The sequence below is a fragment of the Lepidochelys olivacea genome, assembly GCF_965140295.1.
Source record: "Lepidochelys olivacea isolate rLepOli2 genome assembly, chromosome: 8".
NCBI classification, from domain to species: domain Eukaryota; kingdom Metazoa; phylum Chordata; order Testudines; family Cheloniidae; genus Lepidochelys; species Lepidochelys olivacea.
This window is the reverse complement of record NC_140418.1, coordinates 89,721,918-89,830,620: the sequence shown is the minus strand read 5'-3', so window position 1 is coordinate 89,830,620 and position 108,703 is coordinate 89,721,918. Positions and strand designations below refer to the sequence as shown.

At 42.0% G+C, this 108,703-nt stretch overlaps 1 protein-coding gene across 1 annotated transcript; it reads left to right on the top strand.

Annotated features, from left to right (window-relative positions):
* Window positions 1-18,923: 18,923 nt before the first annotated feature.
* Window positions 18,924-91,500, top strand: LEPR (leptin receptor; the record flags this gene model as incomplete). Its single annotated transcript, XM_084636321.1, has 19 exons — window positions 18,924-19,144; window positions 29,929-29,987; window positions 35,871-36,179; window positions 37,623-37,746; window positions 46,360-46,565; window positions 50,674-50,819; window positions 51,571-51,715; window positions 55,995-56,288; window positions 56,479-56,596; window positions 63,535-63,734; window positions 76,498-76,646; window positions 76,933-77,092; window positions 77,183-77,265; window positions 79,501-79,717; window positions 81,334-81,513; window positions 82,467-82,562; window positions 83,277-83,379; window positions 84,317-84,392; window positions 90,679-91,500. Exons 2-19 carry the CDS (start codon window positions 29,948-29,950, stop codon window positions 91,498-91,500), a joined length of 3,468 nt encoding a protein of 1,155 aa, XP_084492447.1. The 5' UTR covers window positions 18,924-19,144; window positions 29,929-29,947.
* Between the last annotated feature and the right edge of the window lie 17,203 nt (window positions 91,501-108,703).

Genomic DNA, 108,703 nt, shown 5'->3' with positions numbered 1-108,703 from the left:
GGTCTGGGGAATGCATCCTGCCAGAAGCAGGAACCAGCTGGGAATGCTGGAGTTTGAGAGAAAAGGGTTATGGGTAAGAAACTCCAGTGAGGAGGACCGTGAGCCTGGAGGGTGGGCTCTATGGAAGAGGATGCCCTGATAAAGGACTGGAATGCTTTCGACCCAAGAGTCCCATTTATAAACTGAATATTGATATTGAAGCTCATTTATAAACTGAAAAGGCAGACTGATCCCCAGGGAAGAGGGCTGGAAGGCTTTCAGTATTGTATGGTAATAAACCATGCCCAAAAAGGGAATGGTATTAAGAACGCCTGTAGTGTGAAGTGTCTTAACTCAGGAAGGAGAAACTGAGGCCATGGTAGAGTCTGAAACCATACTGGGTAAGGACACTCCCTGTACAGGTTAGTTGTAGAGAGCTATAAATATTAGAAAAGGAAGGAAAATGTAAGAGTTAGAGGCAAGAAATAAAAAAGATGTTTTTCCTCCAAGATGTGAAATCGGCTCAAAGATAACTGAAGATATTACATATAGCAAGGCTGGCCCAGGTGGCAGGAGCTACAGAGGAAAAAGCTCTTGGTCCAGCAATGGCAAGAGTTTGTTATGAGGCAGAGAGACTCTGAGGATCTGCACCCACTGGGAGGGAGAACAAGAGGCAACATGCACTGCAGAATGCTATGTTCTTGAAGGAGACTATGAGAAGTAAACAGATGAGTTGTACATAGGACTGTGTGTAATGCTTGTGTTCTGATCTAGTGCAAAGCAAAATAAGTTTGACTCCACAGAAGTATAACTGGAGGATAACGAAGTGTGGATTGACAGTAATCCCTATTTCATGTCATGACCAGGACGTGTATTAAAGATTGCAAGGGCAAAATGCCTAGTAGCATTCACTTCCCTCAAGCTGAGTATAATCATACTATGCTAATGCCTACAGTCTGAGATCAGTGCCCCCATAGTGACAGGCACTGTGCACATGCACTGTAAGAGAAAATTCCTGCCCTGAAAAGATTGCAATCTAAACAGACAAGACAGAGGGAGGGAACATGATGCCTATATTATAGGCAAATAATTGAGATGCAGAAACTAATTATGACTTCCCCCAAGGTCACAGCAGGATGTCTGTGACAGAGCTAGGAACTCAGGTATCCAGTCTCAATCTAGTGCTTTGCCCAAAAGACCATTTTCCCTCCGCATAACATAGTACACTATACATGCAATAATCCACAAAATTGTCTGTTACATATACATTTATAAAGAAACAAAGATGTATATTCCGAGTTACCTTGTTTACAATAACTTTTCCAGACATTTAAAAATGTAATATGTTGACTAAAATTGCGACACTGACCTGTAAGTAATACCTTCTTCTTTTAATGACAAGATGTAACATCCGCTAGCAGGAGTGGGATGCATGCATCCAGAAGAGGCTATATGCTTAAATAAGAAATCCCAGGAGGCTGTCTGGTTTCTGCCTTTTTAGTTTCGTTTCTGCCTTTTTCATTTCTTTAAACATATAATTGCACACACTTTATAGATTAGTAAATAAGTATATTTTAGAAACTTGAAACTAGTTTACATGAGTACAACTGAAACTTGGTGGATTAGAAAACTAAACAACCTGGAGGCTTGATGCTGGCTATTGGCTTCAATTACTAAATTGTGAAGAAAGCCTGATGCAAAACTGGGAAATTACAGTAGTACTTGAGTCAAACATATTACACTTGTACCATGAATAGTTATCTAATTCTATATTATCCTCTGAGATTCCTTATGGGTCTTGTATCATCACTTCATTACTTCGTCCTCTATACATATTTTCTTGCCTCAGAAGCTTTAAGGTGATATGGCAACAGCAGCTTCTATTACAATGTGCATTTGTGTATGTATTTGTATCTGTCCTATTTATTTTTTCTCTGCATGCTGAAAATCTCATGTTTGGCTGCACGCAGTTCTATCTAGTGAACATCCCAAATATATAGCTGCATATAAATGTCTCGGAGAATATTTCTTATATTACAGAGGCAGTTAGTTTTTTTTTTTTTCCCCAAGTGGAGGTGGGATTTTTTTCATCAGGCTTTTAACAACACTCTGCTAGATATCTTTCTAACTGCACCCTCTGAGATAGTGACTGTAGTCAATGTGGAATAATAAGTCAACCTTGGGAGACTAGTATCATGCAGCCGTGTGTGAGGATACATATGCGGTTTCTTAAAACTAGCGAAAAGCCAGATAAGATGAAGGTTGGGGAAGGCAAAGATTCTAGCAAAATCTCTGTCCAACATTTCCTCATTGTTTCCTTATGCTCCCCCCAACTATCTGTATCCACCTGTTGTCTCTTGCATTGTACTTCATGTGTTTGGAGCAGGAACTGTTTGTATGGTGCCTGGAACAATAGGCTCCTGGTTCATGCCTGGGGCTCCTGGCACTACAATTATTATTAATTATTTGTATAAAGAGGCAGAGTGGAGATTGAGTAGATTTACCTCATTCTAAGAAAATTCCTTGCTCAGTGCTAGAAGCAAGTGACTTTCAGTAATTCTTTACTCTTGACATGACAGTGAATGTACTTATTTTTTAAATGCTAGCTACAGCAGTAGCCTGCAGGGAAAGGCTAGGATGACTGTGTATTGAACCTGCAGGTTGCAATGGGGTATATGCAGTTCCTTTTTACACCTCAGTTATACAAGGAACAGCATGTGTAACTTTACCCCACATTCTGCCAAAGAGAGGCTGTGATAAATAGTGATCTGGACCCCAAAATGTGGGGGGTTTTGTTTGTTTTTTGTAGGATTCCTGAGATGGAGGGCTGGAACATCAGGGGGAAAAAAAGAGTTTTATGTTTCCTCACTGCCATATGACAGGGACATGAGCGATCGGGCCTAGTGGTCAGAGCAGGAGTCAGAGACCAGCTGCCAGAGCTGAAGTCAAAGGTCAGGAATTGGAGTGGAAGGTCAGAGCCTGGCACGAGGTAAAGCAGGAACAGGGCTGCAAATAAGCTGGCCAGCACAGGAGCTATCGTAGCTATGAGCAAACACTTTGAGCTGCAGCTCTTGGGCTTAAGAGCCTGTTTGCTGACATTTCCAACCAATCAGGTGGTATAGCCAATTAGGTAGCCTCATAGGCCAGTTGTGCTCATTAGGTTACCTACAGAGTGGATCTACTGCTAGCCCTGATTCCTGACACCTGTCACAAGACCTGTGATTGGTCTAACTGCTAAACAATGGACCAACCATCACAGGGGCATTATCTTAGCTGGCCAGGCTGCCCAACTGGGAAAAAGCAGAGTAGAAGGAAGACTTCACAAGTCGGCCTTGTAACAAAAAAGCATTGAGCGATATGATGATTGGGCTCAGGCACACACTGGGCAGGGGGAGGGGGCTTGGAGAAAAGGGAATTTTCCTGTGTGTGGCAGGGTGGGAGCAGAGAGGGGTGCATACTCTGGAAGGCAGAGACAGGACTAGGTCCCAAGAACTCCAGCGCTTGCTAAAAGAATAGAAGTGGGGCCTGTTCTGTTCCTGTAACTTGAGGGAAACCCATTTAACTTAGGCTACGTCTACATTTTGAGCTAGCACAAGTATGTCCATTCGAACTGGGAATCACACACAGTGCTCTAACAAGGGTAGCCTCCCTGAGACAGCATGGGAAGTGGTGAGTAGCTACTTGCCCCATGGACATACCCGTGGAGTCCAGGCAGGTTTGTACTCAGGGGGCAGTTAGCCTGTGCTGCCATTCACCACTGCCCAGTGGTGCTAGAACAATTTTTACAGTGGGGGTGCCGAGAGACATTGAGCCAAACTGTACACCCTGTATAGGATGGAAACCACTTCAAGCCAGGGGGTGCGGCAGCTCCCAGCACCTCTAGTTCCAGTACCTATGCCGCTGCTTTTACCTGAAATTGGGCCAGCTAGTAAGCTGAGGGAGGACTAATGACCCACCAGAGTTTGGCAGAAAGCAGCACGTTTATTATATTGATAGCTAAGCTCAAAAGAAGGGGGAGGGGAGTCGAGTCACACTTGCATACTCATGCTCCCAGGACAGGCCCAACACTGGAGATGTCAGGATCCTTCAAGGTAAGTGTCCCACACCGCAGCGATGGACGGTGTGATGAAGGTAAGTCTTCCTGAGGCACAATGGAATGCAACGTGGCGAACCACTGGCCAGGTGTCCAGGCGAAGGGCCTTCAGGGGAGGTACAAGCGTGTGCATGCACTGCTGAGCACCTTTTAAGGACCTGCTGCTCATGACCTGCAACTAGAGATGACTTGGCCGCCTCTGGTTGGTCACACTCCACGTGGGCCAGTGTCCATGCATTGGGCATGTGATTGCTGCCTAATTAGAGTCCCAGACACCTTGTCTACCTGGGAGCTCTTCAGCTGTTCAACCAGCCCATTCATCCCACAAGCATTCCAGGAAGGAGGAGGAGGGGGAAAGCCACCTCACAGGTATTCAAAGAGGGAGAGGAGACAAAAAGGGGGGGAAAGCGTAACAGGCCTTTTGAGCATACAAGTTATACATAGCACAGATCACTGCTGTTCCTACAGCTGCTCATGCAACCAGGCCTACACTGCTATTTTTAGCATGCTGACTCAATGAAAGCTAGCACAAGTAAGTCTACGCCAGGTGGGACTCACAGCCCTAGCTCCCAGTATAGCTGTAGCCTGAGTCTGTAGTGAAGCACAAGGTTAGATGAGCCTAAATGTGTGTATGTTGGTGGTGGTTCATTTGAAATTTTTTTTTTCCTAATGCTTTGTTCCATTTGCTAAATAAACCTACTTGCTTTAAGAAGGTTCTTTACCACCTGTGTATAGCTCTGGTCACCAGCTCCCACAGGGAAGAATTGCTTGTGTTCCATTGGATCTCCACGGTAATAACCAGTTGGCACAGAGGGGGTGTTGTATCCAGATCCCAGTCTGAGTGGGAGAATTGTGAAATTCCACTCCAAAGCAGGTGGGGCGGGAGGCCTAGCATCTGATCAGATGCACTCAGAGAGACCAGAATAGAGACAGAGGTGCAAATAGCCCCCGTAACCGTGACAAGGTCAGAAGTCATCAGCAGAGGAACTGCCTGGATTTTTGCCCCCCTGGAAAATGGGTAGTAGACCTATCCTAGTATAAATAGGTTATGCTGACACTCTTAATGAGCCAGAAACTGTTGCCTACATGCAGCCTATTCTTTTTCAGTCTTGAAAAAATGGGGCAATGTAAATTTCAGACCCCAAAATAAGATTAATAGAACAACAGCGTCCTGATCCTCATTGGGGCCCATAGAAGCTACTGGAATACAAAGGTGTATATACAACTATGATGGTCATAACTATTGGATATGGGGAAGTGCACGAGATGTGGCCTACTGGGTCCCTGTCTCCCTGCCTCTCCACACCAGATGCGTGTGCATGCACACCCATGAGATTTGGGACCATGAATCTACTCGACATGTCCCTTTCATAACCTTGACTTGCTTAGATTTCCCACCTCCACACTGAGTAGCACTAAATTGTTCTGGAGCTCTGTGCCATGCTGTGCAGAGGGGTCCTTAGTTTTCTTGTGCGGGCTCTCTACTTCCCCACACTCCAACCCACACAGCAGGAATAGCATCATCAGGCAATGCTTTCTGCACCCTTTGTAGTTTGCGTGTTAAACCGTAATCCAGTCTAAAAGTCACAAGACACATGGATAGCAAATGCGGTGAGGCATGGATCTGAGAGAAAGGGCTGCCACCAAAGTATTGCCAACTCTTTTTTTGTGGTTTTGTTTTGTATTTTTGTTTCCTTTAAAGTATCAGCTCCTGAGGCTCATCAACAGAAGTGGGTCCAATAAAAGAGATTACCTCACTCACCTTGTCTCTCTAATACCCTGGGACCAACACAGCTACACCAATATTGCATATCCCCTCAGACATACATGTATAAGGTAGGAAAAAGACACCTACCTATCTGGCTCAAAGGCTGAGGAAATATGGATTCATTTAGTAGTGGACCGAGGGGCTAGAGTTTCCTAAAGCTACACAATAGGATCGCCTTTCTAGAAGCACTCATTTGGCACCCACAACCCCAGCTGGAGTCAATGGGAGCTGTGGGTGCTCAGCACCTTTGAAAATGAGGCCCTTGATTTTATTGTTTCATAGGTAATAGTTTTAGTTACCCAGATCTGATTTTGATCATGGTGTATATGTGAACTATAGGCCAGGGCAGCTTTCTTAAAATTTATTTTAAGAGTTTTGAATCCTTGAGCAGTAAAAATGAAGTAATCAATCACTAGCAGGCCCAATCCTGCTATCACTAAAGTAAAAGGTAAAACTTCCATTGACTTCAACAGGAACAGGACTGGACCGGCTCCTTGTAGAATTTGGAGAACTTATTTCAAAGCCTGTGTTGTTGAAAAGTTTTTTCTCTTGATATTGGCGTAATAAGTTTGAGAGTGAGTCAGGGTTTGAAGGTCCCTACTTTGCTGCTAGCATCTCTGTCGTTAGTAAACTGTGATTCATTCCTGTATACCTCCAGGGTGAATCACTGTCAATGAGGGGTAGACAGCTAATAATGAATGATTCTGTCCTAGAAGGTAAACAAATGTGCACTTGGATACCAGCAATTGTTTCTTAAGTTGAAAGTGATATTTTTCATTCTTCTTTAACAAAATGACTCAGATATCCTTCAGTATAGGTGCGGGGGAGAATCCTGCTCTCAGTTATGTGGCTGTAAATCTGGATTAGCTCAGCTGAAGTCAATGGAGTTACACTGGTGTCATTTTGGAGTAAACAAGGGAAATAGCATTAAGCTATTAAACATTTGCCGCAAACAAAAACATTGTGGGTAAGGCATATGACATATTGGCTGTAAGAACCTGGCATGGTACAGTGAGCCAGTTAGAATGAGATGTTCTGCTAACAAACCAAATAACATGATTGGATTTTCTCATACAGTTTTCTTACTCTTCATGCGTTCAATCTTGTAGTCTTTACTTGTTCCTTATTTAGGCACTACTTCCATTGAATCCAATGGAAGTGTTGTCTGAGCAGCAACAATAGTTTTAGGCGGAAAAAGTTATAGTATAATCATTGTATATAGTACACAACTTTCCATCTGAGGGTTTCAGAATGCTTTAAAATATTAGAAAGTAAAGCCACACAACACTGTGTAGGTAACTAATTACCATCATTTTACAGTTGGTAAAACTGAGGCACAAAAGACCAGAATGGTGCCTATAATTAAAGATCTGGCAATTAGCGCCAGTATTTCCCAAGAAAGTCCAAAAGAGTTAAGTGCCCAAGTTCCATTGACAGTCAGTGACAGTTGGGCACCTAACTCTCTTGGCCTCCTTGGAAAATCCCCACTCAAAACCCATATTTAAGCATTGAAGAAAGTGCCTGACTTGAAACCAGAGATGCTGAGTGACCCCAATTTCCACTGCCTCCAAAAGAATTACTCTTATTGGTGTAAGCAAGAGGAGAATCAGCTCCACTGCATGACTCTGGTCAGTCAAACAGTGACTTCAGTGGGACTGCTTGTTTGCATAAAAGTTTGCAGGATCAGGGCCCCTGTGAGCTTAGAAAACTTTCCTGGGAAGCAACACAAGAACTTTGGGTGTTTTGGTTTAAAGTTCACATTTGTTTAGGGCTACGTTCTTACCTATTTTGCCCAATTGGAGCTCCCATTCGCTCTTTACTAATGGGACACATTGATACTCAAGGCTGAGATGTTTTCTCAGGGAGACTCTCAGCCCATGCCCACCTCCCTGGCAACAGTCAGTAAGGAAGATGGGGATCCTTGTACCCAATATTTTAGTCTCTCTTTTCCCCAGGATAAAGAGAGGAGGAAAATAGGAAAAGATCTTAAGAGGAGCTGTGGAAGAAACTATGGTTGATTCTTCTGTTCCTTTCCTTCCTAGTTCTGTGGATGCTTGGGAGGAAGCTAGGTTTCTTCTCCTGCTTAAGGGGATCCTCCACTTCTCCCTTAGTTCCTATGTGAATAGGGATAAAAGAATCCCCTACCTGAGCTAGAAGTGCATCTAAGCCTGAACTCTATTCCTGTTTCTAACCGGAGGCCTAGCCTTCACCTGTGCCTGGATCTGAATACCACCACCTCAGCACCTCTCTGTTCAGAAGGCTCAAGGGCTGCTCCCAGTTTCCAACCTCCAGTGTCCGATGGCAGTGGACAATGACAGTGTCCAAGTGGGTTGAAAATTAAGGCAAACAAGTTTTCTGATTAATACTGTACATGTTTGTAGAATAGCATCTAAATATATTCCTCAACACTTTCAATGAGGTGTCAAAAACTCTTTAAGAATACCACTTCGCTAACGTAGCAGATTGGATGCTACAGCACAGATAACCTTTGACAATCAGGTTTACATTTTTCATTAGATCATTCTAAACTTTCCTCATAAACCAAGTGATTAGCTTGTCCATATGTGTGGCTGTCTTTGGCCAGAATTTAATGGATTTTTTGAGCAAGGTGACAAGGAGCTTTAAGCCTGCTGCAGGCTTGGCTGTTGAGATGAATATCAAGTATATGAATTATAGAAAAGATTGGATTTCTTATAGAGAAGAAAAAATAAATTCCATTTTGTTGACGCTTTAAGTTATCTTAGCTCTGTATGTCCCATCAAGATTTACTTGTACAATCTACACAATAAATAGAATAAAATTCCTAGTCAAAAGCCACCACAGTGCATTTAATTTCACAGATATATCTGATAAATCCACTGTCCAAATTTGCAGATGATACAAAATTACTTGAGATAGTTAAGTCTAAAGCTAACCGTGAAAAGTTGCAAAGGGATGTCACAAAACTGGGTGGCTGGGCAACAAAAGGGCAGATGAAATTCAATGTTTAGTGCAAAGTAATCCACATCTGGAAAACACAATCCTAACTATGCATGCAAAATGTTAGGGACTAAATTAGCTGTTACCACTCACGAAAGAGATCTTGGAGTTATCGTGGATAGTTCTCTGAAAACATCTGCTCAATGTTCAGCAGCAGTCAAAAAAGCTAATAGAATGTTAGGAACCATTAAGAAAGACATAGAGAAGAAGACTGAAAAATATCACGCCACTGTATAAATCCCTGGTTCACCTATATCTTGAATATTGTGTGCAATTCAGGTTGCTCTATCTTAAAAAAAAATACTAGAATTAGAAAAGGTACAGGGAAAGATAACAAAAATTATTAAGGGGATAGCACAGCTTTCATATGAGGAGAGAGTAAAACAACTGGGATTGGTCAGCTGAGAAAAGAGACAACTAAGGGGGGGTTATGATAGAGGTCTTTAAAATCATGAATAGTATGGAGAAAGTGAATAGGGAAGTGGTTATTTACCCTCTTACATAACACAAAAACTAGGAGTCACCTGATAAAATCAATCGGCAACTGGTTTTAAACAAACAAAAGGAAGTACTTCTTCACACCACTTACAGTGAACCTGTGGAACTCATTGTCAGGGGATGTTGTGAAGACCAAACATATAAGTAGGTTCAAAAAAGAATTAGATAAGTTCAAGGGGGAATAGGTCCACCAATGACTATTAGCCAGATGATCAGGGATGCAACCCCATGCTCTGGGTGTATCTAAGTCTCCAAGGTCCAGAAGCTGGGACTGGACGACAGAGGATGGCTCACTCAAAACTGTCCTGTTCTGTTCATTCCTTCTGAAACATCTGACACTGACCACTGTCAGAAGACAGGATACTGGGCTAAATAGACCATTGGTCTGATATAATATGTTCTTATCCAGTATATTTAAAAAAAATCTTGCTCAGTTCTACTTTCTTCTGGTTAAAATAGGTGTATTTTAGTTTGACTTTGCTCCAAAACAATCTTAGTCTGTGTTTGCATTTTCCCACAGTTGCAACTTGAGGCCAGTTTATAATACCAAATAAAGACATGGGACTATGCACAGCCTCAAGGAATAATGGAAGATGAATCCCTCAAGAAAGGGCATGCATTTTTGGGCAGAACATGCCTAAACTCCTCCTGCGCTATTTCTAATCTGCACTGGGGATTGCTGACAGCAACTCTGAGGGTTCATGAACATTTAAATAAATTAGTTCAACCCAATTATTTGTCATTACTTTCAACTCCAGAAATTATCTATCACAAACTGGGTGTCTTGCTCCCATTGTTAATGTGAAACCTTGATTAGCTGTACAGAATTGGGTGCCACAGACCAGGTACAAAAAACTTTTACAGCATCAAAACTATCTACTGAATTAAAATAGCCCACAGTAGGAAGTGCCCTTCTTTGCATTTATCATATAGTGAAAAGGGATGGCTTGAAAATCCCACCCAACATGAAGCAAAGTCATGCAGATGAACATTTCAGAACTAAACAGATTTTTTTTTTTTAAAATAGAATGTTTCATCCCCAGGTTGGAAGCCACTCATGCAATACAGGTAAACTTTAGAAAAAAATAATCTTCAAAGCAGTTTTTCACTGCACACTTGTGCAAAAGAAATATGTAGCTATTAAGTGATACAATAAATTAAATGCAGTTATAAAATGGAACTAATGAGATTTGGAATTACACCTGCTACTGCAATAATAAGTTCAGACTGAAATCCCCTAGTATTGATGGTATCCAGTATCATATGCACAACATAATGATCTCTGTTTTCACTAACAAGGTCAGCTCCCAGACTGCTGCGCTGGGCATCACAAAATGCGGAAGAGATGGCCAGCCCTCTGTGGAGATAGAGGCGGTTAGGGACTATTTAGAAAAGCTGGACGTGCACAAGTCCATGGGGCCGGACGAGTTGCATCCGAGAGTGCTGAAGGAATTGGCGGCTGTGATTGCAGAGCCACTGGCCATTATCTTTGAAAACTCGTGGCGAACCGGGGAAGTCCCGGATGACTGGAAAAAGGCTAATGTAGTGCCAATCTTTAAAAAAGGGAAGAAGGAAGATCCTGGGAACTACACGCCAGTCAGCCTCACCTCAGTCCCTGGAAAAATCATGGAGCAGGTCCTCAAAGAATCAATCCTGAAGCACTTGCATGAGAGGAAAGTGATCAGGAACAGCCAGCATGGATTCACCAAGGGAAGGTCATGCCTGACTAATCTAATCGCCTTTTATGATGAGATTACTGGTTCTGTGGATGAAGGGAAAGCAGTGGATGTATTGTTTCTTGACTTTAGCAAAGCTTTTGACACGGTCTCCCATAGTATTCTTGTCAGCAAGTTAAGGAAGTATGGGCTGGATGAATGCACTATAAGGTGGGTAGAAAGCTGGCTAAATTGTCGGGCTCAACGGGTAGTGATCAATGGCTCCATGTCTAGTTGGCAGCCGGTATCAAGTGGAGTGCCCCAAGGGTCGGTCCTGGGGCCGGTTTTATTCAATATCTTCATAAATGATCTGGAGGATGGTGTGGATTGCACTCTCAGCAAATTTGCGGATGATACTAAACTGGGAGGAGTGGTAGATACGCTGGAGAGGAGGGATAGGATACAGAAGGACCTAGACCAATTGGAAGATTGGGCCAAAAGGAATCTGATGAGGTTCAATAAGGATAAGTGCAGGGTCCTGCACTTAGGACGGAAGAACCCAATGCACAGCTACAGACTAGGGACCGAATGGCTAGGCAGCAGTTCTGCAGAAAAGGACCTAGGGGTGACAGTGGACGAGAAGCTGGATATGAGTCAGCAGTGTGCCCTTGTTGCCAAGAAGGCCAATGGCATTTTGGGATGTATAAGTAGGGGCATAGCGAGCAGATCGAGGGACGTGATCGTTCCCCTCTATTCGACATTGGTGAGGCCTCATCTGGAGTACTGTGTCCAGTTTTGGGCCCCACACTTCGAGAAGGATGTGGATAAATTGGAGAGAGTCCAGCGAAGGGCAACAAAAATGATTAGGGGACTGGAACACATGAGTTATGAGGAGAGGCTGAGGGAGCTGGGATTGTTTAGCCTGCAGAAGAGAAGAATGAGGGGGGATTTGATAGCTGCTTTCAACTACCTGAAAGGGGGTTCCAAAGAGGATGGCTCTAGACTGTTCTCAATGGTAGCAGATGACAGAACGAGGAGTAATGGTCTCAAGTTGCAGTGGGGGAGGTTTAGATTGGATATTAGGAAAAACTTTTTCACTAAGAGGGTGGTGAAACACTGGAATGCGTTACCTAGGGAGGTGGTAGAATCTCCTTCCTTAGAGGTTTTTAAGGTCAGGCTTGACAAAGCCCTGGCTGGGATGATTTAACTGGGAATTGGTCCTGCTTTGAGCAGGGGGTTGGACTAGATGACCTTCTGGGGTCCCTTCCAACCCTGATATTCTATGATTCTATGATTCTATGATCTGAGATGAAGTACAGGTCTCTTCATGTGGAATTGCATTACCTGGCTTGCCTATGTATCCAACAACTTGAGCAGCGAGGGGGAGTAGAGATCATGCCTGGTGTATTTGTTGCACAAGGAATAGTAACAGCACAAGGCAGGATTTCCATTAGCAGAGCAGTTCAGGTCAGGGGTTCTCTTCATTGCTCCTTTCAGCAGGTGCCAATTTCTGTCTGGTCATGCTGCCTGTTTGCACCTGTTGCTGAGGGCAACATAAATCTGCACTGATTTGGGAGGCTAGAATTCCCCCTCAGTCTTAACCTCTCAAGGCTCTGGTTCACGATGCACCTCAGAATGTTAGTTGGGCATATTTCCTCAAGTATTCTTGTGTGCCATGGAGTTAATCTAGCTGGGTGCTCAAATTGCACTCAAGGCTATTTGCAATCAGTTTTGTGGCAGTGGACAATGACTTAAATGGAATTATTCATGGTGAAAAATACTATTCAACATAAGTAAGGATGGTACAATCTGACACTGCATTTCTGCAACAAATATTACTACAGCATACCATAAACATAGTGTTTCGCTGAATATATAACTATATTCATACTGCTCTTCCTGAGGAGATCAGAGAGCACAACCAGTCTCTAACTTCTGCTGTTTAATTTTGTGCAGAGCTTAGATACAATGATAGACAGCCACGCTCTCCGATCTCCAAAGGGATTGGTGTAAAGTATGGGATTGTTTTTATGTCATCATTAAAAATATTATCAAGGTTAAATAGAATAAAGTGCTCTGTGACTTTGCTCTGTCAGTGAACCTTTGCTTAGAGCCAGATATTTCTTGTTCTTAATCCCTTGTAAAGTGTAAGTGCAGGCCATTGAAGTCTTCTCAATTGCCTTGCAATAACACTTGGAATCTGGTATTTCATAGTGAACATTCTTTGATGTGTCACTGTTGGAAAGGCTGCTTGAGGCTTTTTCTATTTTATCTAATCTTTCGAGAGAGAGAGTCCAAGACTGAACATGGAGGCTGAGGAAGATCTGGTAAAGATAAGACTCTCAGAAAACTTTTTTTATCTCAGTGTTACCTGGGGAATGATGCCATAGCTTTTCATATAGAAGTTTCAGACCTTCTTTTTTCATAATTTGCTTCCACTCTGTTTTTGGAAATATAATTACGTTGTTTCATTCCCCCTGCCCTGTCCTTTTGTGAAAAGCTCTGGATTGTATTTTTACAACAATCTTAAATTCTTTGCTGTGCAACTGATGATCAATTAGTTAGACGTGGAGACTGGGAGCTAGGGGGACTTTCCCCAATAAGTTATGTTAAGGGAGGGGAATAAGTCTTAAAAATTTCTTTGAGGTTTCACATATGATCAAGATAAAAATATTTAAGGGCATAACAGTACAGTGTATGATGGATGGCAAGATAAAGGTTTCAAAGAAAGGGTAATGGAAGATGGATGGAGTTTCATGTTTATAGAAAATACCATTCAAGTTATTTGGTTAAAATAATAACGTAAGGGGGGACTATAACAATAAAAACATATTAAATACTAGAATTCAAGAATACTTTTAAAATCTTTATTAAGTGAAGGTTGGTAACTATTTTAATGAGTAAAGAGTCCGATAACACTACTCTGTGTACATGGATCATGAACTATGGAAAGTCAATAAACAAATTAAAATCAGCCAGTAGGTTTGTTTATTTATACGACTGAAGTGGGCTTGTCCACGACACACTGTGATATTAGGTTCAAGCCCACTTACTCAGAAAAGATACACAAAGAAGAGGCTGTAAAATAGCTTGCATTAGATGGACAAAATGTGCTTTCCCCTGGCACGCTGCTTTTTCTTTTCAACAAGATTACTTTTAAAAATAAAAGCAAAAATAATTTAGTAAACATTTTTCCACAGCTCACCTCTCAGATTTGCTTCTCTCTTTTTACTGCTTCTCCTAACAGTTATTACATTATGTTTATGCAGTGAAAAAATACAAGAACAAGCAACATCAAACATTAAAGCCTTATTACTTTGCTGTCCCAGGAATAATACATGTTGCTCTTCTAACAGTGATGAATCTTTTATTTAATTCTGGTGCTTTGATATTATTTTATTCATTACTTTTGATTTGTATTAAGGTAGTACCTACGATGTGCTTAGTAGCTGCTTTGCATACACATAGACACAGTTCCTGGTCCAAAGAGCTCGCAATCCAAGAAGACAAGCAATAGGTAAACGAGATGAATAAATATACAATTTAAAAGGCTAACATATAACCCACTATTCCCAACCATATCTCTTACCCAAGAAATTAGCCAGCTAAGAATGACTATATGTATTATGGGAGAAGTGGATCTTGAGGAGGAATTTGAAGGAAAGGGTGTTTTTTTTAATATGATAGAGGTGACAGGAAGAAGGACTGAAGACAGATGTGAAAAGTGGACAACTGGGAGGTAAAGGCTGGTATCATTGGCAGGAGGTGACATGATAACCGACAAGAATAGATAAATAGAGGTGGCAGAGTTGTGAAAGACATATGGTGAGGACAAGAAGCATAAATATGATGTGGTGAAAAGGTGGGGTAGTGACTGAATTCAGAGAGAGAGGTGAGATGGAAAGAGTGATTGGCAAGGAAGGAACTTTAGCAGTAGTTGAGCAGATTCCAGATATTTTTCCATGGAAGTTTTGGAAAAGGTTTAATATAATGGAAAAAATACATGTATAAGCACAAAGATCTCAAGTACAATTTCCATACAAGGCAGTGGCTTTAGTATTTGTCTCAATGAAAATTGCATTGTGTGATATCTGCCTACTGTAGTTTTGTTTTTTTTTTTAATTTGCCTTCTGTGGGGTTTCTTTCACCTTCCTCTGAGACATCTGGTGCTGATCACCGTGGAAAATGAATACTGGACTAGATAGCCATTGGGCCTGATCCAGTATGGCAATTCATATGTATGTTCTGATGATATATGGGTTACTAGAATAAATACCTATTTATAAAGGACAGGATACTATATGTAAAGACTACATCTTATGGGTAGAAAATAAGAGTTATGTTTGGGTTGTTTTGTATCTTCATTTACATATCAGAACTGGGGTTACTAATTGAAGGTGACGTCTAAATATAGCTATATGGCATGTAATTTTGGTAAAGTACAGTGCTTCTACAGTGTATCATTCATTTTAGAACCAGGAACTATATATTGTATAATCTATAGTTTTTCTTCCCCTTTTACATTTCAGCAAAAGGTGTGGGCATTACAAATTAGAGCATTTGTAAAACTTACTATAACCCTTCAAGTTAAATTCATAGTTAAATTCAGTTCTGGATACTGAATTTTCTCTTTGCTACCAGTGGGGTTTCACCAATTTGAAGCGGAGTTTTAACTAAAAAAGAAAAACAAATATATGGATCATTTCCACAAATGTCTGAAATATTATAGCAAATGTTATTAGTTAAGAGGCATAAAAGGAGAGATGAAAAAAGTCACTCAGCACCCAGACAGCTCATGTAAATGAGTGTTCAAGAAATTCATGGGAAAAAGTTATCTACATTTTTCAACTTAATGGCTCATTGGCTGAGTTACAGGCTAAGCATTACTCTTATTTTTAAAACATTATCTTGGTTTTTCCGTGGTCCAGAGATCAGTTCTAATGGGAAATCTGCTACAAGGATGTTCTGAAGGAACATCAAACCTGTTCTAGGCCCCAGATTGTACCTTCCTTAAGAGAAAGTAAATCCCAAACAACTTCTCTGGATGGTGAATTTAGAGCTATATTTTTAAAAAAAAAATACTTTGGGCCAGATTGTGATACTCTCCATCACGCTGACTAGTCCCAAGAGTCTAACTGCAGTGAAGGGGTCTGCTTATAGAGTAAGGTGGTACTTTTTCCTGTTGGATATCAGAGCCTGGCCCTTTTTGAATGTCTTTGAGTCTAAAAGTTACAGTGGCCCTTCAATGAGGGGCATGCAAAAGTCATGAATTTAAATGTTCCATTTGCACATGAAAATGAGGATTTGGGTGAGCAAACCAGTAACAAATGTTGTACTTAACTATGTACCCAATCTGGACATGAAAACAGGGGCACTTGAATGTGTCCTACTTGCAGGGTCACAGGCACAAATACTCCTGCAGACTACTTACACCCCAAAATATACCTTCTTCAATGAAAATAAGAAAATTCTGCCCAAATAGGTAGGCAATAATAGCCCAAAACAGTAGGAGTGGAACCCTGGCTGCTTTAAAGAAACATGGCAAAACTTCCAGGATTTCGTCCTACATTTTATGCTAGAGAGCATAATAATTATCTGAAATACGAATGTTAACTAATCAATTTTTTTTCCTTTTGTTGCACCTTCATGTAATCAGTGATCAATGCCTGTTACATACTTTCTACAAATTGGGAATAACTTTTAACATTTTCATCACTTTTTTAAAATAAGGTCATTTAGTGCCAAATTCTGATACCCTTACTCAGACTGAATAGTACCTAGCTCAATGAGTAGTCCTATTGGAGTGAATAGGTTATTTGTGGAATAAGATGCTATTTAACATGAGTAAAGGGATCTGAAGTATCTGAATGGCCCCTAAAAAGCAAATAATCTTTGTCCTTCTACTCACACAATAATAGGGATATTTACATTGTTATAATAATTGAAAACTTTAATTTTATTACTACTTTTATCATTCTGTGAAAATATAAAGATCATCCAGGAAACACAAAGTAGTTTTAAATAGTAGGCAAACATTCCTCTTTTTAGTTCATTTCATCTTTTACATTAGTAATTGGATATTTGTGTATGCTGCCTGGTTAAAACCATTAACCAAAAACTTTAACAGAACATTAGTTTAATTCTTTACAAATGTTACTATGGAGTCAGATAGCACTGATTGTTCCCAGCAAATTCTCAATTTAGGTAAAACAGACCCACTTTGCGTTAGGAAAAAGATAAGTATTGTCAATACATGGTTAACATGGGGAAATACTGCAAATAAATAAATCTATGAATGCTTACTCTGTTTTTTTGTTTGGTTTTTTTTTTTAAATGAATTCATTTTGGCCAAACTCATGTTGTGTGGCTTTTCTTGTCCCTCTTCCTCCCACCCTCTTACTTCCTGCCCAGTCAACCAGTCTGGCATTAATACCATGAATGTTTGAAGAAAGTGAATTTCAAAGATAAATACACAAACATTTGTGGAAGCATTTATGTGCTCATCTGACTGAGGAACAGGATCAATAGCATATGTCTTAACTGACCAGGCACTCTTAAGCAACTGCTTACATTTTAAATATTAGTATCGATCACTCTGAGTACCTTTCCCACACCTGAAGAAGAGCTCTGTGTAGCTCAAAAGCTTCTCTCTTTCATCAACAGAAGTTGGTCCAATAAAAGATATTACCTCACCCACCTTGTCTCTCTGTCTTGGGACCATACTACACCTCAACAACTCTGAAAGTATCTGTTATTGGCAGTCAACTGTTTGTGATCAATCCTTAAGGAAAGAAATACAATATAAAAACAGAAACCCCCAAACCAAAAATATTACCTTCACTTCATTTATTTGAATTTAAATGTGATTTCTTCACAGATATTAAGTGAATACTAACCTCAGCTAGATAAACTAAAACCCACAAGTCAGTGGCTCACAGATATTGGCGGTGGCTAGATGAAGCCAGGGAAAAAAAATCAAAGCCTTGTGCTTTTGCAGTTTTGACATGAAACGTTTAAACTTGTCACTTTGAAGCAACTTTCAATTGTTTAAATGAAATTGAACATTCGTTTGAAATGAACAACAACAAAAAGCAAAGCTCAAACTGAAAAGCTTAATTTTGGGTCAAACCAAATGTTTTATTTGATCCCAAACATTTCCCCCCCCTCTATTTCTTCCCCCAGCATTGCCAGCAAGCTGAGAGAGCAGTTATTTGCACCGCTGGAGCAAGGGCCTCTAGCCGCTCCCCCACCCCCAATACCCATAAATAACACCAGTCTGTTAGCTCAGTGGCTGAGGTCTGGTGAAGATGGAGTTTGGGTTGGAAGGTGACATGCCAGTCCCAGGGAGCGGGATTTTGCTGTATTTAAAGGAGGCATTTAGCATCTCCCTTCTAAAACAAACGCGCCCTCATTCCCCCTTGAACAGAGCTGGCAAGGCCCTGACAGCTGCCCAGGGGGCGCTCGGAAGTGGGGTGGCACAGGGTTAAGGATGAGGTGCTTGTCTCCTGTCAGCCGGGCCGCGCACAGCCGAGGGGCCAGTCTGCCCGCCGCGGGGCTGGAGCCGTCCGGGGCAGGGCTGGGTGTGGCCCGAGCGGGGGCAGCCCGGGGACGCGGCTGGGTCCGAGCCTGAGGCGCACGGAGGCAGGGTTCGAAGGAGAGGCAGCAGCCCGCCCAGACGCCACGGGCAAGGGGACGCTGGCTGGGAGCAGCGTGCGCGCGGGGTCCCCGCAGCGGGCCCGGGCCCGGGCTCCGGGGGGGGTTCACGGCCCGGGTCACAGGCGAGCCGCAGCCGCTGAGCGCCACGTGATGCTCGCTCCAGCGCTTGGCCGGCCGCCGCTTCCGACAGCCCCGGCAGTGGGAGCTGCGGCGGCCGCTGCCCAGGTGGGGAGGAGAGGGCAGCCGCCGCCTGGCCCCGCGGGCCGCCTCCCTGCTCCTCCTCCGGGCGGCTGGACCCACGCCCCGCTGCGGAGCGTGCACTGAAGGCGCTTTGCCAGCTCGCTCCGCCCGGCAGCAGGCGGGGGGCTGGACGAGGCGTCCCAGGGAGAGATGGTCCCCGCAGGGCGACACGCGTGGAGAGTCCGGGCGGAGGAAGGGGCCGCCACAGCGGGCTGAGGCGCCCGCCCCCCAAAAGTCCTGAGCTCGCCGCGAGCCCGGCTGAGTGCACTCGGAAAGGTACGTGCTGGCCCCCGCGCCGGGACCGGGCTTGCTGCCCGCCCTGCAACGCGTTCAGCTCCTGGCGGCGGCCGCTGGGGGAGGGGGAGAGCGAGAGCCCCCCAAGGCAGCCGTGTCGTGGGGAGCCCGGTCGTTTGACGTAGGGTCTGCAGGGTGCTTCCCAGCCTGGGACGCGTCCCCTCCGCTGGACGGGAGCCAGGCGGGGGGGAAGCCCCCGCCGACGTATTCATGAAAGCAAGCTTGCTGCTGCTTCCTCCCGGGAGGATCAGCCTGGTCAGTGAAGCCAGGATTTAGGACCCACTTAACTCCTCCATATTAAAACAGAACAAATCCCCCTGCGAGTCCCGCTTTCTGAGAGGGGTGACTTTTGTCCAGCTGTAGGACAGGTGTCGGGCACGAACTATGCAGGTGATTGAATACTTCATGACGGACGGGACTCGTGAGAAGTGCAGCGAAGGGTCTGCCTTCTAGTTAACTCTGCAGCTCTCTCCGAGAAGTCGGCAGCCCCGTCCCTGTGGGGAAAGGGGGTCCGGGAGTTGGACACAGCCCTTTCAGCCAGGTGGTAGCGTGCCCAGCCTGCGACTGAAGCCAGCCTTGGGCTTGCTTAAAAATTCTAAGAACTATGATTACAAAAGAGTTGGAAAGTAATATTGTGCACTCTTTAGCCTGAAAATACCCTGGAAATAAAGCCAAGGTTGAACCCTGAGTTTACAATAGATACAGGATAATTTATGGGTAACGGGTAAGGGTGGCTCTTGTTTATGGACAGGGTAGCTTGTATGTCTCTTTTTGGCACTACTGGAATATGTGTATATTCGTAGGAGTTGGAGCTAGGGATGCTGCTGCACCCCCGGCTTGAAGAGATTTCCATTGTATACAGTGTTTACAGTTTGGTTTAATTGCTCTCAGCATCCCCACTATAAAAATTGTTGCAGCACCCGGGTGTATAGTCTTAAAAACAATAATGATATATCATCAGTAGTATGTGATGGCTCTCCCCCAAATGGCTTTCAGCCCCAGTTGTCCTAGCAGCTAATTAATGAAATGATGTAAGAGGAAAACTGAACTGTGTTTTTATTTCTTTCACCAAATGTGAATGCAGCTTGCCTTGTTTTATCTTAATAAAGCAATGAAAAGTGCAGCTTGGTTTTTGTGGAACAAAGACATTCTGCATTGCATCTTCTTGACCAGCTTGCTATAGACTTTCTTTCATACTTTCTTAAAAGTTGGAGTGTGTAAAATATTAACAAAACAGTCAGAGTCCACTTTGCTATTGAGTTTAATTCCACAAGGAACCAGACATTTGCCAAGTAAGTAATGTGTTGAGTTCTCCTGGAATTAGTCCCAGCAACAGACGTTAGCCAAAGAGATACATTTGAAGTCTGAAGTTGGCGCATATATATATATATATATAGTGACAAAGTTCCTCCTCCTACCCTTGGTAGGTCTTGCACTTTTTGGTGGATTTGCTTGCCTTAGAGCTTCATGGCAGCCCTTAGTGTGGCTGTTTTCATGAACCCACAGTCCAGGTCAACTCCTCCTGTGTCTGACCAGGAGTTGGGAAGTTTGGGGGGAACCCGGGCTGACCCTTTACTCCCGGGTTCCAGCCCAGGGCCCTGTGGAATGCAGCTGTCTAGAGTGCCTCCTGGAACAGCTGTGCGACAGCGACAACTCCCTGGGCTACTTCCCCATGGCCTCCTCCCAACACCTTCTTTATCCTCACCAGAGGACCTTCCTCCTGGTGTCTGATAATGCTTGTACTCCTCAGTCCTCCAATAGTATGCGTTCTCACTCTCAGCGCCTAGTGCCTCTTGCTCCCAGCTCCTCACACACACACACCACAAACTGAAGTGAGCTCCTTTTTAAACCCAGGTGTCCTGATTAGCCTGTCTTAATTGATTCTAGCAGTTTCTTGATTGCCTGCAGGTGTTCTAATCAGCCTGTCTGTCTTGTCTCCAGAAGGTTCCTGATTGTTCTGGAACCTTGCCTGTTACCTTACCCAGGGAAAAGGGACCTACTTAATCTGGGGCTAATATAGCTGCCTTCTATTACTCTCCTGTAGCCATCTGGCCTGACCCTGTCATAATATATATAATATATAGGCTTAAAAATACAAATCTATGAATAGATCCCATGATCTGATTTATTTTATTTTCTATTTACAATCTATTAGCCTATACTTTTGCCTTAGATTGTTACTTAGAAAAAAAATAAAAAATAATGTGTTGCTAATATTGTAAAAACGACAGCCAATAAAATGACAGTTTTGAAATAATTTCAAAAGGGTATAAGTAGGACTTTGGAAATGAAAGTGAATAGGTCTGCATATTTACTTTTTTTGTTTGCAGTGTTGTAGCTGTGTTGGTCCCAAGATACGAGAGAGGCAAGGTGGAGGAAGTAATTAATATCTTTTATTGAACCAGCTTCGGTTGGTGGAAGATAAAGATACACGTTTTTTGAGCTTCACAGAGCTCTTCTTCAGGTCTTGAAAAAGTAACCAGAGTGTCACCAGCTAAATACAAGATGGGACAGATTGTTAAACATAAAGGGATAACACATGTTGCAGGAAACCACTTAAAATGAAGTGCGCAATTAACACCTCTGCAGTCATAGGAAAAAGGAGGATTAGTATGTTAAAAACTGTTGTAATGAGCCATAGAATCAGTGCCTCTACTGAGACCTTGATTTTTAGTATCTAGCAGAGTTACGAATTTAAGTTCCTGTGTTGGTCTTTTGAAGGCATTGTGCTGATTTCCTTTGAGGACGAGGGCTAATAGGTCAGATATGGAGTGATTTGCACCGTGAAAAGTGTCCACTGACGGGTGAGAGGGTGTTTTGACTTTTATCATGTTTCTGTGTGAGTTCATTCAAGAGCGCAGTGATTTGTCTGGTTTCTCCTATATACTCTTGTTGTTGCAGTATTTGATGCACTGGATTAGGTGGTACACCTGTTGTGGGACCCAGAGATTTTGCAAGGTGTTAGTGTGTGTGTGTGGGGAAGGGGGTAGTATTGATCATTGTAGCAGAAGAGATGTGTCCGCAGGGTTTGCATCTGTTGTTCTGGCAAGGTCTGGTGTCCCTATGAGTTCATGTGCCCTGGTCTGTGGGGAGCATGCTTCTGATGATGAGCTTGGGGGGTTGTTTGCAGGCCAGAAGAGGAGGTTTGGAAAAAATTCAGGATAAGGCCCCCATCAAATATGGATTGCAATTGTTCGATCAGACCCTGTATGGGTTCCAGTGTGGGGTGGTAGGTGACAAGTAGGGGACTGTGATTAGTGGAGGGGTTCTTTTTCTGTATTTCTCTCAGGGCACTTGGATGGCCTGTTCCATGATGTTTTTTTGGCTAACTCTGGACTGCATCATGTGGGGCTTGCACATTACAAAAAAAAGGGTCAGCATCTGTACAGAAAGACCTTTCTTATATAAAAAATAGACTGTGATTATTTATAAACAAAAATACAAGAATATTTCTTTAGAAATACTGTAGCTTGGTCAGAAGTTACGCTGCTGGGAGTTAGTATAAATGTGCCCTGGTTTTTTACATTTGTCAAAAATGCCTAAAGTTGTACATCTAAATGATTAATTTAGGCATCTCCATCAAGGTGACTTGATTTTTCAGTAGTGAATATCCACATCTCCCAGAAAGTCAATGGGAGTTATGCTTGCTCAGCGTCTTAGAACAATCAGGCCACCTTTACTATCGTGCCTAAATTCATATTTAGACTCTTAATTGTAGGCACCCAAATTAGAAAATGTTTGTTCTTTATTATAGAGCTGTGCTGTTCCTCACCTGCTTTTTAGAGGTAACTGACTGCTAGGCCTGGTCTACACTAGGGGAGGGGATCGATCTAAGTTACGCAACTTCAGCTACGTGAATAATGTAGCTGAAGTTGACGTACTTAGATCTACTTACCGTGGTGTCTTCACTACGGTAGGTTGACTGCTGAAGTTCCCCCATTGATTCCGTCTATGCTTCTCGTTTCGGTGGAGTACCGGAGTCGACGGGAGAGTGCTCGGCGGTCGATTTATCGTGTCTTCACTAGACACGATAAATCGACCCCTGCTGGATCGATCGGTCCGGAGGTAAGCGTAGACATGCCCTTAGTTTGGGTTATAGGGAAGAGGAATGGAGGTAGTGCAGCTCTTTTAAGATATACACATTCAGTGCTGTTTGCTTATGTTAATCAGGCACTGAAGACATTTCTTAAAGAAGTTGTAACCTAAAAGTGACCTGTCAAATCAATTACCTGATCCATGGACCTCTTTCTCCCTTAGTATTGATGGGAAAAGTAGGAAAGGACCCATATGTAGTTTAGAGATATACAATTAAAAATATCTGTAAGTATTCCAGTGAGAACTACAACTTATCACTGTGGATTTTTTTTTTAAACCTGTTTCTGCATTAGATAGTACGTCAGTCTTCCACGAAGACAGTTAGCATCTGTGGCATAAGGCCACAGACTCTTTTCCCCCACCCGGTTCATGTTTAATGTCCACGTCACCAGAAAACAAGTCTCAATGAACATGCAGTAGACCGTTAGTTAATCTGTGAATCACTGACACTATAGGAGCCATTAGGGTCCATAATGACAAAACAGTACTTACCATGAAATTTAATCCACTAATTACTGGCAAACAAGTTATAAATAGCATTTATAATGAAAACACTGAAAAACCCTTAACTACCACGTGCAGCTATACAGGAAAGCTTCAAATGTCAAATATTTACAGCAGCTCTGCATAGAGGGACTAAAGTGAACGCATTCAATAGTGCAGAATTGAGTGCCGAAGGAAACATTTTGTGCCTACAAAGAACAACAGTTACAATTTTTTCTAGTAGTACTTTAAAATAGCCAATATTTGGGAAACCTCGGTCACTTCAGTGAATTTGCATCGTGAGCCTATGTAAACTATAGATTATAGAGAATATATTTAAGGCAGAGTAGGAAATGCAAAAATTCTTTTATCAAATTTTGGCCTGGATTCCAAGGAGTGGAATGTTAAATGAGAGTTATGTGACAGCACTTTAGATGTTTAGGAAATGAGCCGGTGATCTCAGTCTAGTTCCTAATAAATAGGTGGCCTCAGAGAACCCATTACCATGTTTAAGACTAGTCGGAGCTCTTGTTGGCAGTCTTGGAAGAGAGGCTAATTAAAGGGCTACCTAGCCTTCATGTTCATTCAATAGTTTCTTGAGGTTCAGAACTGAGGCACTTTGGTGAGGTGATGTGGGGATACTTGCTCTGTTGCTGACTATATAGTACCTAGTGTATGGAGAAATGAAGGACCTTGGTCTTTATGATTAAAATTTTGGCATAATACATAAGAAAAACTTTCACTAAAAATCAGTTTCACCTCTAGTTTCCAAAGTATTTCATTTACTTAGAACGTTCTATACAAAAATGAACAAATCTAATAAAAATCCAGTGGTCTGATTTTCAGAGGTGCTGCCTGAGGACCCGCAGGTCTTGCTGAAGTCAACGGGAGCTGCACATACTCGGTGCCTTTGAAAATCAAGCCTGCTGCCTATATGCATAAGCATTATTTCTAGGATGTTCTGTGTGGGTTGTTTTTTTTTTGTTTTTAAGTCTATTTAATATTTAAAAACAGCTGTGATAGTTTTTTATTTTTGAAGGCAGGGGCTGTGTGTGTGCTCACAATATTATGTTCCCATTTCCCATTAATTAGCAGCTGTTAGATTTTTTTTTTTTGTAAGCAAATGAAAGAAAACTGAGAAAATTGAAACATGATCTTCAGGTAATTACGTTTCTGTGGGATCCATCCTCTGAGATTCTTGGGTCTTCTGAGCCCAGCTTGGTCAATCTTTAGCCAGTTTAAATAAACCACTAGCAAAATAAGGCCCGGATCCTGAAGCTCTAACTCGCATGTTTGGGTGAATCCCTGGCCCCGTTGAAGTCAATGGAAGTTTTACCGTTGACTTCAGCAGGGCCAGGATGTCACCCTTTGTCTTTGGATGGGTAAAAGTTGCAAAATAGGCCTTAAACTCCTAACCAGTCGGTCAAATTAACAATAACAGCTTAAGTGACTCAACACTATTTGTCACTTAATATTCTGACTGGCTGGACCTTTTTGATATCACACCCCTTATTTTTAAATTGCATGTTTAATGTATAAAGAAAGTACATGTTTGCGTTACCAAGGCAGCTGGGGGACGGGAGAGAGAGAATCTAGAAGAAAAGTTAAAAGTTTTCAACTCACTTCATCTGCAAATTACCAAAGGCCCTGTAGGCAGGAGGGTATAAACCACCAGCTGTTTCCAACTGCATTTCTGCTATAAAACTGGGTCTGGGTCTGGGTCTGGAATCCTTTCCCCTTCTAGTCATCCCAGTGCATTGTGCAATAAAGGCCACCTTTGTAATTGCCTGTCTTAAGTTTCATCAGCCTCCCCCTTTCCATTCTCTTGTTTGTCATACTTGTCTCTAATCAAGGCAGGGGCTTTCACTTATGATTTGTTTTCACAGTGTGTAGGATGGTGGAGCCCTGACCCTATAGTGCTAGATGCTATTGCAATTAAAAAAAACACCACTATTTGTGCATTGGGGTAGAATAGCTCGACACCTGCCCAGGATGTTAAGCTACAGGGACAGGCTACAGGAGACTTGTCTCCTTCCATTGCCATCACAACCAGCGCAGAAAGATAGCCAGCCTTCTTGTATTATCTCTTCCTGCACTGCATATGTGTGCATACACTTACCTTAAGTGCTGTTACTGCATCTTGATAGATGGTGCTTGGATGGTAGCCCCTGGGTGATGTTAGGTTTGTAAACATTTTCTAAGCCCAGAATCTGATCTTAGAAAAGTTGATTATTCTGCCCATTTTTCTACTCTGGCAAGCCACAGAACATTGCACTTTATAAAGCCTGAGTACCAACTAATTTATTTGGACAGAGGCCAAGGCTGGAAAATTTCAGCTTGAAAAGTGACTGAAAAACAGGTGGCTAGAATAGAAATGCTTATACCACCTTTGTGATAATAGTCAGTAGTGTTCCTGCAGTATCTGGTGCAGCTTTGTCTCTTGGAGATCATGACTTGTAGATCTGTCATTGCCATAGTGGTTTGACTTCCCCCTGCTCCTTCCCACCAACTAATTGTAGTTAGAATTATGTAAGAGACAATAAAAGATCCAGCTTCAAGTGTGTGGCATTAAAAATTACTCTTCATTTCCAAGTAAGGAAGTAACAAACCTGCTTATTTCAGAGTGCTTATATTTTGCTCCCTATTTTCTGTAACTGTTGTTAGAATATTTGCATTTTCCCCCTTAACTCTTTTTAGTTGTCTTCATTTTTTTAAAAAAAGTAATTGTTCACACTGGGGGGTGGGGGGAGTCACTAAACTCGGGGCCCAATCTAACACAACAGGAGCAGCAGCTGCTATCTTACCCTAAGCGTGCCCCTCTGTGGAATCCCACAGGGCTCAGTTCTGTCATCCTTTTTTGCCCAGCTCTTATATCAGAGCTCTGGAGAGGTTCAGTGAATCTGCAGATGACCCCTAGCTCTGTGTTTGCTTTACAAATGTGCACAGTACTGTTTCCTGGTTTCTGAATGTTGTTGGAACTAGGATAAAAAGCAGCTGCCCAAACTAAATCCAAGTTAGATGGATGTGATGGTAGTAGGAAAAAGCAAGCACTTTAAGGAACTGACAGGAGCTGTGACTTCATTTTCTATCTAGGACATCTTAGCGGTGGTGATATTAGTGCCTGGTCTCAAAGTCCTGTTTGATTAATCACTGTCTGGTTACCCAGAATGGAAACAGTGACCAGAGATTCCTTTGTCATCTTCCTCGAACCAGACAAGTATGACTTTTTTTCTTGGTTATGGATCTAGTTGTAGGGATCACTGTGAACCTGCTTAGTGTTCTCCTTAGGTTGTACTGTGAAAGCAACATGGAAGCTGCATCTAATACATCAACCTGTGGTCTATGTACTAAGAGGGACAAATGAGAGCACATATTTCACTGATGCTCCATGCTCTACTTCGAAGTAGCACCATAAGAATCTAATGCAAACCAGAGTAGTGGCACTGATTTTTAAGCCCTTTAATGGGATAGGGCCCAGATATCTGTGTGTGTCAGCCTCTTCTCTGTGGCAGCTATTGATGGGAACTCTGTGACTGACAGTCCTCAAGAGGAAACTCTAGGGACTTGGGTCAGGACCTGTTCTCTTGGCTGTGGAATTTCCTACCAGGAGATCAAGATGTGCCAGAGTCAAGATGAGATACTTTTATAGCACAATTGTGATGATACCTATAAAAATGGACAGTAACAATAATTATGTACTTCAGTGCAATATAAGTCTGATTTCCTGATATAACAAACACAGTATGTTTTCTGTGCTTCAGGAGCTGTTTTCTCACGCTGAGAAACAGCTGGCCTACTAACCACAAATTCCTGGTGCATGGTGAAAGAGGAACCCCCCCTTTCCCTTTTGTGATCCAGTTTCCAAAGAAATATATAATTGTATATGTTAGTAGTAGTTATTATATCATGTAAAATATAACCCCCCCCCCATTTCTATCTGTTAGTAATATACCAGCTACAGCTCTTCCTCCAAACATGTCCAGAATTACCATAGACTCTATGGTAATTCTGGACATGTTTGGAGGAAGAGCTGTAGCTGGTATATTACTTCAAGATTTCATGTCCACCTATTAGAGGATGGACTAGTGGAGGGAAAAGTACTGATAGATAAGTATTCTATGTTAATATGACCCTACCTTAACTCTGCAGAACTATAGGGGAAATCCCACATCAGTCCCCAGAGTAAGCCCAGCTCAGCTGTTTATGGTTTGACAGATCAGAACAGCACTACCAACCAGAAGGGAAAATCTTTATCCTAAGTAGAGGCAGTGAAACACTAAATCTAAGAGATCTTGGGCTCTCTTCTTTGATCATTGGGATACAGCCCAAAATGTACCCTGGCCCTAGTAGGAAGAATACTGGTACCACAACCTTAATGAAGGGAGATTATCCTGTTGAAGTGTTCTGAACCTACTGGACTGGAGTCTACTTCTTTTGGGAATTTGATATCGGTGAATCAATTGAAGGAAACTTTTCTCAAGGTCAGTAGATGATCAGATCTGGATGGCTGACAAAGCCAGTGACTCATTTGTATTTATAATTTAGGATTTTGAACTGAGCACTTGTTGATTATACAGGATGTGTGTGTGTTTGTTGTCTCTTAAGTCTGTAACAGGAAGCCAAGCAGTAGTGGGGGCTGCAGATAGTTTTACCGAGAAGCTCCACAGTGAGACCAAAGAAGACAGAAGCTAGCATTAGCAATAATACTGTTTTCTTTATTATAATAAAGTTCTTTGTTCCACAGTGGATTTGATTTAAATCACTAGTCAGGAAGACTCGATTTAATCATGGATTTCTACATAAAAGTGCATTCCTGTTGTTTGTTATAACCTTAATACATACTCTTCACAACTCAGAGATAGATGTAGTTTTCATTTTTAGAAGGTACACGCTATACATTTTTAAAGTGTGTTTTTTTTTAAACTTTTCATATTTAGTTTTACAGCTATATCAGAAAATAAATGATTGTTTTGTTATTTCACTTACCAAAGGTAATTGAAACAGATAGTTCACCTCCCAGTGACTTCATAAATATCTCCAATTCAACAGGTTAATCATTAATATTTGCAGGATTTTCTTGCCATGTTGTATTAGGAGGAGAACATCACCAGACAGACATCTAAATTGTTTTATTTAACTAAAACAACAACATTAAGTATTCTGGATTTTTTTCTTCAACAGCAATAATATTTTAACAAAACAAGTATATGAATTTTTGAATTTTGAATTTAGTTAAACATTCAAGTTTTTTAAAACCTCCCTCTCCCTCCTGGAGCGTGCTAATGCTGCCAAACAGCTGTTTGGCGGTGGCTGGGTGGGAAGCGCTGGGAGGTAGGCAGAGGAGCGGGGACGCGGCACACTCGGGGGGGAGGAGGAGGTGGGGCGGGGGTTATGGGGAGCTTGGCTGCCGATGGGTGCAGATCATCCACTAATTTTTCCCCGTGGGTGCTCCAGCGCCTATGCAGTCAAGTTGTGTGAGTCTTAAACTGAAAACCCAAGACACCTGTTGAACAATCCATATCTATGCAAATGTAGATACCTCGATCATAATTATAAATGTGTTCTGTAATTCGGTTTGAGTAGAATTTATGAGACTGCATGGTAAAAATCCCAAACTACATCTTATATAGGTACTAATCCATTATGTTTTAATTGTAGTATTTAGCTAAGTTCCACTGTTCAGATTACTTCTTTTGTGGATGAAAATGGATTGCAGAAATCATGGTGCTCAAATGTTTGCTGTATTTTGGAAATTATTATCTCATAGTCATTTTAACTGTGGATTCACAATACCTTGAAGAGGAAGAACAGGAAATAAGCCCCACGTGAGTCAGAAAATGCACGAGGACTGAAGAGCGCTTCCTAATTGTAATGGTTAGAGATCGGCTGTTTGAAATTTAATCAGTACTCTAAGCAGTGTTACTTTTCTATTATGATGCTATCTGATCTGTCTTCCTTCCTGTAAAGGAGCAAACATTGATTTAAATAAAGTGCACAATATTTTTTAATTTAAGAATTACACAGACTCCTGGTGTTTTCAGGCAATATATTTTCATAAGTTCAGAAGTTTCAAAGAATACTCATTTAGAAGATGCCAAGATCCATGTAGAATAATAGACATGTACCTCTGAAATGGAAACAATCTCTTCTGTCCATTCTTAATTTATTAAATTTTGGTTGTTTTTTAGATCCACTGTTCAGAACAAGATGTATTCGCATAAACTTTTGACTGTGTTTCTGCACTTGGGTAAGTTGCCTGAGACGATATTGAAACTGTTTAAAATAAAAATAAAAATTCTGTAGCCTTTGATTTGACAAAGTAAAAGCTTGATCCTGCAAGATGCTGAATGCCCTCATTTCTCATGAAAATGTTGGATGCACAGTACCTTACAGACTGGACAATAACTTTCTGATGATAAAAAACCTGCAACTGTAATACAGTAAGTTAATGTAGTTAGTCAAGACAAGCTAGAACAGCTAGCTTAACTAGCATTCATACAGGTTAGAATTTTATGGACAATACCAACAACTGAGGGTAAAATCCTGACTACACTGAAGTCGTAACAAAACTTATATTCACTTTTTACACAAAGTGTTTATTTTATTAGGTATGTTTTTGCGCTAAACCAGTCCCCCTGCTTCATATACAAAATTGTTGTAATGAGTGCTCAATTCATGGTAAATATAATAGTTCAAATATGAGTACTTCAGTTTTCCTTTCTAAAATAGAAGAAATAAACAGAGTAGATTAAATCAGACGTGCATAAATTTTGTCAGACACATTAATGTTGGTATATGCTGTAGAACAGACTTCTCTTGATTTTTGTTTTATCTGTAATTTTTATTTATTTGGCAAAAGTTCCTCTAAATTTCCAAAGATGTTGATGAAAGGTAAAGCAGATATTTTAATCCAGTGCACTAAGTTTCAAAATTGTATCTTTCAGATCTTTGCAGCAATTGGGGGTTTTCTTAGAATTTCTTCATGTCTTTATTCATTCAATATCAAATGGGTCACTACTTGACTTAAGACTTAATTAATATAACCTAAAAATTCTCTGCATTTACAGAAGTATCTTTTAACAGAGCAACTGGAGTGCTCAGGGGACTTGCATTGGGAGACAGAGCCGTTTGTCTTTAGTCACTGTTATGTAGGTTTGTGTGAGCAACAGCTTTCACTGTTGCTACTTGTGCTGTACCTGTTCTGTAAATAAATTCCTATATCAGTGGCAAGTGAATACTTTTAATGCAGCCTACTGATTTATAACAAAATATTATGTGTTTATTAAGGGATATAAAATATATAATCTCATGCTAAATAATATTATTACAATTTTATTGTAGCTTATTCATTTCATTTACATTTCATGAAAAAAATATTGTAATAATGGCAGGCACACTGATCTTATGGGATTTGGTTAGTTTGTCATGTGAGATCCTGCCCTGTGATTTGGCCTTCAAAATTAAGCTATGCATGTATAAAACAAACTGAAATCCCCTTTCAGTGCCAGCTGTAAAATGGGTAGCATATTAGCTATATGTCCTGTCCCCTAGGAGTCATGTCCCTCATTTTGTTTTCACATCATGGATTAGGCACTAATATTCTGTTCAGTCAACTGAGTCTTCTACATGGAGCCAGGAAACCTAATGAAGCTGATGTTTAACAAGGCACAGACCCTGCCTTGTTAAACAAGAGAAAATACCATTGAGGGTTTTGCTGATGAGAAAATGTGTATATCCAAAGAAATTGAATGTCTCAGACACTGAGGTAATAACATGAGTTTACTTTTAATCATCTTAGAAACCTATTTTTCACTTTGCATTGGTTTACTATTCAATTTATGTAAATATTTTAGCAAGCAGATTGTGCCTGTGAAGCAAAAGACACAAATTCTCTCTCTTGTTACTGTGGGATCCATTTGCAAAACATTCAGTAAGAATGAATTTGTATGTAATAAACTGTTTAAAATATTCATATGTTTTTCTAGGCATTACACTAAAACCAAGGACACATACAAATCAATTACATGCATTTCAATAAGTAAAGCTATTTTAATTCAAAGAGGCCTATTTATCATTATCAGAAGTATTATTAGCCCACTTCAAGCTCTGATTTATGAACGGTAGCCATGTAGTGTAACAAGTGTGCTCTTACATTGTATAGGGTTTTATTTTCAAGGCATCTAAGTTTGATAGAAAATACCACCTTTTACTAGATCTCATTTTGTAGAAAATTCTTCTTTTGGGCTTATCTACCTAACTGGCCATGTATTAGTGTAAAACACATTAATTAATTAGTAGGGTTGCCAACTTTCTAATCACACAAAACTGAACACCCCTGCCCTGCCCCTTCCCTGAGGCCCCACCCCTGCCCCACCTCTTCTCTAAGGCCCTGCCCCCTGCTCACTCCACCCTGCCCCCTCTGTCGCTCTCTTTTCATAGAATCATAGAATATCAGGGTTGGAAGGGACCTCAGGAGGTCATCTAGTCCAACCCCCTGCTCAAAGCAGGACCGATCTCCAATTAAATCATCCCAGCCAGAGCTTTGTCAAGCCTGACCTTAAAAACTCCTAAGGAAGGAGATTCCACCACCTCTCTAGGTAACGCATTCCAGTGTTTCACCACCCTCCTAGTGAAAAAGTTTTTCCTAATATCCAACCTAAATCTCCCCCACTGCAACTTGAGACCATTACTCCTTGTTCTGTCATCTGGTACCACTTAGAACAGTCTAGATCCATCCTCTTTGGAACCCCCTTTCAAGTAGTTGAAGGCAGCTATCAAATCCCCCCTCATTCTTCTCTTCCGTAGACTAAACATCCCCAGTTCCCTCAGCCTCTCCTCAAAACTCATGTGTTCCAGTCTCCTAATCATTTTCGTTGCCCTCCGCTGGACTCTTTCCAATTTTTCCACATCCTTCTTGTAGTGTGGGGCCCAAAACTGGACACAGTACTCCAGATGAGGTCTCACCAGTGTCGAATAGAGGGGAGCAATCACGTCCCTTGATCTGCTGGCAATGCCCCTACTTATACATCCCAAAATGCCTTTGACCTTCTTGGCAACAAGGGCACACTGTTGACTCATATCCAGCTTCTCGTCCACTGTAACCCCTAGGTCCTTTTCTGCAGAACTGCTGCCTAGCCGTTCGGTCCCTAGTCTGTAGCGGTGCATTGGATTCTTCCGTCCTAAGTGCAGGACCCCACCCTCACTCACTTTCACTGGGCTGGAGCGGAGAGTTGGGGTGAGGGCTCTGGCTGAGGATGCGGGCTCTGGGTGGGGCCAGAAATGAGGGGTTCAGGGTGCGGGAGGGGCCTCTGGTCTGGGACAGGGGGTTGGGGTGTGAGAAGGGGTGAGGGCTCCGGCTGGGGATAAGGGGTGTGAGATGCAGGAGGAGCTCCGGGCTGGGACAGGGGGTTGCGGTTCAGGAGGGGATCCGGGGTGCGGGCTCAGGGAGGGAGTTTGGGTTCAGGAGGGGGATCAGGGTTGGGGCCAAGGGGTTTGGAGTGTGGGAGGTTGTGTGAGGTGCAGGCTCCGGAAGGGAGGTTGGGTGTGGGAGGGGGCTGAGAACTGGGCCAACGGTTTGGGGTGCAGGCTCTGGGAGTGAGTTAGGGTGTCGGAGGGGGCTCAGAGCTGGGGCTGAAGAGTGCAGGACGGGGCTCAGGGCTGGGGCATGGAGTTGGGGTACGGGAGGGGATGCAGGCTCTGGCTGGGGGTGTGGGCTCTGGGGTGGGGCTGGGGATGAGGGGGTTTGGGATTCAGAAGGGGGTTGGGGTGCAGGGGGGTGGTCTGGGGTGCAGACTCAGGGAGGGAGTTTGGGTGCAGGAGTGGGGATTAGGGCTGGGACCAAGGGGTTCGGAGTGCAGGAGGGGGTGGGAGGTTGGGTGCAGGAGGGGGCTGAGGGCTGGGGCAGTTAGGGTGACCAGCTGTCCCGATTTCATAAGGATAGTCCCGATATTTGGGGCTTTTTCTTATATAGGTGCTTATTACCCCCGACCTCCTGTCCCGATTTTCCACACTCGCTATCTGGTCACCCTAGGGGCAGTGGGTTGGGGTGTGGGCTCTGGGAGGAAGTTGGAGTGCAGGAGAGGATTCTGACCTGGGGCAGGGGGTTGGAGTGCGAGAGGGGGCTTGGGGTGCAGGCTCCAGCCGGGCAGCGCTTACTTCAGGTGGCTTCTGTAAGCGGCTGGCATGTCCAGCTCCTAGGCGGAGGGGCCAGGGGGCTCTGTGCACTGCCCGTGCCCACAGGCACTGCCCCCACAGCTCCCATTGGCTCCCAATGGGAGCTGCAGAGCTGATGCTCGGGGTGGAGGCAGCACACGGAGTCCCTGTGGCTACCCATGTGTCTAGGAGCTGGACATGCCACCACTTCCAGGAGCCGCTCAGAGCCAGGGCAGGCAGGGAGCCTGCTTTAGCCCCGCTGAGCTGCTGACCGGACTTTTAGTGGCCTGGTCAGCAGTGCTGATTGGAGCCACTAGGGTCCCTTTTTGACCGGGTGTTCTGGTTGAAAACCAGATGCCTGGCAACCCTCTTAATTGGGGATTTAACAATTGTAAATAGTATCTTTCTGGTGTAACAACACAAACAAAAGTATTGTAGAAGCATTTAAAAACTACTGCAATGTGCTCTGTAACAATGAACAAAACCTATCAGATGCCTCTGATTGGGTGGGGAGGGAAGAAAAGACGAAGAAAAGATATGTTAAATGACTTGGCCCCATTGAACTCAATGGCAAAACTCCCAATGACTTCAGCGGGACCAAGATTTCACATATTACGAATAGAGCTTTTTATATTGTTGCTGTAAACAATAGGATTGGTTTTGCATGTCTTTAGAAAATGTTACTGTCAAGGCTGAATCCTCACTCTGGCACCTTGAGTGCAGGAAGTGGGGGCCCCACAAGGATTTTAAAAATTAATACTAGCCGTTCCAGGCTTGTAATACACTCCCAACGTTACAGTTTCTCTCTAACCTTGGCTTGGTAAATGCTGCCACCACCCAAATGCAAAAAAACCCTCTTTGAACCCAGGAAGGAGCACTTGGGAATTCCTCACTGTGGGGTACCCTCAAGCCCTTTCACCCACCCTCCAGGGAAGAGCTGAGAAAGAAAACAAAGGAAATTATCTGTGGCTACCAGCTAATCAAACAGGCACAAACCTCTTAGGACACCAAAAATCCAATCCTGTTCTTAAAAAAGGTAATTTTATTAAAAACAAAAAGGAAAAAAATACATCTGGAACTTAGGCTTTTTGCTAGATCTTAAAAGAAACAATTACAAAAATACCTGGCTTAAAACTGTTTACAGCATTGCTGCTTTGTCCCTGCAGCCCAGAGAGACAAAGGGAAAGCTTTTTTCCCATTTTAAAAAGTTCTAACCTTCCCATTGGCTCTTTTGTTCAGGTGCCCACTCCCTTTTCTTTACCTGGGGACTTTTTTAACCCTTTACAGGTAAAGCAAGCTGCCACCAAGAGGGACTTTATAGCTAACTGGCTGGCTGGGTGTCCATAAAAGGGAGCCCCCCACCACTTTCTTTATCACAGTTACAAATAACATTTTTTATGCAATTTCTGTACTCATATATTTTGTCCTCCTCACTAATGGGTATTATATCTTCATATATTATTGTTTAACATCAAGCTTGTGAATATCCCAAAGTTGGGTGTATCCAGGTTGTAAAAATATAGAATATAGTCACAAAATGCGGACCAGGGTTTGGATTTTAAGACCCAAGAGTTTCTGTATGCCCAGATCTGGGGCCAAATTCTCTGCTAAATTGGTGCAGCTCCTTTGACTTCAATCCCTGTTTAATATGTTTGATTCTAATTAACTTACACCAATTTAAGCCAGGAGAGCACTTTTCCCCCTCGAGTTCTTGTATTGGACTATCTCGGGTTTTTTTAAAAAATGCAGTTATTTTGGAAAAAAGAGCAGGGTGACTTCAGTCAAGTATGAGGCATATGGATGAGTTCTGGAAGCCTAACTGAATAAAATAGTCTGTACCAATTCAGAAGAGATTGGCACTTGGAGATTCTTGTCCAATATTTTTAATCACACTTGTTTCTTTAGAACGGCAGCTGCTCTGTTTTCATTGTTCCAAGTAGCATAACTCATTGCCTTCATTATTTCTTTGTATTTCCAGATTTTATTCAAATGGCAGTTGCTCACTGTATGGTACATCAGATTCCAGCATCAAGCTTTATGTTGCCTTGCCTGTCACCGAATGAGACTTCTGTCATTCCTTTGACTGCTGGTGTTGTAGCGAGCAGTCCTGGGTTGCACGGAGAGCATGGAACTGCTGAAACCAACTCTCTGGTACTGGTGGCTGAAGAGAGTTTCCTCTGTTGCCTTTGGAGTGAAACACATACAAATTGTTCTTTGTACACAGCAGGCATGGAAACAAAGAAATTTACTTCCTCAGAAATAAGTAGCTTAGCTCCTCAGCAAACAGGTAGGTTTGTAGTGTAATTGTTTAAAGTGACTCAGTAATGGACATCACGTTTTCGTTGTTTTTCAAATATTTTCCTAATACTAGTATTTGTTTCCATTTGTGCCTGGATTATGCGGGGTACTGTACAAACATAAATGAAGGCAAAATTCCTGTCCTGGAGAGCTTGCCATGTAGAAAGGCAGACTAAAGGTAAGGGAAAGGGGTACAACATGCAAATAAGGAGGTAGAAGTGGTGAATCACCACATCTTGATAATATAAATCCATTTTGTTAGCTATATAGGTAACTATCCTCGGTTGCGCCCTCCCCCTTACCTTTACCACTTATTAGTCAGCTAACTCCTTGTGAGCATCATGGTAGAATTAGGTCAGAGGAATGTTGGAAATTGTAAATAAGGATGTAGACATTTTTAATGGATTTTTAGCTTGAGAGAGCAAATCTTGTCCCCACCTCCATGTCCATGTTATCATCCACAGTGACTTTATCTTGCATCCTGTAATTTGAAATGTAGTTGGTTATTCCTCCTGCCCCGGCACACAATGTACATGGTGGAGAAAAGGATCTTTGTGTGAAATCCTGGTCCTGTTGAAGGCAATGCCAAAAGTCCCATTGTCTTAAGTATGGTCAGGATTTTACCCTGTATTTCTAGCACTGCCTCATATGTCAGGTGGTCTATTCAAGAAGTAATCCAAATAATTGTATTGTTTTCTAATGCTGCATAGAGGTTGTGGTCATGAACTGTCGCATTAAAGATTAAAGAATATCAGAAATTTGACACACCCCATTCGCCTCCTACCCCCTCCACTAAAAATTGTCCCTAGTTACAAGTAAGAAAGTTTATTATTTAAACAAATTTGTGTGATTATAATTTACATTGATTTTATGTCCAGCTCTGTACATTCTCTATAGTAAGAGACTACCAGATCACTAAAACCCAGATTTGTAAAGGTATTTAGATGTTGCTGCATTAGGTGTTGGAGTTAGGAGCCTAAATATTTTTCCAAAGGGATTCAGGCACTTGGGAACCAACAGTCAATGGGATTTTGCCTGCTAAGTGCCTAAAAACCCTTTAGAAAAAGAGATTTAGGCTCCTAAATCAGTTGGGTATTGCAATGCTGAATGCAGCAACACAAAAATATCTTTTAAAAATCTGGGACTAATGCCCCAATCTTGCAAACAGTGGTGATGTACTTACTCACATGAATAGCCCCAAACTCCAAAGGGCTGGTCACGTGAGCAATATAACATACATTCTTAAATGTTTGCCTGGTTGCAGCCCAAATGCAGATGAGAGAGTACCAGATTTTATTTCTTTGAAATTTCTTGTTCCTTTCAGTGCAGCATATGTGCTGGTGCATAAGACTTACTGGTAAATTTTGTTTTATTTCTTTAAATGTCTTTGGTTTCAATGTGGTTCAGAAAATGTTTACCTTTTTAAATTTAGATTTAAGCTGGAACATTCAATGTTGGACTAAAGGAGACCTGGAACTGTTTGTTTGTATCCTGAAATTGTCAAATAAGAAGTCGTACTTGAATGGAGAAGTTAAGATTAATCTTTCATATGTTCTGTAAGTAAAATATATCTGAAGCTTCCCATTTATGATGATATCCTAAAACACCAATAAAGATCCTATGAGTGAGTTGTCTTACAGTAGTATTTGTGATCTGAAACACAGTGATAGCATTAGTCAGTACAAGTGGATAAAATACTATATGCCCATTTGTTCTTAATTCCATACAGTTCTATCAAAATGTGGTCTAAAAATATCAGTCAGGTATATGTTCAGGGCTTGAATGGTTAACACAGGGTGTTTCCTATCCTTTCTGTCCTTTCCTCATATTTATTAAACTGCTTATTTTATTTTAACTAGGTCAAAGGCTTCCTCAATCAATATGCAACCCATAATTTTTTAAGGTTGAATGCTTGATCTTCTGCCTGCTTGTGCTTTTGCCTCTTATCATATTGTCTCTCCTCAAGAAATTTATTCTTCTTTGTCATTTTAATACCATACCTAATATAAAATCTAGAATTTTTGATGCATCTTATAGAGTTAACCACTCTGTAGCGCTCTTACATACACAAAAGAAGTTACCACTGTTCCAAACATGCTTTTGAAGGGTAAAATATGTTCATCACCTAGAGCTTTAGTGTCTCTTTTTAATATGTTTAAACTAAATTTAATAAATCAGTGATTTAAAAGTGAATGTTAGATTACACTTCAAGAGCATGCTGATCTCTATAGGCTACTGCTGGATTGAGTGGCATACATCCCTTATGCACTTTTAAGTTTCTGCATTCCCTTTTCATGTAATATTTTCAGACAGCTAGTACTCATGTAAGGAACCATGCTGGAAGGCCACCTGCTTCTGCTTCAGCTCTGCATAACACCTTGAGGTAGGGGAGTCTCCACTAACAATGATAGAAGAAGGATGGTCTTGTGGCTAATAGACTTGGACTCGGATCTTCTGAGTCCAGTTCCTTTCTCTACCACAGACTTCCTGTGTGATGTTGGGCAAATCCTTTAATCTCTCTGTGCCTCAGTTCCCTGTCTGTAAGATGGGGATAATAGTACTTCCTTCCCGCCCCTTGTTGTTGTATCTGTTTAGATTGTAAGTTCTTTGGTGTAGAGACTGTCTCTTATTACATCCTAGTGGGACACGACTCTTGATTGGGTCTCATATGGATTCTGTATTATAAATAATAAATAATAGATCAAACAGGATTTATAGACAATGGTCCCTGTTTAAAAAGTCAGCGCTGACCCACAGATACCAGTTACCACAGTTATTACTGTTCTGAATGTAGGAAATAAATGGGATAACTGGTAGCAAATGTGGACTTCTAAATGGCAAACATTATAAGATAACCTAAAGCCAAAGTCTTAACAGGCTTCCATTTCTAGCATTCTCTATGCTTTCTGTGTCTGAAGTACCATTACATCTAAAAATAGTTCCCACTTCCATTCTTTTCCAACCAGGGCTCATCACTAAATAGAAAAATCTTAGCTGATGGGGATAGTTGAGTAGATTAGGCATGCCTAGTCCCCAGGTTCAAATCCCAACTGAGCTAAAAAGGCTTACCAAGGCAGATATGTTCAGAACTATACAATTCACTCTGTGCATTTTTCAAATAAGAGCTTAAAAACAGGTTTCAGAGTAACAGCCATGTTAGTCTGTATTCGCAAAAAGAAAAGGAGTACTTGTGGCACCTTAGAGACTAACCAATTTATTTGAAAAATAAACAACTCTAACACCTTGTTAGTGAAAGTGATGAGTTGTATAAGAGGTCGAAAATGAGGTGAGAAGAGCTGCAAAGACATCAAGCCACAGTGGGAGCAGGGAGACACATATTGGAGCACCCCAGAAAAACCAAGAGAGATTCAGAAGGCTTCAAGTGCTTGATGAACTGATTTTTTTGGAGAGGCCAGCGGAATCTGCAGAAGAGACTCTCAAAGGGGCCAAGAAGACCTGACAGACTGTGGGTTATCCTGTAGAGCTTTGAGAGAGGCTCGAAAGATGAGACTTCTGTTTTCTGTTTGTTCCCCTCTTAGTTTTGCAGAGTACAAAAGCATTTTGCATCCTTTTGCAGATCCATCCTGTAGTCCAGGAAAACATGGATTTTCTGATTTTGCAAGGATCTAAAGCAGAAATGGGCAAACTACAGCCCACAGGACACATCGGCCCATGGGACTGTCCTGCCCGGCCCCTGAGCTCCTGGCGAGGGAGGCTCGCCCCCGGCCCCTCCCCCACTGACCCCCCTCCCCCATAGCTATGCTGCCATGCGGGTAGTGCGGCTTGCATCCGCCCACCTCCCAGGCTTTCCAACAACCCTGTCCTGCCGCTCTGAGTAGCATGGTAAGGGGGCAGGGGTAGGGGAGGCAGGAGGTTCCTGGGTGCAGTCCTGGGGGGAGAGGGGGCGGTCGGATGGGGCAGAGGTTCGGGGAGGGGGGTGGTCAGGAGTCAGGGAGCAGGGGAGGTTGGAGAGGGGGTGGGGTGCTGGGGGGGCAGTTAAGGACGGGGATCCCGGGAGGGGGTGGTCAGGGGACAAGAAGTGTGTGTGTGGGGCTGGATGAGTCGGGGGTAGGGGTGTGGATAGGGGTTGGGGCGGTTAGGGGACAAGGAGCAGGGGGGGTTAGATGGGTCAGGAGTTCTGAGGGGGGCAGTCATGGGGCAGGAAGTGGGAGGAGGCAGATAAGGGGCGGGGGCCAGGCTGTTTGGGGAGGCACAGACTTCCTACCTGGCCGTCCATACAATTTTGCACCCTGATGTAGCCCTTGGGTCAAAAAGTTTGCCCACCCCTGATCTGAAGTTTTATTCCAATTTCTAGATGAAGCTCTTCCCTGCCCAGGAAATTTAGCAGTGTATTAACAACTGCCTTGAGCTGCACCATTACCCAAGGTTGAGGTCTCTGTAGGCTTTGCTCTCTTCAGTATCATTTTCTCTGGCACTTCAAAAAATTACTGTAATTGTTACCTTGAAAGAAACTTGTCAGCTTTCTACTCCAGATTCCCTAAATTGATTTACACATCTCCTCCAAATTATCGACTTACTGCTAATGCGGTCATTCTCCTCTCCAAAGACTATCTTTAGTATTTTTGTTATTGTTTTTACCATTATAGAGCAAACTTATTTAACATTCCTCATGTGGTGGTAGTATTTTTTTTCTCCCAGGAGTGAAGGTCAATTATAGTTTTCTTTAGCAAGGCCTGATGTTCCGAAGGAATAGCTGACTTGTTTATTTCATATTTTGGTAAGGGTAGCTTCCCCTGTTGACTCACTGATGCCTTTCACATGCAGGCCAGAATAGTTTGAAAACAGTCCCAGCTTTAAAAGTATGCTTTCATGGCATTTGTTTCTCTCTGGGAGGCCTCAATTCATGAACAAGTGCCAATATTCTCATATTTAGGCCATACACGCAATGAAAATAATGGCCTTGTTTTGTTATAGGCTCCTCAGTGGTTCACATATGGTCTCTGACAGCTCAAGTGTTTCAGCATTTAAAAAAAGGATTTTTGATTCACCCATCCCCAAGTATGATAGGCTTGGTCTGACGTCGTCATGAACAGAAAGTGCTTCATGCTGTCCATTACAGAGCAGGTCTGAAGAATAGAGATCAGTCAAATAGGACTCTGAAAATATACTGCAGAAAAGATACTAGTATCGGGAGGGCTGCCAAGACGGAGATGAAGTCATTGTCAGAGAGCCATCTTACCTTTTATGGCATAACTTCCTTGGAAGGAGAGACCTATTTCATCCTGTAGCTTTCATAAAATCTTAAAAATGGAGGGCTGGAAGTGACCTTGAGAGGTCCTGTAGTCCAGCTACCCTGTGCTGAGACACGACCAAGAAAACCTAGACCAGGGGTGGCCAACCTGAGCCTGAGAAGGAGCCAGAATTTACCAATGTACATTGTCAAAGAGCCACAGTAATACGTCAGCAGCCCCCCATCAGCTCCCCCCCCCCCGCTCCCAGTGCCTCCCACCCACTGGCAGCCCCCTCGATCAGTGCCTCCCCGCACCTCCCGATCAGCTGTTCCGTGGCATGCAGGAGGCTCTGGGAGGGAGGCGAAGGAGGGAGGGCAAGGCAGGCTTAGGGGAGGAGTGGGGGCAGGGCCTGTGGCAGAGCCAGGGGTTGAGCAGCGAACACCCCCAGCACTTTGGAAATTTGGCCCCTGTAGCTCCAGCCCTGGAGTCGGTGCCTGTACATGGAGCCGCATAGTCACTTCTGAAGAGCCGCACGTGGCTCTGGAGCCACAGATTGGCCACCCCTGACCTAGACTATCCCAGACAGGTGTTTGTCTAATTTGTTCTTGAAAACATCCAATCATAGGGATTCCGCAGCCTCCCTTGGAAGCCTATTCTAGATTTTAACTATTTGTATAGTTAGAAATAGGGTGACCAGATATCCCAATTTTATAGGGACAGTCCCAATATTTGGGGCTTTTTCTTATATAGAGGCCTATTTACACACACACACACACACACCCCGTCCCGATTTTTCACACTTGTTTTCTGGTCACCCTAGTTAGGTTTTCCTTAATATCTAACCTAAGTCTCCCTTGCTGTGGATTGAGCCAGTTACTTCTTATGGATATGGGGAAATAATTTATCGCCATCTACTTTACATATTTGAAGAGTGTTATCAGGTTCCCCCTTAGTCATCTTTTCCCAAGACTAAACATGCCCAGTTTTTTAAAATTTTTCCTCAGAGGTCAGCTTTTCTAAACCTTTTATTATTTTTGTTGCTCTTCTCTGAACTTTCTGCAGTTGTCCACATCTTTCCTGAAGAGTGGCACCCAGAACTGGGCAAGGTACTCCAGTTGAGGCCTCACTAGAGCTAAGTAGAAAGGGACAGTTATCTCCAGTGGTGAGCTGGAGCCGGTTTGCACCGGTTCGTGCAAACCAGTTGTTAAATTTTGAAGCTGATTTAGAACTGGTTGTTAAAGGGGTTTGGCAAACTCCGGCCCTCAGGCCACATGCAGCCCGCGGGACCGTCCTGTCCGTCCTGCCTGAGCTCTCGGCTGGGGAGGCTCCCCTGAGAATTTCTACTCACCCGGTAGCCCTGTGGTCCTTCGGCGGCACTTCGGCGGCACATCATTCACTCGCCCCGGGACTTCGGTGGCGGGCCCTTCAGTGCTGCTGAAGACCCAGAGCGACTGAAGGAATCGGTTCTTCAGCTTCTAGCAGCTCATCACTGGTTATCTCCCATGTCTTACATATGACACTCCTTTCATTACGTCCCAGAATATTAGTCTTTTTTGCTACTGTATCACATTGTTGACTCGTTCAATTTATGATCCACTGTAACTCCCAGATCCTCTTCTGCAGTGCTACCACCTTGCCAGTTATTCCCCATTTTGTAGTTGTGCTTTTGACTTTTCCTTCCTACGTGATGTACTTTGCACTTGTCTTTATCAAATTTAATCTTGTTGAATTCAGATCAATTCTCCAATTTGTCAAGGTTGTTTTGAATTCTAATCCTGTCTTCCAAAGTGCTGGCAATCTCTCCCAGTGCAGTGTCATCCACAAATTTTGTAAGGCATTTTACTCTCTCCTGCACCATTATGCAAGTCATTCAGATTGTAAAGGGCTGAACCTTGCTTAGTCTCCCTCCAGGCTGCTCTTCTTCATCAGCAAGTAGGCAACACAGCACTTGGGTTGCTACTCTGCTGTTGGCCCCAGGCCATAGCTGTTCCTTGAACACTCTGAACATAAGAACGGCCATACTGGGTCAGACCAAAGGTCCATCCAGCCCAGTATGCTGTCTTCCAACAGTGACTAATATCAGGTGCTTCAGAGGGAATGAACAGAACAGGTAATCATCAAGTGATCCATCCTCTGTCACCCATTCCCAGCTTCTGGTTCTGAGATTGCACCAGCTAGTTTCTTTAACATCCTATGAAGAATTTCTTCAGGCTATGCTGACTTGAATACATCTAATTTCTCTAAATGTTTTTTAATCTGTTCTTTTCCTTATTCTGGCTTGTGTTTTTCCTTTTTTAGTGGAGATTATAGCAAAATAGACATTAAACGCTTCTGCCTTCTTGATGCCATCTCTGCTATCTTTTCTTCACATCAGAATATAGTTTGCTTGTGCCTTTAATATTGTCTCCTCAAGACACTGCCAGATCTCCTGAACTCCTTTTCCCCTTGGATTTTCTTCCCATGGGATCTTACCTACTAGGTCTTTGTTTGTGAAAGTCTGCTTTTTTGAAGTTCGTTGTTCTTATTCTACTGCTCTGACTCTTTCCTTTTCCTTAGAATTCTGAAATCATCATTTCAAGGTCACTTTCACCCAAATTGCCATTAACTTTCAGATTCACAACCAGTTCCTCTCTCTTGTTCAGCTTCAGGTCTAAAATGGCTGCCCCCTTGGAAAAGTAATACATAAAACTCAGTATGTTCACTTAGTTCTTGGAATGTACTGGGGAACAGTTTTTTGTTTCAGAAGGTGGAGGAAATTTCCATTAGATATCTGAGTAATTAAAGTGTCCCCACTACAACCACATCTTGTGTTTTGGATATTTCTGTTCTAACAGTGCCTCATCCACCTTCCTCTCCTGATTTGGTGTTCTAAAGTAGACCTTTAGCATGACATCGCCCCTCGGGTTTTTTCCCCCTTTATTTTCAGCCAGGGACTTTCAACTGGTCTGCCTCTCACCTCCTTCTGAGTAATATATATACTTGATGTATAAGGCAACAGCATATCCTTTTTTCCTAGCCTGTCTTTCTGGAACATGACTAGGATATTTGTATAGAGATGTCAAATAAGTCAGAATTTAGCTTATGGCTAATACTGCCAGTTCTTCCTGTTTATTCCCATACTTATCGCATTTGTGTAGAGACATCACTCCTTCACCCTTGCTCCCAGGGCCCTGTATTCACGGCTGTTATGCTCGAGTTCCTAGAAAGACATTTGTGGTGAACTGTATAACCCACCTATGCCTTTGTTATCGTCACCAATGTGGCAATCCAATATTCGTGCCAATAAATAATAGTACTAGACAGTCATGCATTCTGTCTACTGGAATGTATGCAGTGGTCCACTTCTAAAGTTTCTTTCATTTTAAAAGATACTTTCAGTTTCAGAGATATTTCCTAACTTAAAATAGGAATACTGCTGGAACTGCTGATATTGCTGAAAATGGAAGAAACCTTGGGGCTGATTTCCTCTGTTACACTAGTGTAAATTACAGTTATTGGGGTTACATGAAAGTAACATACAAGGGAGTGGAGAATTAGGTGTTTTAAGTGCAACTTGTGTGTGTGTATGCATGTAAATGTATGTATTGAGGGTCTGTGTAGTGATGTGTACATTAGATATACTGATGCCCTCTCAAGTTTGTAAAATGGGTTGTCAAGATGCCATTTCTTGAAAGGCAACTTTTACATACACTTTAGGAAGTGTGATATAATGCCTGTCTGAATCAGGTACTAGTAAGAATTGAATGAGTTTTAACCTAAATTACAGTGTGGCAGCATACATCTCCATTTGTATGCTGCACAAGACTTCACATCAACAGTAATATGTTGTACAGCTGGTATATTTCAATATGCCCTAAATATTACATATGTTTCCTTTAAAAAAAATTCTGAAAGCATAAATGTATTCTTCCATCACTGGAAAAATTGATCCAACTATTTTTGTTAAATAAACATCTTTATTTCTTGTTAGCAGTTCAAGTGCTATCCATTTAAAATTTTGCAAGGTTTTATTAAACCATATATTTTTTTCAAAGATTTTTGTAATAAGACTATTTTCATTTGTATGCTAATCTCTAAAGGAAAGTATTCCAGCATGTGAAAAATTCATGAAAACAAATCTGGAGAGTTCAGCCAGAAGTAGTCTCTTGGGCTGTACTTCAGTTTAGAAAGAAACAAAACAGAATACTAAAGAGGGAGTTACTAAATACTTTCCACGAGCCAGTCCAAAGCAATAGTACTAGTGATGCCTGGGATTAAATGAGATTTGCTTTGCTAAGAAAAAGTCAAATTATCTAAGAAATAAACATGGTATGTCTTCAAAGTAAACAAAGCTTCATCATCTTGGAAGTAATCACTTAAAGTTAGATTTTTAGACTACATTCTTTGTGCTGTGTATATACAATATTTATCAGTTACAATCATGTGTAGCTGATAAGTAATTTAGAAACATATCCTAAACCTGGACCAAATTCTGCAGCTTGTTGCGCACACAAAAATTCTGGTTTGGGCTGAATAACTTCAGGATATTGTATTATTATAACACTTAATGATACGTTTTGGAAGGGATATAAAAACTCATGTTTCATGTTTAATTAGCATCTGACTATTAGGGATTGGGATGAGACCTTCATGAGTGACAAATTATCCTACATCTGCCAAATGGAGGGTTTCTTAAAGCTTCCTCTGATGCAGCTGATTCTGGAAACTGTCAGAGACAAGATACTGGAGTAGATGGTCTGATCCAGTCTGGCAATTCTGATGTTGGATCAGGCCTCAGAAATATCTTTCATTCGGCTCCTTCTCCGCCCCCAAAGGTACAGCTGAAGAAAAAGCACACAGACTGATCTGTCTCTTGTACTTTGCTGTTTTCAGTACTGTTTCTACTGTTTAATCCAAAGAGGTCAATCTAATAGAATATTCAGAAGATTGTCCAGGACGTGATGCTTTTTAAATATTGATCTATTTTTTTTAATATAGATCAGAGTTGTCATTGGAAGACATGTCTACAGATTCTTTAAAAGGCAATTTCATGGTTACTCCCTGCGACTGCAATGGGTCTGACAAGTATGAATGTCACATATCTTCACTGAAACTCAACTACACTTATATTACATGGTTAAACATCATAAATGGGGTAACACTTCTTCAGTCACCCTTAATGTCCGTCAGACCCATAAATATTGGTAAGTTTTCAATTTATTGTACACCTTTTTTATAGAAAGCAGTATCAGGAAGTCCTCATTTTGGGACTAGTCAGTTTTTGCAAGGACTTCAGCTGCAGCTGTGTTAATTCTTCAGGGTAACTTTTGCAGGCTGATGTGTATCCCCTCCCCCAGTCTTCCTAGTCTTTGCCCTTCTTCAGTGCAAATCTAGGTAGAAGGAGGAACAATGTCTTGGGGTACCTGAGCATTCACTTTGAATGCAGGGAGGTAGATCAGTATGTGGAGAACAATGGTCTGGTTCATAATTATTACCTAATTTTTTACAGAAAAATATTTTTTTTGCTATTTGCTTTAAAAATAAACCTGCAAATTCTCATCAGCAGCATTTGCATGTACTCTCTTGCTCTCATTTTGACACTTCCATCATTAAAGATACAACTTGCGCATTTTTTAAAAGTGGAAAATTTATTTCTGCTATTTCACCAGCCCATCAGCTCAGTGAAATCAGATGACAGATACATTTGATGTTACTTTGTTGCCATCCAATCTGCATAATTAATGGTTGATAAATATACAGCCATTTGCTGAATAGTTGGGACTTTTTTAGCTATAATGAAAAACTGTTTGTATTTTCTTATTAATATTACTTTTTGGAAAGCAGAATTAAAAACCTTTTGGATGAAAACTTCATCTTAGTTGCAAATGAAATTAATATTTTTGGAGATGAGGTGATTATACTGATATTTCATTTTAATTTTGTCACAGGATCGATTTAAGTTTCACAGCTGCATCTTCCAGTATTAAAAGTGACCACAGATATAATTCATGCAATATGTTCTTAGCAATAAGTAAGGTCAGAAGGTCATTTTTGAAATGTATAATTTTTAATAATAATATGTTCTCCCATTAGTGATCTTGATAAAAGGAATAATGAGTTTTAAAATAAAAAGACGAATATTAGCTAGGCGAGTTGTTTGCTTTGCACACACAAGCCATAGCAACAGAATACATGGCAACAAAATGAGAAAACATTGTCTACCCATGCAACCACTTAGATTACAATATGGTAATGTTCAGTCTTTTTAAAAGAGTGCTTCTGTACTACCATAAAAAAATTCTGTGATCAAAATTGCAGAATAAAGTTTTTAAAAGCAATGGACCACATCCTGAATCCTTTACTCTTGTCTGTCTCCCCTGAAGCTAGTCAAAGTGTGGACTAAATTAGAGCTGCCACAGACAGATTGAGAGATTTGGCCCTAACTATTTAGTTTGCACCGACTCAAATATTGATACATTTGGGCTAGATACTGATACTCTCACCAAAGCTGAGTAGTTCCTTACTCCTTGAATACTCCTATTGATTTCAATGAGACCACTTGTAGCATAAGCAGGTCAGAAAATGACCCCCTTGTATTTAAGGACCCAAGTCTGTAATCTGATGTATGTAGGTGGACTCCTGTATTTGACCAGAGCTCCATTAAAGTCAAAGAGGCTCCATGTGGGCTCAGGGGGTCTGCGCATGCAGATCAAATTGCAGGATGCAGTATTGCCTTTAAGATGGCCCTCTGAAGCACTGACTACAAAACTCAGAAGTTCCTCATTTTCAGGTCACAGACACCTGCTTGGCTGTTTACTCTAAACTGAAAAATACCATTTGTGGCGGGTTCCCCCTGATGTGCCACCTGGAACTGGGGTACCACTGAGCGTGCCTGACCAACCAGCCTGGGTTCCCTTTACATTGTACTGCTGTGCAGCCTGCCAAGCCCTCCCCCAGGCTTCAGACTGCACTTGATTAGCACACGTACAGGTAGGGACACACCCAGCTGCAGAAACACCCAGACACTGAAATCAGCTCTGCATGGGAAAGCTCAGCTAAGGAACTGCCCAGTGTTCAAGTGTACCCCCACCCCCCCGAGGGTTAACCCAAAATTATACTGTCTTGCGCTGCACAGAGATCTATACAGCGTAAGCTCATGAAATTTGCCCTCTCAATGTGAAGAGGAATATACACAGCTTTCTGCCCCAAGTATGCTTTCCATACACTGGTTTTAGACAAAACAAAAATAAATGTATTAACTACAAAAGAGAGATTTTAAGTTATAATAAGGGATAGCAAACAGAGCAAAGCAGATTACCTAGCAAATAAAACAAACGTGCAATCTAAGCTCAATATACTAAAGAAATTGGATATAAGTAGCAAATTCTCACCCTAAATGTTGTTTTAGGCAAATTGCAGAGATTCTTGAAAGCAAGCTGCTCTTGCTTGCAGCTTAAACCTCTAGATATTCCTTTCACAGGCTAGATAACCCTCTAGCCTGGGTTCAGCCCATCTCCCCCAGTTCATTCTTTTGTTTCTCAGGTGTTTCCAGCAGTCTTCTTTCTTGGGCGGACAGTCAGTGAAGAACGAACCACAATTATGTCACTCTCCTGCCTTAAACAGCTTTTGTATATGGCTGGACCCCTTTGTTTCCCCGTTTGTTCCCCTGCCCGGTCAATGGAAAAACACTGGTATTCCAAAATGGAGTCCAGTACCAGGTGACTTGGTCATATGTCTCTGTAGGGCCATAACGGCCATAACTTGGAGGCTGTTAGTAGCTCCTTTGGAAGGCTTCCCGGTGAGAAATTAGCATCTTCAAAGACCTATTGTTTTCCCTAATGGCCATTCCCAGCCAGCCATCGAGACTGATTGCATTCTCTCTGGTGAGCGTTCTCCAGGGGTAATAGATACATAGACCCTAACTTCAGATACTAAAATGATACATGCATACAAGAAGGATAATCATATTCAGTAAATTATAACCTTTCCAATGATATCTCACATGCCTTATCTTGCACAAAATACATCATAATTATGCCATACTCATATCATAATAATATTACCACGAAGAATATGGGGTGTAATGCTACACCATTTATTAAAGGTGTTTATCCTGAGTGAGAGAACCTCAATGTTTTCTTAACAAATGTGCCCGAAAAGACAGGCCAACCACAGTCGTCAGTGAACAGCGATAAATAAATGTACTCGGTACCTGGTAAAAGTAGAATCCAAGCTTCTTGATTTTTACCCAGCATGATTATTATTCCTAAGTAGTTGTCCATTTCCTCCCTCTGAAATGTCCTCTTTATCTCAGTTAGAGTCATGCAAAACCCTAATTTTCCTTCACCTCATTTCAGGTCTCCTACAAGGCCAAAATCCTAATAATAGTAAAATGGATGGGGCTACTTTACGAGCCAGCTCCCATTCAGCAAAACATTTGTGTGTGTCTGAGTGCTTTGTAGAATTGGGACCCTGGATAGCAAGAAGCTGATTCTGGTTTAAGGCAACTACTAGGCCAGGAGTGGCAGAACTTACTGACCCTCCGAGCCACATATGACAATCTTCAGAAATTCGAGAGCTGGGGCATGTTGTCTGGGGCTCATGGCTTCAGCCCTGATCCCCGAGATCCCCTCTCCCGGCTTCCAGAGGGGATGTGGAGGGAGTTATATGGGGTCATCTCTCCCCTAGATTTTTGCCAGTGTTTGCTGCCTCCGCTCGGTCACATGGTGCTGCGGGATCCCCTCCCTCCATGGCAGCTGCTGGAGCTGGCAAGTTGGAAGCTGTGGTTGTGGGGAGAGGCAGCGGCAAACAGCTGGGAGCTGCAGGAACAGCCACTGTTTTTGCAGCTGCCTCTCGCCACAGAGCGAAAGCAGCGGCCCCTCTCTGCAGCTCCCAGCTGTTTTGCTGCTGCCTCTCCACTGGAGCGAACACCTGGGAGCTGCAGAGAGGGGTCAATGAGGGTAAGGGGGTGTGTGACTCAAGCTGTTCGGGGCCAAACCTTTAAATTGTGCCTTCCCCCCCCCACCCCAAGCAGGCTCCAGTCATCTCTGCAACAACATGACCCAATAGTTAACCATGTTTGCTAAAATACTGCTTGCTATTCAGTTTTAAGAATAATTTAGGCTTCTGTTATTTGCTGTAAGTATATTTAAATCAGAGTAGAGCATCTTCTAAAACATAAAGCTTACGGACAAGACTTAAAAGAGAGAGAGGTCACTGATTGAATGGTGGTGAATACAAACATTGTGGCCAGCAAACCTTGACAGTAACTATAACAGATAAAGTAGAAGCTTGGTTTTAATATTTTTACAGTAAAGCCTGAACCTCCATTGAACCTGCGACTAGAAATGACAGATGAAGGACAGTTAAAGATCTGTTGGTTCAACCCAGTAATAACACCGTATCCACTTCAGTATGAAGTGAAGTTTTCTGGGAATGCTACTCAAAATGCCTGGCAGGTGGGTGTACTTGTTCTATTATTATTATTTTATTTTTATTGAAGATGAAGTCATTCTAATGTTGTATTTAAGGAGAGTCTGCTGCAACTGTCTGTCTAGATTCTACAGTGGCCATGATCTAATCACAACTTGAGGGAAGAATCCATCTCAGGGGCAGCTGTTAGTGCTCATTTCGCCAAACCTGCTTGGGTCAACAGCAGGCTTTGAATTCAGGATCTACAGCACTGAAATTGTTAGCCTCTGCTGAATGAGCAAAAGGACTAAGTTGCTTAGCTGGAAGCAGTAGCAGACTCATAAACCTCGTATATGGTGCAGCCACTAGAAGGGGACAAAGACCCACCCCCCTCATAGTATGGGTTTCACCTACAGACCACTAAACCCTATCCACAGGTAAATCCTAGTCCCACTGAAGTCAATCACAAAGCTCCCATTGGCTTCAGTGGAGCTAGGATTTCTCTGTGTGTGTGTGTGGTATATAGTTCTATTAATGAATCACTTTTCCCACTGCCACAATGCAGCTATCCCTGGGGTGAAAAGCAGCATCTATTTAACAGCACACAACAAAATATTGTAGTTGTTTTCTGCAGGCGTATGTAACTTCTAACCTGCTTGATTTAGATGTGATAAAGTTGAATGCTTTTGAGCAGTCCTACTAACCCTCAAAATAAACAGCTTCTTTCCTTTGATTTCTCTCATTTTTCTGAAGTGGTGCAAAATGATAATGTTAATGGCTTCTGATATAATTTAACAGGTGGTTGAGATTGTCACACAAACCTCCCTCATCATAGGCAATGTACTGGTTGGTTCTTCATATTTAGTTCAAGTACGGTGCAAGAGTCTTCATGGTCCAGGATTCTGGAGTGATTGGAGCACACCTTATAATTTAAATGCAGAAGGTATGTCCTTTACAATAATTTAAATAGCCATTGTTAGGACTGGAATAGATATTTCTGGCCTATTTTGTTTTGTGGAAATAAATGTGTGCATATATTATTTGATCTGTATTACACATGGATAAAGTGTATATACTCTTTCTACTACAAAATCCTACAGCACATGTAGGCAACAAAGGTGGATAGTAAATGCTATAAATAGTGCACCAAAATTTGGCTACACCTAAAGGTTCCATTGTCATTATGCCAACCCAAAATAGTATTCAGAGTAGCCTCCCATCCTTCAGTGAGGAGCCTTTACTAAGTTTAAGTAATGCAATTTAAACTCACTTTTTTAGCAGATGGTATAAGTAAATCAGTTTCAGAACTGGCACAAACTTGCATGTAGAATTCAAAATTTCAAAAGTTTATTACACACACCAATTAGGCGAATAACTTGAGTTATGAAAGCACAGATTCCTGACACGTTGCATGGTAATGGCTCCTCTGAGGCCAATGAGATGAGTTGGGTCAAAGGGGGTTCCACTGAAAGAATATACCTTAATGCCTCTTGTATTCTATTGTTAAAGCCTACTGTGAGAGAGAGAATTTTTTTGGCAACTCATTATCCCTTCATCTTGATTGCTCATTTATATTGACAGTATTGCCAACTCCGAATGTTCAAAAATCATGAGTCAGCCTCACCAAAAATCACGAGATTGGCTTTAAAATCTTGCGATTATGTAAAAATAATAGATTTGGTGTTCTTTTTATTTGCCTCTGCTTTTTGAGCCTTTAGGATGCACTGAGGTTACATTTTGAAGCTTTCTCTGGAGCCAGAGGGGTCAGAAACTTTACTTATTCTTTAAGAATGAAGTCTGAAATCATCAAATGTCCACTTGACTCCAGGAGCTGGGGTTTAAGGAAAACAATAATTATCATGAGACTTATGACAAAATCATGAGAATTAGCAACACTGTATTGTAAATTGTCCTGTATGGTCAGTCTGGGGATGCTGACAATTTTCTTGCATTGTGTTTCCCCTGTTCTTCCCAAGAGGGGAGACCGGTTGGGGGGGAGGGAAGAAAGGGGGTCTGAAACCCAGAAAATAAGCACTTGAATCAGATGGTTGTAGACAATGTTATTGTGTATACAAAACATGTCAAGTAAGGTCTTTTATGAAAGCTTGTAATGTCGTGAACTTGATAGTCATTAGGAGATTTATATACAGGTTCTGGTTCTGAATGCATGCATGTATATATGTGTCGCAAATTGTAATTGTAACTATATTAACTACAGCGTCACCTCCCAGTAGTGTGGTGAGGCAATCTGGCAGGGCTAGGCCAGGTATTTACAGGAAACCGGCTCCAAGCACCTAGCATTGTCCAGCCAGGAAGCAACCATGGCAGACCATTAAAGTTAATGGAAAATATTGAAACAACTTGAAACTGAAAAGAAAATCCACATCTGGGAAAATCCTGTTCTGTATAACCAGGAATTTCCATAGTCTGAGAACAAGGGGGAAAAATAACAAACCTGCAAATGCTGTTAAAAGGGAAGGTATTTGGCGTACAGGCTATCCAGAAATGGAGGGCTAGACTCTAAGCGGGGTGCTGTCTGTGAAGCACTGGATCCCCTCTAGGACAGAGGGCACACTGGGAAACTGTTCTGGGGCAATAGGTAACTTGTGTTTAGAAAAGGGAATTGAGCTAAAGTAAAAGGGTAAAGCCAGAGATTTCCTCTTTGTTTTCTGTGCAACTTGTATGTGTTTGTTTTTCCTCACTGTTTTATCTTTAAATCTATGATATTTCTATTAAATAAAGTTTTTGTTTACTTTTACCTCAAGCACATCTCTGTTCAACAGTGTGGAGTGTATGTGCCAAAGTGAACTGATAATTGGGGGCAAGTTTCACACCTTTGGGTATGACGAACCAGAGGGGAAAAGTCTGTGTGTCTGGTAGTTAAGAACTCGGGGAGATAGAGCTGCGAGGACTCGGGACCAGAAGGGATTGTTGAGGTCACTCTACGAGAATTAAGTAGGCTGGTGGAAGCCAGGGTGGGACCTAATCTTTGTCAGCTGGCTACTGGTGTCAAAATGCTCAGCCATAGCAGCATATCATTACGTTACAAAGCGGGGGGTGACAACACCTTAATGGGCTGGTGATTCCAAGAACATTATAGGGGTGTAGTCATTGCCGAAATTGCACCCCAATATCAGTGAACAGAAGTTCACGCTCCAACCACTTGCAATAACAGATTGTAATGGACTCAGAAACAAGGGAGCAAAGTACAAGTTTATTATTTTCTTCTGTTTATTTTGGGTTAAGAGAAATAGAACAAAGAAAGGGGGAAATGAGCCAGTTAGAATCCTTGGACACAATGGATAAAAAGCATCTTGGGAGCTTATGTTAGAAATATGGTTTACCCCAGAAGGGGAAATCAGCAAAGGATCTGAAAACCTGACTCATGAAGTATTCTGAGCAGAAGGCGAGAGAGGATGCAGGGTTGGGAAACCAGCCAGACTTTACTTCCCTACAGGAGATGGCCGCTCTGGTAGAGCTGACCAAATAACAGCTCTGCAGAGACAAGGAGGCGTATGAGCAGCAGATGCAGATGGCAGAGCTCAGAATGCTAGAGAGGAAAGCCATCAAAGAGGCAGAGAAGCGGGCCCACCAGAGATGAATTAAGGCAATCCAGGCCGCCCAGGCCAAAGAGGAGGCAGTGGAGTAGGCCCATTAGTGTGCTTTCCATGTGGACGCACGCTGGTCAAAGTGTTCTAAACTGAGTGCCTCAAATTAACCTGATTTTTCCAGAGGGAGTGGTCTTCAAAGAGAGTTGTCACCTTCTGATTATTAGGTCAGGTACTTAGCTACCTAATTCCATATTTATGCACCTAACTTTAGGCACTCACATTTGGAAACTTACAGTGTACCTCTATACATGGTGTGTGTGTGTACATATATACCTTCAGAGAGATTATATGCACATATAAAAATACAAATATGTACAGTTCATGGAAAACACTGAGATGCAGTAGATAATTTCTCAATTTAATATTTTATTGTAGGGTATTAATTGTTTTCAACACATTTCACTGGCCAAAAATCATGTTGTGGTAAGCATGATAACAACCTTAAAGAGAATAATTTCTTCTCTGCAGGGAGCTCAAATTTGCCTAGTCTCCCAATGACTAATGTTAGCATTAACCAATGGAAGAACAGTAAAACCAGCAGGATAGTTGGGAGCAACAAAGAGGCTGCTTTGCATTCATGCAAGCACATTAACACTGGGAGTACAAAATGCTGAAATCAGGCAGTTATATTTTTATCCAACTGATTAGCATTATACTCTGATCTGTATTTAATCGGAAAGTCTATGTTGATGACAAAGAGAGAGTGCTTTGCACCACTGTTCAAGAGACAGTATTTTGGGAGCATCTTGGTCCATTATGAGTGTAATTATTCCTTGAGATACTAAGGAGAATTGTTCAGTTGATGCATGTCTTCAGCCTATTATATGCTCTTTGCATATAAGCATATATATAGGTCCAAATAGTTGAGTGGATGGATTTTTCAAAATAAACTTTAAAATATGGATCTTCTCACCATGATGTATACATTTTTTAACTGAGCGCACATGCACCTTTGTAGTGTGTGATTGTACAACATATTTTGTATGTGTTTTGCATGACTAGTGCTCTATAGATGGGCCTGTTCTATATTGCAAACTCTTGTCACAACACTGAAATTATTACTGTTTTTCTAACGTTTGAAAGAACGCCTATTTACAGAGGCTTTTTATGTTAAAGTCAGCACACTGAAGTATAATGTCTAACTCTTCGTGCAGCTTGCAGTTTACCAGCATTTCCTTTCTACTTGCCAACACAGTTGCCCATTCACTTGTGCAACTGCATGTTTGTGTATGTAACATAGGTGCACCCTCCTTAAAATGTATTCCCTGTGTAAGATAATACAGCATGTTATATGACCTTGCATTTGTTCCATTGCATTTATTCCCTCATGAGTAAGGCTATTAAAGGTGAGAGTCCATGTAGATAAAAATGTTCAAATAGATACAAAGAATGATAAAATAAGAAGTCATGGGTTGTTTCTTCTTCTGCTGTCCCTGTACCCTGCAACCCTCATTAAATTGTAAGAGTTGGACTCCTGTGTTTAGGAGCAAGATTTTGATAGCAATAAGCATTTCTGATTGTCCTATAAAATTTTGTAAAGCTCCCTTTTTGTGTGACGTTTCATATCTCTTAAAGTTTCTTTTGCTGTTTTTTTTTCTTTTCCTGTAACAGATGTCCTGTATTTCCCTCCTAAGATACTGACAAGTGTTGGTTCTAATGTTTCCTTTCATTGCCTCTATAATGACAAAAACAAGATGATTTTGTCCAAGAAGATTGTTTGGTGGCTGAATTTAGCAGAAGAAATCCCAGTGAGACAGTATACACTTGTGAATGATCGTGTCAGCAGAGTTACTCTTTTCAACTTGAATGCAACAAAACCTAGAGGAAAATTCTTCTATAATGCATTGTACTGTTGTAATCAAAACAGGGAATGTCATCATCGATATGCTGAATTATATGTAGTAGGTAAGATTCCGGATAACTTCACTTTTTTTTTTTTTATAAACTTCAGTATACTTGATATTTTCAAGTCAGAACATTTCAGTTTATGATTCCAAAAAGCTTTTTCAGGCACCAGTGATTTATAATGCATAGTTTTTTCTCCTTAAGTTTTATCTTTATTTGTATTTTAATATTTTTAATGTGTTTTAAATAGATGTCAATATCAATATCACATGTGAAACTGATGGGTACTTAACTAAAATGACTTGCAGATGGTCCGCAAACACAAATACATTGCTTGTGGGGAGTTCTTTACAGTTAAAATACTACAGGTGTGTATAGTTTTTAATGTATTATATTTGTTTGGAAATTGTTACTTTGGAAATATTAATGCAGTAATAGATGCTCAACAGCAGTGAATATAAAATCTGCTGAGCCATTGTGGATCAAACTTTCACCTGGTCTTCCAGCTGGCTTCCAAAATGGAACCCATAGGCTCCAGCAAATCTCACGTGTTCACAAATTAGGTCATAAGAAATCAAAGTACCCAATATGGGGCTTGTATTTGCTCATTATTCAGCACCTGCAAAACTTTTGGACACAATTTTGGAGGCCAACTTTGAAAAGGTGGACAAAACGTGTTTAAAAACTAAAGCAGAAAATATAACTAAATAACTGCTGTGAGAATTTGTTTTGATTCCACTGGCAGCAGGGCTGAGTCCTGGCAGAGCAAACTAATATACCTTTTAAGCCTTCTGTTTTCTTTCAAACTCTGTTCCAGTTTTGCAATATAAATCCCCACCTTGCTTTGCCACAATGGATTTTGATTTGTATGGCTTTTCACAATGGGAAAATTTGCTTGAATCATAATTTGTGTGACCGAGACTAGTTGTTCATGTGTATTAAATTACATCCAACTTTCCACACATACATGGTGATTAAATATCTGATGGCAGAATTTGGCTCACTCCAAAAGAAAAAGATCTTGTTCAGATTGTTACTTTACAGTTTTAACAGCTTTAGTGGCTGGAGTAGTTTTCAGTTTGCTACTCATATTCATGGTCTAATTTTTCAGAAGGTTTGGCCTGGCCCTTGAGTCTTATAGTTGAACTGGAAAGAACATGCAATCTTAGGACCAAATTTTGATCTCTGCTATGCCAGTGAAGATACTGGAATCTTCATAGATGTTCTCTGGTGTAACAAATTTGGTCTCTTGCTTAGAGACATTTGGTCAATAGAATTCAAATCCCTGCTGCAAAGCTGGGGAAGCGAGGTTCTGTTCAGACCCAGTTTTCCTTTTGTTCCTGCAGTTTCCCCCTTATTTCCTAATTCAAAACAATTCTGAGCATCCACACTAGGTAGGACCTAAGAGGTGGGTTTCCTATTTGCAGAAGTGGAGATCATTTCACCACAGAAGTTAGAACAATGTTCCATATATCCTAAACCCTTTCCCCTACATCAGCTTCTCCAGCCACTGGTTCTTTTCTGAAGTCATGATTACTTTTTCCTGTCATCCCCTGGTACCAAATAATTTCAGAGAATGTCATATGTTTTTGTCTCTTCCTTAGGTCCCCAGAGCTTTCATTTTTGTCTGTCCTTAGGACAGAGTAGAAATGCTACTAGGGGGAAAATCTGTGGCATAGTTGATGCACCATTCATACCTATGTGCCAGGAGCGCCCTATGAAAAGGTCTCTCTCACATCTCATAATTTTAAACACAAAAGATTCCTATAACTGCGCTAGTACTTGGATAAATAAAATGGAAAAACAAAACCTCCCTGAGTAGAAATCATTGGATTTGTTCCCTATTGGACTAGATCAGACATGTGAGAATCCTTTTGGCAAAGAAGCTTAAATCAGCATTTAAGGTCCAATCCTGCAAAGCCCCGATTCAGGAAAGCTTAAATGCTTTCTTGAATAGGGATGGATTTAACTGAATTGGGCCCCACAGTGTGAAGTGTGAGTGATTCCACTGAGCTCAACAGTATTTGTAGGATTGGACCATAAATACTAAGTGATAGGCACTATATTGAAGCCTTTCATGGATGGAACAATAAACAGAACCCTTAGGATTTCATATGGAAACCTTTTCTAGGACTATATTGTGACTAGTTGATTCCTGGGCTAAATGTTGCCTTGACTACCTGCTAGAGCCACTTATGTTCGAATAAATACCTTTTCATGCTCTCCCCCTTTCCTTCCCTCATCTTTCCATGTTGGTCTCAAACATGTCTGATAAATTTGCTTGAGAGAAATGGTGTTTCCTAATATCTATAATCTCATTAGAGGTCAATGCATAGGTCAGGCATTGACACGAACGCGGTGTATAAGTGCATACCAGCTTTTTTGTTGGTTTGTTTTTGTTTTGATTCTATTGAAGTTTTATTTAAAAAAATCTAAATGAGAAGAAAACATTGTGTGAGAATAAAATAGAAAATAAATTTTTAAAAAACTGACTAATGGCAATATTTCCAGGTTCTTTAAAACAACAGACAACTTTATTTTCAACAGTTGCCTGCAACATTGTGAACAAGAACACACAATGTAACTGGCCAGCAATAATCTAGAAACCTAAGAGAAATTGACGACTCTGTTTTCACTGCGCAAACTGAATGAAATGCCAGATTTAAGCAGCCACCATAAATATTTAAGAATAAACTTTGATTTGAAAAATTCCTTCTGTTTTAGTAATCTAAGGTGGTGATATTAGAAACACTGTGAAGATAATTTAATATATAGAAATGGCTATGTAGTGCTTATCAGTGTCCTTTTGGGGGTATACAAGGCCATCCTCAAAATTGGAGTCTAAAGGTTAGAGTTAAACATGCTATATTTGCATCAATCCTGTTTTTTGCCAGAAGCATGAATCTGTTGTGCTACTTTCTGTTTTCCTCACAATTGTTGATGCAATTAAAATGTTGCAAATAAAATCCTATTGTACACTCTAGTGTGATACAATATTTTGCCCTTGCACTGTTTGATGGGGCTGTTATTCCACCCTCCTCTACCAATCAGCACTGCCAACAAAAACAGCACACACCATCTAATAAAAATCGAGAATGATGGGGTAAATTTTTAGAGCAGAATGTAGCGATTTACTATGCGGTCGTTTTATTGACATTAACAGGAGAAATATAACTAAATGTTATATATATGTTATATATATTAAATGTTAGGGTCCAATTAAATAACCAGTTACATCTCTCGTGGATAGGTCAAAAAGCCTGAGCTCCACAGGCCTGGATGCAAATTCTAGTATCGTAGGGAAAATTTGAAAACATTCCTCTTTTCATGAGCCACAAAATGTCACTTTGAGCATTTTGCGCCAGCCCCACCCCCAGTTCACACTTTGTGATTCATCTGAAGCTGATAGCTATGTATGCTTTTGGGCAGCCTGTTAGGGTTTATTTTAACACCACCATACCGAGTAGATTTTTAAAGGGGATTTCATTCTCATGGAGCTCCAGCCATGTGTGTCCAGTTAGGCAGAATAACCCATCACACATCAATTGCACTTTGGGAGTCAGACCCTCAGCAGGCACAACTCAGCATATGCTCATTGAAGTCAATGGAACTATATTCATTTGCACCAGCTGGGGATCTGAGCCAGGATGTTTACCTCTAACACCTGCTCCTCAAGTTTTCTGCCATTAGTGTGCCTGCTTCCTGGCTCTTTTCGTACGGCTTGTTTAACTTTTAAGCTAAACTAAACTAAGGCTACATTAATGCTGACTGAGAATGTCCATACGTGGGTTTAATGGAGTTTAACAAATCCACTTCAAATTCACACCTGTAGTTAATTTGGATAAACTTTTCTGTGTGTCCCTATGTAGACAAGCCCTTAGCTGTTTTCTCTTGTTGCACTATGTCCCCAAGAGGTCTTGCAGGGGGAAGAGCTGGTTGTTTGGTTCCCACATCACAACAGCCCCTCTGCTCCATTCCCCACTCCTTTTATGTATTGCAGGCTGAGGGAACAGGGGTCCAATAGAAGAAATGGAGTGGACCTGGTGGATTGGATGATCAACACTTTTGCACCACAGGCAGGAGGGGAGGAAGGGACAGGAAGAGAAAAGAGATGGGAAGTACAGAAGAACTAAGGGGGAGGGATAGCTCAGTGGTTTGAGCATTGGCCTGCTAAACCAAGGGTTGTGAGTTCAATCCTTGAGGGGGCCATTTAGGAATATGGGGCAAAAATTGGGGATTGGTCCTGCTTTGAGCAGGGGGTTGGACTAGATGACCTCCTAAGGTCCCTTCCAACCCTGATATTCTATGATTCTAAGAGGAGGGAAAGGGAAGGAATAGGATAAGAGACCTAAAAATGAGTGAATGAGGGAAATACAGAGATGGAAGGAAGTGAAAGAGAATGGGAAATTTAGGACGAGTCTAGAGAAAGGGGAAATGGATGGAGAAGGAAAAGAAAAGGACATAACTAAGAAGGAAGGGAGGGGTAAATGCACAAGGGGTGTGGAAGAGAGAACCAATGAGAGAAATTCTGTCAGACATTTCAGGTGTTAGTATTTCACTTTTTTGAGAGTCTTTAAGCCACCGTGCAGCATCAGAAGGTTGAACAATATGGTCTAATGTACCTTATAACTGGCAATGGAGAGCCAAATTTTGATATTCTGTATTGTCCCAATGGCCATTCCAGTTAGTGCTTTTGCCGTGTCCCAAATTCACCTTCACATCCTTGATTGCCCTTCTAGAATAGGAGAACTTACTTCCCTTCCTACAATTGAACAGGTAATTGGGACATAGAAGGAAATCTACTGTATTAGTGTGTCTTACATACTTGGTGTCAGAAATCAACAAGACAGTTGGCTATAGAAGGGCTCTAATGGGGCACAGAATTATGGGGTTTTATTCTGAAAAACGATAACTGAGTAAGCACTGACCACCACACTGGCAGGAAAAGCTCTTTCTCCCTTATTTTATTTCTTTATTTTAATGAATGTTCAGTTCTTCTAAAGTGCTGAATTGATAGCTCTGGAAACGGAAGTCCTCCAAGTATCCAAAGAGACCTGGCTAGGGTGATTCATGCATTTGTGATCTCTGGGCTTTATTATCCCAATTCATTGTATCTAGGAGAGAAGCCACACCCCTGGGAAAAACTCCCAGTGGCGCCAAATGCAGCAGCCTATCTGCTTAGCAATACTAGTCTCTGTGAACAGGTTGCTGCTCTCTGTACTGTCTCCCCATTCAACAGAGAGTCCAGGTCAAGGTGTTTTGTCCTGATAGCTAGGGCCCTACCAAATTCACCGTCCATTTTGGTCAATTTAATGGTCATAGGATTTTAAAAATTGTAAATTTCACGATTTCAGCTATTTAAATCTGAAATTTCGTGGTGTTGTAATTGTAGGGCTCCTGACCCAAAAAGGAGTTGGGGTGGGGGTGGTCATGGTACTGTGACCCTTCCTTCTGCACTGCTCTTTGCGGCGGCGCTGCCTTCAGAGCTGGAGAGAGGTGGCTAATGGCCAGGAGCCCAGCTCTGAAGGCAGAGCTGCCATCAGCACCAGTGCAGAAGGAAGGCTGGCATGGTATGGTCTGGCCACCCTTACTTTGGCACTGCTGCCTGCAGCGCTGGGCCCTCGGACAGCAGCCGCCGCTCTCTGGCCACCCATCTGTGAGGGCGGCAGCAGCGCAGAAGTAAGGGTGACGTGGTACGGTATTGCCACCCTTATTTCTGCGTTGCTGCTGGCGGCGTGCTGCTCTCAGAGTTGGGTTCCCAGCAAGCAGCCACCGCGCTCCGGCTGCCCAGCTCTGAAGGCAGCGTAGAAGTAATAGTGGCAATACTGTGACCCGCCCTAAAATAACCTTGCAACCCCACCCCCCGCAGTACCCTTGTGGGTCAGGACCCCAATTTGAGAAAAGCTGGTTTCCCCTGTGAAATCTGTATAGTATACGTTAAGAGTACACTAAAGACCTGATTTCATGGGGGGAGACCAGATTTCACGGTCCATGACGCGTTTTTCATGGCCAGGAATTTGGTAGGGCCCTATTGATAGTCAAAGCCCTCTATGCGATTGGCCCTAGCTATTAAGGAGGTTGGTTCTTTATGATCATGACCTCCCACCAAAGCTTCATTCCACTGGCCCAATGAAACTGTCATTCACTAGGGAGAGGCTTTTGAGTGCAGGCAACAGAACTGCCCCAGGTGCTGGAACTAGACAATGAAGTTCACGGTCACGGGAGGGAGAAAGCCCAGGCACACACAGAACTAAATGTGCAAATCCTATTTTGACTCAACTTTACCTCAGTAATTTCATCACTTCCCCCGCCCTCTCCCAGCGCATACGCACACACACTCACCCTCCCCAGGAACTCACTATGCAATTTCTCCTGGAGGTTGGGAAGGAAGGAAGGAAGAGATTGTTCTTAGTGCTTCAGTTTTTAAATACATGGGAGGTGGTTGGATTCTACAGAAATGGTGGGAAGGGAGTCCTATCAATCTCTACATCAAGTTTAAAAAAAGAGTAAACTCTTAACACTACACTGCTAGCATTCTTAACTGTGCCCTGGAGGAAATACTTCTGGAACTCGGAAAGTAATTCATTATCCATGGGGCCTTTCAGGGCCTGATCCAGATCCCATTGACTTCAATGGAAGGACTCCTATTGACTTTAGTGAGCCTTGGATCAGGCCCAAACTCCTTTTCCTCTCTGCCGACACCACCCAAAAAGTTGCCAGTTAATGAGTGGCAAAATGTGTAGGTGATCAAGTGCTGTGAAAATCCTGTCTTCTAGGTCGTCAACTTATTTTACATAGGCCACAGCAACAGCCATAACTGCTTTCAGTCAGGCATGGGCTAGGTTTGAAGTGGTAAACTCGAGGAAGAATCTTTGGTGTCTCATTACCATATTGCCTTGAGCCATGGAGTGCAATTTTAATTAAACCAAGCAAACCCCCAAACACTGAGTCAAGAATGATTATAACAGTTCTAATTTTGTAAGCACAGCTTGGACACCAAGAGGATAAAATATTTTTCCCTTTGTTTAATTGAAAGTATTATTTCCTTTTTATGTTTCAATGTTACTTTGAAAAGTATGATCCTCTACTGTAATTTTGGGGAGAGTAGGAGAAGAGTGCAGTTGATAAAGAAATGTTATTATGACTTTGGCTTAAAACATGGCATGTGAAGTTCAAGATTTCCAAGCAGTATTATTTCTAAGCCTCAGCATGACAGCATTTTCTTTACTTTTCTTTGGAGTTTTATTCATAACAGAAACAGCTCTTTGTTGAAAATTATTAATTGAATATTTTCATCTCTTTTAAGGAGTAGTATCTATTGTTCTGACTTCCCAAGTATTCCTCCAAAGTCCGAGGCAAAAGAATGCCATTTACAGAGGAATCATTATTACGAGTGTACATTTCAGCCTATTTTTCTTTTATCTGGATATACCATGTGGATAGAGATAAAGCACCAACTAGGAACACTTGAATCCCCACCAACCTGTGTCATTCCAGCAGATGTGGGTATGTCGAAATATTTCTTTAATATCTTTCTTCTTCCAATAGTGGTCTTGGACAGCAATGTCTATATGCTGTAGGTGGAGCTGCAAGGTCCTGATTGTAAGACCACTGAAGTCAATGAGACCCTTTCCATTGACTTCAGTGGGCTTTGGATTAGGCCTTAACTTCACACAATACGTTTTCAGCTGAAAGAACCAGTTTTATGTGTTTATCAATTTGTGGCCATTGCAGACACATTTACAAGAAAGACTGGATTTAAAAAAAGGTTGTTAGTTTTTGTTTTTGTGGGTTTTTTTTTTAATTCATGGCATGCAAAAAAGTGCATTTTCAATTATTAGTGGTATGGAAAGGAAGGAATCGTCTCTGACCTTACCTTGAAGTCCCTCCATAGCTCTGCCTCTCTCTGTGCTTGCTCTTATCTTATTGTGTTGTCCCGTGTCCTCTACTGTGCCAGTGATGTCTGTCTTGTTTTTCTGTTACTTTCTACTACAAATGTCTCTTACACTTTCTTCCATGCTGCCTTAAGCATGGAACTGCCTGCCTGAATTGGTCCATAAAGGTTATTGACTACTTTTTCAAACCCTCCTCCAGACACACCTCTGCTCTGAGGTTTACAAGAAATTACCCAGGCACAGATGTCTACGTTTTGTGGCTGCTCGGGGTAGCTGATGGCCTTTAAATAAATAAAAAGATAAAAATAAAAAAATACAAAGAAGATGAAGTTTAGCTGGAGCAACTAGGAATCACTGAGCAGTTGGCTATTACCTCTGTAACTGCTATTCTTATTTCCCCTTTCATCCTTTTGTTTGTCAGATTCACTTGTCGCACCTTGTCTCAAATTACATTGAAAGCTTTTAGGGTCAGGGACTGTCTCTTACTGTGCTTGTAGAATGCCGTGCACAGTGGGACCAAAATCCTGACTGGGGCCTCTAGGCACAGTACAAAGGAAAACTAATAATGCTAACCTGAAAGAAAATTGATCACCTAGTTTCATTCACAGGCTGATGATGTTCACTGGACAGTGTTTCATCTGATGTATATTTCTAAACAGACCCCAACTAATATTTCAAGATTAGTACTAAGGAGAGGGAATAATTATACATCCACTTAGAAACCGTGTGGCAAACTCATGTTGCAGTGACTTCAGGGACCATGGGTGAGTTGGGCCCCACGGATTTGAATGTTTTACTTTCACTCAAATGTTACAGGGTTCACATTTGCTTAGAAAAGGCTTTAAAAAAGGAGCAGAAATAGAAAAGAGAAGAGAGACTACTGAAAAAATAAACTATAAATACTAAAAGGAGTACTTGTGGTACCTTAGAGACTGGCATAAGCTTTTGTGAGCTACAGCTCACTTCATCAGATGAAGTGAGCTGTAGCTCACAAAAGTTGATGCTCAAATAAATTTGTTAGTCTCTAAGGTGCCACAAGTCCTCCTTTTCTTTTTGCGGATACAGACTAACATGGCTGCTACTCTGAAAACTATACACAGAGGCACTCATTCACCTCAGTATAGCTTTTGGGGGGAAATATGAATGTATTATGAATGTATGAATGTAGCAAGTTAAGGAAGTATGGGCTGGATGAATGCACTACAAGGTGGGTAGAAAGCTGGCTAGATTGTCGGGCTCAACGGGTAGTGATCAATGGCTCCATATCTAGTTGGCAGCCAGTATCAAGTGGAGTGCCCCAAGGGTCGGTCCTGGGGCCGGTTTTGTTCAATATCTTCATAAATGATCTGGAGGATGGTGTGGATTGCACTCTCAGCAAATTTGCGGATGATACTAAACTGGGAGGAGTGGTAGATACGCTGGAGGGGAGGGATAGGATACAGAAAGACCTAGACAAATTGGAGGATTGGGCCAAAAGAAATCTGATGAGGTTCAATAAGGATAAGTGCAGGGTCCTGCACTTAGGACGGAAGAACCCAATGCACAGCTACAGACTAGGGACCGAATGGCTAGGCAGCAGTTCTGCGGAAAAGGACCTAGGGGTGACAGTGGACGAGAAGCTGGATATGAGTCAGCAGTGTGCCCTTGTTGCCAAGAAGGCCAATGGCATTTTGGGATGTATAAGTAGGGGCATAGCGAGCAGATCGAGGGACGTGATCGTCCCCCTCTATTCGACATTGGTGAGGCCTCATCTGGAGTACTGTGTCCAGTTTTGGGCCCCACACTTCAAGAAGGATGTGGATAAATTGGAGAGAGTCCAGCGAAGGGCAACAAAAATGATTAGGGGACTGGAACACATGAGTTATGAGGAGAGGCTGAGGGAGCTGGGATTGTTTAGCCTGCAGAAGAGAAGAATGAGGGGGGATTTGATAGCTGCTTTTAACTACCTGAAAGGGGGTTCCAAAGAGGATGGCTCTAGACTGTTCTCAATGGTCGCAGATGACAGAACGAGGAGTAATGGTCTCAAGTTGCAGTGGGGAAGGTTTAGATTGGATAATAGGAAAAACTTTTTCACTAAGAGGGTGGTGAAACACTGGAATGCGTTACCTAGGGAGGTGGTAGAATCTCCTTCCTTAGAGGTTTTTAAGGTCAGGCTTGACAAAGCCCTGGCTGGGATGATTTAACTGGGAATTGGTCCTGCTTTGAGCAGGGGGTTAGACTAGATGACCTTCTGGGGTCCCTTCCAACCCTGATATTCTATGATTCTATGATTCTATCCCTGCATAGCACAGAGTTCCATTCAAACCTCAAACCTTTCCCCATCCCTAATTATGTGCTACCTACTCCTGTAACAACTGATCTATCCCTAAATACCTGTTGAAAAAATAGGGTTTTATTCCTGTTTTAATATCTATGCTATGCATCTGTATATTTTCAGATCTTCTCTTAATTCTCTGCTATGAAGGTTAATAACACACATGCTCCCAAAAAGGTTGCACTCCAAAGTGATACTGGGGAACTGAGCTTTTTGACAGTTCTGCTTTGGGGGCTCAAGTTTTGGCATGTGAGAAGAAACTGCTAGTGAAAACCAATGTTTTGTGATTGACTTCTTCCTGATTGCTCAGCCGGACTGACATAAGAACCATAAAGAGTCTGTGCCTTGAATTTCTTCTAGGCTTAAATTAAAAAAAACAAAACAGCAAATTAAAAACCCCCAAATGAATAAACATTTCTGTGAAGGCCTTGTGCCCCATATTATTACCTTGAACATTTCATTGTATAGGTCCTAGACTCCCTGGTAGATTAGATTGTTGATCTAGCAAAACACTTAAACACGTGTAACTTTAAGCACGTGTGTGTTCCCATTAAAGCCAATGGGACGCTTCATGTGCTCAAGTGCTTTTGCTATTTCAGGGCCTTACTAAGGTTTCCCCATAGCACCTTTGCAGCAAGCGGTATCCCTTAAGTGGATTTTTTTGATACAGGTGTAGACTGCAGGTTCAATAAACTTTCTTCTGTAACATTAACAGTATACTTTGCTTAAACTTGTCTTGAGGCTACAGGTCAAACCAATGTCTGCTAGGAGTTTTCAGGAATGGTGCCTTGTAAAGTCTACAGAGAAGGTTTACAGTTTGGCCTAGGACTCACCTAGGTCTTAAGCCCCACGTAGGTTTTCCAAAGGACAAAAGAAAGAGTTTTGTATGGGGCAAATTTGTGCTTCACAGAATTTCTGCCCAAATATTTTTCACACATTATATGAAAGCAGAAATAGCATTTTCCCACCCAGCTCTAGTCAATATTTGAAACAAGCACTTCCCTCTTTTTTCCAACTAGACTGTTAAAGTACAGCAAGCATAGAACAGAGTAAAATATTGTGGGATGGTCTACACTACAGCGGGGATCGATGCTCTGAGATCTATCCACTGGCGGTCGATTTAGCGGGTCTAGTAAAGACCCACCAAATTGACTGCAGATCGCTCTCCAGTCGACCCCTGTACTCTACCCCCGACAAGAAGAGTAAGGCAAGTCAATGGGAAATTTTCTTCTGTCGACCTCCTTGCGGTGTAGATCCACGGTAACTCGACCTAAGGTACGTCGACTCCAGCTACGTTATTCATGTAGCTGGAGTTGCGTAGCGTAGTTCGACTTACTTCAGTCATGTAGACATAGCCTCTGTTATGGGAGGAGAAGACCAAATCCACCCAGATAGTAAGACTTCAGCATAAATTAAACCAAATCTTCCATTGCTAGCTAAAATTTAAATGGAGGGAACAGTGACCAAAGGAATTGCCCAAGGAACAACCCCAATACATTATGGCCATACCACTTCCCTAAGAGGTTTTGGGATGTAGAAATGTGTTTTACGTTTTGCTTTTTGTATTTGGTTTTCCCAAGCACTACAGAGACAACAAGTTAATGAATGATAGTACAGTGACAGTGTGAGCTAACAATGTGGTCATTTTTGGAGTTCACAAATAGTTTTGAGCATTCAAACATATTTAAACGAGGGCAGTTCAAGGAGGTGGTCCTTTCTAGTTCAAAAACATAATTCAGTCTTTTAATCCTGTTTTGACAAATGTGTTTGCAGATTCTGTTGAAGTTGACGTTAGCGACACTGACATATTGTAATCCTGGCCTTCAATGCTCTTTCTCAGATACTTGTGTACCGTTGCACATAGTGGAGTATGCAGGGCTGTGTTGGTCCTGTACTTATACTGCCTATACAATGTGCCAAAAGAATCTTGCACTTGCCAACACAGCAGCTGCAAGTTACTAAAGTAATCAGACATCAAGAATTATAACATTCAAAAATCAGTCGGAGAACATTTCAGCCTCCCTGGTCACTCAATTACAGACTAAAAGTCACAATTCTTCAACAAAAAAACTTCAAAAACAGACTCCAACGAGAAACTGCAGAACTGGAATTAATTTGCAAACTGGACACCATTAAATTAGGCTTGAATAAGGACTGGGAGTGGATGGGTCATTACACAAAGTAAAAACTATTTCCCCATGCTAATTTCCCCCCTACTGTTACTCACACCTTCTTGTCAACTGTTTGAAATGGGCCATCCTGATTATCACTACAAAAGTTTTTTTCTTCTGCTGATAATAGCCCACCTTAATTGATTAGTCTCGTTAGAGTTGGTATGGCAACATCCATTTTTTCATGTTCTCTGTGTATATATATATCTTCCTATTGTATTTTCCACTGCATGCATCTGATGAAGTGGGCTTTAGCCCATGAAAGCTTATGCTCAAATAAATTCGTTAGTCTCTAATGTGCCACAAGTACTCCTCATTCTTTTTGCTGATACAGACTAACACGACTATCGCTCTAAAGTAATTTAAGTTCTTAGTAGGATCTAACAGATCAAATATCCATTAGCTTTCAGGCAGAGGAGAGTACTCCTAGGATACATACTGTACATCGAGTAGTGCTGGCAAATGAAGGCTTTCAGATATACTTGGCCTGAAGAGTTTTTAAAAGTCTGAGTTATACACTCATGTCATAAAAATAAAGGAAAGGGTAACCACCTTTCTGTATGCGGTGCTATAAAATTCCTCCTGGCCAGAGGCAGAACCCTTTCACCTGTAAAGGGTTAAGAAGCTAAGATAACCTCGCTGGCACCTGACCAAAATGACCAATGAGGAGATAAGATACTTCCAAAGCTGGAGTGGGGGGAAAACAAAGGGTCTGTCTGTCTGTGTGATGCTTTTGCCGGGAACGGATGAGGAATGCAGCCTCAGAAACTCTGTTAAGTTAGTAAGTAATCTAGCTAGAAATGCGTTAGATTTCCTTTTGTTAAATGGCTGGTAAAATAAGCTGTGCTGAATGGAATGTATATTCCTGTTTTTGTGTCTTTTTGTAACTTAAGGTTTTGCCTAAAGGGATTCTCTATGTTTTGAATCTGATTACCGTGAAAGGTATTTACCATCCTGATTTTACAGAGGTGATTCTTTTACTTTTTCTTTAATTAAAATTCTTCTTTTAAGAACCTGATTGCTTTTTCATTATTCTTAAGACCTAAGGGTTTGGGTCTGTGTTCACCTATGCAAATTGGTGAGGATTTTTAATCAATCCTTCCCCAGGAAAGGGGGTGTAGGGTTTGGGGGAATATTCTGGGGGAAGACGTCTCCAAGTGGGCTCTTTCCCTGTTCTTTGTTTAGCACGCTTGGTGGTGGCAGCATAGGGTTCGAGGACAAGGCAAAGTTTGTACCTTGGGGAAGTTTTTAACCTAAGCTGGTAAGAATAAGCTGAGGGGGTCTTTCATGCAGGTCCCCACATCTGTACCCTAGAGTTCAGAGTGAGGAAGGAACCTTGACATGGTGGCAGAGCGGTGGGATCATTTTGAGATTTTTTTGAGATCATTTTGAACCAGAAGCACAGCAGGATTTTAAAAGGTTTTGTAAAAGAGGATTGCAGCTGTAAATTCTGTGTCTCTGCCTGAGGGACAGAGCAGCAAGCATAACAAAGTGATTTTTCTTTTTTGAGCTGGGGTTTTCTCTACCTAAAGGCAGGGTAGTTAACCTCCTGCAGGGAAATTCACAAGTTTTTCACAGACCTGAAGAGGGTTTTTTTTGTTTTTTTTTAAAGCTAAGAGCAGCTAGAGGGTTTTCTGTCTATTTGCCTGGAGACAGAGGTGTTAGTTTTGTTTTTTTTAAGGATTTTTCTGTAGGCTGAGAATAGCTATCAGAGAACATAGGTATCACATTACAGCACAGCAAAATTTTACAAGCCAGGTTTTTTGTTTTGTTTTGTGGTTTTCTTTCTAACTCTTGGGTGTAAAGTTAGTTAAAAACAGAGAAGCTAGGATGACAGAAACCAAGGCGCAACACAAACTGGAGTTAACCAGACTGGAGGCAGTGAAAGAGGCAGAAAAAGCCCAGGAGGCTGCCCACAGGAGAGCTATGAAGGCAGCGAATGAGGCAGAGAAAGCCCAAGAGGCTGCCCACAGGAGAGCTATGGAGGCAAAGGAAAAAGAAATGGAGGCAAAGGAAAAAGAGCGAAAGCATGCCCTGGACATGGAGAAGGCAAAGGCTCAGCAGAATATACCAACAAACCCTAGCAATCCTTCTCCAGATACTGCTTCCCATCCCAGAAAGTTCCCCACCTACAAGGCAGGCAATGATACTGAGGCCTTCTTAGAAAACTTTGAAAGGGCCTGCCTTGGGTACAGCATCTCTACAGACTAGTACATGGTAGAGCTGAGGCCGCAGCTCAGTGGACCCTTAGCAGAGGTGGCAGCTGAAATACCTAAAGAACACATGAACAAGTATGAACTGTTTAAAACCCAGGCGAGAGTCAGAATGGGGCTAACACCCGAGCATTCCTGTCAGTGGTTCAGAGCCCTAAGGTGGAAACCAGACGTGTCATTTACCCGATATGCCCACCACATTGTGAAACATTGGGATGCCTGGATATCAGGAGCAAGTGTTAAATCTCCAGAAGAGTTGCCCTTCCTAATGCAAATAGAGCAGTTCTCAGAGGGTGTTCCTGAGGAAATAGAAAGATACATCCTAGATGGGAAGCCCACAACTGTAATTGAGGCAGGGGAGATTGGAGCCAAATGGGTGGAGGTGGCAGAAAAGAAAAAAACTAGTAGCAGTTGGGGCGAATATCAGAAGGGGCAACTGGAAACAAAACCCTATCACTGGGGGCAACCGAAGGCCCCACCTACATCCCAAGGAAAACCCCAGACACCTTATCGTCTCACCACACCATTCTCCAGCAACCCACCTCGCCCCAGTGACCAGCCAACTGGGCGATGTTTTAAATCTAATGAGCTGGGGCATGTGAAGGCCAACTTCCCCAAGAACCCCAACAGATTACAGTTCATTGCACCGGGGACACACCAAAGGTCCTCAGGCCCAGATGCCTCCCAGATACCCTTAGAGCAAAGGGAAACTGTGAGTGTGGGCGGGAAGAAGGTTACAGCATGGAGGGACACTGGAGTGCAGGTGTCAGCTATCCATCAATCCTTAGTGGACCCCAACTTAATCAACCCAGAGGCCCATGTGATGATTCAATCCTTCAAGTCCAACTCTTTCGATCTGCCTACAGCCAAGTTACCTGTCCAGTACAAGGGCTGGTCAGGAATGTGGACTTTTGCAGTCTATGATGATTACCCCATTCCCATGCTGCTGGGGGAAGACTTGGCCAACCAGGTAAAGCTGGCCAAGAGGGTGGGAATGGTCACCCGCAGCCAGACTAAGCAAGCTTCCACACCTATCCCTGTTCCTGAGCCTTCCACCAGGGCCCCGTCTGTGTTACCAGAGACCCACATGGAGGTGGTGGAACTGGATCCTCTGCCAAAAACTGCAACGGCAGTAGTGGATCCAGTCCCAGAGACCCAGCCCAAGCCAGTTCCCGAACTGAAACTGGCGAAGCAACCAGCACCAGAATCATTGCCAGCACTGAGTCCAGCGCTTGCAACCCCATCTACAGCTCCAACACCAGAGGGCACCACCGAGCTTGCACTGGCAGCAGCAGCAGATGACCCAACACAAGAGGCTCAGCCAGAGCCTGAAATACCCCATAGTGCACCAGCAGAGAGTGGTTCACCATCAACGGAAACAGCCCCATCACCTGCATCGCTTCCAGAGGGACCAAGCCTAGGTCCACAATCCAATGAGGAACTGATGTCTCCAGCATCAAGGGAACAGTTCCAGACTGAACAGGAAGCAGATGAAAGCCTCCAGAAAGCTTGGATGGCGGCATGGAGCAACCCACCATCTCTCAGCTCTTCTAATTGATCCAGGTTTGTTGTAGAAAAAGGACTTTTATACAGGGAAACTCTTTCTGGTGGACACCAGGAAGACTGGCATCCTCAGAGACAGTTGGTAGTTACAACTGAGTACCAGGTAAAGCTATTAAGCTTAGCCCACAATCATCCTAGTGGCCATGCTGAGGTGAACAGAACCAAAGACCATTTGGGAAAGTGATTCCACTGGGAGGGAATGGGCAAAAATGTTTCTACCTATGTCTGGTCTTGTGAGGTGTGCCAAAGAGTGGGAAAATCCCAAGACCAGGTCAAAGCCCCTCTACAGCCACTCTCCATCATTGAGGTTCCATTTCAGCGAGTAGCTGTGGATATTCTGTGTCCTTTTCTGAAAAAGACACCCAGAGCAAAGCAGTACATACTGACTTTCATGGATTTTGCCACCCGATGGCCAGAAGCAGTAGCTCTAAGCAACACTAGGGCTAAAAGTGTGTGTCAGGCACTAACGGACATTTTTGCCAGGGTAGGTTGGCCCTTCGACATCATCACAGATGCAGGAACTAATTTTCTGGCAGGAACTATGGAAAGCCTTTGGGAAGCTCATGGGGTGAATCACTTGGTTGCCACACCTTACCATCATCAAACAAATGGCCTAGTGGAGAAGGTTAATGGAACTTTGGGGGGCCATGATACGTAAACTCGTAAATGAGCACTCCAATGATTGGGACTTAGTGTTGCAGCAGTTGGTCTTTGCCTACAGAGCTGTACCACATCCCAGTTTAGGGTTTTCACCATTTGAACTTGTATATGGCTGCGAGATTAAGGTGCCATTACAGATGGTGAAGCAGCAATGGGAGGGGTTTACACCTTCTTCAGGAACTAACATTCTGGACTTTGTAACCAATCTACAAAACACCCTCTGAACTCCTTTAGCCCTTGCTAAAGAAAACCTACAGGATGCTCAAAAAGAGCAAAAAGCCTGGTATGATAAACATGCCAGAGAGTGTTCCTTCGAAGTAGGGGACCAGGTCATGGTCTTAAAGGCACTCCAGGCTGATAAAATGGAAGTGTCGTGGGAAGGGCCATTCACGGTCCAAGAGCACCTGGGAGCTGTTAATTATCTCATGGCATTCCCCACCTCCAACCGAAAGCCTAAGATGTACCATATTAATTCTCTAAAGCCCTTTTATTCCAGAGAATTAAAGGTTTGTCAGTTTACAGCTCAGGGAGGAGATAATGCTGAGTGGCCTGAAGGTGTCTACTACGAAGGGAAAAGTGTTGGTGGCGTGGAAGAGGTGAACCTCTCCATGACCCTTGGGTGTATGCAGCGACAGCAGATCAGGAATCTGTGCACTAGCTATGCGCCGACGTTCTCAGCCACCCCAAGACTGACTGAACGGGCATATCATTCCATTGACACAGGTAATGCTCACCCAATTAGAGCCCAATCTTACCGGGTGTCTCCTCAAGCTAAAACTGCTATAGATCGGGAGATCCAGGATATGCTACAGATGGGTGTAATCCACCCCTCTGGCAGTGCATGGGCATCTCCAGTGGTTCTAGTTCCCAAACCAGATGGGGAGATACGTTTTTACATGGACTACTGTAAGCTAAATGCCGTAACTCACCCAGACAACTATCCAATGCCATGCACAGATAAACTATTGGAGAAACTGGGACGGGCCCAGTTCATCTCTACCTTGGACTTAACCAAGGGGTACTGGCAGGTACCGCTAGATGAATCCACCAAGGAAAGGTCAGTCTTCACCACACATGTCGGGCTGTATGAATTTAATCTGCTCCCTTTTGGGCTGCGAAATGCACCAGCCACCTTCCAAAGACTTGTAGATGATCTCCTAGCAGGATTGGGAGAATATGCAGTCGCCTACCTTGACGATGTGGCCATATTTTCAGATTCCTGGGCAGAACACCTGGAACATCTACAAAAAGTCTTTGAGCGCATAAGGGAGGCAGGACTAACTGTTAAGGCTAAGAAGTGTCAAATAGGCCTAAACAGAGTGACTTATTTTTGACACCAGGTCAAGAAACTATCAACCCCCTACAGGCCAAAGTGGATGCTATCCAAAAGTGGCGTGTCCCAAAGTCAAAGAAACAGGTCCAATCCTTCTTAGGTTTGGCTGGATATTACAGGTGATTTGTACCGCAATACAGCCAAATCGCCGCCCCACTGACAGACCTAACCAAAAAGAAACAGCCAAATGCAGTTCAGTGGACTGAAGAGTGCCAGAAGGCCTTTAACAAGCTTAAAGCGACACTCATGTCTGACCCTGTGCTAAGGGCCCCAGACTTTGACAAACCGTTCCTAGTAACTACAGATGCGTCCGAGCATGATGTGGGAGCAGTTTTAATGCAGGAAGGACCGAATCAAGAATTCCATCCAGTCGTGTTTCTCAGGAAGAAGCTGTCTGAGAGGGAAAGCAACTGGTCAATCAGTGAAAAGGAATATTACGCTATTGTCCACACTCTGGAAAAGTTACGCCCATACGTTTGGGGACGGCGTTTCCACCTGCAAACCAACCATGCTGCACTACAGTGGCTTCATACTGCCACAGGAAATAACAAAAAACATATTTGGTGGGGTTTAGCTCTCCAAGATTTTTATTTCAACATACAACACATCTCAGGAGCTTCTAACAAAGTGGCTGATGCACTCTCCCATGAAAGTTTCCCAGAATCAACTGGTTAAAATCGTCCTTGAGATGTGGGAAATTTTGTTAGTCTTTATACAGTTGGTAGTATATTTAGAGGTGCATGTGTCTTATTAATTCTGTTTTCTCCTAGAGCTCCAGGAAGAAATCACAGCCTGTGTTTTCACCCTATCTGTGATTTGGGGGGCGTGTCATATAAAAATAAAGGGAAGGGTAACCACCTTTCTGTATACGGTGCTATAAAATCCCTCCTGGCCAGAGGCAGAACCCTTTCACCTGTAAAGGGTTAAGAAGCTAAGATAACCTCGCTGGCACCTGACCAAAATGACCAATGAGGAGACAAGATACTTTCAGAGCTGGAGTGGGGGGGGGGGAACAAAGGGTCTGTCTGTCTGTGTGATGCTTTTGCCGGGAACAGATCAGGAATGCAGTCTCAGAAACTCTGTTAAGTTAGTAAGTAATCTAGCTAGAAATGCGTTAGATTTCCTTTTGTTAAATGGCTGGTAAAATAAGCTGAGCTGAATGGAATGTACATTGAGGAACGCTGGCAAATGAAGGCTTTCAGATATACTTGGCCTGAAGAGTTTTTAAAAGTCTGAGTTATACACTCATCACTCTAAATACAGTAGAGATAAGATAAAGCTGTTGAGCTACAGTGAGTGAAGCATGCTCTGCACCGTACTGCCAACAAAGTGGTCATTCTAGTTCTCTTTACCCTTTTGTTTTATTGCTTCTTAGTAGGGTTGCTCAAAGAACTTTGAACAAAACATTCTCTTGTTGTAAAATGGGGCATCGTTGAAATTGAAATTTTCCATAGGAAAAGAGCAATTTTGGCAGAGGTTTCCATCTGGAAAATCAAAACATGTAATTTCAGGTTGACTCCATATTAGTTTCTACTTCTGCCTGAGCCACTGCTGTGCGTCATGGGAGTTGTAATTCTGGGTTAGTCATGCCCCCATTTTCCCCTTTGGCCCCCGGTCTCTAGCCCTACTTCATCTTCCACGATGCCCCTCTGCAAGCTCCCTGTAGTAGAGTCTCCAGGAGGCAGCCTGGAAGCTGAAATGGATGCAGACATCAATGCTGACTTGACCCCACGTGAAACGAAGATAAACCAAAATGAAATGTTTTGACATTTCCGAATTGAAATTTTTCTGAATTTTTCATTCTGTGGAAAAAGTTTTGATATATCAGCTTTTTGTCCTGATGTGGGGCAATATCTCAGGGACAGACATTCAATTTGTCAATTACAGTTGAGTTACATCTGTAGTGAATGAGTAAGCAAACCTGTATGGTGCACTAGACATTAAACTGAGAAGATTTTGATTTGATAAACCTGAGAAAATCTGGAATAACCCCTGATATCAGAGGAGAATTTGCATTGCTGTAGCTAAGATCACAATACAGTCCAATGTAGAGGAGAAAAATAGAATATTAGATATTTCAGAGTCTACATTTCAGTGGCTTTTTCTCTTCAATTTTCTAGTGAAGCCGTTTCCTCCCTCTAACGTTAAGGCAGAAATCGCCAAGAATGTTGGGCTGCTGAATGTGAGCTGGACAAACCCAGCATTTTCGAACAGCGATCTTAAGTTTCAGATTCGGTACTCTGTGAACAAGGAAGAAATATTGTGGGAGGTACTATTATATTTAATACAAAATAATGTTTTCATCCTTGCAGTGTTTGTGCATGCAAAGTCCATGTCAATCAACCAATGTATGTTGAATTCGTTCTAAATGATAAAGTATTTTAGTTTGCAATAGAATTTATTTTCTGCAGCAAAATTATATTAGTGGGCTGTCTTTTTCATTGGACTCAGTGGCAGGAGGTCTGAATATACCAGTTTGAGGAATTAAGATCTCAGTCAGATGCCTAGAAAACTGTGTGGTGTTCCTAATCTAAGTATTTTTAATTCTTTTGCAGATATTTGAGGTTTCAAATGCACCAACAAGATCAGCCATGATAAAGGTACTGGACCTTTGTGTTGTATATATTGTTCAGGTGCGCTGCAGTGGACTAGATGGATTAGGTTACTGGAGTGATTGGAGTAAACCAGCGTATACCATTGTACAGGATATCCAAGGTGCGTGTAGTTTGTAAATATACTCTGAAGATTATAGTTTTATGCATGTGTGAAATTGTTCTCCTTCTTAAAATGGATGTAATTTTGCAGCTCCCCTGAGAGGTCCTGAATTTTGGAGAGTTATTAATGAAGATCCCATAAGGAAGCAGAAAAATGTTACTTTAGTTTGGAAGGTATGAAGAATTGTATTTCAGCTTCTGTCTCTCACTGTCTCTGTTTCTCACTCATGATATGGATGAATGCCACAGTTTGATGGCTTTGTGGGATGCATGATTCAAAAGTGTTGGTGGAGTTACTGGAGGTGGGCATAGAGCAAGCACGTGCGGTCCTGAATGACAGACTCAAACATTCATTATTCATGGTCCTTTTATAGACAGTACAATTAGGACACAGCTTCATTGATTTTACCACCTCTCACTCAGCAGCCCTGTCAGGTAGTAGAGGTTCCTAAAAAACATTGGTGGCAGTACTGCAATATAATCAGAATATAGTTCTTACCTCTTTTCCTCCCATATCTTTCTCTCTTCTCCTTACTGCTTTCTGCAGTTGTCTCTCCCTCTCCCTTTTCCTTATACACTGAAGTCTTTTCTACCACAAGCTGGCAGAGCTGTTTTTCTTCCCTTTTCTCCAACTTAATAGGATAGAATCCTTCCCTCTGCTGTTGCTCTGGATGGTTATGAGGTCACAGTGACTCTCCGTTCACTCAGTCAGTCAGCAGCCATTTTCATTCAGCAGCAGGGCAGGATTCCAGATTTACAGTTCAACAGAACACTCGCCAGTGACCCTGCTAACTGCCCTGGTTGTCACACCAGAGGCCCATCTTGGGTGAATAGGATCTGACCGTACCCTAAGCATAGTTACATGGGGCAATCAGTAGTACAGGCTGTATGGGGTCATTTGCTGCTCATATTTGTTCATCACCCACACAGCATATACTGTATACACATAATCCCCGCCTCTCAAAGCAAGCAAGTCCTTTTGTTCTGCTAAAGAACCACTGCATCGCCAGCTCCTCTTCCCAACTTCCCAGCACCCAGGATAGGAAGGACAGTATTTTGGCCAGAGTGTAAAGCACTCACCATCCTTCCTGTCGAGACAAATCTTGCCATCTGGGCTGTACTGATTCGCTGCAGTTTGGAGGAATAGAAACTCCAATATCAGATGTATAAGTCAAATCATGATATCTTAAGACTTGACCAGGCAATACACAATAAAATATAATTGCAAAGATGTACCATTCATTTATTTTAAAAAGTTTTTTTTTAAATATTGCACTTGAGTCTGATGCTTACATGTGCCAAAAAACAAAGGCTTCAGCTGGCTACCTGCAGGTGTCAGGAAGGGATCCCCCAGGCCCCCCACCCCCATGTATTCTGTTGTGATGTTTTTTGTTTCCTTCCTCCAAAGCTTCTAGATGGCCACATGGAGATGGGACCATGGACAGGATAGGCCAGTGCTCTGAGATGACACTGAGACTTCTCTCTTTCAAAGGCTTGGCTGGCTGGTTCTTGCTCATATGCTCACTGATCGCCATGTGTGGCATCAGGAAGGAATTTCCCCCAGGTCAGATTGGCAGGGACCTTGGGGATTTTCACCTTCCTCTGCAGCATGTGGGTTGCTTTCCAGAATTATCTGGGTACACCTCACTTAGTCATTTCCCTGCCATTGCAGGACCCTCGGGCATTGTTGCACCTCAGTCCCTCTTATTCTCTGCCTTTGGCACACAATCTAGTCTCCTTTGGGCTTATTTTGGTTGTGAGGCCCTTCTGGCCTTAAACTCTATGATTTGGAGTCTTTAAAAACAGTGGATGCAAATTATATTGAAAGATGTTCATCTCCATTTGCCAGATTCTCAGAAAAGGAGGCCAAGGTCTGTGTGCAGAATTGTTCCAGCAACTATAAATCATCCCCTGTACAATTGCTATGACTCTACGTGCAAACAGTGTAATTGCACATGCAAACGATTAGTTAGGTGACTGACTAACTACCCTTATTTGCACATGTAGTCATGGTAACTGTGCCTGCAGCCTCGCATGCATTATTGCATCTGGTCCTGAGTCTCTTTTACTGAAAATACTTCCCCAAATTAGGATCATGGCAATTCCTTCTGGCTCTGCATCCTTTAAAAATAATAAGATAAAACAATGAGTTACCAGAGCAAACTAAAGGTTTGCATTTCCTCAATCACACTTGTCTTAGGAGCTATGGTAAGTAGAGATGTCAGGCGTCGGTGATTATGGAAAAACTTTAGCCTGTTTAAATGCACAGCAATATTTTAGGTATAAGAAAAGTCGTCTCCCTGATGGGTATTATTTAGGGTCCTGCTCTCTCAGAACTAGAAGGCTGCTCTCTACTGTCAAGTGAAAATCAAACCCTAGCAAGCTAAAATATACTGATATTTCCTGCAGCCATTGATGAGGAATTACTCATTATGCAGTGTGTGTGGATATATTGTAAAGCATCACACTTCAGAAAACATCACTTGGACTGAATATGTCACCAATGGCACTACCTGTATGTTTCCATGGACTGAGGATGCACACACCATTACAGTGCTAGCTGTTAACTCAATTGGAGCTTCCTCAATGAATTTTAATTTAACTCTGTCGCAGCAAATGAGCACAGGTAAGACTAACAGGTTAGTAATAACACTGATGCATTCAGAAGATGTTTAACATTAGGAATGCCTACTGTGCTTTTGACAGTTTTCTTTTAACAAAGAAATCTTTATTAAGAAGGAAAATGTACCTCTTATGATGACTTTCTCTGCTATAATAGGAATGAAAAGCCTGAAACTCCACATTTTTAACAGAACTGAAATTTCCCAATATTTAGTTTCAGCAACGCAAAAGCATTCCCACTGTGGGAACATTTTTGGTTGTTCTGAAATGAAATATGCACCCCAAGATCCTGGCTGCTCACCTGAGGGATGCTTGGATCCCTCGGCTGCCAGCTGGGGAGCTGGGCAGCCCTGGCAGCCTGCTGTGTGAGCTGTGGGGGACCCAGAGAACTGGATAGCCTGGCAGCCTACCTGGTGGACTGCAGGGGAACTGGAGATCCCAGGAAATTGAGCAGCTTGATTGACATGCTCCAGCTTTCTGAGAACCCTCTGCAGATGAGCAGTGGGAAAACTAGGGAGCCAGGTGGGCTGGCAGGAAACCAGGCAGGCGGGCTCGCTGGCCAGCCTGCTGCTTCTGTCAAGACTTTTGATGAAATCAACGCCTTCCTGTGGAACATTTTGATTTCCATTGACTCGGCATTTTCTGACAGCTCACTTATTCATTATGACTTTACACTTCATAGTAGCACCCTCTTTGTTGATTCACCCAGACTCTGCCTTGTTAGGTGGTAGTCTGTATTTTAAATGTCATGGGAAGCATTACTGCAATCTGTAGGCAGAGCTGAAATTTTGTCAACTAGTATTTAAATGCATGTGCTTTCTATGGGTCAAAGTCTGGCTAATGGTGTGCATGAACGTACCCCAGAAAGGCTGCAGCTAGCAGTAGGAGTGCAAGATGGAAATTGGCCACCTAGGTTCTTATCCCTCTTCCATAGAAGAGCGTAACACCACATGAGCCGTAGATTTATGCTCTGTTTTGCTAGCGACATTTTGATGGTTTTTAGCTATTACAGTATGTCTCAACTAAGGAGTGAAAGTTTGAAAGATCGAGGTAAGAACCAGGAATATTGCTCAAAACAGGAATATTGCTTAAGGAGAGAACACTGTGTGAAATGTGGTGAGAACACAACCCACAGATTTGATCTGTTTAACACCTGGAGTCAGATACTCAGGGCTTGTCTACAGGGTGGGCTAATATGCTCTACAGGGGTGCGATTTCTCAAGTGCACTAACGATTTTCACATTAATCGGTCCATATAGACGCTGCTGGCGTGCTTTAATGTAGTGCTGTTTCAAACAGTACTACATTAAAACACGCTAGGGTACCTTCTATATGAACTGTCAGAATCTGCATAGACTAATTAATGTGCAACATGTTGGTGTGCTTTAGAAATCACACCTTTGTAGAGCACATTACCCCACTGTGAAGATAAGTCCTGTGCTAGTGTAAAACAATGTCACTTCATTGACTTAAGTGGAGATGCAAAAATAAACAACAAAGAACCTAAACCATTATAATCTTTTTCATCTCTGTGTGGGATCTGAGATTTAGCATGTATAATCCAACTCTGATTTGGTATAGCTGATCTCATTTTAATCATGCTTTTTTCTGTTTTATCAGTGAATATTGTGCAGTCACTCAGTGCTTATCCAGTAAACAGCAGTTGTGTAATTCTGACCTGGACACTTTCACCTCAGATGTATGTGATGTCTTTTTTTCTTGAATGGAAAAACCTTAATGAGGAAGAACAAATGAAATGGATACGAGTTGCTCCAAATATTAGCAAATACTATATTTATGGTGAGTTTGTACTTGAAAATAAACACCCATGATATTTTTACCTGTGTTACACTGTGGTGAAAGGTTGCACTTTCTGGGTACATGAATCTAGCTTCTCTGCTGTATCCTTCTCTCTCTTTTTTTTGTAATGAAAGAATACTTTGAGTGCTAAAGATTGCTCTTGGCTGTACTGGATCTTACTTGTCAGTTGAGGATCAACTATAGAGTTAATGACCTGGGCTGATACAGGATTGCTGACTTGTCCTTATTGCTGTTAAAAACCCAGGCCCTGGTCCTGCATCACCTTGTGTCACGTGGGCATTGGTCCGCAAAGCCATACGCACCTTAGTCGCTGCGCACAAAGGAACTGCAGACTCGTTGGTTCAGATCTGCACAAACCTCCATATTCACTCTGGGCCTGACCCTCCTTTCATTTGCACCTGCTTTATGCTGATATATCTGCATTGATCTCAATGGAGTTGTTCCTGATTTACATCCATTTAAGGATCATCATTACCATATTGAACTTGGGGAAAAAGTATGCTTCATCTTTTTTACATCCTGTACATGTGTGGGTTTGTATTTGGTTGTGAGGAAGTGATGAAGAGGAAAGGTCAGTTATATATGTTATGCTAACACCAATATATGCTGAATGTATGTTAAATATAAATATTACATATATCTACTATTTATCCAGATTTTACTGTATGTGCTTTGGGGCTTTAATATTTATAATCTTTTCATCAAAAGCTAATAATTCCATAAGAAGAAATTGCTAATATATCCAAAATAGATTGTTGGGTCTACATTTGAATCCAAAATTTAAAGGATTAAACGAGAGAAAATAATTCTTCTTTTCCTGTGGGCTTCCCTTGAACCACTGTTGCATGAGATCAAAGACTCTCTAGAGGCTAGTATTTTATAGTCTTACTAAATTGGAATTTAAACTCAAAAGTCTGATTTCTTCCTTCCAGATCATTTTATTCTTATTGAGAAGTACCAGTTTAGCCTGTACCCAATATTCCCTGAAGGAGTAGGCAACCCCAAAACAACTGATGGATTCATCAAAGGTGACCAATATGATCTTAATTTTTTTTTTATTAAGCAGCAGCTGGTTAGTAAAAGTTCCCTTTGAATATGATATGGACTCTTGCTCATGTTTTTATGAGAAACAACAAGAAAACTGTTTTGAAAACACAGTGATTGAGATATAACTGACCCTAGTCGAGTTGATATAAATTGGCATAGCTTAGAAGTCAGTGGAGTACCCCCACCAACTTTTCCTGGCACTGTCTCTACATTTTATTTAATATCATAATGCATTTCAAGTTTTGACCCATGTTTTCAAAAGGGTCAGTGTTCTGCAGGGGAAGGGCATATGTTGGGACAATCCCAAGGGGTTTCTGAGGTCCTATATTCCCATGGTTCTTCTGTGTATGGGCTACTCCCTTTATTTGCCTTAGTGATGATTCTGAGTAACAGGGGAACAACGGACTGTCCCACAGAAACATGGGAGCCACTGAGTTTTTAGAGTAATTTCACGTCCTGTGTATTTGTACACAAGTCAGGGGTCCCTGGTGTGACACAATACAATTTACTTAAGGGTGATACAATAAGCATATATAACCTACTAATGTACAGCGAGTAATTTGTTTCTGATTTGTATGCATACTGATCGTTATCTAAACTGTTCTATTTATAGATATTTTAAATTGCAGTAAAGTTAGGACTGATAACTGGAGAAATATTGCAAATAGATTGAAACAGATTCCTTTCGTTTTCAGATAGGAGTGAAAAACGGAATGATGCAGGCATCTATGTGATTCTACCAATAGTTATTTCATCCTTCGTTTTGTTGCTTGGAACTTTGCTGATCTCGCAACAAAGGCATGTTGTTTATTTCCATATACGATTCCCTAAATGTGCTTATAAGAAGACACTGCAGCTTAAAAAGTGTGTGCCTATAGAAACATTCACACCTAGTTAACTTTTGGGACCATTTATATATTTGAGATGTACATTATCTGAAAGGCAGCATAGTCTAGTGCAGTGGTTCTCAAACGTATTTGATCGCGCCCCCCCTTCTTCATGTCTGTAGTCGTTTATACCCCCCACACCATACAAGTACACATGCAACTCTCACTAAATATTAAAAACTGTAAGGCATTGATTCAAACAGAGCCATTTAAGTATGGAGTAATGTCAATTTGAAGTGAGATAGTGCTTACTAGCATCACACTGTTGTTACTAGTATGATGGGTGTGCCTGTTTTTTGAAGCAGAGCAATTGCATGAATGAGCCAGTAACCCATTGTAATAAAAGCAAAAGCAAAACTGCGATCGTGGTCAATGCTTACAATTAAACGTGCACACCACATTGTAGCAAACGGATTAACGTACAGATGGCAACGACTTTGTATACTTTTCCTATGCAAGCTTAACAGACATCCATCGCAATGCACGGCGCCATCAAGAGTCAAAGGCACAGCACCATCTGCAGGCTGATATGTCTGGAGGAATCAGCCCCGCTAGTTATTCATTGCTGTGGGTAAAATGAGTGCAGCAAGCTTCTCATGCCCCCGCCCCCCCCCCCAATACAACCCCCAATTTGAGAACCTCTGGTTTAGTGGATTGAACACAGCACTGGGAACTAGACATTTCTGAAAGCCCATGTTCAGTACCTTTGAAAATCAGGCCATTACCCTGTCTCTGCTTATGTCTTTGTGCTGCCATGATAGTGAGCAGTTCTATATTTCTGTCTTGAGCACTGCCATATACAATGTGTATAATCAGTACTAAACCAATGCTTTGTCGAAACATTTCAGAATGAAGAAACTGTTCTGGGAGGATGTTCCAAACCCCAAGAACTGCTCCTGGGCACAAGGAGTTAATTTTCAGAAGGTATGGGTTTCCATAGTGATACGTTTTTTTAATATGGGTTTGTGTTTCACACACTTACATTCAGTTTAAAGTGTTAAACTGTTAAGAATTATCCAAATAATCAAACACAAGATCTTGAAGCCATGGAGAGTGGCAAAACACAGGAGTTTTCTTCAGCCGTAGAAAGCTGACAGTTGGATGTGGGCCAGAACCTCGGATCAAGACGTATTTTGAAATTCATGGGCAATCTTAGGGTATGTTTACACTGCACTGTAACTCTCAGTCTGTGGACCCAGTGTTTCCAAGCCTGTTCTTGAGCATCCACACTGCATTGTAAACTTGGGCTTAACAGTTGCTGGACCCAGGTCTCACAGCCATGCTAATGCATTCACACTGCATTATGCAGACCTTCTGACTCTGGTCTGCAGCATAAGCTGCATCCACACTGCAAAAAAGGATAGGGCTTGGACTCGAGTCAGAGCAGGACTTGGGCTCTGACTCACTCCTCCAGCAGCGTGCCAGGACACAGGTCCTGTATGTTTGCTGACCTGAGTCACACTGATTTTTGTGTGGGTGGAAGTGGGGGCTAGGACTCAAAGTTGAGTCAAAGTCCAGGCTTAGTGTTTAGTAGAGCTAAATCCTGCCACCAGATGATTCTTAGTTGTATGACACCCTTTGAAGTCAGGGGGCGGGGAGGGCACATGTCCACACCCAGGGCCAAATTCTTTGCTGGTGCAAACTGGCTCAGCTACAGTTGACCTGTGCCAATTTACAGACTTAAATGAACAGGCACCAGTTCAAACCAGCTGAGAATTTGTCCCTCTGTTCCAGAATTTGACACTTATTGTGTAGTCATTGAGATAGTAACTTAAAAATTCAGGATTACTATTTCATAAAGAAACTGCATCTAATGGACCATGACTGTTTGATTTTTTTCAGATATTTAATTTTCATTCCCAGTGAAGTTTTCTTTTCTCATCTTTTATTTTATTTCATTTCATTTAAACAGAGAATGGACATTCTTTGAAGTCTAATCATGATCACTTCCTGCTGAACCATTGTGCCAGCTCCCAGACTTCATATACAGAATTGTTAGAAGATTTTTCTGTTTACATTCAGAAGACAGGAAACACAGATACAATACATGATGATTGATTTAAAGATAGTCCTGGAAATAGTTTTGTTCAAAACTTAAGATGCCCATGCAAAATCAGGAACAATTGCCATATTGCAGCTTAGAGCAGGGTTTGCTACACATGTCGGCAAAAATCTTGCTTTAAATCACATTTTTAGTGACCTGTTTATTAAGGCTCTGATTTGCAGAGGGCTGAACACTTTCATCTCCTAGGCTTCAATAAGAGATGAGAGTGCCCAGCACCTATGAGGCTGGAGCCATAGAAGCAGAAATATCAGAATGGTCTGAGATTCAGCTAGTTAAGTGCAAGACTTGCCCCATTATCATCTTAAAATAATTCTTTAACAGAGTTATTGGTTGTTTAGCCCAAGAACTAGCCTGATTCTGAAGCTGAACAGCTTTGGGAATTTCCACTGACTTCAGGCATGTTGAGGATGTACACAGCACTGCCATAAAGGTCAATGGGAGCTGATCACATGCATCTGAGTGCAGAATTTAGTCCAAAGAATTTGCAGAAATAATTCAGAATGTTCATTGTGCCAAAGTTTTCTGTGACAAGCACCATTGTCCATGTTGTGTTGTGTAGACAGGTACTTCACTCACTATCATTTAAACACAAAGCTATTATCACAGCCACTTTAATAATAGTGTCTGACATTAGGGGTGTGTGTGTGTGTGTGTGTGTACAAATCTGTTGTTACCCTTAATATGGCAACTTCTGCTTAGTATAATCTCCATTTAGCATCGTTTCCTGTTTATAGCTAACCTATTAAAGTCTTTTTTTCTTTTTTGTTTGAAGTGTTGCTGTATTGTTAGAATGCAAAGAATATCATTTAATATTAAACAAAGTTCATTGAAATATATAATATAGGGCCTGATACAAAGCTCCCTGAAGTCAGTGAGACTTTTTCCATTAGCTCCATGGAGCGGTGGACTAGCATCACAGTGCTGCTATACTGACAAGGATGGCGAAAATGCCTTACAATTTTGAAAAGTATCAAATATGGCTGTAGGGCTTTGAACAAAGATTTGCATATTGCTGGAGGAAGTGTGTGAGTGTGAGTAGCACAGAGACCTTTTTATTTACTTAATTAATTTAGCTATATATAGAAAAGGAAACTTATCACCACCGCCCCAATAACTCACATGTTGGATCAGGGACTGTGGGCCTGATTCTCCTCCCACACTGGTGTAAATCAGGAGTAAGCCCATTGAAATCAGTGAAGTTAGACTAATTTACGAACAGCCAAAGGAGAGTAAAGGATTTATACTCCCATGACATTATTCCATATTCTTATGTCCTGTTGGGTTCCTAGCTAAGGAGAAAGAAGTTATGCATGTGAATATAAAGTGTTGTGACAAATTTCTGTCCTTGCCTCTGTGGGTCCCGCGTTTCCTGGCAGATTTCGCTAGCCTCAGAGGCTCACTGTGACCCTCCACATAACCCTTCTTTCTCTAGGGACAAGGATCACAGTCTACTGAGCCATTTTCATCATAAGCCAGTGAGGGAGGTGAGGAGAAGTTATCCTTCCTTGCACAGTCTCTGTTGTCTCCCAGTCTCAGTGATTAATCAGGGGCAAAGCAGGGGGGGAGCCCAGGCCCACCCCCTACTCCAGGCTCCCACCCAAGGACCCTAATAGTATCACCTATGGTAGCTGACCTTTTAGAAACATGACATGTACAATTCCCTGGGTTACTTCCCCCACAGCAGCCCTCACTTCCTCAAGCTCCACTTCACCCTTACCTCAGGGCCTCCTTCCTTGTGCCTGATATGGTGTGTACTACTCAGCCTCTCCAACAGCACAACTTCCTCCCACAGCTCCTGACATGCACACCCACCTGACTGGCTGAGAGGCTTTTAACTAGTTTCAGCCAGCCCCTGATTGGCTTCAGGTGTCCCAATCAACCTAGCATTCTCCCTGCCTTCTGGAAAGTTCTTAATTGGCCCCAGGTGTCTTAATTGACCTGGAGCAGCTGCCATTTCACTTATCCTGGTACCAGGGATTTGTTTAGCCTGGAGCTAAAATATCTATCTCCCACTACTTTTCTATAGCCATCTGGCCTTGCCCCGTCACAATGTATTGTGCTGAATGGGAAATTGAAGGGTCATGTGACCTTTGACAGCATGTACTGCAATACAGTCTATATATTTAATGCATGCTTCCTTCGTACACTTTATTAATCTTAGTGAAAAATGGGCCACATGGGTATGTCTACAATGCAATAAAAGACTCATGGCATGGCTGAAGCTGGCCCGGGTCAGCTCACTTGGGCTCACAGGGCTTGGGCTGTGGGGCTAAAAATTGCAGTTTAGGCATTGGGCAAAGACTGGAGCCCGGGCTCTGAAACCTTGCGATGCAAGGGTGTCTCGGAGCCCAGGATCCAGACTGAGAGGGAGACTGTCTACACTGCAACTTATAGCCCTGCAAACCAAGCCCTGTGAACCAGTCAATTCACCAGGCTCTGAGACTCGTTATTTTTATTGCAATGTAGACGTACCCATACTGTCCTCAGATGAGCACCGTTGAGTCTCTCTGATTCCATGTGCATCCAAGGCCAGGGTCTATACGCCTTTGAAAATAGAAGGAATTTATGGAGCTGGGGCCAGATTCTGCCCTCATTTATTTGAATGCAATTTCCAGTGGGAAAAACTAAGTGTAGAACTTGTACTGTAACTCTCATTAGCTTTGATACCCATTGCCTGGATAAAACTTCCACATATCAGCACTAGAAACCTCTAACATCCTTATGTCTGAAGCCACGTGTAACTCTTATTTTCTTTTGATACGTCTGTCAGAATGCAAGGTTAACTAGAGTCAATAATTGATTACTAATGTGTGTATTTGATATAGTATGTTCTATGATTGATACTGCAAGGCTGTATTTATGGAGTATTAGTTTAACAAAATATTATCATTTTTAACCATTAATGCAGTACAGCATAGGATGGGTAAATCCTGCATCTGTACTGTAATCTTGCAAAAATGTACACACGTGCTTAATGTTAAGATTATGGATGATCCCACTGATTTTCCAGTGAAATGACTCTTGTACTTAAGGATAAGGATGTGAATAAGTGTTTGCAGGATTGGGTCATAGGGTCTAATCCTGCAGACCTTACTTATCCAAAGCTCCAAATGATTTCCAAGGGAGATATGGCTGAGTAATGACTATGGCACTATCCCTGAAAAGATTTATGCACATGTTTAACTTTGCATAGTGTGAGTAGTCCCATTGACCTCAGTGGGATTATTCCCAGTGTGTAAAGTTAAGCAGGACCTAAGGACTGCAGGATTGTGAGTGGAGCATATTTTGTAGTCTCCTTGTGTCTGGCAAATGAGTGTGAATTAAATTTTACTCTGTGCCACCTAACACCATGAGTATTCCCTTTTGGTTTCATAGAATTATGTTAACTGCTATAAAATATTTGCACAAATCATACAACACACCTGTTGAGAACATATTTTACAGCGATATTTACACATATTACTCTGTCATTATTTACATTATATTATAGTATTACATCTTTCTCAGGAGATTGTATATTCATTGTATTTATATATTCATCTAATATATTTTACTTAGTGATGTGTTTGATTCAGCAGAAAGTGACCTTTACTAATTGAAATGTCTATTTTAAAAAGTGGTATTTGATAATTTAATTTTTGATATTTGATAAAATGTGATAGGCAGTATTCTTAATGTGATTCTGTAGAATTCATATCCAGAGTTATGCTTATGCTTCGGAGCATAAGTCAACCTTTAGTAATTGGTCGTCAGAAAGAAACATGCTTGCCGAGAGGTCCACAGCTGCCTACTGTGGGATTTCTGCTCTGAAGTATCTTGTACTGGCCACTGCTGATGAGAGAATACTGAACTAAATGGACCATTGATCTGATTCATTACAACAGTTCCTACATTCCTACCTGGATTCATAGGTGATCTGCCTTAGGGAAGGATAAATTTCAATAAGGGACATTCAATATGAATTAAAGACATTGCTTGGTATATGCATTGTAGCAACTGTCTGCAGCTCATTTCAGTAATCAGTTTGCTAATTTTAAATGTCATATTCACAGTACTTTTGAAGTCCATGAGAGTTCTGAGCATGCAAGCACTGCAGAAGCTATCCCAAATCAGCATTTAGGCTACAATTCAGCAAGGTACCAAAGCAAGTGTTGACATTTAAATGTGTGAGTAGTTTAAAAACATGCTTAAATACCTTGCTAAATCAGGGCTTAAATGCTATGGTGATGGCTATTCTAGGTTAAACAAACACCCACGAGCCTAAGATAGATAAAATTGTACCATACCTTTTTATAATGTACAACAGCCTAAGCATTTTGAAATTTGGAATCATTACTTTGGAAGGTTTCCTGCTGTGATATAATATCTGTATGGTTTATTAACATAAACACAATCTGTTGTTTTTAATTAATTATTTTTTTATTTGTCTTAATTAAATTCATCAGTGGGTATATACTTTAAAGTGAACTTTTCTTAGTAGTAAATAGGAAAGCCAGTTTCCTATTATCAATTTATACTGCGGTATATTTGAAATGTTTATATATATTTCACATCCTTTATGATGTAGGATAAGATGCATTTCCTTAAAATAAGTGTGTGTGTGTGTGTGTGTAAATTTCAAACACGCAGTCCTTACTCACAGGTGAAGAGCCTAAAAAAATTATTAGATGGCAGGATTTGACTCTAGATAGTATAATTGTAACAGGCAGGGTCATTTCAGTTGTGTGTAAATGATTTTGATTCATTTCTAATATGCCAAATTGTTCATGCAATTAAAATAAAATGCCAAAAAAAATCCTGTAGCATATAAGGCTTTATCCTGCAAAGCACTAAAGTACTAGCTTCATTTTAAGGACATGAATAGTGCCATTGAAATTAATGGACTTTGCTGAATTAAGCCAGAATGCTCAGCACTTTCCAGGAGCAATCCTTCCCTGCACGTATAAGACACAGGCATGTGCTTGCTTTCTCTATCCTCAGTTCCCCCCTTTGATACCCTGCCACATAGCAGACTTAGGTTTTGTTTGTTTTTCATCAATGTACTTTTTATAACGTTTTCATCTGTGGCTCTTAAGTACAGTAACTTCACATTGAAATAAAACTATTAACTGATAGATGAGCATTAAAATATGTCTTTTCTTCTAGCCTGAAACTTTTGAGCATCTTTTTATCAAGCATCCTGAAGCAATATCATTTGGGCCTCTTCTTCTGGAGCCAGAAATAGTTTTGGAAGACATCAATGTTGCTAAAGCATTGAAAAGTGAAGACAAGCAAGATTTATTAGCAGTTGATTCAATGTTCACAAAGATTCAAGACTCTGAGCATGACTCGGCTTGTTCTAGCAGCCATTTCAGTAACAGCCTTTCTGAGAGTTCCCATGATGACAAAGTCAGTGAAGGAATTACGAGACAGTCCAATATTAAGTACGCTACAATTATCAGTAACTGCAAATCAAGTGGGCTTTGTGAACAGCAAAAGAATCTAAGTGGTTCATTTAATGGATGCTTCTTAGGTGAAGACTCCTTAGTTACAGATCCTTTCTCTAGGTCATGGGAGGTGGGAAATCAGGCATTTCTAATATTGCCTGATCAACATCCGAGCCAAGCCAGCAAAACAATATCCCTTTCTGTTGTTTCTTCTGAGGGCTTTTCAGAACCTTCAGACCACGATGACATTTTCAGTGATGGAGACAGTCCTGAGAGGAGCCTTTATTACTTAGGGCTAACATCGATTAAAAAAAATGAAAATGAAATTTTTTTAACAGAAAATTCTAGAGTGATGTGTCATCTTCACACAAATGGTTTATTCAAAGACATGGGGTTTCTTCAGGATACTACTTCTGATTTAAATCCCTTTATCAAAAGTAGCCTTAAATATGAAAACTCTGTTAAAACCTTTGTACCATACATGCCACAATTTCAGGCAACCACCGTTAAACTACAAGAGACAACAGAGACCAAAACTTAAGTCATAACAGCATAGTCCCATATATCTACCTGATTGCTACTGTTAGTATTTTTTTTAGAAGGGTCAATATCTTCCCCACCCACCTCTCCCCTCAGGAAACTCAAGAATAGTGAACGTGTAATGCCCACATTTTGAAATTGGATGCCTGCGCCTACATTTGACTGACATAAATCAGCACTTTGGCCCCACAGAATTCCACATAGTGGCCTAATTTAAAAACCTCAAATTAGGGCTTTCATTTCCTCATTTTGTTGTTTCAAGTATTTGGTACTTAATTAGCTATTTGTGGTGCCTACTCTACATGTTTCTCTGACCATGTCCTCTTGCAAACACTCCAATGAGAAAGTTGGTCTTGAAAGGTCCTATGACAAGGATTCCAAAGGTGGCATTTTATTTAAACTTCTCTTTGTTAGGACAGATCCTAGTCTAAGGCCTGTCTTGGGACAGGCCCTTGGCAGCTTTATAGCAGTCCTGGACCACAGGTGATTCCATCAAATGTGCATGGCTACCAAGCCCCTCCCCTTCTGGGAGAGGGGAGCCCATTGCAACTGAGGAACTGAGTGATGGCACTGAAGATGAAGTGCTTGCCCAACACCACACACAATAGCAGGCAGCAGTCCCAGCACACAGTGCCAAAGGAGCCATCTGTCAACGGAACCACAACTCTCAGTAGAGGTAAGGATCTAGGCAGAGGCCAAACACCTCTGAAAAAGCTCTTTGAGAAGGCAGTGTTTTCTCTTCCCCAACTTCCACCTGCTGCAGCAGCAATGGGTTCAGGGTTATTGCAGGCCTAGGGCTGGAGTAGCCCATGCTTCCCCAGCTGGAGGCAGAAGATGAAAGCAGGCTGCACATAGGGAGCATGGCCTTCCTGATCTCTCCCCCTTGCACAAGCAGCTCTGTAGTGCCTAAATGCAAAGATGGGAAAAGTCCCCTTGTGGACAGTTCTGCACAGCAATTGTCTGTCCAAAGTAGAAGTCACTTGTTCAGCTAACTGGTGTGGTAACAAGGGGCCAGGCTTTCATGGTGCGGGGGAGCGCACACGTGTGCGCTGTAATGGCCTGAGGTGTCTTGCTGGCCAGTGTGGAAAATGTTTACTGCACAATGCAAACCTCCAGAGCAGCCAAGCAAAAAAAAAAAAAAGAAAGAAAAAGGGGGTGGGGGAAGAATCAGTCTCCGAATACAAACAAAAGGCAGAGCAGCAGCTGTACAATGTGCCCAGGCAGCTAGCAGCTCGTGCAGCTGCCCTGCTTGCTCACCTCTAGAACTGGCCCTGTGTGTACGCACACCTGTCTATACACGCAGAGAGTATGTTCACCACTTAGGAGTGAAGTACCCATCCCATTTATATAGTGCATATAGTATAAGGAGAGCTCATCATCATCTCAGGCTAATGTGATGGGAGCTCCCTCTCCAGCTTAAATACCTTTATGTATAAAACAAGGCTCCTATAGAAACCAGAGCGTCTGTTAACGAAACTCATTTGTGCTGGGTAGTGTCATACACAAAGCCCCAGCATATTTATGATGGGTAACGGTGAGTATATGCTGTTTGTTTCGGTGGGGTCTACATTAAGTTGAATATGTAAAAAAGAAGACCGAGCTGGTAGCAATGATTACTTTAAAGAAAAGTACTTGGCATCCTTCAAGTAAATCCTTGACAGTGAGACGTTTACCAATATAGGGGGCGGGTTTGGCCTAGCTTCCCCCACACTGTCCCTTTTAAATAAAAGTGAAGGCATCTACCATTGGGAGCGAATAATTACAGGGAAATTATGCCTGTCAGTCAAGGGAAAGTGCGTTAAGTAGAACAACAGTGTATAAAGCATTGCCAGAAATAAGAGAGTGTATCAGTAGCTAGAGATGTACATTTAGTGCAGTAAGATAACAGGAGTCAGACTTCTTGTGGCAGGCTTTATAGCCTCCCCGGTTTTGTGGGGTTTTGCCTCGGCAAAACAGTGCATCCGGAAATAAAATGGGCACATTTTTGGAGGCCCCTTTTGAAAATGAGGCTCTAGTAGTGAAGGTACCACAATAAAGTACCCTTTATTTCCAGTCCCATTTCATGAGACCCCATTATAGAAAGGCAATGTTAAGAAGCTACTGTGATCAAATGGCAACCAGGTAATGATTGGGAGCAAAAGGGTCTTTCCTATATTTTTAATCCTACTGGGATTAAGATTCTCTGTGTGAGCTCAGGCAAGTCACTTCACCTCTTTATGCCTCAATGAACCCAGCTGATAAACTGGGTAGGAAGTAGGGTCTCGGAGAAAACCAGATGTTGTGTCTCACCTGAATTTTCTATGGTAAATTACAAAACAAAATAAAAATCCAAACCTATTCTTAAACCAAATATGTATTTTCTACTCTATAATGACTAATTATTTTTATATTGAGAATTTTTCAATTAATTATTTTGAAGAACTTCTAAACAGTATTCAAATATGTAAGGGTATTGAGTTTAGAAATAATTCCAAAATTTACTCTACCCAAAAGCAATGTAAGTGATTTAAAAACAACAACAACAAAAACTTTGAGTTGTGTAGTAGAACTTTATTTAACTAGGAACAATAGGAAATGCTATAGAGTAAAAGGGCTCTGAGCAAATTTTTTACATTTTCAAAAGTAACTACTGATTTTGGAGGTTTCCATTTCTAGGTGCCTGACATGACACCTTAAAGGGTTCTTACGTTCACAGGTTGGGGTGCTTTATGCTTTCTGAAAATCAAGTATCTCAGGTTGAGCACCCAAAATCATTAGTTACTTGAGAATTTAGGCAATCAAAGGCCTGTTGCAAAGTCCACTGAAGACAATGGAAAGACTGCTATTGACTGCAGTGGGCTTTTGGTCTTGCTCATTGACGTGCCATAAGGATTGACTCTTATATGTGGTGTTAGACACTGGAATTTAAAGATAACATGAGTAAAATAAATGAAAAGTTCTCACTAACATCCATGTAAATATATCAGTCACCAGCTGCCCAGTTAGACAACACATGAAAAATGAAATTCATCCCTTCCTGCACAAATATCTGACCACATGGAATGTGGAGAATTCTCCAAGTTCTGGGAAGGATGGCATTTCATCACTTGAGTGGCAAGCAGACCTAGGTGTTGCAATGCGGCCCTTCTGACTGCTATTCCTGCAAATCCTGTATCTTCCTTCATAGCTTCTGAAGGCTCCAGGCAGTGAAACCAGTATGGTTCTGCTATGCAGAGGGAAACCTGCATGGGTTCTACTCGCACCCCAGAGTACGGTGGAGCCTAGCTCTGAGGGGACTCCCTCTGTGTACCTGTGCAGCAGGATTTGAGGATGGGGGAGGGGAGGAGCAGTCACAGGACTGGCAGAGCCACAAGCCTTTTCTTCCTGTTAATCCAGGATGCTGAAATGTTCTGAACTGCTGCACCCTCAGCAGTGGATTAACTGCTACAGAGCAACTGTATCACCACTCCACGACATGGGGGAGGGATCCTTTCCCACCCCAGGCCCAAAAGAATCCCCTGCCACAAGCCAGGCTTCTCTGACTTGGTGCTGGAGGCAGAAAGGATTCAGTTCATTATGAAGACTGAAATAACAGAAACTTGAAAAGATGGTGTGTCTCATTGAGTTTCATTTTGTTTTAAACTCTGGGTATTGTTCAGAATTTTCATATTACCAAAACTAGCTAGTAGCTTTTGAAGTAAACGAAGAGCTAACTGCAGTTTTGCAAATCCTGATGTAGATCACTGCTACAAGGCCCTGATCCAGCAAAAAGCTTAAGCACAGGTGAAGCTTTACGCATGTGAGTAATCCCATTGACTTCAAAGAGGCTAAAGGCTTTCCTGGATTGGAACCTAAATCAAAAGGGATTCTCCTTCTGGTTCTGTGGACATGTGTATCATAGAACAAGCGAGATAAGACTTCTACCACTGATCTTGTTTGGGTCAGTATGAAATAACATGACTAGGTGTCACTGCCATGAAAAGTTCCAGTGTGCAATCATCACATCTTCTGTATTGCCCTTCTCTCTACAGCCTCCTTAATTTCCCTCCCTGCAATGCCGCTAAACTCAGAACACTGTGCCTTACCATTTATACGTTGCTTGGCTAATCCTGCCACCCAATGGCCAGTGTGCTCAAAACGAAGTGCAGGCTTGGAAGCATTTGGGGGGCCTAATTTTTCAGAAGCGGGGAGCGCCCACAGCTCCAGTTAAAGTCAATAGGTGTTTCAAGTCCTTAGCGCCTCTGAAAATCCAGCCCTTAGCCTGCTGTGCCTATTTATGGTCCCAGCCATCTTCCCCCTACCCAACCATGCATAACAACTGGTCATCCTTTAAAAACTAATTGCTTCAGTATTTGCAGAATTCTGTACGACTAGTGAAAGGAATACTGCAAATTCTGAGAGTGCCTCTATTTAATTAAGGGGGGAAAGGCAGGCTTGTATGGGCAGCCACTGTACAATTTATACAATTTTTAATCCCTTATTTTGTGTGTTACATATTTAATCTCTTTTTTTGCTAAAGCAACCTCAAACCACCTCTAAATTCCTATATTTTTGATAGCTCAAAAGCAACTCTTTCCCTGACCTTGTGGAGTAAGGCAGGAGAAATTTCTACCATCCCATTTTATTACATGGCATCTTCAGCATCATCTGTATAAAACATTAAATCCCACTCTTTATCTCTACACTCTTCTGTAAAAAGGCAACACCTGCATATCCTGGATCCACCATCTGCTCCCCTCTGTCTCTGTGCTCCTTTAATCCCCTGTAATTATTGCTAAGGTGAGCGGTGTGTGCCATTTCTTTCTTTGACAGTGAGGATTAAGAGTTGGCAGCGGTTATGTAATTCTTTTCTTGAAATTACTCTTAATGAGTCTCCTTCAATCTTTCCTCTTTCTGTTGTACTTTAACAGAAATTGGATATCTGTCATATCACCTCAGATAATTGTTTTTAAATTCACCCTTTCTACATTAACAACAGCCTGACGACATTTAACATGCCTGGGGTTGGCAATGTATTCATTTTAAGAGTGACCAAAATCATTAGTGTCTATTAATTATAAGGATAAACAAGTAGATTTTATGCATAAACAGATACAGTTACAAAGTAATTTTGGAAGGATGATTCACCACATTAGCTCAGACTTTAGAGAGCTGTAAAGGGAATGGCATAGAAATTCAATGGAGAGCCTACTGCTATTGTTTTCTTTGATGGTTTGTTTGTTTTTGCTTGATTCTCTGTGTTACACTCTGTACAGGAATTCTGGACCAGTTAGCTGAATGATCACACATGCAGTCTGTGAATCGGCAACTGGTAAATCCATATATAGGTCAACTGTAAATTTCAAATAGCTATTTGTTCTTGATCTCAGGGTGGAAGTTTGGTCATCAGTGATTTGGGGCCAGATTCACCTCTGTAAGTGAGCACAACTCCACTGAACAATGGAATTGCACCTGCTTATGACAGTAGTGAATTTGGACCTTGATCTTCTAAGTGCACATCTGTTGGCCCATACTCTAAATGCTGCATTGAAATCATATTTGCAAGCATGTTTTGGGGGCAGGGGGGTTCTGGATCTCATTTGCATGTGCAACAATGGAACTTAAATACCCTATAAATATACATATATTTTAACATGGGTTCAGCAGCTGGGATAGGGACATATAGGAAACTGAAATCCTGTATTGGTTGCATTGGGCCAAATCTCTCGCCATGATTAAGTTTAAGGAGTAGCTGAAGTAACACCACACAGACTAGTATAAAATGGCTCTGTATTGAGCCAACCATGGCCTAGTCCTTGAGGAGAAGTGGAGGGGATCATAGAATCCAGAAATGTAAGGCAGGAAGAGACCTCAAGAAGTCAAGTCCAGCCCGCTGAACTGAGGCAGGACCTAGTGAACTTAGACCATCCCTGACTGGTGTTTGTCAACCTATTCCTATAAACATCCAATGACAGGGATTCCACAGCCTCCCTTTGAAGCCTATTCCAGTGCTTAATGACCCTTATAGTTAGCAAGTTTTTCCTACTATCTAACCTAAATCTCCCTTGCTTCAGATTAAGCCCCATTATTTCTTGTCCTAACTTCAGTGGACATGGAGAACAACTGATCACCATCCTCTTCATAACAGCCCTTAACATATTTGAAGACTCTTATCACATCACCCATCAGTGGGAGGATGTGTCCCCACCCAGACGTGAGGGGCCATAAAACTGGCTGACATGGAAAAGAGACAAAATACTCAAGCAAATGTGTTTCCTACTCCATATTTCTCCTCCTGAGCAGAACTTCCTGGAGTCTGACCCCTCTTTCCTGCTAGCCTAGGGAAGTTACTGCAGGCCAAGGATAATAGGAAGATGGGGAGAAAGAGGTGGTCAGGAAGAGGGAGCCAGCCATCATCCTGTGGGGAACTGGGTGAATGGAGCAGGGAAGGAGGGTGGCTGAGGGAAAGAGTTCTTCTCTTCTGTCTTCTTCAACTTGATAACCTTCATCTTCATCCACTGGATGATAGTATCCGTCAGTCACCATATGTGGATCTTGGGTAAGTGGACTCCTGAATTCCACCTCAGTAAAGAGATGGCTTAGCCCTTAGGCAGCCATCTACATTCAGAGGTAAAAAAGAGTCCCCTCAGGATGAGTGGAAAAATCATGGCTGTGGAGCACAGGTGTGCTGCAGAGGTCTTGAGGGCACTATACCATAAATGGACCATAGGCTATGACTTAGCCCAGAAAAAGTACAGCATGGGTACTGGCAGTAAAATACTTTCCTATCAATATACCTCACCTTTTGCTAAGAATTCAGATTTAAGTCCCTTCATTTGCCAGTGCTGAGACTGCCAGTAAGATTGCAAATTCTGTAGAGTGATTTTTGTGGTATGGTTACTCATCCACCAGGAAAACATTTCAGTTTAAACTGCCTAGCAAGCAACTTTAGGAGGAACATATATGACTTCTGAAGTAAATAACTATAAATCCTAGAACTAAAGGCTTGCAAATTAATTTTGAATAGCATTCAAGAGTATAGACCAGTTATGTTAAAAATATATTAATTAATCAAATGTGGTGTTATTGCAGTTATGGGTCATTTGCCCTTCAAGGTTAGATGTGCATTTTATTTTTTTCTTGCAGTTGATGTTATAAGTAACAAGAATCGGTTAAAGTAACAGGAAATTGCATTTTCATGTATTCTGTATATTTGTGGTTTATTAGTCTGTTCAGTTTGAGTCATTGTTTTGTCTAATTATCCTTGACTTTGAATGTATGGAATGGAATGTTGGGGGGGGGGGGTGGTCCTTGCCAAAGCTGTAAATTAAATTTTTATGTGGCTTTCACTTTTGGAATATTTTCAGTTATTTAAGTAATTATTTCTCGCTTCTCAGAATGTAACTTTAAACAGTGCTTTATAACAATAGCAGAGTAATTTTGTATTTATTTTTGTGAATAAAATGTTTATTGTTGAAGTTATATTTAAATACCTGTGTGCTTCCATATTTGTATGGTATCTCTGCTTAGCTTTTGGAACCAACAATTTCCAGGGGACAATCAAAGTATTCCATCCCATTTCCCTTTGCTGCTTGAGCACTGATGGTATTATTTAAATGGAAGAGTAGAGCCTTTAGAATTTTACTTTCACAGTTTACACAACTCACTTAACTTTGAAAATGACAGAGGTCCTGTATTATATAGAACACTGCCAGAGTATAATCTAATCCAGTGGCTGTGGATCACTTCTTAATGTATCCTCTCATGGACACCCAATCTTGAATCCTGTACTTCTTCTGTGGTAGCTATACTGCTTGGTTATATAGAGAACGTCACTAGATGGCAGAATTAAGGAAATACAGTTTAAAGAAACAAAACAAAACCCTACCTGGCTTTATTAGAATGGGTGAGGATGTTTGGTTACATCCTCTTATTTCATATCTTCTGCTTTTAATTTCCTTTAACTGGGTGCAGGGTTTTACCAAATCTGTCCTTGCCTTCTACTCCAATCTCTCCAAGTCATTTTGCGGCTTGGTCCTAGCCTCCACTGTGTTTGCTACCTTTCTAATTTTTGTGCCATCCACCAATTTGGTCAGGGATGCAGAGAGCTGCTTGAATTGGTTTGATTTACCTCAGTTGCACAAAATATTTTCCACAAACCTTTTAAAGAATCCTGAACAATGCTACATCTAGTAGGAAGCAGCACTAGGTGAAGACCAATGGGTGCTTTCCCCAAGTGAGAGAAGCACATGGGAGTGCTCCATGAGTTAGCAGTGGTCGATGGACTGGACTGCAGTTTAAGAACTATGGCATAATCATATGCTCCCTGCAATGAAATCACCATATATTTTTCCATAGATGTAATATGAGACTCAGCACACATAGCTGCGGGATTATCAAAATCGGTTTGTTTGTGGCAACTGGGTAATATATTCTGCAATTCTTTAGTCCTTTAACCCCATACATAATTAGTCACCTCCCTAAAAGCTTAATTCAAATCAATACGTTTTGATCTCAGTGATGCAGAGCTGAAGAAATTGGCCTCTTGCCCAACTGGCTGATTCAATAAGAAATGTGATGAAGTGAAGATGCACATTGAGAAATAGAAACATTCTTTTCTCTGGTTTCAGAGTAGCCGCCGTGTTAGTCTGTATGCGCAAAAAGAAAAGGAGGACTTGTGGCACCTTAGAGACTAACAAATATATTGGAGCATAAGCTTTCGTGAGCTACAGCTCACTTCATCGGTTGCATCCGATGAAGTGAGCTGTAGCTCACGAAAGCTTATGCTCAAATAAATTGGTTAGTGTCTAAGGTGCCACAAGTCCTCCTTTTCTTTTTGTATTCTTTTCTCTGAGTTTCAGACGGAGAAAAGTCCAGAGTCAAGCAGAGGTGACTACTCCAACATATGCCCATGTTTTATTCTCCAATAGTGCTAGTGGTCTTTATGTTCTGACCAAAAATGTTTCCCTCACTGTACAGGATTTTTCAAGTTATTCTTCACTCCTCCTTTTGAGAGATTATCATATGGCTGCCATGTTTAGCCCACAGATGAAGTTTAAGTTAGAAATTCCTTTATGGAATGCTCAGGGCCAAATGGTGGCCGTCCCACGCGACACAGGGAACCCACTCTCACCTAGAGTACGACCAACATTCTACGGCTCCCTGTCCTTAATCATGCCTAAAGGGCATGGCCAGATGAGGTGAGGAGTGGCCATGGCTCCACCCCTGTTCCTTTGGTAAACTGTGGAGGCCAATGCTAGGGGGAGTATAGGCTGTACGTTTTTTAAAAGGTGTAGTACCTATTCTGAATATCCCCCTACAGCACCCTTGGAAACATTTTTTCGTGCTTTTGCATTATGTAGGCACTATGGTTCCAACCACCACTGCTCAGTTTTTCACCCCCTTGCCCCTCCAGTTGTGTCTCTGGCAAAACAAAAGCAGTATTTTTGTGGGGAAAAGCTTTGTATTTTTGCTTAAGCAACTTGCTAAGGTCACAGGGAATTAAGCCCACATGTCTTGATCCCCAGTCCCCTGATGTAAACAATATAAGAAAAGTATGTGGCTAAATACTTCTTTATGCATCTCTTTCCTGAGTATTACAATCAAATAAGACCTCTCTCCCTCAGGCAGGTTCCTGTATTCCTGTGGGTCCTTTTAAGAGCAGGCCAAGGTCCAAATACTGTTTTCAGTTCACATGTGCCACTCCACTGAAGTCAAAGAGGTTACGTGTGTGTATCTGAGAGCCAAACTTGGCCTCACATGTACAATACATGCAGTATTCCTTAGGCACCAAGGAGGTCTAAGCTGCTGGTGGCATGATAGCTGTAATCAAGAGTAGGTTTCCTTTGCCTTTTTGACATTTGTCTTTTCATTTTAAAGTCTATTATAAGTATTCTATTAATAGACATTACAAGGGTTTTTTAATGTAATCTAACAAACTCATTTTTTTGGACAACCACTAAGCTGTTTTTTCCTTTTCTCACATAGTAACACAAGTATAGGAGTTTAGTGCAATTATACATAAACATGGCTCATAATGGACCCTATGCATCCACTAAAGGGTCACTTAGGTGAACCTTGAACCTACACTCCTATTCATCTTGCCTTGTAACTGAAAACAAGCAGAAGACAGAATTCTACAGGAGAGAATATTTATAGCTCTAGTTAATCATTTTCTGACAAACTTCTCCTTTGTGTGTTTTATTATATTGCCATCTAGTGGCTGCTTAATTCACTATGTAGTGCACACTGTTCTGTGTGAAAGAAGAAATCCCCTAGAGACAGTGTACAGTAATGTATTTCACATTTTGCAAAGCCAAACGTTTCTTTTTGCTCATGAAGGGGAGAAGGACGTTCTGTACACTCATCTTTCCTTCCAGGGTTGTGAAACTCCAAGCAAAATTTGTGCACTGCTTAATTCAAACTTACTATTTGACTGCAGTTAAAGCAGGAATTATGCTGGTTACAGTGGTGAAAGTCCAGAGCGATCCCCTACCTGGCTGGCCCAGACTGGTGATCTCATTTACTCAGTGGAGTAATACTGGTCAAATGTGCTCAGTAGCTAATGATGCCCAGGGAAGCACATAACTAAGAGTGATTGTCATTGGGCTGAAACTTCATGTGCTAAGGAAATTATACACATCTTTATCCAATTCTTCTTTTTTAAAGATATACACATTTTTGGAAGTTTAGGAAAGCCATTGTGTTCAAAGCAAGGAGGAAAGAAGACCAGGAGCCATACCAAACTTTAAAATGTTATTGTATAGAAAGTTTGCTATGGACAATGTTTCCCAAGTCTTTGGTTGTGGAGGAGGCAAACCCCCTCTTCCTGGGCCTCTCTCTAGTATAAACTTCAGCTCCAATTGAAGAGTATGTTAGCTGACTTCAGTGGGTATATGAACAGCGGCTGTCATCTGTGTGCCTAGCTGAGAGCAGTGGGAAGTGGAGGAGAGATGGGGGGCCAAACCCACCTTTCTCCCTCCCTTAAGTATGGGGGATGCTCCCAGGCCATCCTCCCACAGTGGAAGCTCATTCGCTTCACTCATTTGTGAGCAATGTAACTAGAGATGCTCCTCAGGCCTTTGCAGCTACGTGCCATTGGAATGGACAAGATGGTCTTATTAGTGTTTTCCATCTCTAACTTCTGCAGTCCATATATTTCCCCTGCAAATAAAGGTGAGTGGGATGAGAATACTTACCTGAAAGCTTGCACAGCAGCCAGGACTGATTAGCATCACCCCATCCTTAGTGCAGATAGGTGGCACTGCACACAGGGGAGAGACTATGATGCTGAATATGAAAGCATGGACCCACAGGTTGTAAAGGGCTAACCTCCACTTAGTCTCCCTCCATGCTGCTCTTCTTCATCGGCAAGTTGGCAGCTCAGCCAGCGTGGGTTGCTACTGTGCTGTTGGCTCCAGGCCATAGCTACTCTTTGTGAACACTCTGGCTGGACTCATGAAATGCCGAGGGATGCTAAGGCTGCAGTGATTATTTCCTCTCTCTAACTCTGTATCCAGGCCTGCATGTTTGGAGCAAAGTGTCACGCTGAATGACTGTTTCAGCTACCTGGCCCCGCAGGGGAGCTTGTTCAGAGGAGAATATGGTATGGGAGAGACAGTAGCCTATGCATAAAGTCTGGGTAGTTAACGTGGGTTTGCTTCCCTCTGTGTTGCGCAGGGCAGTTCCGCATATAGGCGCATGTTTCTCTGTAGGACAGGAGAGGTAGACTAGGTAAAGTGATGAACTGCACCATCTTAGACACTCTGTGGTAAATATTAAGTGTGTTACCTTTAGAGGGGTGCCCAGACAAGAACCCTGGCTTCTAGCACTCCTAAATGTGAGCAATGTTTGGATTTAAACTTCACAAATCAGACCTCCTGCTTAGTTGTCTCATCAGTATACTATTGTTGTTGAAAACTCCATGAGTGGGTGCAGAAGAGTACTGGTCTGACCGTTCAGAGGACAAAAAGCACCTTGAGATCATGTTCTAAGAACAATTTCAAAGTCTCCCACTTATTTTGGTGAAAAAGCTGGACCATTTTTTGAGCACCCAGTCTCACGCTGTATGAGTCATTTGTTTGTCATCCACTCCCATACACGGTACAATGGAAAAGGATTGGAATCTACACCAACCCAGCCTCCTCTGCATCAACTGCTGCTGTGTTCTCCCAGATTGGAAAACATCTCCTCAGAAAACCTTGATTGGCTTGACTCAGAAACCTGCTTTTAATTTCTACAGCAAATGGGGTGGGTTTTTGGGGGGGGGGCAGGAGGGAGAAATTGTGTGTGGGTGTGTGTGGGGCGGGGATGAGTAGAAATCCTCTGCTGGAAAAAGAAGAAAAATCAAGGTTAATACAAGATGATAGAGTGTCTCTAGGCTGAAAACTAGAAACCCAAAGCCAGTGAGATTGTTCCGTGCTGCTAAATTGACCAGTACGGTTCTGTGGATGATGGCGACAAGACTAAATGCTGGATTTCTACTCCCCCTACCATAGGACAAAATTGAAGAGTTAAAGAGATGATCAGTCAGTGAATGGAATCAAAAAAGACAGAAATTAATCACTGGACAACCTCTTGATGTTGTTTACTTTGTGATGGTGGGTCAGCGTGTTCTATGCTGTTTGTTTGCCTCATGATAATCCCGCTGTGCCATTGTGAGGCAAATGTTGTTAACCAAAGCCAGACCATTGTAATCTCATTATTTTGTGGCTGGCTGAATCCATCTAATGCAATTTCCTCCCTCCACTATCATGCTCTGTGCTAGCTAGGGAGAGTGTTTTCCTCTTCCCCTCTCTCTGCTGCCTGGAGGCAAGAGAGTCTCTTAGTCTCCCTTGTGCACATGCCTTATAAAACAGTCTTTAATTACATCACATACTATTTTTTCCACAGGACCACAGGTTTATTCAGTGCACTGGGCAGATCTAGGGTGACCAGACAGCAAGTATGAAAAATCAGGACCTGGGGTGGGGTGTAATAGGAGCCTCTATTAGAAAAAGACCCAAAAATCAGGACTGTCCCTATAAAATTGGGACATCTGGTCACCCTAGGCAGATCTGCTGTGGGGACAAATCAGGGTTGTGTAGGACCCCTGCCTTGTTTGTTGAGGAAATTGGAAGGTTTGTACCTACTGTGGTACCTTGGAAACAGCAGGCCGAGGCCCAACCAAAGCTAAAGGCCTGCCCATTCAACTACAGAGGAGGAAGCACCAGGCCACAAATGACTACTCGGGACAATGAATGGAGAAGCCTATGAGGTTAATTGGCCAATTTCACCTGTTCAGACATTGTATGGGGTGGACACCCCAGCACAACCCCGATCCTTTAGGCCAGTAACACTATCAAAGAAGGCAATTAGGATGGTTTGGCATGATTTGGCAAATCCATGCTGGCTATTCCATATAATCCTATTATACCTAGGTCATGGGTTCTCAAACTGGGGGTCGGGACCCCTTAGGGGGTCGCGAGGTTATTACATGTGGGGGTTGTGAGCTGTCAGCCTCCACCCCAAGCCCCGCTTTGCATCCAGCATTTATAATGGTGTTAAATATATTAAAAAGTGTTTTAAATTTATAACGGGGTCACACTCAGAGGCTTGCTATGTGAAAGGGGTCATCAATACAAAAGTTTGAGAATCACTGCCCTAGGTGTTTACAAATTGATTGTTTAATAATTTGTTCTAGTATCTTTCTGAGTATCTAGTTTAGGCTGACTGGTCTATAATTCCTGGGTCCTCTTTGTTCCCCTTTTTAAAGATAGACATGTTGGCTGCCCTTCTCTAATCCTCTAAGACCTCACCCGTCCTCCATGAGTTCTCAAATGTAATTGCTAATGATTCTGAGATTGCTTCAGCTAGGTCCTGAAGTACCCTAGGATGAATTTCATCAGGCCCTGCTGACCTAAATACCTCTATCTTATCTAAATATACTTTAAAGAGCCTCATCTTTTCTCCTTTTAGATTCCTTGTTTGGTGTAACTCATTTTGTGCCTTACCCTCTCTTATTTTGTCCCTGCATGGTTTTGCTGTACTTTTGTACTCCTCCTCCAATGTGTTCATGTTTCCACTGTTTGTAGCATTCCTTTTTGATTTTCAGATCATTAAAGAGCTCCTGATAGAGCCACTTTGGCCTCTTACTATTCTTCCTATCTTTCCTTCACATTGGGATAGTTTGCAGTTGTGCCTTTAATATTGTCTGCTTGAGAAAGCACCAACTCTCCTCCACTCCTTTATCCCCTGAGATTTTCTTCCCAGGGGACCTTACCTACCACCTTGCTAAAGTCTGTTTTTCTGAAGTCCATTGCCCATATTCTTCTGCTCTCACTCCTTCCTTTCCTAAGAATCATGAAATACATCATTTCATGATCACTGTCACCCATACTGCCTTCCACCTTCAGATTTACTACCAATTCCTCTCTTTTGGTCTGATTCAAGTCCAAAATGGCTGTCCCCCTCCTTACTTCCTTCACTTTCTGAAACAAAAAGTTGTCCCCAATATATTCCAAGAATTTATTGAAAATGTTGTGTTTTGCCATATTACTTTTCCAACGGATGTCTGGGTAGTTAAAGTCCCCCATTACTACCTCTTCTGATGTTTTGGATATTTCTGTTAGTTGTTCTAGAAATGCTTCGTCTTCCTGATTTGGTGGGGTACAGTAGACCCCTATTATGACATCACCTCTATTTTTTTTACCCCTTTTATCTTTACCCAGAGACTTTCATCTGGTGTGCCTCTCACCTCCTTCTGGATCTCTGAACAAGTGTATGTATCTTTGATGTATAATGCAACAGCACCTCCCTTTTTATCCTGCCTCTCCTTCCCAAACAAGATATAAACTGCTGCACTAATACTCCAATCATGAAACTTATCCAACCAAGTCTCTGTGATGCCAGGTAAGTCATAATTCAGCTTATTTACTAATACTTCCAGTTCTTCATGTTTATTCCCCATACTCATTGCACATTCCTCCACTGATTTCCCTCTTGTTGCTCCTATGACCCTATTGTAATTTTCCACATCCCCCTCAACATCTAGTCCTGTGTTAAGGTCATCTCTTTTATGCTTACCTAACACTGAGCTTTTGTCACCTGCCCCCTTTGAACCTACTCTAAAGCCTGCTTCACTAGGTTGGCGATTCACTAGGTGCAAAGATGCTCTTCCCCTTGTTGGTCGGGTGGACCCATCTCTTCCCAGCAGCTCTTCTTCTTGGAACCGGCATCCCATAGTCAAGGAAGCTGAAGGCCTTTTTTCTTTCAAGGTACTTTCTCTTTCTTTCAAGATACTGTACAATATATTCCCAGAATCAAAGTACATGATGGCCAGCAGGTGGCATCATGGAATAGAAAAGAAATAAAGAAATAATGCTTCCTTGTTAAACTTGCAAACATTTTAGCTGGTTTATCTGTAATTTAAAGAATCACACACCTGATTTATTTCATTTCCAGGGCTAACTGCCCATAAGAATCAGACAAGAAAAGGCACAAGCTTAAGATACTTTTGTTAGGCAATTACAACTCCTTCCCTGAGAAATGGTCTTTGAATTTCTGTTGCAAATAATAGTAAGATCTAGTCTACATGATTAAACCTCAGCGTTCTTAGTGATTAAATCAATGGTCCATGCACATCTATGTAACCAGGGCCAGTTTTAGCTGCAGGCAAGCAGGGCAGCCACCTGGGTGCCAATGTCCAGAGGGTGCCTGTGATGAAGCAGAGAAACTGCCAGCCAGCATACCAGCCTTTGGGACAGCTAGCCTCACCCCTCTATACCTGAAGCCAATCCCAAGTCTGGAGGAGGGATAAAAGAAGAGAGTCTGGCTCACTTCAGGGCTGATTGGTGGAGAGGCAGGAGCTAACTGTCTCCTTGCCTGAAGGGATGAAGCACTGGCCTGCTAGCCAGGGCAGCCACCTGGAAGTAAGCACTGGTTTCCTAGACAAGGGGGTCTGTGGAGGACCCCCCAGCATGGGAGGTACCTGACTGAGCAAGCCCCAGAGACATTAGGGGGCTTGCCCTCACCAGCTTGTGGCTGCCTCACCCAAGGGAGACTGGGACTGCAGCAAGGCGCTGTCTGAGGAAAGCAAGCTGCCTGGTAAATTGGACTAGAGGGGCTATGCCCCAAACTGAATGGACTGGTATGAAGTAGCCCAGGGCAGTGGATTCTGACTCCCTACTGGGAGGGACACCAATCCCCCTGTTCACAGGTTGCCATACATAGGGCCAGGGCTGGGACCTGCTGGAGAGGGGCTGAGTATCTAGCAATCTAACCCCTAGACTGCCCAGCCACCGAAACCCTATTACAGTGCCACACCACTGTGCTGCTCTGTTCTGATGGGCTGGATGTTTTTGTTCCACTGATTGGCTGTGGGTTTGTTGGTTGCTTGCGGGGGCAGGAGGGGTGCTGGCAAAAGTGTTTTCTGCCCTGGCTGGGAAAATGGCTAGGGCTGCTCCTGTACATAACTCCTTTTATTTAAGAAAAGTACTGCTCTTTACAAGACACACTGACAGTGTATGGCCAAAAGATAAGCTACAAGACCCTAGAGCCTAACCAGTATGCTGATAAGAGAACAAATGTTGCTCTGAGTAAAACAAAGCAATAGTTACACTGATCACTGCTGTCAGAATCTTTTTTCAACATTTCTGAATAAGTGTTTTAAAGAAAAAGTAGCTTATCAAATAAAATGAAGACAAGGCAGAAAGGGGACAAATGAGAATTCTGCTAATTTTAGAATGGTTAATAACTGGTATTATTAATAATCATATTTATTATGTTTAATGCAGTGGTGCCTAGGAGACCCAATCGTAGACCAGGACCCCACTGAGCTAGGTGCTGTACAAACACAGAACAAGACAGATGGTCCCTGCTCCAAGGGACTTATGTTCTAAGTAAACTATTTCCCATTAGTTACATTAGTTGCTTTAAAATTTAAAAACATCTTTTGATACTTTTGCTGTTTGTATTAATAGGAGTCTGAGTACTTAGGCCTAGGGCTAGAAGACCTAAACCTGAGTTTTGCTGTTCTGCTTCTGAACTCCAATCCAGGGACTCTTATGAACAAGGAGAACCTTGAAACACTCTATGGCCCTGATCCAAAAGTCAATGGAAATACTCCCCATGACTTCACTAGGCTTTCGAGCAGGCTCTATATGCATATTATGTTTTTAAAATATACAGTTCAAGAATGTACTTCTTGAATATTAAAAATATAGCTAAGTAAGTGGAACATTAGCTACTGATGCTTCAGTTTAAATGAT